This window comes from Aptenodytes patagonicus, chromosome 21 (genome assembly GCF_965638725.1).
Source record: "Aptenodytes patagonicus chromosome 21, bAptPat1.pri.cur, whole genome shotgun sequence".
In the NCBI taxonomy this organism is placed as follows: domain Eukaryota; kingdom Metazoa; phylum Chordata; class Aves; order Sphenisciformes; family Spheniscidae; genus Aptenodytes; species Aptenodytes patagonicus.
In genome coordinates this window covers 8,343,848-8,488,026 of record NC_134969.1, presented here as the reverse complement: position 1 = coordinate 8,488,026, position 144,179 = coordinate 8,343,848, and the positions used below count along the sequence as shown (strand labels likewise).

Here is a 144,179-nt window from a genome sequence, read left to right as displayed (position 1 = left end):
ATCCCTCCTGGAGAAGGGGGAAAGAACTTCCTCCTCCTGACATCCTTCTCAGCAGGGTGAGCCAGTAACAGCAAAACTCAGTATACTGTGGCTTTCCCTGCCACCTGAACTGGTCAATTGTGTGTTAACAGTAAATCTGACATGACATAGAGACTGTGCCACCCATAAGAAACATGATGCTGATGCAGTGTGAGACCTTGTTGGTCCACTGTCTAACCTTAGGAAATAAAAGGAGAGCTTGGAATGGTTGTTGTTGTAGTTTACAGATTTGGCAAGTGACTGTGAGGGAACAGGAATGTTCTTCTTGGCTGTGGCCATGAAGGGACATACCTGCTTTGATCAAGTAGAACTCAGACTGCTTGTTTCCACAGCCACAAAGCACAACACATTCCCCTCACCCTCCAATATTACTATACCAGAGGTATTGCCTCTGTAGAGAATTAGCCATATCAAATTTGGTCTTTCACCAAGATTTGGTTAGCTGGCTTTCCTCGTGAATCTTAGGAAGCCCTTGAAGCTGATTGTTCACCTGAGCTTCTGTGAGTGTTTTTTTTCTGAGGATACTGTGTGAGGGCGAAGATGCCATTCATGTTACCATCAGTAAGAAAATTTCATTCCATCTGAAAATGGTTTATGTGGTCCTAAGATTAATAGATTAAAGTTAAAAAGTAGAAAGAACTGTTCCTAGTTCACATTGTGTATGCCAGTAGTTAATATTTGACTGCTTTCTACTTTTTCCTGTTTGCTGTGATGGCATTGGTCTGAAAGGGAGTTTACCATTTATCCATCTTTGAGAAGGTGTTTATATGCTTTTTCAACCATGAAAAGAGAAAGGAGATCTGAATGTCATCTGGTCTACGTAGCAAAACTGGATTCAACTGATAAGACCAGTCTACCTCAAACTTCTTGAGCTGTATCTCACCTACTGAGTCTAACACACGTTGCTTCCAGGAAGAGTGTGCTTGCTTTCTGTAACACCTCTGTGAGGAGGCACATGTAATGGTTCGCTGCTTTGTCTATCTAACAAAGCATTTCTCAACCTAACAAGCTGTTGTAATTTGATTCAAACTTGCATTTACCACTCTGCTGTCTATCATTAGGAGCTAACTCAACTCTTAACAAATGCAGGATAATTCCTGGCAACAGGTGAACTATTCCTGCTGATCTTCCAATGTATAATTAGTCATCTTTTTAACTCTTAGGAAGCTTAGGGTAAGAAAAGTTTTCTAATACAATCTAAAGATGAACGCAATTCTGAAAGCTTTTAAAATTTACTTTTTAAAATTTCTGTCTTAAAATAATAGTGAATGAGGTATAAAGTGATTACAGAATAATTGTATGCAAATAACGTGTTGGTTTTTGCCTAGAGTTACTCCTTCGAAAATAAAGAAATTTAAACCTAGGAGACCTTCTCCTAAAAGATATTTTGAAGTTGAGTGTTTGAGATGAATGCTTTTTTTAATAATGGCAGCATTCAAGCACAGTTTATTTGCAAAACTGTGATTAAAGTTTGGAATTGAGTTTTGTGTAGGTAGGTATTGTGGTGGTACTGGTAGAGTGAGGTAGAAAGGCTTGACTTCATGAAGTGATCCTGGTATTTTGATTTGTGGTCTTAGCCATGATACCTAAATTCTGTTTAGTTGCATTGCAATAAAGAAGGAAGCGGGCTTTCAGGGATAGAGGTGCATTTTGAAGTATTGTATAGTAAGGATCAAAAGAAAGAATTAAGCTAAAAGGCCATTCCTCCCCTTTGCCAGTAGGGAAGGCTGGCTAGTCTTTATGCAGCTGTGTGTTTGAGTCAATTCTTGTAACAAAAACTTAGGCAATTGTCTTAGAAGTCTAATTATTTTTCTGCCAAGGAAATTCTAATTGGAATATCCTGGGTATTACTTTTGCAGTTGTGCTGTAAGTTGTTTTACCTGGTGGCTATACATCCAGAGCTCCAGATTTCTCATGGAATGATTTCCAAACTAGAGTGCTTGGTGTTGGGATCCTGAGGAAGACTTAAGGACTCACAAGAAAAGAATTTTCAGTTCTTGGTTCAGCTCAGTCCTGTGCTACTACAAAAGACGATAACACTTGAGGCATAAACTCAGCCCTCTTGTCTTCATAGACTGTCATCTTACTCTGTATACGCAGTGCTTTGAAAATCTAATTTCAGATTATTTTCACTGTCCAAGTAGCACCTTAAGGGTTAAGTACAGAAAAATGATTTGTAAAACCTTGCTTTGCCATTTTGTTTAAACCTGATATTTTATATAACCAATATCATACATATGAAAAAGTAATATTGTAGAAACAGTATTTCCAGGAATTCAGAGTGGAATTAGATAGGATTGGTTGACTTTGTTTAAGTTGGAAAATGAGGTGTGCATCAAAAGACTTCAAAAGCACATTGACCATGAAGTTTGCAAATGTTTTATTTGATGAAAAGAGTCTCTGTATGATATGCATGAAAATTGGACACATACCTAGTGATTTTTTTGGTTGTTTTTTTTCTTCTTATGTTGAAATAGAGTTCAGCTGCTGTGAGACTTTGTAAAGTTGTTGATGGTCTAGTAGCAACCACCTGGGTCTAGACATCTGGACTGGTGTATTAACTTGTATTGCCAAGCTTGAGTACCAGGGGAAAATAAGTCCTGATTGTTTTATAATATTGAGACGTACGACAGCTGGAATATCTGGTGATCCTGTTGCCCACTTATTCATGGGCATAGTAATGACTGAGATTCTAGTGCCTGATGTGAATAATTACTAAATGACAGTGATGGAAGGCTATAATATTTTCTGCCTGTCTAATAGAAGTTTAGAGCTTTTGCAGGTCTAAACCTCTATTTAAAGGAACAGGATTGGGCAGTGAAGGCAAACTTCTGAAATGTGAAAAGGATGGCCAGATGTTAATTCAGTATTTGTCCATCTGATCTTGTTTATGTATATGACTGCTGAATCTGGCTAAAAACTGATTAGGCACAGCATTTTGCAGGTAACTGTTCAATGTATTTGTCAGGAGGAAGGGGGAAAGGAAAGTCATTCTTTTTGGGTACTAAGCAGTTTTGAAACTCATGTTTGCTTTATGGTCATCTCTTCCTTTTCCCCTTCCCCACGCTCAGCTCTTCTATGTATGGTAAGACTGAATGTGTTGTCCTGTTCTTCTTCTATTCAATATTTGGGAGTGGAAGTTTTGAATAAAAAATAGCATGAGTTGGAGCTCTCTAACAATGTAGGTGTAGCTTATAGCAATTATTCAGTGCATTTATTATATGTGGAGTCTTAGACCGGTTTTCTTTCCTTATATTGTCATGATTTATGAGAACACTTTTGCTGTGTGTAAATCTTGTGAATCTCTAGACGGTATCATAGTTAACACATTTAGTTTGATTAGGTCAAATTGTTCTGTGCAGCAGTTGGGGTTTAGATAATCCATATGTCCCATATGAGGTTGGTTAGCCCCTATTTGAGAATAATATAGGCAGTAGTCCTGCCATTGCTTTGTCTCCTAGAAAACAGTGATTCTTATTCTCTAAGACTTTTCCCTGGAATGAGATCGATGTGCTAAACACAGAGTTGTTTCCTTTTTGTTTCTGAAGAGGGATAGCACTGACCTGATGGTCTAACTGAGGGAATATCAAGTAGGTCTTGCTTCCCCCCTGCTTCTGTTCTTGGAATCTGAATTTATGTATGGAATATATAAGTCTCAAATTTGCTGGATATTTCAGAGATGTTAAAACTTTCTGAACACTTCCCACTTTCCTGAGTTTTCATTTGGAAAACCTGGTACACAGAAAAAGTTCGCATGCCACTGTGGTGGGGCTGACTCATACTAACATTAATTGTTGACACAGTTGAAAATGGGATGTAACAAACTTTCCTGGGTATAAAATCAAGACTGGGTGACTAGTGTCCTATTTTTAAGTAGGAACTTGGCTTAATGAAGAAATAAGGGGATGTTCTCTACCTGTGTTGGGTAGATAACTGAGCTACACAAATACAGCAGCTCCCTGAATTAATGAACTGAGAATTTGATAATCTGATCTGTTTAACTCTGACTTTAATCTAAACATCTTTGATATGTATCTCAATATGCGTGGGGTTTTTTGGTTTGGTAAGCTCTTGAGCTTGTTGCAGTGCGCACTGTAGGTATTTTAATGCTTCCCCCCCACCCACCTCCATGCTATCAAAGACTCATAAGGTGTTTCTAGGAATCTATTCTGTGGGTCCATTTCTGTGCTGATGCACCTCTTGACATAGCTTGTCAGTCTGTTGCTTTTAGGATATTGTTAGGGATCTGTTCTCTAGGTCCGTTTCTGTGCTGATGCATGTGTTGTCTTCTGTCAAGCTGCTGTTCTTTAGTTTTATTTTCTTATATATGTCAACACTGAAACTTTAAGTTAGGTAAAGCTGGCTTTCATTTTTACCATGCTGGGGTCAAATGAGTTTTATTCAGAATGGGTATTAGGATTCCTTTGTGAGAGGAAAGAGTAGAAATTCTGTAATGCAACGTTCCTGAGCCATGTTGAACAGACTATCTTAGATTATAAGAGTAGCTGCAATCTTATCCTAGCAAGATTGTGCATAGTAAAAAGAATATTCTTTCCATATGATGACTCATGCCTGATTCTGGGTCTGTTTCTGGCCACTAACTGATTTGTGCAGTCAAATATGTTCCAATATTACTGTCATTTCTTGTCTGAATGCTAAGTAATATGTGCCACAAATGTTATTTAATGTAACAACAGGACGTGTTCAGGTAGTTTGCTTACTTGCCTCTTACTTTTCCAGGAGTTGTTTTGAGCTACTGCTTTCAATTCCTGAAAGTGAATTGCCGCATGAGGTGTGGTTAGGATTCCATCAGTCCATACAGGTAAGTGTTCTGAATTTCTTTTTTCCTATTTACTTTGTTTAAAAAAAAAAAAGGCTGCTGTTGTGCTCCTCTTCTTCTATTCTTACCCCGAATTCCACCTGTCCTGCATTGCTGTTATCTAGGCAGCAAGAATTTCTGAGCAGCAAAAGACTAACTGCAACAATGGTATTGGCAGCCTTAGGCCCAACAGTAGATTCACAACTACACAATCAATGGCAACGGCAGCAAGAGAACCGTAGCAAATCTTGATCTGTCTAATGGTTTGTGTGAAAGACTGAGTTAGATGGAGTGATGTAACAGCTCTGAAGTATTACTTTGAAGATGACTAAAAAAAGCTTTTATGGAGATCTGAGTGGCAAGTTAGTGTCTATACCTGATTTGAGAGGGTTGAAAATAGTAGGACAAGTCTTTAGTCCAGGTGGTTGCTAGAAGTGTTTCTTCTGAGGTGGTGCTGAAACAAGCTCGTAATACTACTATTCATACACTCAAATGAAGATGGCTACTGTAGACTGTGTAGGAGGAAGAGATGTTTTCAAGGTTTTAGTCTGGAGGTAGTATCTAGCTGTCTGCAAGGACTTGTGTTCCTCATGGAGCTGAAAGACAGGAGTGGTAGTCTTGCTGTGTTTATACTAATGCCCTTCCAGGACCAGGGACTGATCTGTTGCTGCTATTGCCTGTTCTGGCTTTAACTGTGACTAATGAAGTTGGAAGCTAGTATCAGTTATAAGTTACTGAAGTGAAGACTTTGGCAGGAAGTAGCTGGAAGGAAGCGAACTTAGACCTTGCAGCTATCCTTGTGCAGACCTTACACAAGACCTTATACCCCTATGACTGGGGATTTCCTCAGTCCCTGAGGCTGGGCTGCTGCTGCTGAAGATGCAAGTGTAGACGTTCTGAAGGAGCTTCTACTTTTGTTTCACCTGCAGTCAGGGAAATTGCAGGTGTGGAAACTCTTCATGTGAAGATGGATAAACCTGGCACTTTACTAATCTGTTTCTCTCAGTTTAAGAGTTTTGTAGTCCTGCTAGTAGTGGAAGGGACAGAGGTGGTCTGTGACTGGTGACTTCAGGTGTGGACAGACCTCCTTTTCCTGAAATACCATGGAATACTTAACTATCATGGCAACCCTAAAAACAGTTGGTTGTGGCATGTACTTGCTAGTAGAAAGAAGTGTAGTAGGTACAGTTTAAATCCTGTGGTCTTAGTGGTGTCAAAGATTTGTCCTTTATTTTGAATGCTGGTGTGTAAGTCCTGTGACTCCCTTAGTGACTATGGCTAGTGCACATTGCAGCACTCCAGAACCAAGTTTGAAGGTGTATCAGTTTATTTTGACAATACCCAGCTATGCCAGCTGTTACACATAGTCTGTAGCTATTAGCCATGGTGTTACAGAGGCTAGGTCTGTGCTCCCAACCCATTCATTTGTGGGGATGCCACAAATAAGGGTGGTCAGCCACAGGTTCATCTCTTGTGTTAGGGCTGATGGAAGAAGTTGAAACTTACTGTTCCCAAGGTAGCTCTTAAATTCAATAATCCAGTTGTCATTGGATAAAGAGGAGTGAATCATAGAATACCAGGTTGGAAAGGACCTCAGGGATCATCTGGTCCAATCTTTCTTGGCAAAAGCCATCTTGACAAGATGGCCCAGCACCCTGTCCAGCCGAATCTTCAAAGTGTCTAGTGTTAGGGAATCTACCACTTCTCTGGGGAGATTATTCCAATGGCTGATTGTTCTCATTGTGAAAAATTTTCCTCTTGTGTCCAATCAGAATCTCCCCAGGAGTAATTTGTACCCATTACCCCTCATCTTTTCCCTGTGACTCCTTGTAAAAAGGGAGTCTTCATCTTCTTTGTAGCCACCCTTTAAATACTGGAACACGGTGTAAGGTCTCCCCTAAGCCTTATGAGCTTATCATACACTAAAAGGCATATGTAAGTTTAACTGAGATGGCCTAGACCTGAAACAAGATGTTCTCTCATATTCAGAGTATGGGAGGGCATGTACAGGCTTTTTCCCATTATAGCAGAGGTATAAAGCAGCTCTAAGAATTACTAGCTTTTAACTGGAGGGATCTGCAAGGAGAATTCTTGTTACCAAGGAGAATCATTTCTATGATGTAACAAGCATGTGCGTTTCTAGGTTTCTGAAGTGATCGAGCTTTGATACTTCTGTCAATAGAGAGCAAGTTTTTATTCAGATGAGATGACTTTATTCAGGCTGAATATGTTGGAAAGAAACTATTAAATTCCAGGGGTAGAAGGGTGACACAAGCCCAGATCTCTCATGTCAACTTCCAGAACTAAGGGAAAATTCAAGACGTGCTGCTGTCAGGTGTAGTAACATACTTTGACTTTTTGAAACTGTGGCTTCCAAGTTTAGCACTCATCTAATGCTTCCCATAGTTCAGATAGTAGAAGATTTGGGCAAAGCTTATTAAACACAGTAGTACCCTGAAACCTTGCTGAAGAGGTTTGTGGTCTTTTACAAACAGGTGCTTCTAATGAGATTTTGAAGTAGCAGTCTTGCAGAAATACGAGAATGAGAACATTTGTACTCTGCTGTGGAATACAGTAGGAACCCACTCTTCATCAGAGAAGAAGAGGGTAACAGAGAAGGAGTATGCAGTCATACAGAGGGCAATATAGACCTTTAGACAGGAATCACTCATAGGCTCTCACGTGAGGAATTGTAGGTTTAAAGCCTGTGACCATGTTAATGTGCCAATCTCCAGGCAAATCCAGTAGCAAAGCACCGCAAAATTATATATTAGCACATGCCCCAGATTGACAGATGTGAATGTGCTTATTCCTTTCCTAACAAAAGGGGCGAGTGTGGCTGAGGAGCGTAACTCCAAATGTAACTGGTGGTTGCAGCAAATGTGGGACAGAGGTATTTCTTTCAGATCTGCCTGCAGTAATTGCTGCTCTGTAACAATCTGCACAGGTTAGTGAGAGTCAGTGAAACTTCAAATAAATTTTCATCCCAGGAGTGAAAAAGGTAAGGGCTTGCATTTCAAAGCAGCAAGGTGTAGGGACTGTTCTAAAGCTGAAAATGGAGTGTCACTGATGTCTAGCTTATATACAAAATGCTATCAAAAGCTTTATTTGGTGTCTGAACCCATTTGTTCTTTCATCCTAAATAACAGTAGTTATGCCCTGCAGCCCCCCATGAGTCCAGTTTTCCTTATCTCTAAGCAAGACCAGAGGCAGCCTGTGCGAAATGAAAACAAGATGTGAGAGTGTATGGCAGGAGTCTCAGCATGGATTTTATATAGTGGCAGCAGGCAAAAGGATGCGGACACAGGTGGGGAAATGCTGTAAAATACAAGTGAAAGGATTGGGGCAGAGTTACAACAGGGACCTTGATACAGGTAAACTCAATCTGGGGGAGGAACTCAGTGGGGAGGTACTGTGGGGATGGGTGTAATCTGGCCAGTTGAGGAAGGTAAAACAGTGCATTCAAAGATGGTTTTAGTGGGAGTAGAGATGTATTGTCATGGGAATTGAATATGGATTGCGGAACAGGGTTCCCTTCAAGCCTTACAAAGAGCATGAATGCTTTCTTTAGAAAAGTTGTGTATTGAGGGTGAGCATAAAACCAAAACTTCTGTGACACCGTAGTAGTTGCTGATTGCTTTAAATTGCCAGGACTGAAAAATCCTGGTATCTTCAGTGAACTGTTCCAAGGATTGTATTTTCTCTTTAACTTTGTCCATAGGCTCTTACTATGTTATCCTTTCCTGACTTCATCTAGAATGAAATGCTTTGTGTCCTTCTCCTCAGGACCTGTTTATGGTGTTGTCCTAACTTAATGAGATCTACATACTTAGATTTTGCATTAGATTTCTTTGAAGACTTTTGAAGTATTTATAGTAGATTTTCATAAATATTCCCATTAATATTAGCCTTATATACTTCAGTAGGTCCAATAATGAAAGGTTCAGCTAAACATGTAGAATAGAAGTGGAGTGTATTGTCAGTAGTTAGTTACTTACGCTACATACGCTGGTGAATTTCATATTTGGTATTTCAGTATTGAGAGCCTGAATGTCAAACACAGTGCTGACTCAGCAAATCAGTTGACTTGTATAATAGGCTCCTTCTTTCTCACCTTCTAAGGTTCTTTTTTCAGCCCTTAATACAAAGGTGCTGAAATGTGAATGATCCTCATAACTGAACTGGGCTCTGCTAGCTCTGTACTGTGTCCTGAAGCCCTCAGGTTAGGGAAGAGTTGCTGTTGGGAAAACATTGTTTACATTGGATGTCTGGATCACAGAATGTCATAATCTGAGGGATAGCAGTCTTTTCAGTAGTAGTACCTCACCCTTGTCCGAGTTGTATGATTTTTTTTTTTTTGTCAGCTACGTTGTTTTGGTGGTGGCAGCAGATAAGTGGTCTGTTCTGTCTTTCTCTGAGGCAGTGGCTTCTAGCTCCTCAGAACATGCAACTCAGTAGCAGAGGGATTTGGGATAAATATCACAAAGAGGCAATGAATCTCAGCTAGCGTAGTGTGCCGTTACAAAATCTGCTTGTATGGTTTTTGGCACTTGTTGGTTGGCGAGTGCTTGCTGGGGCCAGGATGGGTATAACCCTGTCCTGACAACAGAGAGGGTGAGTTCATACAACCGGGAGTTGGTGTTTCCCTTTCTTTGCCTTGCAGAACTGTGCAGAGCTGAAAATCCTGTTTGTAGTTCAATCTTCTTCACTGATAAATATCTTGGAGTTGCTGGAACAGATATTTGGGTGACACCGGTATATGTAATATGTGCTGAGGGCTCTCCGTGGCTTCCTAAAGCTATGTTTCTTGCAGTACTGCAGTACATTTAAGTATAGTAAAGCACTGGTAACTTAAGAGATGATTCTTTGTCTCATGTTTATCAAACTTTCTCAATAGTAAGAGCTGGGAATGTCTGAGTTATATGCCTTTATTCAAATGATGCTAGGAAATGGCAGAAATTCTCAAGAATTTTAGTAAAATTGTTAAATTTTTATTGATTATTAATGCTTTGTTGAAGCTCTTTGTGAAGAATCTGAACATATAAATGATATCCTCAAAGGAAATGTAGGCTGATTACCAAAGGTCTTCTGATAATGAGAACTCTTCTGATTCGGCTGTTTTTCTTCAAGAAAACACGCTGTTTAAAAGATGTCGTGTCCTTTCTTCTCTAACGTAACTGTGAGGAACCTGGCACTTCTTGCCTTTATTTGATACAAACTGATTGGAAGGGCTTTGCTGGTCAGTTCCACCTCTTTCCAAGGCATAACACACGTGCTGAATGCCTTCACAGAGCACTGTAGCTCAGTAAAGCTCATTGAGTTCAGTCCTCCAGGTGAAATTTGAAGTTGTAGGCTGTTAAATGCTGATTTTTTTTTTTGGACTTAGTCTTTGACCTGATCTACACTTGAGACTGATACAGGTTAAAGCTGTAATGTTAGTATATGGGAGGGGAATGCACAATGGATGCTCTGGCAACCTATTGCATTGAAAAGACTTAATGCATGGTGCCGTACGGTTGAGAGAGGTCAAAAGTAGAGATTGTCAAAATGGGCTTGTATTTATTTTGTGCGTAAGATAGTGTCCCTTCTTACCTGCACACCTGTAATTGTTTTCTTAATCACCCAAGTCTGAGGATAAAATGATAAACATAGACTTCCTATGTGATCATAACTGCCACTTAGGGAAACTCTGGACTGTGGTTGCAAACTTCATAGGTATAAATTTAGATCAGTTTGTTGTTTTCCACTGACATTTTTAAAGCTGTCCTGAGGCTATAACTTGAGCATCTTTGGCAGCAGCACTGACTTAAGCATTAAGTCTGTCATTCACCTGCCTGATTCTACCAGCATGCCATGTAGCTGTGTGTAAAGTGGGGAATTGATCATGCTTTAGTTTTTAAAAACAAAACAAACCTCACTCCTCCCCTGAGGCTCTTCCTGCTGAATTTGGTTTCCTGATCCAGCTTGCACAGGAAGGAAAGATTGAGAGGAGGAACAGCTGTGTGAGCATAAGGATTGCTTAAGTGATGTTTTCAAATGCTTAAATACAGCCTGAAACCTTTGTGCGTTGTAGCTCATGTATTAGTCTCAATGCTGTTAGTTAAGAGCAGTTTGAGCTCTGGTTAAGAACATATAAAGTCACTTGCATCTTCAGGGTGCAGCTGTGACACTCAAAAAACCCATTTCTTTTTCCTTTGACCTTGTGAGTAACACTTCAGGCTCAAGGCCAGAAACCAATCATTGTAAGCATCATACTTGGCTATCTTTCATCTGCCAATTACCACCAACTCTTCCAGTGATCTCAACAATTTTGAGGTGGTCTCACGGATAGCTCACTTGCTAGTTCTACTTTCTTTATAATAATTTTTAAAAGTAACTTAGTCTTTAATGATTGATTTTAGTTAGCAAGTATGCTAGGAGCTAAGAGTTGGAACACAGTTACAGCACTTACCTAAAAACAAAATCAACATTGGGGCAATATTTACAGAAAGTCTTGAGTACTGCTAAGGAAAATGAGATGGTTAAAGTTACCAAAACTGCTCGATTGTTGCATTCAGCTATAAGGCTTTTAACTTTGCTCCTTGGAAGGTGGAAGTCTGCACTATAGTTCTGCGTTTGGAAGGAACTCCTAATATGTCCTAATTTCTGATGTTAGTTTGCTTTTGTTCTTGCAGTCGGAGAAGAACTAGTACAGGGCAGAAGCCCTGACTCCCACTAAGTGTGCTTTCAGTATGTCTAGTAAATGCATTGAATATGCAGCCCTCGGAAGGTGCCTGTTGTGGAAGAGTCATGAGGTAGCTGGAGCTGGAAGGTAGCTCAAGTTATCTGATCCACCTCTTCACTCAGAGTAAAGGCTATCTTGAATCAGGTTGCTTAGGGTCCTGCCCCGCAAAGTTTTAAGTGTCTCTAGGAATGGAGATTGCACACAATTTGAGTAGTCCTTTCAAAGTGAGGGTATTTAAACATTGATACACTTCCCCCACACACACTTTACAGAATTTCCCTTTATGTGACTTGTCTATTGACTCACTCACTAGACAGGAAGAAGAGTCCAGCTCCAACTACCTACTGGGGAGCATAAGGAAGATAAGACAGCTCTAAAATTTCCCTCTTCACTTTCTCTTCCTAAGATTGTATAGGCCCTCTGGTGGTCTTTGCTGGACTTGCTCCACTATGGCAAATGAGTTGTACAGGACAGCCACAAACTGAGTGTTTTACTCCAGTGGAGTCTCAAAAGTACCAAACAGAGGGGAATAAACACTTCACCAACCTCCTGGTTATGCTCTGTTTGAAACTGTTCAGCATAGTTTGCCTTGTTCGCATTAAGGGCTCACTGCTGACCTACACTTAAATTACAGACCCTAGAGGCCTGTTGTGCCAAACTGGAACCTAGCCAGCTGGTCACCAGCTTCTACTGATACTTGGGCTTGTGCTGGGTGCAGCACTTTGCGTTTGCCTGTGTTGGACTTCAATGAGTCCCTGTCAGCGATGTTCTGCATCCTGTTGAATGTCTTTCTGAATGGCAGCCCTGCCCTCCAGTGTCAACTGCTCTCCAAGTTCTGTATGAGCTGTGGGCTGGCAGAGAACGTGCTTTGTCCCATTATTCAGACAATTAATAAAGATGTTAAAAGTATCAGCTCAGTGTTGACCCCTGAGAAGTGCTACTAGGAGACAGCTGCCAGCTGGGTTTTGTACAATTGGTCACAAGCCTTCCGAGCCTGGCAGTTGAGCTGATTTTTCTACCTGCGTTATTGTCGACTTTTCCATATTTTAACAATTTGGTTTTAAAGATACTATGGAAGACTTTCAGAAGCCTTGCTAAGTCTGACTACTCTAATGTCATCTGTAGCCTGTTACCACAGAAGGTAGGTTGATAAAATGTGACTTGTACTTGGCAAATCCTGGCTGTTCCCAGTCACATTTTTTTCTTCAGGTGCCTGGATATGGTTTCCAGGAGAATTTGCCTCATAGTCTTTCTGGGGACAGGTTATGCTGACTGGCCTGTAGTTCCCCAGGGTCTCCTCGCCTTGGTCTTAAAAATGGGCATGGTGGTTTCTTCCAGTCACCAGGAACCTTCCCCCAGTGCCTGTAACCTTTCAGAGCTAGTCTTGCAGTGACATCCATGATCTCCATCAACACCCTTGGCTTCTGTTTGGTACCATGAATGCTAACATGATTGTCTTAACATCTGTTGTGCAGCTTCATGCCCCTTCCCCACTCGCAACTCTGCCACTAGTCATAGGCACCCAGAAGGCCAGAGTGCAGACCTTAGCAGTAAAACTTGAGGCAAAGTTACTGAGTACCTTAGCCTCTTCAGTGTCCTCTTACTTGATGCCCTGTCCTACTGAGCTGTTCTCACACTTCCCTTGACCTTCCTTTTGCTTTTAGTCTTATATCTTCCTCAGCAAAGTGAAGAAAACCAGATGGATGCTGATGTCCTTCAGCTTGGCCCCCAGAGCCTTGTATTTATTCTGGATGTGCAGTGTGATTGGTGTCCAGGTGTATGAGCAGCAAGTGGTGATAGTCTGAGCACAAGCCTTGGCAGCTTCTCTGCAATATCCCAGATCCAAATCCCTGTCAAGCACCAAACCCTGTGAGACATGAAGTCTGATTAGCAGCTGAAGGTGGCGAATGCTTAGATAGGATTTTAACAATGACAACTGATAACTTGCTTTGTTTCCTTCCTCCTTTCCTATCTTGCCTATTACATTAAAGACCGGTTATAGCTGGAAATCCTGTTTATTTAAAGGTTAGTCAGGACATCGTGTTACTTTAATGTCATGACTAGTGTAGGAAGATTAGCTTAGCTATGGAGTATAGTAATACCAGTTTCTGGAATCAGGAATACATTTTGTGCTATCTTATCAGCTTACATAGAAACATACAAAATATGCTTTACTTTTCCTTGACTTCCCTGTGCTTCTTGTGACAACAAGATCTCTTACAGATACTTAACACCTGCATTGCAGAACACTACCCAGTGTTCTTGCTCATCCTCTAAAACTTCATTGTGTGCTAGATGAGCAAGCGGGAAGGTGGTTGCTATAATGAGCTTTGTAGGTGTGTATGCATCTTTGTGGTCCCCTTTTGATTGTTGGAATCTTCAGTTGTACTTGCTGGGAATGATTTTCTTCTAAACTTGCCTGTCTTCTCAGTTTAGTGAAAGAATCCCCCAAAGTCATCCGGATGCATAGACTCCTTGAAAAGCCCCATATGCTTAGTTTCATTTTTGAGACTGACAGACTATCCAGAGGATGAAGGGATCTGTGTAGACTTGCCACTGGACACAGAGTTCAGTGGTGAAGTAATACTTGCGTACTATATGGAATAAACTCAAGTATGCTATGGTATACTTGGAGTAGATACACCTAATCCAGGGAGTGAGGAGGGAAGAACCCTGTGTTAGCTATACTTCACTTTAATTCGGGATTTACGAAGTAGCATGTCTGGTTTCATAGTTATTCGAGAGGAGTCCTTTAAGAATCTTCTGAGACTATTACTTATGACAGCTATGGATCAATGTAAATGAAACCTTCACTGCAAGAATGTAACTTTCCCCTCGTGAATCTTTTGCTGGGAAAAAAGCTTCACTCCTTAGTGGGTAGATGCTTCACCCAAGAGTTAAATCCAAGTTCTCCTGTGCAGACATATATGGAGTGCAGTTTGCTGCAGTATTAGAAAGGAAATAGATAGTTCTATCAAAACATCGAAGTTGGTCTGAAATTAGCATCCGATATCTGATATTGAACATCAATATCTAATTTATTAAAGGGCATCTAATCATTAAATGCAAAGATGCCTTTTACTGTGAATGGTTAATGGGAAAGTCTTGGGTATTTTCATAGCAGATTCACTTGGTTATAGAAGGTAACTCAGGAACTTGAAAAACATGTCTTGTGCGTTGCAATGTGGAATGCAGTTTATTGCTGTCTTTTGACAGCCCAAGATACAAGGCTCTTTGGTTACTCTGGTATTCCCAGTGGTCATAGCATAAGCCCCATTTAATTCTGATAATTCAGAACATGGAATTGATTCCTTTATATATAGAGGATACAACAGAGGCTATTGAAAGCAAACCTGAGGTTAATAATAGTGTTAAAAGTACTGCCAACTTAAAACACAGCTCCCTAGAACTAGGGGACATTGTCATGTATCAAACTAATTCTTAAACTTAAGATGTGTTGTGACTGATGTGAGAAGCATTTTTACTGAACGTGTAGCCACAAATTGCCTACAGCTAGTTGGCTTCAATTTGTCAGCGTTAGGAAATTCTGCATGGTGATATTTTAATTTTTTCAGTGCAAGTCACCCTAGATCAGTTTTCCTGCTAGGGACATTAAGTGCTGGAATCTGTTTCCAGTTGCTTTTTCTTCTGTGTTAGACTCTAGACTTCTTTCCATGTGTAATGTCTCTCTTCTTCCCTCCTTCACTCCTCAGATTTCCAGAATTAAGTGGTAGGGCCTTGATCACTCTGAGTATTGTGCTATGTATACAGGTTTGGTGGATAAACTTCAGCTGGAGACCTGTTCAGTGTGGAGGGTCTCTGGGTCAGCCTTCACAGCATCAAAACTGTCAGGATTGGAAATTACTGGATCTTAGAGTAAATGCACTGGACATCGATTAGTTTCTAAGGAAATGGTGTGTCTGTATCCAGTAGAAGGACGTTTTCATTTTAATAAAGGAAATTATTCATGATCCAGTTTGGTCTGGACTGTGAGTGTTGTACAACAGTCTCTGCTGTGTATATTGTGCTCTGCTTTCTCTTTCTTAAGTTCCCTGAGACTTCTTGCATCTCTAACCACCAGGAAACCTGCATCTTCATATGACCCCAACCTCACCCTTTTGGTAGATGAGAGTCCTTTCTGAGCCTCTCCCATTGCACTACTTCTTATGTAGCTTAAGGATGTCCGTCCCCCACCACCACTTTCTTCAGACTAGTGAGCGACGGCTTTAATAATTCTCAGAGAAGTGAATTGACTGGCTCATCTCACTAGTGTTAACACTAAATATAAAATTTTACACTCTCGGCATTTTGTTATTCATTTTGAAAACTATTTAGTCTTCGTGCCAGTTTCTTCAATGGCACTAAATGCTTTGATACAAAATCATCCTTTGTCTTTTATACAATAATTTCTGTAATTTTACTTATATGTACACATGTACATGGAGAAGGATAAAAATTGCAGAAGAGTTACAACTGCAGAATAGGCTTTTTGAGTTAAGCCATTTCAGTTAACTTTCAGTACCTTGAAATTGGGAAGTGTTGCTGTAGGATTAAAGAAATGAAAGGACGTACTGTTAAAATCCCAATGACTTAGAAGAATGGTGTGAAATTATTAGAATACAGTCAAATATTAGGACAGATAATGTAAAATTACATTGGTTTAATTTTTAGCAAAGACTTTTAATGAGCTTTTTTTTTTACATTTTGTAGGATTCACATGATGCTTTACTGGAATTTGGGAATAACAACCTCCAAATATTGGTGGATATCACAAGGGAAGGAGTATGGAAAAATCCAGTTCTTCTTAAAATTCTATCACAGCAACCAGTAGAAACTGAGGAAGGTAAGAATCTGATTTTAGAGATTATATGTGGTTATTAAGAAATTACTTGGTGCAGTTTTGGTGGGGAACCAGTGATTTGAAGTCAGAAGAGAGTTGTATTTTAAACTGTGTTGTGCAGTAGTATTCATATGTTGCTAAATGATACTTACGATGAAACTGTCTCATTGGCACTCTGAATAATATGTCCTTGGTAATGCATCTCTGTTTGGGCTATACTATCCATCAGTTTGAATATTTTGAAACTCTGTTTTTAAAAAGAATTACCTCTTTTTCCATCATAAAAATACAGAAATTTTGCTCCCTGAGGCGGTTTGTTCTTCATAACTCTGTGCTTTTAAATGTTTTCCTGAATGCTTCACAGGGAGGAATTGTGTATGTCCACACCTTTCAGAGGCATAAAAGATGCATGTGGAGGGGTGACATGAGTGTGGATGTTTCCTTTTATTAAGCTCTGGGCTGGGAAGCTCATTGTGTTTAGGCTATGGAAATAAGATCTTGAATCAGAAAATGTTGAGAGGTGAGGAAAAGGAGTTTTTAGCATCACTTTATATAATTTTTTAATATCTTCTCTTAAACTCTCTTCTTTTACTTACTGAATTTTTTTCGTATCTGTTAGTGGTACTGTTAGATACTTGCAGGTATTTCTTTTAATTAACAGTACACGAGACCACAGTTTACCTCAGTGGTAATCTAAATTTAAAAATAATATAGAGGTGAAGAAGAGCTTAAAATATTTTCTTAAAAATTAAAGGAGCCCAAAAAGGGATTTTAAGTCAAGCTTTCTTCCATAGCAGAATCCTTCTTTCTGGCTTTGGGTAGCCTCTCTTTGAGTTGTGTTAAGTTAGTACTTTTTAATAAATAAATGGGAAACATGTTAAGGTTATTGATAGGATATGTTGCTTCCCTGTGCTAGAAAGCATTAAAAAAAAAAAAGCAGCCAAGGGTGGACTGCAGTCTTTGCTAGCCTTCACTTCAGGTATTCAATAGTATGGCAGAAGCATTTGAACTCCAAACAGCATTTAATCCCACCTCCAACATGTCTTGAAAAGAACTGCATTCCATACTAACTTACTGTCTTGGAGTCTTTCATTTATAATCTTGTTAGGCCATCCAGTTCCACAGTTGCTGCTCTTAGTGTATTTCTACTCAAAAGGACTTGCATTTCAAGATTGGTCCATATTACTGAAAACCTTCAGCTACTGAAGAATCCCTTACTCGGAGAATGGTATACCAGTGAGGGCTAATGGTTAGCTAGCTTTGCAAACTCCCTTTACCTGTGGCAAGCCAAGAGGTGTTCTGGAGGACTGGTGTGAATTCCAGTAGGAGCGATTTCCTCATATGTATCTGTGTGGACTCAATTATAGATTAATTTGTTTCTTGCACACTTGACTGGTTTTGTCAATGGCTATATTACTAAATGCTGCTACACTTCTTTCTTTCTGTGCAGGAGGACCTGGACATGGTTCAGACTGCCTCTTGACTTCAGCAGTAATAGGATGGAACTAGTTTGTTCAGTCCGTTGGCTTTTAATTTGGGTTGAAGTTTCTGCTGACAAACTGATTGACTGACATATCTCTGACCATGTTGAATTGGGCTGAGTGTAGGTTCCCATTTCTGAGGTCACCTGGCAACCTTAAAACTATTGATTTCTTAGTGTTCTTTATTGAGTACATATTTGTCTGTTTAGCTAGATCTGAATACATGCCCAGAAGAGTTGTCCTCACTGGTGTTTCTTTCATGTGATGCAAGCAGAAGCAACAGGACATTCATTGGAGCTCTTCTGGAAATTTTGTAACTGCACAAGTGCATTCTCATATAGTCTGGAGTAGTCCACAGGCATGATTAAACAGTCTGAACGTGACTTCGGAATCCCTTGTTAGACCAGTCTGTCAAAGGAAGATTTCTCAAGTAAATCATAAGGTAAAGAGTTAGACCTTTTAAATAAAGGGCAGTTCTAAGAAGCCAAATATCTGCCTAAAATGTCGCTTCTTACCAAGTGTCTTGCTTTTGTGGCAGTCTTGGAAACCTTGGTTTGGTTTGGTTTTTTGCTTTTTTTCAGGGTATCAAAGAGCAGATAAACTAAGAAAAGTGTCATCCTTGTGGCCTGTTGACATGCAACATAGCGGCTTAGATATATCTAAAAGATCTTTCTATGAGCTTTCCAAGATATCTGAATGTGTCATCTTAGCAGTCAATCAGGATGTTTTAGATATTGGTTGAATGCTTTCAACTGACAATTTAGGGAACAGTAAGTAATAGTAGAGCTTGTGTGGTATCTGTTGACCTGTAGAAAGACAGTGAGAGCACCACATGAGAGTGCTCTCCTGTTCCTGTTGTTCTCATTTGCAGCAAATACTGTGAAAGTGGTAGATCGAAGTAGTAGCATTATTAGTAATGGAAATGGGAAAATAGCGAGAGGGGGAATGGGGATATTTAATACCTACAAATACTATAAAGTAATGCTTCAATAGTTAAATAATTCTGTGCACTTACATTACCAAGGATGGAGGATTTTTTATTTGGTTGGTTTTGTTGGTTTGGGTTTTTTTGGGAGACTAAGAACATGTTGAACAGGTATTGAAGATTTGCAGGCGATTGTAGGAGAGAACGTAAAGCTGGGAAAGACAATGTAGGATGGGGGAGAGAATCGGAAGGGTAAAAGTGAGAAAACTCGTGGGTTGAGATAAAGACAGTTTAATAGGTAAAGCAAAAGCCGTGCACACAAGCAAAGCAAAACAAGGAATTCATTCACTACTCCCCATCGGCAGGCAGGTGTTCAGCCATCTCCAGGAAAGCAGGGCTCCATCATGTGTAACAGTTGCTTGGGAAGACAAACTCCAAATGTCCCCCCTTCCTTCTTTTTTCCCCAGCTTTATATGCTGAGCATGATGTCACATGGTATGGAATGTCCCTTTGGCCAGTTGGGGTCAGCTGTCCTGGCTGTGCCCCCTCCCAGCTTCTTGTGCACCTCCAGCCTTCTCAGTGGGTAGAGCATGGGAAACTGAAAAGTCCTTGACTAGTGTAAGCACTGCTCAGCAACAACTAAAACATCGGTGTGTTATCAACATTGTTCTCACCCTAAATCCAAAACAGAGCACTGTACCAGCTACTAGGAAGGAAATTAACTCTATCCCTGCTGAAACCAGGACAGTATCCACCCCTTATTCTATACCATCTACGTCATGCTCAAGTCCCATATTTTCCAGTGCAACCTCATTAACCACCCACCCCGCTTTCCATCCTTTGATATAACACACAGATATCATTCCCTTAGTCTATGGACCACCCTTGTGGAATGTCTGTAAAATGTCCAGAAATGTCCATGAAATATCCATTGAGTTCATTTAGTCCATGACTTTGGGCTCCATCTGTGATGGTGGTCACTCAGGACAGGAGAGGTGGTGTGTTGCGTGGAGTTACTGGGCACCAAAGCCAGCTCAGGTCGGGTCACTGCTGCACTTGCACTACTTCTTGTAAGGCTTGTCCTCCATTGGTTCAGGTGGTTCCTGCTATAGTAATTCCTATAACACACAACTCAAATCCCGGGTTACAACAATTTAAAGGTATTTCCATTACAATCTCCACCCCTCGTCCCTTTGGACCAGACCATAGGGTTTAACATTGCAACGAACTCCTCCCCTTGCCCCTGCTCCAGCTTGGACTTATCCACAGACTGCAGTTCCTTAGGGTTGTACCTGCTCCAAGTGGAGCCTTATCTATGACCCACAGTCTCTCCAGGGGTACACCTGCTGCAGCATAGACTTATCCACAGTCACTTTGAGATGCACCTGTTCCAGCATGGCCTTCTCCATGGGCCACAATGCCTTCAGAGATATACCTGCTCCAGGGTGGCCTTACTCACAGCCACAGTCCCTTCAGAAGTAAACCTGCTGTAGCACAAATGTAACCGTGGCCACAGATGCTTCGAGATGTACCTGCTCTGGCATGGGCTTATCCACGGCCACAGACGCTTTGGGGTGTCCTGCTCCCGCATGGACTCATCCACAAGTCACAGTCCCTTTGACTTGAGTTCACGCTGGAGTTCCAGCCTGTCCAGTACAGCAGCACAGAAACAGCAGCGATGCCCTGGCCATCTGCCAGCCCAGGCGCATGGCCATTGCTGTTATCAAATGTTCCCAGGCACAGTAGAATACGATGATCAGCAGTACAGCAAGCAGCGAAAGCAAAAAGCAGCCACTAACGAGCACTAGACTCTAATATACAGTAAGGCAAGCAAGCCCCATGGCAAGCACAGGAGCCTGCCAATTAATAGCTAAACAGCTATAACAGCTATAAATTCGATCTAGAACATTCCAGTCAAACCTGTCATTATCTCGAACCCTTTGAGCCCCACGTTGGGTGCCAAAAAGGACTGTTGTGGTTTAACCTCAGTCAGCAACTGAGCACCACACCGCCGCTCGCTCACTCTCTCCCCACCCCCAGTGGGATGGGGGAGAGAATCAGAAAGGTAAAAGTGAGAAAACCCGTGGGTTGAGATAAAGACAGTTTAATAGGTAAAGCAAAAGCCGTGCACACAAGCAAAGCAAAACAAGGAATTCATTCACTACTCCCCATCGGCAGGCAGGTGTTCAGCCATCTCCAGGAAAGCAGGGCTCCATCATGTGTAACAGTTGCTTGGGAAGACAAACTCCAAACGTCCCCCCTTCCTTCTTTTTTCCCCAGCTTTATATGCTGAGCATGACGTCACATGGTATGGAATGTCCCTTTGGCCAGTTGGGGTCAGCTGTCCTGGCTGTGCCCCCTCCCAGCTTCTTGTGCACCTCCAGCCTTCTCAGTGGGTAGAGCATGGGAAGCTGAAAAGTCCTTGGCTAGTGTAAGCATTACCTAGCAACAACTAAAACATTGGTGTGTTATCATCAACATTGTTCTCACCCTAAATCCAAAACAGAGCACTGTACCAGCTACTAGGAAGGAAATTAACTCTGTCCCTGCTGAAACCAGGACAGTAGGAAAGCTGGGAGAACTCTCCACCACACTGCTATTGTAAATATACAGACCTCAATGTCGTTCATGCATACTTAACATACTTTACTGCACTTTAGCACGTCGTTGTCCTGTTCCAGAGGTACTTTCGGTGGAAATGCTCACCCAAGGTGCTGTTTCTCTTGAACGTTTCTCATAGTGACTGCAGTCTTTTCATGTCTTAGTGCCATCCATGCTTTATAAAGGCTGTATTCACGATATTGTGATATAACTTAAATTCATCTTACATTGCAAGTGTTTTGGGTGAGAGGTGAATCTCTTATCCTTACTTTTTGGTCCTGGGATAAGAGAGCCCTTTAGATATGTGTAGGGTTTGAAACTGTACTGACCCTTTACTACTCTAAAGGGTTTGGTGGAGGGAAGGGTTGCAAGGTGTCTTTGCACTGATTTTTATAGCAAGCTGTTTTAGTCCTTAGATGCTCGGTAGAACACTGGGACAGAACAGACAACAGCAGGAGGTCTAGGAAGAGAAGGAACAAGAAAATCTGCTCATGGACATGTTTGAAAACAACAGATTTAGGACTGAGTACGAAATTAGGTTCTCTGAGGGGAAAACAACTGTTGAGAGGAATAGGCAGCAGCAAAATGAGTTTTTGTCCACTTTTCAGGGAAAGGGAGGTTGTTGCAGGCAGGCTGCTGGAAAAGAATAGACACTTTAGAGGAAAACTAAGTGCTAAGATAGAAATAAATCACTAGTCAGATATCTGACTTTTGCTCCTACCTTAATCACTTACATCTGCATGACAGAGGAGCTCAGTTTATCATTTGCCTCCTTTGCAGAGTTCAATACACACTCGCTTAGGTGTGGAAGAATTGGCCCAGGGGCACAGACCTCCACCCTTGGGGGAGGAGGGGGTGCACATGCTTACTGGCCACTCCCAAAGATTGCAGCAAGTTAAGACCCTCTCGTCCATACCAGCAGTGAGTCTACCTCCTGCATTTCATTAGCAAGTTTCTCTCATCTGTGCTTAAAGATAAAAGTGTGTCTGTTAACCTGAAAACATTGAATTTCTCTGGCTGACTGCAGCTACTCTTAAAACACTTCCAATGTCTTGACTAGCTGGCTCTGACATGTCAGTAAAAACTTCATTTGAGCAATTGCGAAGTGCATGTCTAGCTGTGTAATAAGAAACAAAAGGAATCTAAATCATTCTTAGAGCAGGTAAATAGAATATCTTTTTTCCTAGTACTTCTTTTATTCTTCTCATGGACCCGAAAAAAAATTTAATTATTCTGTGAGCCAAGAGTTGCAGAAACAGGAACTACAGAACTGCTTTGAATACTTGTGGGCACTAAAACCCATTACTGACATGCCCATGAATAGTATGCTTCACCTGGATAGATGACTTTGTTCCAATGTTGAGTAAGCAAACCTTCTTAGAGTTCTTCCTTAACAGTGATCTCTTGGCCACCTTGTTGTGGTAGCAGTTTCTTAAATCAAATAGGATAGATATTGAAACACTGCTAGTTTTCCTTAATAAATTTTCAAGCACAGTGTCATATACAGATGCAATTTTTAAGAAAGAGAGGAGGCTTGTTTCCTAGCGACTGGAGATCTTACCACAGAGCATCTCTTGGTCAGCCAGCTTTTTTTACCTTCTCGTTGAAGTCACTTTTATGTGAAGTGTCAGTGTCAGCTATGTCAAGAGTTTACTGCTCAGACGTTTTTCCTGTGAAAAATAGAAACCAGTAACATAGACTTGAATCTTAAAATGACCTCTAATGGGCCACTAACCAAAGTTCTGCAGAATACTAGTAAGTCTCACTACAAGCGTGTAGTGTGTACTTGGCCCCTGAAATGAGTTTCTGTTTAGGTGCACATAGTAAGCCTTCTGCCAACTAGTGCAGTGTCTGTTAGAACATGTTCTTTTTCTGTTTGGACAATAATTTAAGTGCAGAAAGCATGAGAATTTTCTCATTTTGTATTACGTACCATCCTCTCTTTCAGAAATTTATATACTATTGGTTTCTTAGCTACCCATCTCACATAGTAATAAGAAGATACTAACATAGTGAAAATATTTTTATGCAATGGCTCTTCCAATAAGTTGTTATTCTAAAGGAAACTTTCTTTTTTGACTAATCCAGGGTCTTTTTGCAGGCTTTACGGGTAGCTGGTTGACTACAGCTGCTGCAGAATACCGGTTCTAATTTGTGTTTTATCAGAATGTCTCAGGCATTTCCATAATTTCTTCTACAAATCATCAGACAGTTTGTTCTTGGTTGATATGTATTATTGCATGCAGTATAAGAATGTGTTGACTCCTCTTTCTTAATTCTCAAGGGTCTTTTGAAATATGTACAAATCTAGAGACTAGCATCAAGCCTTTCTGTAGACGTTTAAGCTTGAAATAGCACCATAGCTGTCTTAAGGCATACTATTTCATCAGCTAAGGCAAAGTATGTGTACTTTAGCAAAGCTTTTGGGGCTGTCTCTCACAGTATCGCTCTGGATAAAATGTCCAGCATACAGCTAGACAAGTCCATAATATGTTGTGTAAGCAATTAGCTGATGGGTCAGACTCAAAGAGTTACAGTAAATGAGGTTGCATCAGTCTGGCAGTCACCAGTGGGGCTCCCCAGAGCTCAATTTTAGGGCCAGTGCTCTTTAATGTTTTTATAAATGATCTGGGTGCAGGAGTTGAATGTACATGAAGTAAGCTTGCCGATGATACTACATTAGGAGGAGCTGTGGATTCCCTTGAGCGTAGAGAGGCCTTACAGAGAGATCTGGATAGACTAGAGAGCTGGGCAATCACCAACCGTATGAAATTTAACATGAGCAAGTGCAGGATTCACCACCTGGAACGGGGTAATCCTGGTTATATGTACAAACTCGGGGATGAGAGGCTGGAGATGGATGGATGGGCATGGAGCCCTGTGGAAAGAGATCTGGGGGTTTGGGTTGATGGCAAGTTGAATAGGAGTCAACAGTGTGCCCTGGCAGCCAAAGGGGCCAACCGTGTCCTGGGGTGCATCAAGCACAGCATCGCTAGCTGGTTGAGAGAGGTGATTGTCCCACTCTGCACTGCACTGGTGCAGCCCCACCTCAAGTACTGTGTGCAGTTTTGGGCAGCTCAATATAAGAAGGACATCAAACTATTAGAGTGTGTCCAGAAGAGGGCAACCAAGATGGTGAAAGGCCTTGAGGGCAAGAGTTATGAGGAGCGGCTGAGGTCACTTGGCTTGTTCAGCTTGGAGAAGAGAAGGCTGAGGGGCGACTTCATAGCAGTCTACAGCTTCCTCAAGGGGGGCAGCAGAGGAAGAGGTGCTGATCTCTGGTGACCAGCGACAGGACACGAGGAAATGGAATGAAGCTGTGTCAGGGGAAGTTCAGATTGGACATTAGGAAAAGGTTCTTCATTGAGAGCGTGGTCGGTCCCTGGAACAGGCTCCCCAGGGAAGTGGTCATGGCACCAAGCCTGTCAGATTTCAAGGAGTGTCTGGACAATACTCTTAGTCATATGGTTTAGTTTTAGGTAGTCCTGCGATGAGCAGGGAGTTGGACTCGATGATCCTTATGGGTCCCTTCCAACTTGAGATATTCTGTGATTCTATGATAATTACCTGGGAAGAGAATCAAACTAAATCTGTGAGGTTTTTAATCAGATTAAGTAAATTTTGCTAACTAATTGCAAAAATGATCTGAATTTACATTTTTACTATTGAATTAGTTCATCAAGTCTCATAATGATTAGTTGTATTTGGTTGATCTAGAGCATAAGCCTAGCATGTCTTAAACACAATTCTTCAAAAGCACCACAAAGTAACATTTTCACCCTTAACTTCATTTTGTATGTTTTGGCATTATGTGGGGTTTTAGCAGCTTGGGTGGAAAAATCTCCGGTTGAAAAGTACATAATGCTTTGTTTGAAATGTCTTTGGTTCTTTGGAATATGAAGCTATAATTAAAAGTTGAAGATTTTGAATCTCAGCTAAACTACTGGTATCTTGTTTAAAATACTGTATGGTCTGATCAGTGTCCTTTAGCCACTGTTGTGGCATACTTCCTTATTGCGTTAATGGATGCTAACTTTTGGTTGGGGGGGTGTGTGTGTGTCTGTTTTCTATAGCCCAGCATTCTCTCCCTACACAGTTGGTCTAAATTTGTTTGGGAGAAAATATTTCATTTATTGCTGTCACTTTTTATCACACCCAGAGTTTCCTAAGAAAGCTGACCATACAAAAGTTTGTAATAAAATAAAGTGTGAATGCAATGAGACAATTTCAGTTAAGTGTCAGCTGTAAATTGGTGTATTCTCAAAGGCTTTTTTCTTTTCCTAGCTAATAAATTGATTACACGAGAAGGGCCTTCCTTTCTGCAGATGCGAATAAAACATTTGATGAAGTCAAACTGCATTCCACAAGCTACTTTCTTGTCAAAATTGTGTGCAGATTCTCCAGAGATTCCAAATGTTTCATCTTTTCGCCAAGCCTACATCACATGTGTGTGTTCTATGCTGCCTAATGAAGATTCCATTAAGGAGGTTAGTAATCCATAGTCCCTTTTTAATGCATATTTATCAAGCATTTTAGAATTTATTTTCTGCAATACTAAGAACTGAAGCTGAAGAGTGAAACCGTTGCAGCAAAGTTCTAAAAGAGAAATGATCTATTGCAGACTGCAGTAGGAAAGAACATTTGTATTAACTGCTGGTGTAGATGAGTATGTGTTGTATGCTTGCATTGGAGGTTAGATGTGTTTGAAAGCTCAAAATAAAGCTTGTAACTTCAGTTCCCCTTGTAAGCAAAATATAATTGGAAAGCTGTCTTTTCTGACTCAAATACTAGTACTAAAGCAGTTACTTCTCTTCTAGTTGTTCTGACCTAGGAAAGAAAAGTTTAAAAAACCAACCAAAGAAACAAAAACCCCTTTAGAGTTGTTGCTCCAGAACTCTAAACTCGTTTTTAGCAGTTAGTTTTCCTCTTACAGTAAGTCATAGTAATGATTTGTGTTAACACATTGCAATTCTAACTGTGGTCATACAACTTTTGCCTCTGTTGCCTCTTGATGTCACACATTTTATCAATCTCACTGTTCTTGTTAGAGTTGTATGGGTTTGGTGTAGTTTTAAATGTGAGACTTGAACATTTTGAGTAAGCCTCTGTGAAACTGGGGGAAGCTTCACATATTGAAAAAAAAACCCCTGCAACTCTGATGTCTACACTTCCTGAGTGAGTGGCAGACTTATTTGAAGTGTTCTTGTTACACAGGTAAATTATTTAAAAAGCATTCCTTTAAAAATACTTCTTTTGAAAAATAAATATTTGGATAGGTGTACCCTCAGACACTCTTCAGTCTGAGCCAGATTGCCCTCAGTTTGCTGTACTGTAGGAGCAATGAATGCGTTTAACAGCTCACTACAGACATGATCTGTGTACTGGAGGCATTGGGGGTATATGGGTAACTTGCAACATGTCCTTTGATTGGATTTGCTACTAATGATGAATGGCATAGAAATCACATTAAGTGTTCAGTTTTTAGTTTCATTTAAGAGTTGTGAAATGTAGCTGTGTCTGTTTTACCTAGATACTCAGAAAAGTCACTTGCCAGTCAAGTATAAAAGCTAGAACAGATTGATGAATTGAATCAAATTATGGTAACCGCTTAATTAAACCTTTTATGAGAAAATGAAGCCACTAAGCATCAAAGCAGTATCTTAAAACAGTATGGTTTATTGACTTAACCAGACCTGTAGCCAACACTGTGAAAAGTGTAAAGTCAGTGGTGTTACAGTGCCAGAAAGTCGGTGTAAATAATTGGCAATATGAGGATTTGCATGTAATGTTTCTTTGCATGTTTGGTCACACGTATTGTGTAGTTGGCACTCTACAGAATTGCTGAAATCTGAGACTTCTAAAACACTTTGTTTCCACCTTTGTTTTCAGAAGGCAAGAATTGTGTTGTATCTTCATGTTACCTATCATCTTCCTCAGGTAGAAAGTTATCAGGTCTAATGACAAGTGGGGAAAAGAGATGGAAAAAAGATGAAAGATGAAGAGCTCAAAGAATGGCAGCTGTTGGAGAACAAGAGGTGGCAATGACCAAAAACCCAGCAGGGGGGGAGAGGGAATTAACTGTAATAACAGAAACAAGGGTTAAGTGAAATTTGAAGTTCAGAGTAGGATGGGGTAGATGAAGGAACAGGGCTTAGCTAAGACAGTAAAAGTTACAAAAAGGGTGAATATGAGTGAAGATCACTTGGGGAGGATTGGAGAGAAGGAATTTGTTTTGAAAGATTAGACAGTGTATGGTCATCCCTTTCCAGGAACTGGAAGTGATTGGAATGGCTAGGTCAGGCTTGGAAGTTAAATTGCTGAGCTCCTAAAAGTTAAGGCTGGTGAACTACTTCTATCTGTATCTATAGGCAATAACATACATACATCTATCTACACACACATGTATACATCTACATATATAGATCTGGAGCTCTATATATCCAGCTCTGGAGCCCTCAGCATAAGAAAGACACAGACCTGTTGGAGCAGGTCCAGAAGAGGGCCACGAAAATGATCAGGGGGATGGAACACCTCTCCTATGAAGAAAGGCTGAGAGAGTTGGGGTTGTTCAGCCTGGAGAAGAGAAGGCTCCGGGGAGACCTTATTGCAGCCTGTCAGTACTTAAAGGGGGCTTATAAAAAAGATGGGGGCAAACTTTTTAGCAGGGCCTGTTGCAACAGGACAAGGGGGAATGGCTTTAAACTAAAGGGGGGTAGATTTAGACTAGATATAAGGAGGAAATTTTTTATGCTGAGGGTGATGAAACACTGTCCCAGGTTGCCCAGAGAGGTGGTGGATGCCCCATCCCTGGAAGCATTCCAGGTCAGGCTGGACGGGGCTGTGAGCAACCTGATCTAGTTGAAGATGTCCCTGCCCACGGCAGGGGGGTTGGACTAGATGACCTTTAAAAGGTCCCTTCCAACCCAAACTATTCTATGATTCTATTATCTACACATATGTACATACATGTATATATGTGTGTATATATGTATATCTGGTTATAACTCTGTGTGTATATACACTATATATAAAGTCATCCCTTGCATTTCTGGTACCTTCTGGTACCTTGAATCCTAAGGCACACATGTAACAAATAATAAGACTATGTAGTTATTTGTTCACAAGAATCTCGTGCTGCTCTGTGAGAAACACAAAGTAACAGAACTAATAATTGCTGTCTGGCTTACTGATTCCAATGTTTAGCTTGAATTTGCCAATTTTATTGAACCAATTAAAACACTGATTAAACAGGTTCTCCTACACAGTAGTTAACAAGTAGTTAATAACACTTTTTACTATTGCAAAAAGCATGAAGCCCCAAATGTTCCATAATCTAAGATGGCTTTCTCGGCAAGGCAAGTGCCAGCCACATGTAGCAATAAACCAGGGTTTTCAGTTGAAACCACCAGTTAAAATTAAAGCCAGGTTGTTTGTTTTAACCGTAACTGGTCATATCTGTAGAATGTCAGTGTGATTTGCTTGCTAGGTTGCATTTGAGCTCCATATTGCCATCTCTTATCATCAAAGTAGGGTTTTTCAAGTCTGGACTTCCTTTGGGAAAGACCGTTCAAAAATCTGAAAGTAAAGCACTTGAGGAATTCTGAGTTTAAGCAAATGCCCGTTATCCCATTCATAAAAAATTTAACTGGGAAGCTTAAGAACAGTCATCTTTTGGAGGCCCTCTCCAGACACTGTATCGTGGTTTAACCTCAGCTGGCAACTGAGCACCACATAGCCGCTCGCTCACTCCCCTCCCCCTGGTGGGATGGGGGAGAGAATTGGAAGAGTAAAAGTGAGAAAACTCATGGGTTGAGATAAGAACAGTTTAATAATTGAAATAAAATAAAATAGTAATAAAAATAACAATAATAATAAAAGAACATACAAAGCAAGTGATGCACAGTGCAGTTGCTCACCACCCGCCGACCAATGCCCAGACAGTCCCCAAGCAGCGGCCCGCCCCGGCCAGCTTTCCCCAGTTCATGTACTGAGCATGACGTCCCATGGTATGGAATGTCCCTTTGGCCAGTTGGGGTCAGCTGTCCTGGCTGTGCCCCCTCCCAGCTTCTTGTGCACCTCCAGCCTTCTCAGTGGGTAGAGCATGGGAAGCTGAAAAGTCCTTGGCTAGTGTAAGCACTGCTCAGCAACAACTAAAACATCAGTGTGTTATCAACATTATTCTCACCCTAAATCCAAAACACAGCACTGTACCAGCTACTAGGAAGGAAATTTAACTCTATGCCAGCTGAAACCAGGACACACTGCCTACAGAGTAAGGAATTGTTCTTGGGTTGTATGCTTAAAAGAGCAAGAAGGAAAGGCAATGAAGCTTGTTAAAATACTGGGGAAGGATAGTTGCTTATCGTGAGTTTGCTTGCAAAAATATTCTTAGTTGCTGTGTTGTTTCCGTTGTCAAGTTAAACCAAGTGTTCTCTTCCCTCTGTAATTTCCAATTTGATTGGAAGATTACAAGAACTTAACCTAGGTCTTCCTTGCCCTGCAAACTGTCTATGCTTAATGAAATACTTCTGATATAAAACATCTTCTTTTATAAAATTTTGAGGCAGCAGCTCCTAAATTCTTGCAGCTGTAGCAGCATTATTTAATGTAAATAAGATAATATGCTGCAAAAGAGTAGCCTGCATTTACAGACTCAAGTGTATGTTGTCCTAACTCAGCTGGGGTGAATTTACAGTCTCTGAGCTGAAACTAAATTGCTTTTAATTGGTTCATGGTATAGCTCTAGCTCCTGAAAGGTGGGTAAATCTCCCTAGATAAAAAGGGGGCACCCAGCCTGCTTAAGGATTATTAACATGATGTCCTACTAAAAAAACTGGTAGAAGGCTTAGGTTAGTGGTAGGAAATTTTTATGGTGACATAAGAAATGAAATATCTTGTAATGTTAAAACTTTTTCTTCAAACTAAAATGACATGGAAGACAAAGATGAGATAAATCTCACATGGTTGTATGTTCCATGGAATAACTTTGAGGAGTAAACTGGCATCCTTCTTGTTAACGGAATGTGGTGAGGATGACAGCATTTTTCAACAATTCTAATTTAAAATATCTTAGTACTGTTCATTCTGTAGTCCCTGAATTTTCATTCAGCTGTTGGTCTTGCTGGGTTTCTAACAGAAGCACTGGTCAGCATTCCAGGTTTAGTAAACACCCTTTCATTTACTAAGTGTTTGGTTTGTCACTTAAGTGACTGACTGGATGTTGTTGGATGATTTTAAGCTATGCATTTGGAGTTGTTGTTTTAAATAGTATTAAAAAAAGTCTGAAATGAGATTGAAATCATTGAAATGATTCTATGATTCTATGAGATGGCTCGCTGACAAAGTTTGAAATAAACCAGACTTGAAAACAAATTGCCTTGCTGCTTACTCAATGTCCTGAATGTGAGTGAGTTTGGTCGAAAAGAATCAAATTTCTATGTGAGAAGGAGAGCGAATCCAATGTGCTGTGTGACCACAGGCTGCTCCAAGCGCCACAGACATGCCCATTGCTGGAGCTGATGTTTGTGCTGGTCCAGTGCACAGCCAAAGTTTCAGGTCTTGTTACAGTGTGAGTCTGAGGAGTAACTGATGGCTATTAAAAATATGGGTTTTATTATTCCGTAGCCTAAGAAACCCTAGTAAGTAGGTTTTAAGTTTGTAGTTTTTAAAACAGTGGTAGTGTTGTTCAGTGATTGTTCCTTTAATGGAACTGGGAAACTGAGCATGGTCTCTGTCAAGTGATGCCTGGCCAAGTACATCACAGATAGGCTGCCATGTCGTCTTCAGATTTGTGGAGGAAACATATCGCATATTTACATGCAGTGACAATTCTTGTTTTTCTAAAAACCAAGACCTAGAAGATTAGGCTTGTATCAAACCACTGCAGGCAGCCTCTTGCATTATTTAAGAATGTTTGCTCCAGTGTTGAAGAGATGGTAGTGTATAATTGTGGAAATTATCAAACACAAAAGTTTGGGTAACTTAGCTTTGTTTTCCTAATTTGCTCTATAAAATATGCTGATGGAAATTGTAATCTATAATGAGTAGGAATAACTGAGTGGAGAAAGGTGGTAGGATACTGTGAGAAGACTGGAGTTGCCCAGCTATCAGACATGTATTCAACTAGACTTCCCACACAAGCTGAAAGCCTGTGTGCCTGTAAGTACTGAAGGTAGATGGGAACATAAGAAGGGTACTGCTGGCAAAGGATGTTGGAGGGAGATGGTATGCAGCAGTATCTTTTTTTTTTTTATCTGTAAGCTAGAACAGCCGTGTTATCTCCTGTGCAGTGATGAACACCTTCAAAATTCTTTCATGTGGCCATTGGTGTGGGCTTGCTTTTCCATATTCCCTAATCTGATGGAGGTGGCACTTGATTTGCAGATATTGTAAGTGCTTATTATCTCTGACATGCAAGGAGCAAAGATATCTGTCCCCTTAGTTAGCAAAGCATTGTCACTTAAATTAGTTCTTGAGGTTTCTCTCTTGCCAGAGCTGCATCAGTGACAAAACCCCTGACCAAAATAATCTGCTTCATTTTACTCTTTTTCAAATGCAAAACTGACACATCTGCAAGCACTTGCAGCTTCTGAATTGCTCTAAGAATGTCTGCTGCAAAAGGTCAGTCATGGGTCTCAAGTTGAACACCAAAAGTCAGTGGACCCCAGAAAATGTTAGCATTGCTCAATGAACTCCAGTGTCAAGCCTGTATGGAAAACTGGGGTAATATACCTGCTTCTGCTCTTCCTGCTGAATGACATGTCTGTGAAAATTAGTTTGATACATCTTAACTTCCCTTTGTTCTTTCTATATCATTATTTTTCATGATTACATGGTTTGAATTGTATATGGTAGCAATAGCTGATTAAAGCAGATGTTGCTTGAGTACAGCCTATTCTGTGCAAATGGAATCCGGTGGAAAAAAAGTATTAAAAATAGTGTTGTCTTAATAGTAAAAGCACTTCATAATTACTGTTTGTGGTCTAAAATACTTGGCTTATAACCAAGTTCATGCCCTGTTTTGATACACAGATAGGTACTACCTTTGAGTAGGCTTTCCAGAACTTCCATGGGATTTGTCTTTCCTCTAAACACTTCTATTTTTAACATCATGCTTTGGAGTGTGATTCTTCAGAAGCAACGCTTATGGACAAAGAGGACAAGAAACTGGCTTTTTCACATCTCTTGACCTTTTTGGACCTGGGATTTAATTTTCAAAAGGAAAACAGGGATGCCTGCAAGTGCAGAGAAGGAATGCGAAGTTTTAGATAGACTGTTGCCTGTATGTAAGTATTTTGCTAAGCTACCCAAAATGGAAGATGGTCCCAAAGAAAACTAATACTGAGAAGGGATCAGAAATAACATATATGAACTTCTCGTGCCATTCTGTAGCTGAAAGTTGTGTTATGGACTCTGGGTATTAAAAGGAGACAATGTTTTGTTCATGCGTTTGTGAGACTGTTTCCTTTGATACAGTAAACATGCATTTCTTTTGTAAACATGTTGACAATAAAGTGCCTTTTCTTTTAATTTTCTTTTTTTTTTCTTTAAGATTGCAAAGGTGGATTGCAAAGAAGTACTGGACATCATATGTAATCTGGAATCCGAGGGACAAGAAAACACTGCATTTATTCTTTGTACAACATACCTTACTCATCAGCTTCAAACAGCAAATGTGTATTGCTCTTGGTAAGTAGTAAGTATTACTGCTACTCTTAACTGTTCCTTGCTGGCTTCAATGTAAGAGAATTGAGCTAATATAGTACAAAAATATGTAAAGAAAGTGGATATATCTTTAACTTGAGAAGTACATCAGGCTGAAGTGCTTTCTAGATAACCTGTGACAAAATAAATAAGGACTCGTACAGTAATAGAGTAGTTGGTCAGACAAAAGTAATGTTTAAATAATTTAAAAATGAAACAGCACTTATTGTTGGCATTGAGTAATGCTTCAGCAATATAGTAGCTCTGTAAGTAGTGCTCGATCAGTGCTGTCTGGGTTGATATTAAACCCCTAAGCTTTGTGGTTCCACAAAGTATGTTGTAATTTAGTTCTTCCCTCTTGAATACTTAGACCCATGAGAGTTTGATGCCTTTTTTCACTTCTTCCACAGAGATGTAAGTGGTAGGAATGTGCAGAGGCAGTACCCTTTAACTTCTCCCCCCCACACCACCACCAGAGAGCCTTTTTATATTTTTGTAACTTCTATAACTCTGAGAATTATAGTACTAATCTTGGCCAAATTGTGACTATAAAACTTCTCTGCCCTCTTAACTGGCTGGAGCTACAAAACTTTTTGCACCTCTGTTTCAGCAGTGGCAAACTGGTAGAGCCAAAGCAGGGAAGCTGTTTTCCGTCCCTTACAAAATGGGTTTATAGTTTTGGCTTTCAAGGCATAGCTAAATGTGTAGTTTCCTCCTGTTTAAATGCTGATCTGGATAAAGCTTTACATTACCAGACATCTCAAGTATATCTTGGGAATTTGGATTCGGTCGGCTGTGGCATTGTTCATTTACTCACTCCACATTTTAAAGCCATTAAGAAAAGTTTTCATAGCACTTAAGTGTAAGGCAGGATGATTGATAGTTTAGCCTGGTCCAATCATCTGTACAAAAAGGCCAGAAGTATTTACATGTTGCTTCTGTTTCAGGCCAGAAATGTCTTTCTGAGCAAAAGCATACCTTGTAGAGAGAAATGAACGTGTGGAAGACTCGAGGGGAGAGTCCACCACACTTGAAAGTTCTAGAGGCTGACTGTTTTTCACTACCAAAATGTGTCATTAGAGATTAGAGCCATGTCCAAAGAGATACGAGGCTGAAGTCTGTCCCATGATCTTTTTTTAAAGAAAAAACAAAACAAAACAAACCGCAACAACTAACATTCTTTCAGGGTGAACTAAATGACTTGCTGTTGTCCATGGAGACTTGTTAAGCAGTTCTATCTAAAAGCTGTATCCCTAGGGTGCAAATGAAGAGAGTTGGACTTCATGGGTAGCTGAGACTTTTAAACTATTGGAACTGCAGAACAGACTTCAGTGATGTAGCATTTATTGTTACAGAATAACATATCTCTTTTTTTTTTTTGGCTTGCAGTACAAAGTCTGAACTGAACCTAGTTAGAATTTGAATGAAAGTTTCAGGTCCTGTAACTCTGTCTAACCTATGTTTTCTCCTGACTAATGAGTCAGGAGAGATCAATTAGAGCTGTAGATTTCTCATTTCCATGCCAGTCTGGCACATGATGGGGCCTGCCTAAGGCTAAGTCTACACAAAAGGTGTTGCAGCTGTAACATGAGTAGGTACTGCCACATCAGCTTTAAAATTGGCTAGCCTACATGACAAGCAGTGAAGGCTTGAAGATACAAATGTTAGCACAGTCTAGCAACACAAGTATGTTCCTACTCACAGAAGGTGTTAGCAGGTTTGTCACTCATGCTGAAGTCATGTCATTATGTCTGATCTGTTGTTAGTGGTTGTTCAAATGAAAGGTGCTGGTTCAGACTGTGCTTCTATGTCCATGCATGCCACAGTTGCCCCCTCTGCTGCTGTCTGGACAAACTCCTCAAGTTCCAGCTGGAATCCCCCAGGGATGAGACAGGAGATTGAAGTCTTCTGTCTAACACTGAAATTGTATGGGTGTATAAATTCAAATTCTAGTACCGTACATAGCAGTCCTTGTACAACAGAATTGCACACAACTGATGTGGTCTGTATCCACTGAAGAGCAAAGCTTCCAGGATGCTGGAGCCCAGATTGAAGAAGTTCACCTTCTGATGGACTTCTGTCTTGTGAAACTGGTGTAATACTTCTTGACCATCAGATTACTTTCTCACTTTGAGGCTGTACCTCTAAGTCTGTTTAAAAAAGTACTCTTGCTTGAATATAAGGATGCCTTGCTGGTCTAATGGTGAACTGCTGTTTGGAGTGGCCTTTTTTATTGACCTCCACCTACTTTCCCTGTGGCAGATGCAGATCTAGTGATTATATAGCCACAAGGTAGATGAAGTCAAGTGGCTGATATGACATAAAACTTTTAATTTGGAGGATTACTTTTATCAGATCAGCCAGCTTAACTGATGAGGCGTGAGATTACACATTACAGATGTAGTGGATATTATGGCTCACAAAAATGATGAGGCCTCTGCTCCATACAAACTGTGGTGATCACTGAAGTCATTGTAGAGCTGATTTGAATCAGTACCCTGGAAAAGAGATAAGGTAATGTTGTTTTCTCTGTATTAGTAAACTGAGCTCAGTCAAAAGCATGACAAATGTCAGAGCTGGCTGGAAGGACAGGAAATGTTAAAATGGACTCGCTGCAATATGCATACTTAGCCTAATCCTACAGCTAAAACTAATGTGGAGGAATCACATGCTAGAAGTTGCTTGCTAGCCATTATATAGGCTTAAGTACAGCATAAATATACACTTAAACTATTTAGTTAAATTGAATACATAAACTGAGATGTACTCCTTTCTGTGACCAACTGCTGGTTTTAAGGGGCAGCAATTGCTTAATTCACTTCAAAGAAGGTCCTGTCTGGTTCAAAAAGACAGGATTGTAGTTGAAAGGTTATTTTACTCTGCAATGCTTGATCTACTGATGATTTGGACTCTGCTTACAATTTTTCCAGCATGTCATTAACACCTTTTGGATTTTGATTGTTAATAATAAAATGTAACTTTGTTGTGTGTATTTAATCATAAGCCTGCATAATGGTGTTTCAAGTCAATAAATGATTTAAGCTTTAATCAGTTTTCATAGTGTACTTCTGGTGCATTATGTAACTTGATAGACCAGAACTGAGTGGTGACTAAACCATTTACTAAAGGTCTTTGAGAGGAGAGCAGGGAGTAAGAGGAGCAGAGACCCTCTGGTACAGTATCGTTTGCAGGTCAGCTTCCCTTTGTGCTGTTATGGATTCGGTTCAACAGACAAGCCCTAGCATATGTACTTGGAAGCATTCCACTCATCTGTAGGATCCTTAAATAAAAATGTTTCTTGCAGGATCTTCTGGATCACGTCCTTGATTTTTAGAGTAGCAGTACATTGATGAAACATACTTTGCTAGCCCCTGGCTGGCCTTTAACAGACACTGTAAGCAAGCAGTGTTGTCCAGTGCAATCGTGCTTACTGCCAGCCACCCATTCCCATTATTCTGCTCCATATCTTGCTTTATGCAGTGTCAGAGTGAACCAGCGTAAGTGATCCAGATTGAAAGTATTCTGGTTTAGACAAAGGAAAAGACCTGTTGACAGCTGTGAACAGCAGGTGAAAGGATGCTTTTGAGACTCTATTAGTGTGGATGAGTGTCTTACGTAGTGGATGAAGATGGAGCTTTGGTGCCATACTCATACTTGAGCCAGTCCTAGCAATTTGCTGCTGCCAAAAAGTGGAAGATAAATTCTTGCCTTATTGTGGTGCTAGCTGCACAAGTCTGCCTCGTCTGTTGTTCTGGCTCTGGGCCCATCTGACCTGTAGTGAGCACATTCATCTAACCCAATCAAAACTCTCTATAGCTTTCTACAGATTAATGCTTGGTTAGTTTACCATGTGGTCAGACAAGTACCAGCGAAGAAGTGCAACACTGGTGCTTCTGGAAGTTGTAGGCTGTTAAATCTATTCAGCTGTAACATCACTCTCAGTCTAGAAAGGGAAAATCTACCTCCCTGCCCTCCCATCTTCACTGCTCTAGCATCTGCCTGATGGCACAGTGCTAACTCTCCAATCCAGCACAAACCTATTATTATTATTATTCTTGCATGTTTGGAGAGGTTAAGCTATTTCACTAGCTTAGCTCAACTCATCCTGTAGCCTCAAGTCTGTAGCTCCAAGAGAAGATTAATAAACCATGTATGTATGTGAATTAGTGCTGTTGGTGTGAAGCTTCATTTCACAGTTGAAGATGAAAGCAAACTTAGGTTTGTATATGTTATTCCTCACCAAAATTGGAAGATTTTGTGATGATTGTTGCTGATAATCATAAAACAATGTGTAATGCTACTTTTAAGACTGGAGGTATCTTCCACGTTTGGAACTTTATCTAAGAAGTAGTGCTGCTCTGGGCAGTAGTTCTGAGCTAGCTGATTGCCTTAGTCTCCAAGGAGTCAAGCAATTAATCAATCCATAAAGTAACGTAATCTTTAGCATTAACACAAGTGGCATTAAGTATAAACTGTAGCTAAGCACAACTTCAAAAAACTTCTCTCCAGTCTGATATGCTAGTAAGATTTTTTTTTTTTACACTTCTAAGTATTACTAGATATCTTTCTGTCTGGAGTTCTTTCTGTTCTCTGCACTGCCTCACATCAATTTTGAAATGGAAAATTGCCCAAATACTGAGAGTTGTCCTTTCTTGCCTTTCCATATGTGCGGAGATTATCTGAGGAACACTTCTGCATCACCATTCTTGAGGGCCCCTTCCAACAACGTACTTTAGCTTTGCAGAAAGAAGGGGTGGGATGAGAAAGAGAACAAGGCAAACACTGAAAACTTTTTGCTCTGCCAAAACCTCTTAGGAATAAGGGATTATCCAGAGTGAAGCCCTTCTCTCACTATTCTTCCAACTCCCAACTATGTAAATGTACTGAATAGATACACAAGATGACTGATGTCTTGATAAACTATTTTTCAAGTTTGTTTTGTTTCTGTTGTGGTGATGCTGAGTTAAATTTTTTTGTAATACTGGGGGTTTTTTGCATATATTTATTCTGTGCCTTCCTTGTGTAAGCTTCCCTTCATACAGTTCTTCCATGTTAGTCATCCTGATGTTCAATTAAATTTTACATTTTGTCAGCTTCTGGGGGCTAAATTGCAGTAGAAAAAGTTGCTGATATCTCGGGTGTCTACCTTTTTTCCCTCTCTAGTTTTGTTTTAGGATTTAAAATTAAAACACCTTGAATTATACTGCTTGTATATTTGTTTCTTGTAGGCATATCTAGCTTCTCAGCTGTCTCTTCCTGACTATGAAAGGCTGTTAATTGCATTTCTAGGCCTTTAAACAAAACAAACAAAACCCCCCAAACAAACAAAAAAAACCCAAAAAACTGTTACCAGTAAATATTGTCTATTTTTGTGCAATAAATGTATCCCAGGTCAGATCCATAACAAGGCCTCATTCCCTTTCACTTGGCTTATGGTTCAAGAGTAGGATTGCAATAATTTTAAAGGAAAAACCTTGCCAATATTCAGTGTAAAGATTGCCTAGGTCTGTTTTCTTGATTTTTGGTTCTAGAGGCTATGACTGACCTTGCATCTAAAAACCTGTACATATAATTTGATGCACAGAGTGGTTAAGTTAGCAAAGGTGAAGTTTGCTCTGCTAAAGGAACAGAAGAACTACTTTTTTCAAGTGATATAAAAGATACAGATCCTGTCACTGCTGCTTTTCTGTTTCTGTGGCACTCATTGTGATGGCAAAGCAACACAAAGTGACAGATTGCATCATTCAATGGCTGTGTTGCCTTGGTTATAGTAAATTGCTTAACAGAACAGCTCTGTGCTCAAATGGTACAAGCAGTAAAGCAGATAACTGCTCAAAGACAGTAGACAAAGCCCTCAGCTTACATATCCCTTGTGTAACACTTTACGAAGTGTGTTCTGTTAGAGGTATCTTTTAAAGCACTGAGTGGCAGTTACATCACTTGAATGCTGGTGTCAACATCTAAGCTACTTGCCTAGTGGGAGAGAAGTGGCTACTTTACACTATGATTCATCTTACCTATTTTAAACTTGTATGTGAAAAGTAAAGTCTCTGCCAGTGTACGGGTTTTTTTCTTTTCTAGAAAGGAAGTCTGTGCAGCTATAGATGCCTGTATTAAGTGAGATGAATCCCATTGCCAGTGTCTTTCCCCATTAAATAACAAGAGATACGCTGTGTTTTGATCTGATGCTTGTTTAGAAGTAAGGCACAGTAACAGTTCTCTTCAGCATCTCTTGGAGATGGAGACCTGATTGAAGTGTGTGCTGTTTTTTAATAACGCTTAAATTGTTGTGGCGTCAACTCTGAACTAAAGTGTGTAGACTCTGGACAAATTGTGTATATCTGCAATGTTCTTACATTCTGTCTTCAACTCTCTGCAGGGAACTGACACTTTTCTGGAGCAAACTGCAGAGAAGAATAGATCCTTCTTTAGATTCCTTTTTGGAGAGATGTCGTCAGTTTGGCATCATTGCCAAGACGCTACAGCATTTATTTTTCTTGATAAGAGTCATACAATCTGAAGTAAGTAAGCTGCAGTCCAGAGTCTTTGGACACAGCCAGAACTGTTTACATGTATTTATTGTTTTCTTAATAATTCTACTGAACTGATATGAAATATAGCTTATTTCATTACTCATACTTTCTGATTAAGTGCCTAATAACTTACTAATAAAAATCTGTGAAAAATGCCTGCCATTGTAGTTTTGTGTCAGCTTGACACATTGAAGTGACCTTCAGTCAATGTGGAATGGTTTGTTTGTTACTCTGAAAATACAGTATGACAGCATTTTGCAAACAAAGCATAGCTGTGTTTTGATCTGATGCCTGTTTAGCAGTGACGCACAGCAACAATTTTCTGCAGCATCTCTAAGAGATGGAGACTTGACTGAAATGTCTTATATTTTTGTATTCTGAGAAAACACCTTTTCCTCAAAATGTGTGATACAATCACATCTGGACTTCTACCTTCTATTCTGATGCCTATCTTTAGAAAGTTGCAGGAAAGGTTCAAGAGCTGCTTAACAGCAATTTTTATCAACTCGTAATCTCTGTTTGAGGAGTAATGGAAAGACTTTAATTGATCCATCTACCCAGGAGGCAAATAGAGCATGCTCTTCATAAGCAGAGCAGAAGGGATAGCTATAGTTAGTCTGGGTAGTTGCTCAATAGGATGTTTCTGTCTTCCTTTGTTGGCTACTCTGATTCTTGAAATTGGTTAGACCGAAATTTCCTGTGTCTGGTCACTATATGAGAGTAGATTTGTGGAGGGTGATTATGAATGAAAATTAATCATGCACACTTTAATGGAGGAAAAATAAGCTATGTGATAATAGGTTTTTAACTGTTTTAGTAACAGTATTACACGGATCATGGACCTTAAATTAGATATGGGATTTTCCCTTAGGAATGTCACCATTTCCAAAAGATTTCAGATATTTCTTCTGAAAAACAGCATAGTTTTGCATATGTAGAGTAGAATTTGCCCCATGAACTTCAGTTTCATGAATGTTTCAATTAACAGTACCCTCCCAAATTTGCTCATCTTTTTGCATTCTTATATGGACATAAGTTAATTCAGAGTTAAGGCATCAAATGGATTATGGATAAAACAGACAAGGTTCCTTTTTTTCAATTAAATTTCTCTCCAGCTTCAGGTTTGTTTGCCTGGGAGTCTCTTTCACTGACTAGAGTTAATCCGGTGAACCAAATGAGTTATCAAGTATGATTTGATAAGAGAAGAGCAAGTATCAGAGCCCTGGTTTAGAGTCAAAATAGAGATTAGAAAGGTTACATGATTGTCCTTTTGACAGATCATAGAGGAGACTCCAGAACTGTAATTTGGCAAAGATTAATTCTGGTAGTGATTGCACAGAGAAATGTTTGCTACTAGTTTCTCTAAAGTTGGCCTATTTCTACTTTTAAAACGTGTTTGCACGTGTGTGCACTTTATATATAAAGCATAATACATTGTTAACTATATACCAGTTCTTTCTGTGTTTCCTGCTAAACCATATTAAAATTTCTTCTCCTGGGGAAATAGCTTTTTTTATTGCTGTCTAGCAAATTAACACTGTTTATTGAATTAAAGAAATATTGCATGACTTCCAATAGGCGGTGCACAGTGAGTATAAGAGCTTGCTAATTCTTTTAACTTGTTCTTAGTTCTTTTGGATCTTTACCATCTGAGCTGGTGTGGATGTGGTTGTGTTAGCCACATGTCATCTCGCTACACTATTCATAAATACCTTGACTGTTAACGTATCTGTACTAACAATGACTAAATAGTTACTTCATGCATTCAGATTCTTTATGCTGAAAAGTATGCTTTTGGAACAAGGTAACTTCCAATTTTGTCTGTGTAGAATTTGGAATATACTATTTTTTTAAAATGAGCATGTGAATAATATTTGTAGGTATCTTCTTGATACTATCGAGCAGCACCTCAAAGTTGCATAGACTCCTCAGAAAATGCTTGGAAGTGAAATGCCAGTTATCTTCATCAGGAATCATTTCTGCTACTGTACTGCTTATGCCGTTGAAGGTTATTTTGTTTCAGGGTGTGAATTTACATTAATTTCCTTATTACACAGTACCGCATGTTCTGAATTAATATCCTGTGTGGATGCTGCGGGAGGAATGTATATGGAAGACTTACACCATTCTCTTTTAGACATCTGACTTAGTTATGATTGAGAGTCACTCAATGAAGAGAGAGAGGAGTTAGAAAGATGTTTTGCAACATCTAATGCCTAAACTAGTTCATGTGACTCCTCCACAGAGTGCACTAAATGTGAAGTGGCTCCCCTTGCTCAAAAAATACAAGAGGTTCCTCACATAAAATAAACTACAACTTTTTAGACTATGCTTGGTGACTCGGGCACTTAACGCTCAGAAGCCTGAATACGTTCTGAATGGCCTGTAGTCTATTGGATGCTCTCATTGCACGTTTTTTTCATAGAATAGTTCTAGAGAGAATGTACTTATCAAAGAAAAGTAACATTTGTTTTGTGGCTGTTTGTTGTTTTGTTTTTTTTTAAACAGGCAGAAGAAGCAGGACTCGCTGTGTCTGTTTTGTTATGCGTGAGAGCCCTTCAGATCAGATCAAACGGAAGCGATGAAATGAAGACATCAGTATGTAAAACAATTGCATGCCTTTTACCAGAAGACCTTGAAGTTAGAAGAGCGTGTCAGCTCACAGAATTTTTACTTGAGCCAACTTTGAGTGGATTTAATGTGTTGGAAGAGCTCTATATGCAACCAGATCAAAAATTTGATGAAGAAAATGCACTGGTTCCGAATTCACTCCGTTGTGAGCTGCTGTTAGCTTTAAAAGCATATTGGCCATTTGATCCTGAATTTTGGGACTGGAAGACTTTAAAGCGACATTGCCTTAAACTGTTAGGGAAAGTAGCTTCTGATTCCGAGGATGATGCAAGTTGTAATATGTCAATCAATGAAACAGACATGTTAGAAACTTTCTTTAGTGACTATGATGAGGCAAAAGAACATAAATACTATGATGGAAAAGACACAATGAACCACCCTAAAGAAAAAGCAAGAGTAAAAAAACCAATTGGTTCTTCAGAAAGATACCAGAGATGGCTTCAATACAAATTTTTTTGTGTGCTTTGCAAAAGGGAGTGTATAGAGGCTAGAATACTGCATCATTCTAAGATGCATATGGAAGATGGTATTTATACGTGTCCGGTGTGTACAAAAAAGTTCAAGAGAAAGGAATTTTTTGTACCACATGTGATGGAACATGTTAAAATGCCACCTAGTAGAACACACAGACCTAAAAAGAAAATAATACTGAAAAAAGAGAGATCACCACAAAAGACAACAGCTTCCAGCAGCCCGCCCCCAGCGTTTCAGGAAAAGTCACATCAGCCACAGCTGCCTGAAAACTTTGAAAATGACACACATGAATATGTCACATTTAGCCAACTGGAAAATTGCCAGCTACAAGACAGAGACATCTATCCATGTCCCGGAACGGACTGTTCTAGAGTATTTAAACAGTTTAAATACTTAAGTGTACATCTGAAAGCTGAACATCAAAACAATGATGAGAATGCAAAGCACTACTTGGATATGAAAAACAGGAGAGAGAAGTGTGCTTTCTGTCGCCGACACTTCATGACATCCTTTCATTTGCGGGAGCATGAACGTGTGCACTGTGGACCTCAACCGTATATGTGTGTGTCAATGGATTGTTATGCTAGATTTGGGTCAGTTAATGAGCTTCTCAATCACAAACAAACACATGATGATCTTCGTTATAAATGTGAGCTAAATGGCTGTAATATTGTTTTCAGTGACTTAGGGCAACTTTACCATCATGAGGCACAGCACTTCAGAGATGCATCATACACCTGCAACTTCTTTGGTTGCAAAAAGTTTTATTATTCAAAAACTGAATTTCAGAATCACCTTGCAGTGCATAATATTGAAGTGTCAAATGGGGAAGTGAAGCAGACTCTAAAACTTGAAGAGTCGGTTTCAAAAGACAAATGCAGTTATCTTCCAGAGTCTCAGCTGCTTGAACAATCTGAAAATTCCAGTCTGAATGATAACTTGGATCCCTCAGGCTCTCAGGAAATTCCACAGATAAAGGAAGAAGCTCTCTCTGACAGTGAAGATCTAGACAGTGAAAGTAATTGCAGTCTTCATTGTGGGGACCACAGCGCAGATGCTGCAGTAAACCAAGGCCAGGTGTCTCCTCTACTGATTGAAACAGTGGCTCACAATCAATCAGTTCCAGGTTTTCTCATGTCCCAGGAAGGAGTCTTCCATCCAGCAGATGTGAAACAACAGTGTTCCAATGTGGCAGTTTGCTTTGATGAAAAAAAACTTTCCTGTAGTTTTGAAGGCTGCTGTTCCACACACAAAAATTCCAGAAGTATGCAAAAACACCTTCGCAGGGCCCATCCATATAACTTTAAAGGTAAAAAAAATACGGAGATGAAAACTAAAGACTTTCTCGATCTGTTGAGTGATGCTCAGGACAGTAAATCCCCTACAGACATTAGTACAGAGTTAGGTCATAACTCAGATAAAAATGGTGACTCTCCAGAAAGCTTGTATTGTACTATAGATGCTAAAGGAAGCAATGGCCTGAAGGAAGAAACTTGTCCTTCTTCCCCAGAAACATCTTTTTATGACAGTTCTAAAGAATCAAATCTTGAAGATAACATGTTGGAACTAATGTTAGGCTTGAAACATCTAAGCTTAAAAAATTCTAACATCCAGAATTCTTCAAGACACAAGCCTTTTTTGGGCTCTTTACAGTCCTATTCATCTAGGGATGCCAAGTGCCCTGAGTCAGTAGATGAAACTACCTCAAAATTTCAGCTTCAAGAACAACAAGATAATTTACCCAGCCAGTACCTTACTCAACTGGCAGCTAAACCATTTTTCTGTGAATGTCAAGGATGTACGTGTGAATTTGTGACCAGAGAAGCTCTCTTAATGCATTATGTTAAAAAGCATAACTATTCAAAGGAAATGGTTCTTCAGTTAAATATGTTCCAGCATCGGTACTCACCATTTAAGTGTCACATTTGCCAAAGATCATTTACAAGAAAAACACACCTTAGAATTCACTATAGAAACAAACATCAAATTGGCTGTGAGAGGGTAGCTCACAAGGTATGTTCTAATGAAAAATTTGATCATGTAGGTTTATGTACAGATGACATGCATAAAAATAGCACTGTTCCAACACCTGTCTGTGCAACCAACGTTGAATTCACTGAACATTCAGACCACTCTGAACAGCTGTGTCATCCTAAAAAGGAAGACTGTAGTTCCGAGACAGATTTGGAGTCCAGTGAAGAGACAGACAATAATGTAACAAGAAAAACATCTAACATAGCTTCTCTGGACGGTCATAGGGAAGAACTGGAAGCAAGACAGGGAAGAGGAAGCAAAAGAACAGTTGCTAAAGGAAACTTGTGTTACATATTGCATAAGTACCACAAACCATTTCATTGTATACATAAAAGTTGCAACTCAGCATTTACCAACCAGAAAGGTTTGATTCGCCATTATAGAACTGTTCACCAGTATAATAAGGAACAGCTCTGCTTAGAAAAAGACAAAGCAAGAACAAAAAGGGAACTTGTCAAATGTAAAAAAATATTTGCATGCAAATACAAAGAGTGTGGTAAGCGTTTTTTATGTTCTAAAGCTCTTGCTAAGCATTGTAGTGACTTCCATAATGAAAACTTAGAGGATCAAAAACTGCTTTCTGAAGCTGAATCTGCAAGATTTGCTTGTAACCAAGCCCAGTGCCCTGCTGTATTTTATACCTTTAATAAGCTTAAACAGCACCTAATAGAAGAACATGCCAATGAAGAAAAATTAAACAAAGATTTTGAAATCCATTGTGACCTTAATGGCTGTGATCGAATTTTCACAAATTACAGTCACTACTCTCAACATGTATATTTCCGACATAGTGAATATTATGATAGTCTCTTTGGAAATCAGAAAGAGGAGGAAGATAATCAAGATAAAGATAAAAATGAACAAAGCTATTTGAAAGACAGTTTTGACATAAGCAAGCAGAATGGGAAGCAGTTAAAAGAAAAATCTAAAAGAATTAGCAGAAGTAGAGAAAAGCATTTGATGAATTTCAAAACAAAAGAGGAAGCCCTACAAATGTGCAAAGAGAAGTCTAACCAGACCCAGTACCCTTGCATGGTTCAGGGATGTTTATCTGTTGTCAAATTGGAAAGCAGTATAGTGAGGCACTATAAGCGCACACATCAGATGACCAATATGTATATAGAGCAACGGATTCAGAAACTTGTTGTTTGTGTTAAATGTGGCATAATGATTGAAAAACAGTCCTGCTCCGAAGCAGCTTTAGACTTGGATAAAAAAGATGTAAAAGTTAAAGAGGATAAATCAGCTAATCCTGAGTATGTGCAGGAAAGTGAAAAACCTCATGTTTCAAATACTGACTGTGATCCTCAAGATGTAAGCAATGAAGACCAAAAAAGATGTCCATCGAGTAGTGTGAGTTTTGATGCGAGTGCCTTTATGTATTCAGGCACTTTAAAATATAACCACAGTTCAAAGAACACCTGTTTTGAAGAGCATAACATCAGGGAGACAGTTATGTGTAAAACTGAAGATTTTTCTGAAAATAGTGAAAGAGAGAATAGCTCTTACTTCTCCAGTTTACAGTTAGAGTTGCCAAGAGAGAAGGACCCAGAAGGATGTCAACATAGTGCAGTTAATCAAAATGCAAAAAGAAACGTACTTTGTGCTACAAAAGACAAATTTCAGAAGCCTCCAGTGTCCAAGCCATTTGATTTAAAGACATATAAACCAATGGGATTTGAGTCTTCATTTTTAAAATTTATTCAGGAAAGTGAGGGAAAAGATGACGATGATGATGATGATTTTGATGAGGTAGTAGAATGGGAGTCTTCTGAGCAGTTGCCAGTAGATAAAACCTTGCAAAAAGAGGGAGACGGTGAAGGGGATACACCAGTAAACAACTTTGTAAATGACAAAAATGTAATCATAACCCAAAATAATCATGGGCAGCTAACAGAAATCCAGCCCTTGTTGTCAGAATCGTCATCTGCCCCTTCTTTAGAAAATTTGAGGGCTATCTTGGACAAGGCACTAACGGACTGTGGAGACCTTGCCTTAAAACAGCTTCATTACTTAAGACCAGTAGTTGTTCTTGAAAGATCCAAGTTTTCCACACCCCTCATAGACTTATTTCCAACAAAAAAGGCAGATGAACTTTGTGTAGGAAGTACGTAAGTAGTTTTGCTTAGAGCAGAGATTGCCTCCACTACTGCTACATGGGGAGAACTTCAAATTAGAACAGTAATTGTTACAGTACCCACTGTTTAGGTTAGTTTAGACTGTTTAATTCCATGAATGTATAATATCTGTCAAAAGTATTGGCCAAGTTAATTTAGCTCCCCATTTTTTTCAATGGACTATGCTGATTTTGGTGCTATTTAACACATCAGAATACTGGGGGCTTCCTCTTGAAGAGTAAATGTGCATGATTGTATATGGAACAAGTACTAGGGTACCAGGGTTTGGGGGGCGATGGAGTTATTACTTGACTTGAATGTGCACCCTAGGGTGCTTTGTGTAACATATTGTACACTACAGCATCTTATATTTTTTGAGTTATGAGTTTCAATAAATTACAGTTTTTCACCCATTTGTTTACTGTACAGTAAGTCTTTAATGTGGTTTACTTGTAATTGAATTTGGGACCATTTTGAGTGTATTGGACAATGTTGCTTAAGTTTTATGCATTTGTAGATAATTTATCAGACTGATGAAACAGTATAGATACAGAAAAGTAAAGTATTACATTTTATTTTATAATATTCTCTGTGCTTTTTTCAGACTTGAAAGAATTATAATTAGTACAGGCAGAAAGCACTTGCCAGACTTAGAGATGAGAAAGTCCTGGTTACCTTTCCCTTGAAGGGAAGAAGGTGCTTCTGAGAGTGATGGTACAACATAAGTGTTTGAAGAGCGTTGCCAGACTTCCAGGAGAGTTGTGTCACATGAAAGTATCAGTGCGCATTTTGGGTTCCCTGGTTAGCTTTCTTGGTAATGAATAAAACCTAGCTGGAAGATTCACCAGAAGAGTAATCTAATATTTTAAGATGTTTCTTGTTGTTCTGTGTCTTGTTTCTTGCCGTACTTCTGGATACATCATGAGGCCCAGAATCTGTTTCCCCTGTGAGTGGTATTTCCCAATCTCTGTGAGGATGCTAATGAGCAAGCAGCAATCACAGCTTTTTATTGATTGAGTGCTTGGGTTTTGTTGGGATGTTTTGGATTTTATACTGTGAACTGAAAAGTAGTAATAGAAAGGAAATGGAGAAAACTTTGGGAAATGTTGTTTAAAACAGACCATGAATATTGGCTGGGTGCAGGAATGAAGAAGGCTATCTAAAAAACCTTCTGGAGAACTGTGTTATGACCAAAAGTAGGCAGAAATGGCATCTTCATACTACGCTTAGAAAAGTTATTTGGGCATCCTTAAAATAAAAGTTAGATTAACAGTTGTAGACCAAGCAGGAGAAGTGTAGTTTATTGCATGCCTTTTCCGGTCATTTCCTTTCTCTAAACTATAAGCTTCTTGTAATGAAAAGAATATGGTGCATGAATCTTCTCACTAGCTTTTAAAAATGGAAGTAAGTTAGGGTCAAAAGGTTAAATACTGCAACAGGGTCAGACACCTGGAATAACTGAAGTGTGTTCCAAAGTGATTTTTGTCTCTTAAAAAAAAAAAAAAGTCTACCTTTTAATGTCAAGTTTGCGTCATGTTCAAACATACTTGAATCTTCCGGATCTCAAAACAGGAAAAGAGATTAACTGCAAACTTAATAAATATGTGATGACTGCTTCAGGTAATGTGCCTAGAGAGATACCAGTACACTACGGGGTTTTTTGAGTATCCCACAAAGCAATCTGTCCCCTTCAATGCCTAGAGAAAGAAAACTGGTCAGCATGAATAGTAAATTCATTGAGGTTTTGAGTCTTCAGTTTTGGGTCAAGCAGCTGTATTTCCACTAGATAACCAGAGCTTCAAATACGACAGTATTAACAAATTCAAGCATTTAAAATACTTTGAATGAGAGAAATCAGATGAGAATGCAGGAATGAAATGAGATGGAAAATAGGTATGTGTGCCACAGACCGGAGAAGTGGTGAGACAAAGGCAGTGTGTAAGCTTTTGCTTTCTGTAGTCCTAAAAATGTACCAAATCTTTCAAAAAGTAGTTTTGATGTCATTGATTGCTTCCTACAACTTAAAATGCTGTGAGTATAGTCAGGAAAATGGAAATGATTAAATGCAAGACTGATGCTTAATGTGGTGATAAATTAGCTGAGTCCTAAGAGACCAGTAAAGAACTTTCTACATGGGAATAGCAAAGAGAAGTAGATTCCACCAAAGCAAGTATCTGCAGACTTAAAAGGTAGGATACAATTTTGTGATGACTCCTTAGGCTAGCTGAGTCCTCTTCAGGAAGGTAACAAAATTATATGTTCCTGAGACAATTGCATCATGTCTGATGCTGACTGCCACTTCCATCCATGAACACACACTGATGGAAATCTACTCTGTGCAAGGACCTGAAGCTGTCTTGAGTGACCTGGGGACAACTCGGTTTTCATAAGAAATTTGAAAGGTAATACTCCTACATGTTTACACAAGCCAGAAACCAGAAGAAAATTTAAAAATTAAAAATGGGATTTATTTCTCAGGTGCTGCTTTATAATGTAGATGCAGCTTTTGGTAAATGGATATTTACATTATTTGCAATATACTACCTTAATCTTACAGATTTTTTTTTTTGGTAGTAGTTTTGGAATAGTTACAATGTCTTTGCAAGCCTGAAGGCATTTAAACACAGACTTTTTGCTTTCCGTTTTCATTAGGTTAGTTGACAGTTGCTTAGCTGACAGGTGGAAATTTGTTTAACTGGGGTAACAGTTCAGTGTGATCTTTTTACCTATATACACAAGAAAACTTTTCAGAGACGTTTGCATTTATTTTTTTTAAACTTCATTTATACCTCATTCACTAGACCTTCCTGTAATGAATACTTGAGGTTCTTGGAGAATAGAGACATTACTGGTTTTAGAAATGCCACAAACGGTACAGCTCCGATTGCAGATCTGAGCTTCACCCCCCACCCCACACTCCCCCCACTGCCCATGCTATATTTTGCACAGATTGTAACCTGAAGCTGGATAAGATTTCACTTTAACTCCCTGATCACGGTTTCCTTCTCTTTCTTTTTACGCTTGACCGATACTTAAGTTTGATTGTACTTAAACTTTCTTCAAGCTGTTTTCTTTCTTTCTTTGTTGTTGCCCCTTGGAGTCAGCACAGATAACTTTCTGCTCAATAGGAAGCTACGATCACAGATTCCCAGTGAACAACCTCATGGAGTTCATGAATTAATTCTTTTTATACTTAAAAAGATTCTGGATCACAGAAGTTGTCCAGAAATAAGGAACAAAAGAGTTTCTGCCTGGCATGAGTGAAGCTTTTCTGTGTAACAAGAGTTTGCCCAAGACTGCTGGATAAATTGCCACATGAATGAAGGCTTATTGCAAATGTCCATCTTTTCCAATGTAACTCACAGTGCGTCTGTCTACCTGTCCTGACATGAACGTAGGAATGGGTTCACTTATAATTCACTGTCAAAAGCAGCAATTCAAAATGCAGGTTGTTTGGAGGTACCATGTGTCCTTGTAGTGTGACTAACGAACAAAATAAAATACAGTGGTGCAGCTTTGCCTCTCCCTTCGGAGCATAGCTTCCTACTTCCTTCCACCACGATACACAGGGCAAGCTTTTACAAATTACATCTCTGAAGTGTTTTATGGATCCTGTTGAGTAGGCTGCTGCTGTTAAGTGTTTCTGTCTGTCGGGTATGGAGACGGGCCCTGTGATATTCTTCAGTCCAAGAATTGTATTTAGAAAGTGGTGAGTGGGTTTTCCTCAGTGGTTGTACAGGAGCATCTTGGAGGCATTTTCCTCTGGTGATGTGGCATCCTGTGTGCTACTGGGATTTTTAACACTGTGGTCTCAAGTTGTATTCATATTTCTCTTGAAAGATGCCAATGTCGCACTGGTCTATCAGCTACTTCCTAGTTACAGAAATAACGTGTTACCCATTTCAGATACCAACAGTGTGTTTCAGTCTTTGAACTCCACTTCTTTATCATCTACAAAATGCACTACCATCTCAGCGAGGTCGTAGATGTTTTGCCATCAAAACTACACAGTTTGAATACGCATCCTGATCCCGATTCCTTCTTAGGCTTGTTTATCTGATCTTTCTAATTGCCTAGCACTGGTGGGTCTCAGGGAAGGAGGCCACAAAAGGTTAAAGGTCTGAAGTTAAGAGATTTTGCTGTCTATTTCTGTTTTCATGCCATGGAGTAGGCCATCATTTTTCCTTCCAAGTGCTACCAGAACTTGTCTTACAGTGAAGATTTAACATTTCCAGCGTCTTGCTTTCAAACATATGGGAGAAACATTTTGTTCCGCAGTAAAGGAACACCATCATGCTGACTTCCTAAAAAAGGATTCTTACTGTAAACAGCAGATACCTGAGAAAACGTAGGTGCAAGTTCATAATCATGGTATGTTGCTTCCATTTTTTAAATTGTCTTCAGGTGTGTGGATTTTGTAGGAAAACAACATGTTTATTGGTTGTGCATGCCTAAATTCCCCCAGGCTGTGGGCTGCCCTGCCATGTTCCCATGGGTAGTAAAAAACTGTAAATACCATTATAAAAAGAGACCTTCTAGGCTGACTTCTGTACTGCTGGCAGGGCTCTCAGCAGAGCCAACAGGTTAGTTCAGTGTTTTTGCTTGTCGTTTTCTGGCTGTCTTTGTTCATGCAAGATCTTTGAATTTTATGATGCTGATAAAGCCTTGTGACACTGTATTTCACAAATTCTGCATCTTGGCTGCAGTGAATTATCTGAGGGAAATTCAATTTCCAGTTAAGTCCTAGCATGTCTTGTCAAGAATCTGAGCATGGTTATGGCAGAGAGCAGGGGAGGCTTAAATGAAACCACTTTGCCTTTGTCTGGCCCTGTCGTGCTAAACCTGTTCTCCTCCCTCTCCCCTAAAGTTTCCAGCTGGTGCCCTTGAGCCCTTCTGCGCTCCTGACTCCCCACAGCAGTATTCCCCCCAACTTTTTTCCCTATGCCCACATGAGTTTGGAGGGGGTGAGGGTGGGATAGGAGAGCTGTTGCTCTTCCTTGAAAATATCTTAAGATTTACGATTATAGGGAAGGAAGTAGGTAAGGGATTAGTCAGAATGCAGTGCTGGGGAGGGATCTGGCCTGGCCAGCTTCGATGAATTGCTAGAGCTCCCTCTAGGAAAGGAGAAAAGTGACAGCCAGTAACAGAGCTGACAGAGAGGAGCGTTGCCTTGTCTTTTGTGGCAGTTGGCAGGGATAGTATTCTTCTGGGGGGACGTACCAGCTTACAGAAAAGATAAGGCTGGTTTTTAATTCGTTTGATAGGTCATTCTGCTAAATAGTTACAAATGGTAACTGATAGAAAATGAGAAAATTAAGTTGGCATTATTTTATTAAAAGTCAATGATTAAAAATCCACAGACAAGTTCTGTTATACTTTAGACTGGTAGAAATAAGATGAATGACTGATAGTAAAATGCTATCTCAAGAATTGGCTAAAAAGGAGCATTCATTAACACCCCTGTTAATTGCATCTCTATCAAGTTACCATGCAGAGCACAATGAATGTGTATGTGTGTCCCCAGTACTGCTGTGGCAAGCTCTGTGGATTTCAGCAGCACCTATGCTGTCTTCACTTAACGTTACAGATACCAAATATGAAGAGAGTTTTTTGACTCTAAATAAATATTTGATTCCTTGTAGGGCTCTGTAACTTTATATTTCCCGAAACATTTTTGGTTTATTCTTGTTCAGAAAGGAGGGAACCTGCTTACCTTCCGAATGAACTGGGTTAGGCAAAAACCATGACAAGAAAGGCTTAAAGTATTTTAACACTGAGTTCTTCGGTCCTTACTACAAAACCATGTAAATGTGTGAGCCCAGCAAGTGAGAGAGGGAGAGAAGGGGGCTGATGCTCTGCTTTTGATGGCAGCGCTGATACAAGTCAGCTTCAAATGCTCACAGAGATGAGTGAGGCAGTAAATGTCTCATTGCTACCAAAAGGAGTCTTTGCTTCTCCTCTGTTCCCAGCTGTGATCTCCTGCTGTTTCCTTTGTGCCAGCTCTGGCACTTCCATGAATTTATTTAACTCCTTGAAATGTTAGAAAACAAACCCAGCAACAGTAACATAGGTACGTAATCGTATCTACCATTACAGTGCAAGGAAATAGGGCTGCAACTCAAAGATACAAGTTATTAATGCTATTGGGGCTACAGTTGATGTGAGAGATTTGTATCCCATTTGGATGTCCTTATATCCTTGCTCGGGCCTGCTGTTCACTTGAAGTATTGTGGCATCTCTCATTACCCCAATTCCTCAAACCCTAGCCCAGTCCTGTAAGCAGGCTTCCCCGCTTCTATATTCTGGTCTCCGTACTCCTATTTTATTCCCGTGCTATAATCCATCTTGTCTTCCTTTACAAAAATAAACTCAGGCTTCGTCTCCTTACCCAGAAGTGCAGGTCCTGCCTGTTGCTTACTCAGTGAGAATGTAATTGCCAAAAAATTACAGCTCAGACTCTGGAATCACAGCCTTCCTGATGTGAACTTGCCTGGCTGTGCTCTGCAACGTTCCCCTCTACCCCCAGTTTCTTCCGCTATAAGCTATCGTGGTCCTTCACGTGAGTAAATTACTGTTGTGTACCAAGTTATTGCTATTGTTGTAGCGAGGGGGGTGTCGGTCTCTTCTCCCAAGTAACAAGCGATAGGACGAGAGGAAACGGCCTCAAGTTGCGCCAGGGGAGGTTTAGATTGGACATGAGGAAAAATTTCTTTACTGAAAGAGTGGTGAAACATTGGAACAGGCTGCCCAGGGAAGTGGTGGAGTCCCCATCCCTGGAGGTATTTAAAAGACGTGTAGATGAGGCGCTTAGGGCCATGGTTTAGTGGACATGGTGGTGTTGGGTCGACGGTTGGACTCGATGATCTTAGAGGTCTTTTCCAACCTTAATGATTCTATGATTCTATCTCAGCTCATCTCCAGGGATGGTCTGTAGCGGCTGCTTGTCTCTGTGGCAGATCTCTGGTGGCTTGACTTTCAAGAATTCAATAATTCAAGAATTACCTTGAATTCTTCCCTGTTTTTAAAAAGGAAAGAACCTACATTCTGGGAATTCTCCTGCAGCGATATCTGTCTGTCTGCGATGGGGAGTCCCAGAAAAGCAGCCAAACAAATGACTTTATGGAACATGTGTTGTGCCAGCCTGCTTTATTTTAAAAAGGACTTAACAGAGCTTACTCTAGTAGAATTAGAGTCAATGATACTGCACTGCAAGGAGAAAAAAAGCAGCTGTTAAGAGACAGTCAAGGGACTGCTTGCGATATATATCAGGGGAGAAAACCAGTCAAATACTAGTTTAGTCAATATTAATTTTTGCACTTCCCTTCTCTTAGTGTGGCTGTGAAAGGATTTGGACAAGTACTAGTGAGGCTTTATATGCATTATTGTGCACAGTCTGGGTAATTTGTACTGAAGAAAAATAATTTAAACATCTTGTGCACAGACTGCACAGACTGGGGAATGAAAAGTCTAGTGGATGAAGAAAAACTAACGGCCCTTGGATTGGTCAGCAAATACACGCTGAGGAGGAGCGCCTCTCCTGCCTTCCCCTCACATAACATAGAGAAGCTGTGTGAGCTTGCATGAATTGCACGGAGCAAATCAACAGGAACACTGTACTGGAAATCAGAAAAGTTGCAAATTGTTAGAGCAGTTCTGGAAGATCTTTCCTGTAGAAGCAGTGAGGAAAGAGACCTCTGAGCTTGTGAAAGGATGGAACAGAGATGACTGGCCTCAGTAGCAAAAATTGCATCCATCCAATAATAAAGGAACATCCTTCAAGCTGTATGCTAAAGCAACAGACGGGAGCCGTGTGACAGTCAGGAGTTTACTCTTTTGCATTTTAGGTCACTAAAACTCCCTGCTTATCCAAGCAGGCCTTCTGCTGAAATTATTGGTTTTACTGGGGAGCAGGGTGGGCAGGAGGGAGTATGAACAGAGATGCAGCAACATTGTGTTTGGGAAAGGTAATTCAGCTCTAGCGTGTAAGTCCATGTTGTGCAATACTGGGAAGAATGGCAGATGTAAATGGATGCAGAAAAGGATTGCTGAGTAGCATCAGCAGGAACCAGCAGAAACTATCAAATAGCAAAGACTGGTGGAAAATTTCCTAATGTCATCAGATGGAGCCAGCTGAAAAGTATTTGGGAGAGGTGGAGTTGGAGATAGGGCAGGATTTCAGACCTGTGTGGGGTAAATAACACAGGGTGAAAAAGATATTTTGATTCCATAGGATCTGAAATTGGAGACAACAATGAAACGGATAAGGCTTCGTATCAATTTCAGCATGAGATGTGCTTGTGTCAGAATAATACCCAGAAAACACTGAGTGGAATAAGGGATTCCAGATTTATAGTTATAGGAGGAGCAAAACTAGGCAAAGATGAAAATGTACAGCTACTGTACACCTCTCATCTGTGATGAGCACAAGTTGCTGCATGGCACTGCTGGCACGAGTGTCAGTACTGCCCAGGAGTCCTCAGGAGCACCACAGGCTAAGTGTTGCTAAACAGTACAGACAGTAGGATGAGTTTTCTCCGGAGTCTTGTGCACCTCTTTCTTCAGAAGGGAGGGTGTTTTGTCACATTCTTGCAGGGTGTACACCATGCTCCAGTCACTGAACTCGGCTGTCTCCAGGGGTATAATGACCCTGCTTTTCCCCAGCCTATTTCCTTTGGGTGGCCAAGGTTATACCAGGTCACCTGCTGGGTCTTTGGGACTGTGAGAAAACCTGATTAATTAACCTGATTAATGCCTGTGCCCTGATGCCAGGCCCAGAAGAAGTGCAATTCCAACTATGCTTTCCTTGATGGTCTGGTTAACACTATGTTGATGGATTTGGAGCTGATGCAGAAGGGAGTAAGGCACCCTTTCTCTCTGGATTTCACTTGCCAGACCTGTGAGAACGGGCTCCCCATGATCACAGAATTGTTTAGGTTGGAAGAGACCCTGAGATCATCTCCCTCGCCCCTGCCTGCTGCTCAAGCAGTATCAGTGAGAGCAGGTTGCCCAGGACCATGTCCAGCTGGCTTTTGAGTATCTCCAAAGATGGAGTATCTCCACGACCTCTCTGGACAACCTGTCCCAGTGTTTGACCACTCTCACAGTAAAAGAGTGTTTTCTCATGTTCAGGTGGAATTGCGTGGTTTTTAATTTGTACTCATTGCCTCTTGTCCCACCAGCTGGCATTGCTGAAAAGAGTCTGGCTCCCTCATCTTCATTCTCTCACATTAGATGTTTACACACATTGATAAGGTCTCCCTGAGCCTTCTCTTTTCCAGGCTGAACAGTCTCAACTCTCTCAGCCGTTCCTCATGTGAAAGATGCTCCAGTCCCTTCATCATCTTCATGGCCCTTCACTGGACTCAATCCAGTAGCTCTATGTCTCTCTTGTACTGGGGAGCCCAGCGTAAGAGGGCCACTCCAGGTGTGGCCCCACCAGTGCTGAGTAGAAGGGAAGGATCACCTCCCTCAACCTGCTGGCAACAGAGATCCCCATAGATATAACTCCCTCTTACTATGGCTGAGCTCAGGATCCCTCCTGTGTACGTGTGCTAACGACTCTCCAGACATCAATGGGCTGACATCAAGTTTTACTGCACTCTGCAGAGCATCCTTGGTCCAAAACTCACCACTGAGTCAAGTTTGTGGCCAATGATGTGCTGCTCCTGTTGTGCAGGGTGGGGGCTGTCATAGCCTTCCTGCCCAGGCAGCGACACCTCTGCACCCTACAGAGCTGGCACCCAATATTCCTTCTGAGCGCAGACTACAAGATCACTGTGAAGGCTATCTCAGTGACCTAGCTCTATGCTAGGCAATGTGATCCCTCCCAACCAGACCTAGGTGGTCCCAGGTTGGAGCATCTTGGACAGCTGATTCACAACTTGCTCCACTTAGTACATAGCATCAGTCTGTTCATTGCCTTGTAGCAAAGACATTTGATAGGGAGGGATGACAGCTACCCCACCGGGAAACTGCAGGAGTTTGGCTTTGACCTCCATTATGTGAGGTTCCTATGGGCACTACATGCTGCTAGAAAGTGCTTGGGCAAGTTCAGAAGTGTATTGACCTAGCTGATCAGATTCACCTGGGAATTTTATTAAGTTTCCCCTTGCCCAGTGGCTATCAAGCCACTCCTCTGCCTCTTCTGGAGGTAGATGATGCGGTTGGTGCTCCACGAGCTGGGCCTGTTGGTGTATGCTGTCAATGTTCACTCTGTGATTCAGGAGACCTGGTGCATGTGGAGGCCCACAAAAAAAATCTTCTCGGTGTCCTCCTCCATGTTGGTCAAGCTGTGTCCTCATGGTTAGAGTCAGGTGGAGACAAACTTTTTCCTGCCTGTACTGCACATCACTGAGTGGGCCCTGGCCTACTGCTATCTCTGGGTACCTATGTGATCCCCTTTTGCTGAGTCAAACTGGAGGCTGGGGTGCCAGAGTGGCTGCACAGATGGGACAGAACTCCTAAAGGGTCTTTCCCTTTGGAGGGATCACTGTTCATCTGGTCTTGTTCATGCTCTGCCCCTCAACGTCCTTTGCCCCAGCCTTGCAGCCCTGGCCAGCCTCCAGAAGAAATATTTAAATTTGGTGTGATCACAGCTACACTTGGGTTTCTGAGTGGGCCTTGAGTCTCGTGCTGGAGAGCAGGGAAACCATGGCTTGTTCTGCACCACAGCTCAGTGTTAATGAAAATTTGCAACTGGCCTGTGCCAACTGATGAGAGATCAGGATGCAAAGTATAGAATTACAAAGGTAAATATTTATCCATGCTCATGAGGTGACTCGGCCAAATTGGGGCACCCTGAATGTGGTTTTACACAGGGTTCTTATATCCTTCAATTGTTCAAGTACAACATGATTTGACTAATCACTAACACCCACGGTACCAATTACTAATCATAGTAAATCTTTGCAAAGCAACTCTAGTTTTGCAGCATTCTTGCTGCTTGTCTATTGATCTAGATGTCCCTGGAGTCAGTCTTGCTAGTTACTTATCTCCAGACAGTACTGGGATACTACACCAGATGATGCTGGGAGGGTTTCAGGGGTTGTCCAGGGGTATCCTTTATCCTTCATGGACAGCTCTAAGCCTCTAAGAAGCAAAGTCCTTATTTCTAGGGCTGGGCTGTCCTTTAGTTTGTTTTACTTAAGCATGAACAATACCAAAGTCTCCAGTAAAATTCCACTACCTCATCACATTGCAGTGAACTAATGTATATATTAACAAAGTTAAAGACTGATCAATATAATAGGGAAGGAAATTTCATAGAATCATAGAATCATTTAGGTTGGAAAAGATCTTCAAGATCATCAAGTCCAACTGTTAACCTACCACTGCCAAGTCCACCACTAAACCATGTCCCTAAGCGCCACATCTACACGTCTTTTAAATACCTCCAGGGATGGGGACTCAACCACTTCCCTGGGCAGCCTCTTCCAATGTTTAACCACTCTTTCAGTAAAGAAATTTTTCCTCACGTCCAATCTAAACCTCCCCTGCCGCAACTTGAGGCCGTTTCCTCTTGTCCTATCGCAGGTTACTTGGGAGAAGAGACCGACCCCCACCTCGCTACAACCTCCTTTCAGGGAGTTGTAGAGAGCGATGAGGTCTCCCCTCAGCCTCCTTTTCCCCAGGCTGAACAACCCCAGTTCCCTCAGCCGCTCCTCATCAGACTTGTTCTCCAAACCCCTCACCAGCCTCGTTGCCCTTCTCTGGACACGCTCCAGCACCTCGACGTCCTTCTTGGAGTGAGGGGCCCAAAACTGAACACAGTATTCGAGGTGCGGCCTCACCAGGGCCGAGTACAGGGGCACGATCACTTCCCTCCTCCTGCTGGCCACACTATTTCTGATACAGGCCAGGATGCCATTGGCCTTCTTGGCCGCCTGGGCACACTGCCGGCTCATGTTCAGCTGGCTGTCGACCAACACCCCCAGGTCTTTTTCTGCCAGGCAGCTTTCCAGCCACTCTTCCCCAAGCCTCTAGTGTTGTTATGGGGTTGTTGTGACCCAGCACTTAGCCTTTCCATAACATCAGTCCCTACATCTTTGCACCTGAGCATCAGGAGAGGATTCTGTGCAGTGTAAGGCATCCAGCATGAACACGCTGGTGGGTGCCCTCCTTCCCTGCCACCGATGCCTCCCAATACCACCAGCAGCTCCTAACAGCTCTCCTTCACCTCGTCAAAGTGCCCGCAGCAGCAGCGGGTCCACCAGGGCTACCCCGGGGAGTCTCCTTGCCAGGCCTCCCCTCGTACGACGCCTTCCCAGGAGCAGTCCCGGCCCAGCCCTGCGGGCTTCTGACTGGGACGTCAACCGGGGCGGTCGCCTTACCCCCTCCCGCTGCTCCCCGGGCAGAGGAGCCCGCCCCGCACCCCGCGGCTCCTGCGGAGAGGCAGCGCCGGCCGCCGTGCCCTGCCCCCTTCGCGGCGGGGCTCCGTGCGCCGGCGCTGCCCGGGGCGGCGGAGGAGCCCCGCGCCAGCAGGGGACGACTGGCACGGTGCCCCGGCACCGTCCCGCTGCGGCCTCGCCGCTCCCCGGCCTCGCCGCTGCCCTCCCTTGCCCGTCCCGCACCGCCAGAGCCGCCGCTCCTCCACCCGCCTCTCCTCAGGCCCCCGCCCCGCCCGGGTCCCCGCAGGGCCCGGCCCCGCCCCTCCCGCGGCTCCTCCGGGCGCCAGGCGGCGCCGCAGCGCGGGCGGCGGAAGGAAGCGCGGGAGCGGCGCGGCGGCATGGCGCTGCCCGGCGAGCTGTGGGCAGAGCTGCCGGCCGAGAAGCGCATCTTCTGCTCCGTGCTGCTCTTCTCCTGGGCCGTCTACCTCTGGGAGGCCTTCCTGGCGCACCGGCAGGTCGGCGGGGGCTCCGGCGGGGACTCCGGCGCGGACAGGCGCCACCGGGCCGGGTGCTGTGCCGTGCCGGGCCCGGCCCGGCCTCACGTGGGGGGCGGCGGGCGGCGGTCCGGGCGCGGAGCGGCGCAGCCCCGCGGCGGCGCCGGGACCGAGCGGCACGGGGGCCGGCTTGGTCTGTCGCCTGCCTGGGGAGGGCTTGGCCCTGTCCCGGCCGAGGCAGCGGGGCTGGGGCGCGGTGTCGACCCTGCTGGCCCGCGACCTGTCGGTGGAGGTGGTTTGCCGCCGGCGGGCTGTGGGAGAGGTCTGAAGTCGCTGCCTGCGTCTGCTCACGCTTGCCCCTGCTCTGGAGCACAGCTGATCTTCTGTGGACCGGCTGCACTCCCTCAGATGAACCAAGGCACTGACCCCCGCTTGTTTTTGCGGGGTGGTGGGGACACTCACCATCACATCAGTGAGTTAGGCGAGTTCATAGAAGGATCTGAAAAGTGTGGGTGTGGTGGGGTGACCAGCAGCCCAGCACCCACCCAGCAGCTCGATCCTCCTCCCCCAGGACAGGTGAGAGAGCAGGAAGAGCAAAAGTGAGAAAACTCATGCGTCGAAGTAAAGACAGTTTAATAAGTGAAGGAAAGAGGGGAAAAAACCTTTACAAGTGCTGCAAAGGCAATAGCTCACCACCTCCCCCAAGCAGGCCGATGCCTGGCCAGTCTCTAAGTAACAGCCACCTTGGAAGTCAAACCCTCTTCCCTCCCCCCCCCCCCCCCCCCTTCTTCTTCCTCTACTTCTGTTTTTATTGCTGAGTATAACATTACACAGCATGGAATATCCCTTTGGTCAGCTCAGGTCAGCTGTCCTGGCTATGTCGCCGTCCAGCCTCTTGTCCACCCCCAGCCTGCTCGCTGGGGAAGAGAGGGAGAAAGCCTTGACATTGTTGAGCAGTAGCCAGAACGCTGGTGTGTTATCAACACTGCTTTGGCCACAAATGCAAAAGCATACCACCATGCAGACTGCTCTGAAAAAATTAACTCCATCCCAGCCAGACCCAGCACAGCTGGGGAAGACGCTGCCAGGAGGGCAGGAAGCAATGCTGCATGCTCTTGTGAGCCTTTGGACCAGCTAAGCTGTCTGTGAGACTGCAGCCTGATACTCCGGTCAGAGGAAGAATGTATTCTGAAGTGACAAGGGGTAGGAGCTTTTCTTTTGAAAAGGGATAAATGTACTGAAACAAGATAAGGTAGTGGATGGAATAAGGACTTCTAGTCTTTAAAAATTTTGAAGTGGTGAGTTCTCTACCAAAAATGAAATAGCACCTCATTTGTGCAGCCACATCATAGATATGTTTTCTGGTGAAGTTGCATGGTTTGCATGGGAGGATCTGCTGTTTAGTTTCAAACTCTGCTTAGTTGTTACTGTGGTGCAGTAAGTCATATCCTCTGGAAAAAGGAGTTTGTGTAATCTTTATTGGAAATAAATTAATAAGTAGGCAACTCAGTTTCTGGTTATAACGTAATAATTATGCTTCAGTTTTATATTTGGAACTTGATAGAAAACAGGAATTTAGGAATATTTGTTATTTTGTGGATTATTTGGGTGTTTTAAAAATTTCTGTGGTGGGATCATGTTGTGTGTTACTTCTAGATCTTATTTATCTCCTTAAAAATATTGGATGTAGACTTTAAGTTTCTTTTTCAATTTTTCAGAGACGGGTGTATAGAACAACAACACATGTTCCACGGGAATTAGGACAGATCATGGATTCAGAAACATTTGAAAAATCTCGTCTGTATCAGCTGGACAAAAGTACTTTCAGCTTTTGGTCAGGCCTGTATTCAGAGGTTGAGGGCACTGTAAGTACCTGAGCTGCTCTAGCATTCATATGATACTTTTAATGTACTTAAACTGTGAAATACTTTGATTCTTAGTGATCCTGTGCAGCTGCACTGTTGGCATCCTGGCGTCTTACATCAAACACTGAAATTTGGAAGGCCTAGGATTCTGTGTTTCTTGTTTGTGGCTGTATTTGCCATATAAGAAGAAGGAATTATTCAGACAGCACATAATTTCTCTATGCAGTGCTGAGTCATACTGCACAACTACAGCATGTATTATATTATTATGTTTTAGTGGCACAGCTAAACCTATTATGGTTTCCACTGCCAAATAATTAAGCAACATTAGAATTATTTTAAACTGTTACAAATACAGACTTTTTCTGTGTTTGGAGGGATGCAACTACTTTCATTTTTAGATAAAATTTAAGTAGAAGGTAGAAAGAAAAGCCTGTGAGAACGGGAAGAGTACCAATGGATACTTCTTAAGTTTAAGAACAATTACACTGGGCAAGTAATGTTTGCATATACGAAAAACCAGAGCCACTGAGTTAGAACAAAGTATTTACATGTGTGATATACAGAAACCTTTTCTGATTTACTGCTGAAATGCACTGCTCATCAGCAGCACAACTGGGTCAGAAAGGAATCCTGAAATGCCTGGCATTGCAAAATATAATTAGAGTGTGATCTACTATGTGATGAACTTAAGGAAGCAAAAAGGTCAATTATAAAAGATAATGAAAATAGTGGTGTAAAATAGTGCAAGTCATGTCACTGTATAACTATGATGCGAAACCAGTACTTAAGAATTGTGACCACTCTTAACTTTCGCATTTCCTGATCTCTTTTGTGCAGCCTAACCTGTACATTGTTTCATTTTGTAAGAACTTGTACAAATGTCGTTATACATGTGTCAGTATAGCTGTTACAGTCGTCTTGTTGGGCTTTTTGGTACGCTGAGTAGAACTCGACAATTTTTGTGTGAATTTGAAAAGCTATGTTTTTGACCGACTTTAGAGGCAGTATTTCATTTGAAAAATGAAGCTATCCTCCAACAGTGGATTAGTGGACAGGGTGACAGGGTACTACCTAGCAAGGGCAACAAGTCAAAAGGTTCTGAAACTTTATCTTGATTTCAAGAGCTTTAGCCAAAACAGCTTCCCTTGTTGTTTCTAAGGAAAATATACATGATTGGAATGAGCCTCTTTTGCCACTGAATTTAGTGCCCTGCTAAACAAAGAGCCGTATCAGCAGTCTGTGCTTATCTTCACTCAGGCCTACTATTGTTATGGTCCCCCACAACATTTTAGCCACTAAATTGGAGAGATACGGGTTTGACAGATGCACTGTTAGATGGATAAAGAACTGGTTGGATGGCTGCATCCAAAGAGTTATAGCCAATGGCTCAATGTCCAAGTGGAAACCAGTGGTGTCCCTCAAGGGTCCATACTTGGACGAATACTATTTAATATCTTCATCAACAACATAGATGGTGGGACTGAGTGCACCCTCAGCAAGTTTGCAGATGACACCAAGCTGACTGGTGCAGTTGATACACACGAGGGAAGGGATGCCGTCCAGGGCGACCTCGACAGGCTTGAGGAGGCCTGTGCAAACCTCATGAAGTTCAACAAGGCCAAGTGCAAGGTCCTGCACCTGGGTTGGGGCAATCCCCAGTATCAGCACAGACTGGGGGATAAATGGATTGAGAGCAGCCCTGCCAAGAAGGACTTGGGGATACTGGTGGATGAAAAATTGGATATGAATGTAAGCCAGCAACGTGTGCTTGCAGCCCAGAAAGCCAACCATATCCTGGGCTGCATCACAAGAAGTGTGGCCAGCAGGTGGAGGGAGGTGATTCTGCCCCTCTACTCTGCTCTGGTGAGACCCCACCTGGAGTACTGCATCCAGCTCTGGTGTCTCCAGTGCAAGAAAGACATCGACCTGTCAGAGCGGGTCCATAGGAGGTCACAAAAATGATCCGAGGGCTGGAACACCTCTCTTGTGAAGAAAGGCTGTGAGAGTTGGGGTTGTTCAGCCTGGAGAAGAGAAGACTCTGGGGAGACCTTGTCATAGCCTTTCAATATATAAAGGGGGTTTATAAGAAAGACAGAGAGACACTTTTTACCATGGCCTGTAGTGACAGAACAAGGGGCAATGGTTTCAAACCGAAAGAGGGTAGGTTTAGGTTAGACATAAGGAAGAATTTTTTTTACGATGAGGGTGGTGAGACACTGGAACAGGTTGCCCAGAGAAGTTGTGGATGCCCCATCATTGGAAGTGTTCAAGGTCAGGCTGGACGGGGCTTTGAGCAACCTGATCTAGTGAAAGATATCTCTGCTCGTGGAAGGGGGGTTGGACCAGATGACCTTTAAAGGTCCCTTCTGACCCAAACCATTCTGTGATTCTGTATTTGTGCCTGTGTAGGAAAAGCACAGCCTTTGCTTTCTCTCATGACCTTTTCTTTCTGTTCTGTCCCTGTTACTGTAATGTAATGTGTACAGGTCCACAATGATTTTGGTACCTGATGGATCTGTTAAAGAATTTACTGTATCCAGCTGTCTTCCACAACTAAGCCAGAAAACCCAGACTATGCTGGTGCTTCCTAAGCAGCAGTCAAAACCAGTTACTAAGTCGAGCATCTTAGCTTATATGTTGTTCCACTGTTTCAGCTGTGGTGGTGATAAACAGCTGGGAAACAGTTGTGTCTCAAACTGCTGCTGCTGTTACTGAATTGATTGTGGTGCTCTGCTTTTTGTGTTGCAGTGACACTGATGAACAAAAGCCAAGGAAAAAAAACATGGAATATGTGAGTTAAAGCTCCCAGTTAATTAATCGAGCACTGGCCTGAATAAGCAGGTCTCGGAGCAGTCAGCTGAGATACCGTATGCCCATATTCTACTAGTATTGTCAGTTGCTTTCATCTTCTGAACAAGAAGTTAGTGTTCCTACTTGGGCTTGATGGGTTGTGGTCTTGGGATTCTGTATCCCAGAACTTCTTGAATTTGGGATTGGAAGTGAGCTGTCCCAGGAGGGTTGCTAATGGGCCTGCAAGCTATTAGATGTCCAAGCTTTGCCTGCGTTCACAGATTTGCTACAGAGGTTGCAGAGCTTTGTGGAAGCAAGGTAATGCTTGCAAGTCCAGTGGCTCCTACATCTCATTTCTTCATTATGGCTCCATTAATATACGTTTTGCTTAGCTAGGGCTAAATAATCTACAACCATATAGTATCCCTGATACCCAGTCACCCCTGCAGCAGGGTTTCTTCATTGAGTTCTGTAGATCATTTTACATTACTTCTCTTGGTGCTGGGCGTTGGCTGGGCACTTGCTTCTTTGCAGCAGACTTTTGAAAGGCTGCCGTTTGTAGTTTCCTTAATGAATTTTATGTTAAAGTTGCAAAATTTGTGTTTGTGGTTGAACACTCAGGTCCCATTTGGAATGATGTAAGGGAAGTATATCATAGCCAGCTGTGAGCTTTGGAAGATCTTCACAGCTAGTCCTCTCTGCTGCCCTTGTGTTTAGAATTCCTGTCCTTTAACATTGTGTTCCTTGTTAACACACTTCTTATCTTCCCTTCTCCCTAGGAAAGCACACCCTCAGGTTTCTCTGATTACTTTGTTCCTGCAAAGGGAAAATTACACTTGAATAGAAATTCTGCCCCCCCCCCCCCTTGTCATCCCAGGACAAGAGGTTTTCTTGGAAAATTGAGAGTTGGAAAACATCCTTATGGTACCTTTTTTTGGTATGTTTTAAAGATCAGAAAAAAATCTAGGTAATAGCACTTTCCCAACTGCACTAACTGGTCTAAAAAAATAGACAATCTTGGAGGCATATAAAGCTGCTTCTGGTCAGTAATGTCAACTATACACTGAAAAGATAATACAAGCTTGGAATAAAGTTCAGAGCTGAATTAGTTAGCGGCTGGAGCACTTTGAGTGACAATGTAGTCATTACCTTTGGAGTAGTCCAAATGGTAGGGATAGAGAACTAGGGTGATTATTTTTTGAGATAATAGCTTGTGAAACATTGAGAACTTCCAGCTGTGTACCATGGACTTAGCAGAGACACTGAGTATCCGGCTCACTCTAATCTTCCGTCTGCTGCTGCTAACACTTCTAGACTTGATACCATCTTCTCAGATTTTGAGAACTTGTTCTCAATTGTACTGAAGTCTGCTGGCTTCACTTCAGACTTGAAGAAGAGCTTGTGTTTCCAAAAAAACCTGCCTGCTTGTTCCACTTACTGTGATCAACCTAATAAAAAAAAGACATAATGTACAAACCTTTTCCTGCATACCCTTACGCTGTCATGGCTGCAGCATATTTCCTAATAGGGAAAATACCTCTGGTCTGCAGGCTGCAGCAATGGTATGGTTGTAACTAAGGCCATTATTGCTTGTTAAATTTCAGACAGGTTCTTCATACATTCCTCATTCCCAAGGGGACCTGTATGAGGTTCAACAAGGCCAAGTGCTGGGTCCTGCACTTGGGTCACAACAACCCCATGCAGCGCTACAGGCTTGGGGATGAGTGGCTGGAAAGCTGCCCAGCAGAGAAGGACCCGGGGGTGCTGGTTGACAGTCGCCTGAACATGAGCCGTCAGTGTGCCCAGGCGGCCAAGAAGGCCAATGGCATCCTGGCCTGTATCAGAAAGAGTGTGGCCAGCAGGAGTAGGGAAGTGATCGTGCCCCTGTACTCGGCACTGGTGAGGCTGCACCTCGAATGTGGTGTAGACCTGTAGATGTGGTGCTTACGGACATGGTTTAGTGGTGGACTTGGTAGTGTTAGGTTAACAGTTGGACTCGGTGATCTTAAAGGTCTTTTCCAACCTAAATGATTCTATTCTTTAATCAAGCTGATACCCCTGATGTGTAGGGTACATGCAGCTTATTGTCTACATGTATGTGATGATGAGTTATTGCTCCTTTCTCTGATGTTGAGCTGTGTCTTTCTGTTTCTCAGAATCTGTCCTGGGATTATCAGATTCCATCAGAGCTAAACTGAGGTGGCTTCTAATGTCTGGGTTTGCCACTTCTTAGAGCGTAAACTGCATCCTTTATTGGCTTTGGGAACTGTCTGAATGTGAAAAAGGCTGTTGTGGCCAAAGTTGGTGAAATTGAATGACAATTTTGAACATCTTGCTTTTAGTAGGTAGAAGTATGATTCATTAACCTAACAAGTTAATTGAAGGGGAGATGTTGCGTTAGAATTACTAGTATGCTTTGATTTATTTCAGCCATTAATTATGTGGGTTTCTTTTTAACTAATAAGTAGTATCAACATCATGCTAATAGCTGTCTTTGTTCAGGGATTGGTACCTCTGTGATTTCCAGCTCTGAAACTTACAGGTAGCCTGCAAAGCAGAAACAAGCTTGCTTTGGTCCTTCCCATCTCCTGCTGACACTCAAAATGCACCCTAATAGTTAGGTTATAAGAGTAAGCCCTTTAAAAATAAATAAGTAAATAAAAACCTGGTACTGTCCATACTGGAAGGCTGCCTGCTTGAAAACTGATTTTTATATATATATATATATATAGTGATTCATCGCTTGCTAAGAAAGTAAATGTGAAACACTTGGAAGTCAAGCTGTTTAACAAACCGTACCAGCCCCTGCCTTGAACTACAGTTAGCACTTGCTTAAATAGCTCTGTCTCAAGCGTTTCTTTGATGATGGTGTGTCGTGAGTAATCCACTCCCTGTTCCTTGGCAACCTGTATGGCAGGAGGCATTGCAAGGCAGGCACAAGGAAGAGAGCGTGAAGCTTTCTTAAAATGGATGAAGCAGCACTAATACTGAAAGTGAAATTGCAGCCTTAGTCTGAATGCCTTTCTCTCGGTAGGGAACGCAGGTGAGACTGTCCCAGTGCAGTCAAGCTGCTGAATCTTGCATACCACTCCTAGAGATGGTATGTTATACAAGCATAGGGCAAATGAGTTTTGAGGTCTTCTGAAAAATATACCTTATGTCTGAGCCAATATAGCAGTAAAGTCTACAGTAAATAGGCTTGGAAATACGCTAGTATTTCCCAGCCAAAAAAAAAAAAAAAGCTTGACCTGATCTCTACTTCTGTAAAGTAAAAATGAACCATTGCCAAATATTCCAGGCTTTCTTTATGCTAAGATCAGAGGGAGACAAAAAAGCCTATTTATAAAACTTTTCTCATTCATCCTTAAAAGGTCCTTATCATGCTGAAATTTTAGTAGAATAAGATCTGTTTCATATTGCCTCTGTGGTATGTGTTTTTGTTTTCAAGATGATTCTCCTTTGTGGAGGAATTCCTTTTCTCTGGAATCTGTCTGGTCAGATCTCTGGTCGTGCTGGGTTTGGACCAGAATATGAGGTAAGCAGTCTTTAAAGTTTAGTGAAAATGTTTGGTCCATGAACTATACTGTTAAAATAAGTTTTATTTTTAAGCTTGCATTTACTTGAAGTGGGATTTAGCTACAGGTACAATACAGTAAAAATAACATTTTCTGGTGAGCTCAATGATTGGGTGAGTCTGAGAACTGATAACAGTATGTGACTTTTAAATTAGCTTACTAATTAAAATAGCCTTGTATGTTAAAAACATACAAGTCTCAAAGCTACTTGAGTCAAACGAGGTGGTGGGTTGGGTTTTTAGGGACTTCTGTTTGGGTGTTGTCTTTTTACTAATCCTGGATGTGATCTTCCTGCACAGTAAAAGGGTAAGAAATTTGAGGCTGTTGCTTATGTTGTCTTTGTGCTGTGGATGAGGCATCTATCCAAATTCTTGTCCTAAATCCTTAGTTTTTATTTAAATCTGTTTCACCGGTATATTTTTTTTCTTTCTTTAACATAGTAAGCAATTCTAGTGATCAGTAATCTAATCATCACAAATGTTATTTCTGTGAATTTATCTAGCTTCATCTTCTAACCAGTTTGAGTTAAACCACTGACACAAAATCCATTTTTAACACCCGGAATATTAATGTTAGTACAGGTCAGTAAATATCAGATTTTTTTTATTTTTTTTTTTTAGATTGTTCAGTCATTGGTATTTCTGCTGCTTGCAACACTCTTCAGTGCAGTGACTGGTCTCCCATGGAGTTTATATAACACATTTGTCATAGAAGAGAAACATGGCTTCAATCAACAGGTATTGTAGATAGCATTTATACTGACCTAACATCTTCAGTAGGTTTGGTTGGTTAGGTGGACTGGTATGTCCACGTCTGTGCCAAATAAGAGCAATGACAGTTTGTGACTGTCGCAGAAGTACCCATGCCACACCAGAATGCCTCTGCGTGAGCCCATGCCTCTAAGCAAAAAGAAGTGTGTATTCCAGCAGTGGAATAAAGAAAATTTCATACCTCAGCTGTTCATTTTTGGATGGACTATTCTTTGCCCTTCATATGCCCTTCCTTTGAAGTCTGGATCACTGCTTGACAGGGGCAGTTCTGATTCATGGACACTGAACAGATGAAACAAAACCGAGAAATTGTTCTCCTCCTCATTTTGTTTGGCTTATTGATGTCTTGTATCAGCCTTTACTAAATTAGAGAATGCAGCTCTTCATTTGTACTTCTGTTAGGTACTCACTTAATATCAGCCCTGGCTTTCTTAATTTCTCTCACCATCTTAGTTTAACCTGTTTCAGTATCAGTTTCTCATGGGATCAGATTTTCCTTTTGGGAGAGGAACCTCAATCTGGCACACATGATTAGCCATTTCATGCCAGAGCATGAGACTTGTTTTCTGCTTTTGGACCCAGCTAGTGTTGTCTACAGTCTGTTCTAAGTCTACTAGGAAGTTTTTTTTTTTACAGTAGAATAAAATCTGGATGGGTAGCAGATGTGGGATAAAGCTGTTTGGCTCATTTTAATAGGGGTAGAGATGCTCTGGTATCTGCCAGTTTCATCTTCCAATTTCTATGGAGGCAGGAAGACTGAGCTAGACCTAAAGAAGTAGAATCAGTTTGTTTCTAAACTCATTATATTCCTGGTAAATTGATAAATTGATGTTTCTTATTCCTTTTTATAAAACAAGTAAGAAAATAAGTGAGGAAAAAAGCTCTAAATGCAATGATCCAGTTTGCACCCTCTCTCAATCATCTTTAAAACAGAAGTGTGTAGATCCTGATACATCTTGTATTATTTTGATTCACGTCAATTATTTAGCGGCATACTATTTTCTTTCCAGGGAAGCCCAACTATGCAAATTCTCACTGCACTATTTTGTCTTGACATCTGTGTGTATTCCTGGAGACTGCAAGGCTTTTTTGGTTCCCCCCCTCCCTGCCTCCGATATTTGGATACTGTGCCAACGGCAGCTCCTGCTCCAGTCTTTGGGGAGCAAATCTGAAGATTGTTCTAGTTAGTCATAAGCCTTGAGCTTGTGACCAACTCAGAACTCTTTTTATACTCCACATAGCTCTCGTCTTATAAAAAAACCCTCGTTCTAAAAACATGTGTGTAACTTCTAACAATCACTTTTTTCTCTCAGCAGCAAGTAAATACTCGTTGTTAGAATGATGGTGCACATGGCCATTCATATCCTAGGTGATTCTGAGCCATAGTCCTGGAGATCCCCTTCCCTTCTGCAGACTTTACAGTGAGCATACTGGCAGGCAAACATCCTGCTCCTATCAAGGGAGGAAGGAATGTTCCCATGTTTCCAGAGCATCAGTCAAGCAGTCTTTTCTTCAGGGAAATACCTATTTGATGTATTTTGTTTGTTCTCTGGCTATCACTTCTGTTCTGTAGTCCTCAAAAATTGTAAGGGCTGGCAAAGGCCAATTCTTGCAGTGTGCTTATGCCCTGGCCTAGCCTAGATATACTTTTGACATTCAGAATCCTTAAATATGCCTCAAAAGCTATCTTTTGCTGTTGTCTCTCATGTCAATCCTGAGTATCAGGCCTGCACCTTGATCGTCTCTCCTACCTTAGTGAGGAGTAAGTTCCATCTTGGTGCCAGATCTGCAAGCCCTTTATGTCCAGGACACAGAAGTCCAACAACTGTCAGTGTTGGGACTTGTAAAGCACTAGAATTAGAGCAAATTGGCAGACTAGCTGATGGATGGAGAGCTTGACTTTATCAGGCCCTACCTCTGTGCAGAAGAAGCAGAGGATCAAATACTGAACTTAGCAGCTCGGGCTTCTTTAAAACTGTCTTGAGAGCTTGCAGAATCCATGTTGTTTCTTTGTATGCTTTAGGGAGGTTAAGGAGAATTCTGGGTATATCCTCTGAACATTTTCTCCTTGGAGCTGTGCTCTCTGGGTGCTTCACTGTTGTCAATGCAAGCATTGTGCCTAATCAAATGAGAAAAGGAAGACTTGGCACTGACACCTATGGGTGTTGTTAAATGCTTGATTGAGCTACCTGCATGATGTCTTTTACAAGGTTTTTTTCACCGCAGTGGTCCTCATGCCAAGAACTGAAGGCTGAGTCCAGCTCCAATCCAATTTGAGGTACCAAATGTCTTACAATCACAGTCAAATCTCCATCTTTCATTTCAGACAAATGGACTAGGTCCTTTAGTGAATGAGCCAAATTCACACCTGGTACCAGCACAGACTTCAGAATTTCTAGCAATGATTCTCAAATGATCTTCAGATAGACTCTTTCTTGGGAGTCTGAAAATGAGGATTTCTCTTGAAGTCGCATCTGCCTTAGAAAGCAGGAAAGAGGCAGGGCAAAGATGAAAGACACCATGCAATTTTATAGCTCTATTCCTCCTAGATTGTGGAGCTGGAAGTAAAGAAAAAGTTAAAATGAAAACTTGAGCTAGATGGATTGTAGTTGACGTGTTTCAGAAAGCCCAGTGGAAACAGCGTTAGCAGCATGCTTCTGTTAAGAGTTCTTCTAGGTTATATTAAGTGACTGTTTCTTCAGCTGTTTACTAAGCTAAAAAATGAAAAAGCTGTATAACAGGCCTTTTTCTGGCTGAGCTGAGGAAGTAATAAAGGAGGAACATACTGTTGTGTATTTTGTGTTCTCTCTCCTGGCTTGTACCAGTTTAAGAGTCTTGATCAAGTGGAAGCAAATTTTCCTTTGTCCGGGATGACCCACAGAGTTTCTTTCATGCTTCTCCATACCATTTTCAGGAAAGGACCATTGCTTAGTGTGAATGAGAGCCGCAAGTCTTGCTTTGCTAGTTACAGAGCTGTTTTGCTGGAAAAGGTAGCCTACACTACCTGGGAATATTAAAGGCAGGCAAGGAACAGTATCTTCTGGAGTGCTCCATTTGTGTGGGCATGTGTCTATACAATTGTGTTACTGCTGATACTAATGGTCACTTAGTAAGAATATATCACCAGAGTGCTCACTGTGTGACCAGAGTGAATATGTCTACATAAAGAATAGTCTAAAATTACGGGTTTGTGTCTGATTTGTGTTTCCGATAGTCATGGAAGTCTCAGGCATCCATCCAAATTCTTGCCCCAAATCCTTAGTTTCTATTTAAATCTGTTTCACCAGTATTTTTTTTTCTTTCCAGACGAGTTCCATATCTTTAACGTAGTATGGGCTTTTTAATACAACCTTGTTGGGAAGGATCTTTATGTAATAACCCCCTCACTTCTATGCCTTGCAGGTAGCTGTAAGTACTGAAGTAACAATTCCTGAAAGAACTAGTTGGGTGTCTAATCATGTTGTAGAGTCACTAGATCAGATTCATTCGGGTAAAGGTCTTTGAAACTTCTATTGCTTCTATTAAAGTTATGCTAATTTAAAAACCTGAGACGGCTACATGAGTAGTAACTGCATGTCAGTAGAAGCTTGGAGTAAAATACCCAATGTATATCTAAAAATCTTTAATAGGACTTCTATATATTTCCAGTTAAGACAATCAGCTTAGCGGTAACTGAAAGTTAAGATGAAGACAAAATATTTTACAGTAGCTATGTTTCTTTAAGAGCTTCCTATTCTCTAAAAATCCCATAATGTCTAGGATATAGATTGATAAAGGAATTCAGGGACATATAAGCTTAAATTTTTCTTTCCTCATTTAATGAAGGGTATATGTGCAATGCAAAATAAGAGTTTGGGTCACATCTTGCTAAGGAAGAGTGCATCTGCATGGGCTTGGAGTCCATGTGGATGTAAAGAGCCACAGCTACCAGGAGAGGAGGTGAAAAGGTTCTTCCACCTTTTCTTAACTGATTCTGATTTCCTTATTACATTGGTATTGCTGGTTTGTGATTTGTCTTACTTTCTTTCTGTGCATCCACTGAAGGGATCAGTTCATTAACCACTGTGGCACATGAATATTTACATTGAAAATATCACTGATATCCTTTCTTTACAGACACTGGGATTTTTTTTTAAGGATGCTATCAAGAAGTTTATCGTGACCCAGTGTATTCTGTTGCCAGTGACATCCCTTCTGCTTTACATTATTAAAATAGGAGGAGACTACTTCTTCATCTATGCCTGGCTCTTCACACTAGTTGTTTCCTTGGTGAGTATGAGAATATGTTTGGGTTTCTTCCACGTGCTAGCTTACTTGCATGGCTCAGTGTGCTGAGGTTTAAAAACATAACTGAAAAGAAATGGAGAAAAATCCAAATCTCCTGGCAATTTTGGTGTCTACAAACTTTAACAGTGTGTCTTGCTCTCAGTGTACTTGTTCAGGAATAATAGCTCATATTAATTGTCCACATTAATGTGATACCTTATATGTTATCTATTTAATACTGGAGTGTCTTCATCAATTGAAAAATAAACATTCAAAAAGCTTTAGAATAGATACTGGAAATACAGCACTATGGTGATAGGTTTTCCTTTTTCTGAAATATAGAAAGGGCACAAGGACAACTGCCAGCAGTTTGGCAAGAAAAGGCAGCATGTGCTTTGGTCAGTAATGTTTCCATTGGGCTTTTCTTACAGGTTTTCGAACACCAGTTCTCAATTGCATTGCTTTGTATTGAGACGAGTAGCAATTTTCCATTTCTGGTTCTGCTTATATAGCTGCTTCTATACACTGAATTGGTAACTGACATTTTTAGGGCTTATATTAAAAGGATCTTTTTGTATACATCATAAGGATTTGATGTTTTCTATTGTTACTATAAGCTTCGAGGTTTGTATTTTTTTTTCTATTTCAACATAGTGCTCTACTGTCTTTTTCCTCAATATACTAACCATGGCTCACCCAAGGAAGAAATTACAGAAGTACTGTTGTATATATTCATTTATTTTTAGATTAAAAGAGCACCTCAACAAGTAAAAGAATTATTACATTACAGTAATGTAATAAAGCCTGCCACGTTAGCCTAACAATAAATTTGGGTCAGTCAATCCCTAATTCTCGTGTCAAGTTCAGACTTTCTGGTTGAACTGGAATGCATCATCAAGAAAATTTTTAGGAATACATGGGTAGGAAATCATTATTGTTTTCTTTCTTAAGCTTCTCTTTCATGACTTAAGTTGTGTTGTGCTTTTTTTTTTTTTTCCCTTCTCCCCACTGCTTCTAGATTCAGATCACTTCTATGGCTTTCTTGGACTTTCAGTTTGTCAGCTTCCTTTCTAAAGCACAGGCATTGTCTGGCCACATTTGTACAAAAATGTGATCATAATGCTACATGGGAGACCACTGCAATTAACGCAGGAAAATCTGATTTCCCACTTATATATCCAATAGCTGCATTGACTTTCTCAGGCATGGCAACATGGAAGGAATTGGGGCTCAGTTTAAATCATGACTGCAAAGTCTTTTCATAATCCTGTTTTTTGTGGGATACAGATCTCATTATCTGAATTGTATTTGTTGCTTACTTGTATTTTTGCTTCACTGATGCCTAACATGTAACTGAAGTAAAACCTGTAGGGATTAGTGGATTTCTGCATGGCCACTAATTCTGGCATACTGCAGTTACCAGTGATGTGTTTCTGAGGAACTCAATGACAATAGCATAGAAATCATAGAATCATTAAGGTTGGAAAAGATCTTCAAGATCATCAAGTCCAACTGTTAACCTACCACTGCCAAGTCCACCACTAAACCATGTCCCTAAGCGCCTCATCTACACGTCTTTTAAATACCTCCAGGGATGGGGACTCCACCACTTCCCTGGGCAGCCTGTTCCAATGTTTCACCACTCTTTCAGTAAAGAAATTTTTCCCCATGTCCAATCTAACCCTCCCCTGGCGCAACTTGAGGCCGTTTCCTCTTGTCCTATCGCTTGTTACTTGGGAGAAGAGACCGACCCCCACCTCGCTACAACCTCCTTTCAGGGAGTTGTAGAGAGCGATGAGGTCTCCCCTCAGCCTCCTTTTCTGCAGGCTAAACAACCCCAGTTCCCTCAGCCGCTCCTCATCAGACTTGTTCTCCAGACCCCTCACCAGCCTCGTTGCCCTTCTCTGGACACGCTCCAGCACCTCGACGTCCTTCTTGTAGTGAGGGGCCCAAAACTGAACACAGTATTCGAGGTGTGGCCTCACCAGTGCCGAGTACAGGGGGGCGATCACTTCCCCAGTAGCATAGTAGCAGAAGTGCCCCACTTAGGTGGTAAGTCTAGCTTACATTTACTACTTTGAGTTCTTTCAGGCTTTTTTTTGTTTGTTGGCTTAATTATACAGTGTTTTCTTTTGTTGTGCTGGCTCCTGCTTTCTGTAGTCTGGGTGTCCTTATGCTCTGACACCTTCCCCTTTTTTGTCTCTGAATGTATTCTGAAAAGTCATAGTGTTAGGTCTCAAAAATGTTAGTTCACGTGTATTAAAATGACTGTTACAGAAAGATTTGTGCAGACTCTGATCAGTACTTCTTAAAGAATTGTTCCCTTTCTTTCAAGCTTTGATCAGCAGTATACTCTTAAATGATAATTCAGCATTTGAGCTACTACTCTGTCAACCTGAGTGAAACAGTCCATACTTACAGATTTTTCTAGTGTAGCCTTATTATTTGCAAAATTGGGGAGATATTAGTTCCTCATGTAATATCCAGTTCATATTTTAAGTCTTTAGTCTTAAAGGCTTTAAGACGTGCTTCTTCACAGAAGGGTTAAGCTGAAATTTTAAAAGAACTGGTAGTTTCAGGATTGAAAGAAGATACAGGATTTTCTGAAATGGCCTGCCCTCATTTGTACACCGAAAGTGAAAAATTTTTTCCTCAGCTTCCTTTATACCAGTCATTGACTGCTTTTATTCTTGCCATCTTTTCTTTAAAATATATATTGTAAAAAATATTGTATGATCTCATATGAGAAACTTTCAGAATGTCCATTTTATAGTCTTTACCAAGCAAGTTTAGTAGAAAGAAGAGATGTAGGTGAGTAGTACCTCACACTAAATTTCAAGGTGAGAACCAGAACATACTCGGCTGATACCACATTTCTTTCTCTGTCACTTTCCTATCACAAACTAGTATTTTATTTTTGCTTTGCCTGCCCCTTCCAATTGAGCTATCCATGTACATTTTTTTTTTCCTGAGATTTTACAGATACTTTAGAAACTGATAAAACAAGGGTTAGCCTATCTTTTACACAACAAAAGCTAGAGAATAAAACGTGTCGTGTCAGAGCTACAGACTTCTGGACTGAAGTGTAGCACGACTGAGTGGCTCCCTTTTTTTTTTTCCCCCTTCCTTCCCCCCTCTCTCTTCTTTTTTTTTTTTTTCTCCTGAGGATTAAGTGCATGCCCAAACAATCGGTGCTTTTCAGGTGTCTTGCAAGTCACTGCAGTTTTACAGGGTGTTGATCATGGTTTGAAGCCTTAATGTGTGGGTTTGAACAGTCTTTGACATGCAAAATAACCTTTGGTTTAGGGAAAAATTCCAGTTTGTAATCACATTCCATAAATCTGTAATCATAGTTAGAGTTGCATCCTTCTACCAGTTTGTTATGCCTGCTGATATAAAGGGATTACACAAAGATCAGAGATAAAAACTTAAAATTATTCCACACATACTACATGGTCTGAGACCCTTGTCTGGACTGAAACAGGCAGCTGATTTCTGCTCTATAAAATACCCTCCTACACTTGCTGCAAAATATCTGCAGAGGTTTAAACCCTTGTCTTAACCTCGCTATGACTTTGGAAAAGTCAGTTTCCCTAGTTTTAGATTTCATTGGACTTTCAAAGCTGCAGGTACTTTCAAAAGTAAAGGTACTTGTTTTCAGTGGAAAAAAACTGTCAAGATAACTTCGAAGTTAATGTTGATGTCCATTTGCCTCTCATGTCCTGTTCCTTTTTTGCTAACCATAATTTAAACTTTTCTCCAGTCCTTTTCTTTAAAATAAATAAATAAAATTTAATCAGTTCATGAAGGTCCAGAGTGTGAGGGAAGGGAGTTCAGCTTTTCTTCCCATCACAGTGTTATTCCAGCCCTGGCTTTCTCATCTGGGCTGCATCTGCTGCCAGTTTCAAGAGATGCAGGTGCATTGTAGTGATTTTTGGGACGTGGCTGTTAATCGTTGTGGACCAGAGGCATCAGGCAGTTACTTAGCCCTGCATACAAGTGGGAGAAGGGGAAGAAAATAGGGGACGTGAAATTTCTTGCCTGTTTTAGACTGTGGCTTTGCAAGTTAGCAGGAATTTGAAGAAGCAGGACTGTCTCCTGGTTCAGTTGGCTCTGCTGCTCATTATGAAACACTTCAGAGCTTTCCAGGACCGGTGAAGTGGGTGAAAGTGACAGCCTGTCACTGATAAGACTGCTGCTCCCAGCTGTCACAGTGGCTTTGCCTTCTGTGGTTTGATGAACCCTCAGAGCAAAAACACTGTTTACACTAATTCTGCTGAGGACTGTAGATTGTAGATTAACCTGCCCCCACCCTCATCTTGCTGTTGAATTGCTGACTGTCAACAGACTGAGTAGTTGTCTTCCTAGATGGGATGACCCATAGAGAGCCTTGCTATAGATCACACTTCATACAAGACTCTGCTATATCAAGTGTTTTTTCTGAAATTGTGCCCTCTTGTTGTACTTACCCATGCTCCACCTTTAGTACTAAACACACATTTACATGTCTTGGTTTTAATATCTGTACGTGTTTGCAGGTGCTTGTTACAATCTATGCAGACTATATTGCACCTTTGTTTGATAAATTCATTCCGCTTCCTGAGGGAGAGCTCAAGCAACAAATTGAAACAATGGCAAAGAGCATTGACTTCCCATTGACTAAGGTGTATGTTGTTGAAGGTGAGATCTTTTTATTTAAAAAGACTTTGTAATTTTGAATTTGTGGATTTTTAGCTTTGATTGTGGATGCTGTAGTAGGGCAGTTGCTTATATTCCTCAGCTATTGTAATGCTTGTCAATGTCTGTACCATTTTCCTTTTTTTGCCTTGAGGTCAGAAAAGCGAAGCTGAATGTACAGCCTTAACTCAGCATCTCGTTGGAAGCATTGTCTTGGCTCTATGGAATGGAAATACATAGCACAGTCAGAAATGGAAGCAGCAATCAAGATTCCAATTTTAGAACTTTAAACCAGAGGGAAAAGGGTTTTTTTAATCTTTTCTAGTCTCAGTTTAGCATTAATTGTCTCAAAGTCCTTGGTGAAACAGTTGAAAAAGTTAGGAAAGTTAAAAACACCTATTCCTTCTTAGAGTGTTCACCTGGATGGTTTCTTATGGTATGGCTGGATGGACTCATACTTTCTACTTAAGATTGTAATTTTTTTCACTTTCTAGTAACGAATTTCTTGTCCTCTTTTCTTAGGTCATGGAATATAACATGGAGCATGCCAGCTGCCATGTCACTTCCTCTCCACTTCCATGTTCATGGAGCACTTTACTGTTTCACATTTCCACTGTTACTCGTTTTGCTCCCTTCTGAACTTGATTTCAGGGACTCTCCCAAATTTTGGTTTTGTTTTGTGCCCCACCTGTGAGAATCAGAGGTGTTTTTATTGCCTTGGTGAAAGCAGTATGAGATGGCATAAAGAGCTGAAATGGTAGAATTTTGCTGTAAGAGAGGGTGATGAAGGCTTTATTTAGCCTGGAAGCTGTGGCTTTCAAAACTTTGGGCTAGCCAAATCCAGCCAGTGCTCTGCCTCAGTGCAGCCAGAAACTACTACTATTGATATACTTGGGGCCCAAGAAACTCCTCTCTTTCCTAGCGAAGTTGAAACTTTTCAAGCTTGAGAGTCAGTACAGAGGCTTGCCAAATAGGTAAGTTTTTTCTCATATGCATTGCTGGCTGTATCCTAGCTTTTAACTATGGTGAAAGTCCTATGAGCCAATTGTTGGTACTCTGTCACCTGTGTAGGGTACTACTGCATTGGCTTCTTCAGCTTGTCTGCATTTAGCGGCAGTGATCTGCGGTGGAGGGAGGCTGCCAAACCCCCATTTTCTTTCCTGGCATCCTTAAGACTGTTGAGCCAGCACCATTCCCTTCTGACATGGGGGACTGGATGTGTGAACATCCTTTTGCCAGTGTTTTTCTGCACTGTCTTGGCCCTTACCACTCCAGAAATGACTTCATTGCAACCAAGTCCTTTAATTTCAGGGTTCATTCTGTAACAGGCAGATTACAAAGGTTCCTTCTCTACCAACACTTAGTGGAGGATGAAGTTTTTTATGATATGCAGATGAAAGGGAACATTGCTACCCTGTGGCTGTTCTTCACTGAGAAAGGACTGGACGCTGAGGCTTCATACTTTGACCAGCCTCTTCCTCTGTTGATCTGTGTTGGTTTGGTGCTGAAGGTTACCATGACCATACCATGGGTTGGCTTGCAGTGGAACAATGGATATTTTGTGCCCTAAGGAGCTGATGCAGCTCATACGTTTGTAGTGAGAGTTGAAGGCGTTTGCCTTCAACTTGAAGTATCTTATCTTTTGCTGCAAAAACCAGAGCAATCCACCTCTTCTCTCATAGAGACCTCTTTCAGTCCTGGTGTTGCAACAGCTCCTGTCCATAGGCAAAAACAGGCGAATTTTAGTTTAACATCTACTTTGATCTAGGCAGCTTTTTAATCAACTGAAACAGTCCATGTTCCATGGAAGGAGATGAGTTTCTTGGCCCCAAGTATATGGATAGTAGAAGCAGTCTACGATTCACCTGACGTAGATAAAAGCAGCTGTAAAAAATTGCCTATTTCAAACAAAGTAATTTTGAGGGACTGCCTGATATCTGTAGTTCATCTCTTCATCTTCTTCTTACCTGTTTCTAACATCTTCATCCTTAGCTGTTTTGAATCATCTTTGCTGGCACGCTGAAAGAATTCTAAATGTATTTGTCACAGGTCTTTTGCCAGGAGGGCAGCACATGTTCTGTGCAAAATGCTCTTTCCACTCTGAACCTGAAATTGCAATAGAAATTGGTTTCCTTCTGGATATTAGATCTTCACATGACTGCTTTTATGTTTTTAGTGATTTTAGTGATTACATGTTATAGATTAAAAAAATTATTTCTCTATTGGAGTCAGTAAATGAGACCATCATTACTTAGATCATGTGCTTCAGCCTGCAAACTCATTTGCTTGAGTTTGTCTACCATTCATTTGGGGACTTTGAGAATTCCTTTGGAAGAATCTGTTCTGTGTAATATTGCATAGTCTTCAGTGCATGAGATTATTGCGATCATGGTCTTTAATGTAAATTTTCCTCATCAGGTTCTAAGCGTTCTTCTCATAGCAATGCTTATTTCTATGGATTCTTCAAGAATAAGCGGATAGTACTCTTTGACACCCTCCTGGAAGATTATTCTGCATTGAACAAAGAGCCAGCAGAAGGAGAAGATGGTGAGAATGAAGAGACAAAGTCTAAAACCAAAGTGAGTTCATCTTTGGTTTTCATCGTGTTATTTACATTAACTTTTTAGTGAGATATTCCCTTGTGTTTTCTGAATGTATTTTAAAGGTCCTGAATGAGATGCTAAAACCCAAAACCTAATGATTTCAACACCAAAGTATCCCTGAGCTGCTAATTGGAATTTCTAAGGCTGTGTGAGTGGTGCAGATAGCAGCAAAGAGACCATAGAAATCCACAGGGGCTTTAGCAAAACATTGGTTTCCTGCATGTAAAAAATAGGCCTTCCTTGTAATTGAATAAGGCACCTGTTCAGGGCTTTAGCTCGTGTTCCTTCTCTTGGGACTGCCACACCGAAGCTTCCCTTTGAAGGAAATGCTTTTGACTATCAGTGTGTCATTCGTGTGCCTTTTACTACGCGCAAGAATTTTGGTGCAAGAGGCACGCACATACGCACACACATACAGATCCCACATGTGCATCCTTCCCGGCCCTGGTCAAGAACAGGATGATGGCCTTCCATTGTCCTTTCCATTGACGTGCAGCTGCACATCAAGAGTCTGCTGTAACAGCTTTTTTGGCTTCAGGAGAGTGTAGGAATGGTTAAAACTGATGGAATACTTTCTGAAGAGCCTGAAGGAGTAATTCTGAGAAGGCCTCATGCAGCCTAGTGTTAGGCCAATGTATAGACTGTTGTTCAGTCCTGCTTCTGTTTCTTGTAACTGTGTTGGTGGTGGAATTCTCTTCATCCATGGTTTGGTATGGCAGAAGCGGGTGATGAGAGGAGGGGATTTTGAGCTCACCTGCATTGCAAAATTCAGAGAGCCTTCTCTAGTCATAACAAGAATAATTTGTTCCATTTCAATGGGTTCTTCAGCTATGTTCTCAGTACACAAGCCCACATGCTTGCCTCTGACTTGCTAACGTACCTTTGAAGGTACAGATGTCCGTCTTTCCTAATGATAGCTTTCAGGCATGTCATAGCATTTGTTGCAGAGGACAGGGAAGTTGTAATTCGTTTTTAAAGGAACAGTAGTGCCTTGGGAGGGAAGCTACATGTTGAGTGTTGAAGGAAGTAGGGAGAGGACTTTGCTCTCAATTCTCTGTTGAAAGTCTGTGGCTCTGAATGTCTGCTTCCATTCTAATGCCTTTTCTTGAGTAAAGAAACAGGATGAGATCAAGGGATGGTAGGAGAGTTTGGAAGGCAAATCTTCCAGCGTTCTTCCATGTTTGCATAGGCATGTCTGCATACATAGAAATAAGAGAACACCACCTCATGGTAGAAATCTTGTTGAACTTAAAAGTTCTTTTTTTTTGTAAGTATCTTCTTGAAAAAGGCTCAGTAAGAAATCAGTAAGAAATAAGTGTGTATCTGCTGGTAGAAGGGAATGGTCTCATCTTACTGATCACACTTAAGCGACCTAGGAAAAAACAAACTAATAAGTAATAAATTTATTCAGTTGTGTTCAGTCATACCTGATATTACTTCTGCTTTGTTATTCCCTCAGAATAAGAAACAAGGATGTAAAAATGAAGAAGTTCTGGCTGTACTTGGTCATGAATTGGGTCACTGGAAACTAGGTCACACTGTCAAAAATATTATCATTAGCCAGGTAAGTTATGATAAACTGGTGGTTTTCCTAGAGCGTTCTGTAATTATTGCTGTTTCCAAATGCCTGCTTCCAGATTTGTAAGTGTCCATTCACACAATATACTTACGCTCTGCAACAGGAAGTTGGCTTGGTTTTTTTTTTCTTTTTCTTTGCTGTATCTACAGTGAACATGCACTAGCCTTTCTGCCCCCTCCTTGCTCCACCTGGTTGGTAGAAAGCATCTAAGAAAGCATGTCTGCTGCCATTTTAATTCATCTCAGCAGCCTTCTGAAGTTGGGATGCATTTTTCTTGCTCTGTAATGCCTCTTCCTTGTCTGTTTGAATCTCAGGGCCTTCTCTGAAGGTCTGTTTCATCCCTGTGCTAGGGATAGGATTGGATGTATCCTGCCTCCCAGCCTGCATTTTTTTAGGTGTTTGTCATTATCTCTGAGAAAGCTATGTGTCTGAGATCTGTCTTCTATCAGTCTTGTTCCTTGGAGGGCTGAGAAGGGATGTGATTGAGGATTATGAAATCTGACATAGGAGGGCATTCTTACTTATTTATATTGTATTTTCATACCTTGTGCATTGATTATTGGTAAATAACTTTATTGTGCCATTCTTGGTGCATGCCCAAGTGGGGGTGAACATTGAAGCAATCTAGAGATTGCCCAGCTTGCCCTTTTTTAAAAAAGGAACCTGATGGTCTGTTTACTCATGCATATGCCTCTGGGCATTGCACAATACAAGGGAATTCCTCCCCCAAACCACCTACTTCAAATTCTTTTACTTGCAAGGCACAGCTATATGCCTTCTGTTAAATTACTATCAACAGTCTACTATATGCTTTGGTGTAGACCTATCTTGTTCTAGGTATCACTCACTCTTCTTTTCTCCAAGTTCCCAGCCTTTTTTTTTGTTTGTTTCTCTTAGCTGCCCTCCTATGCACCTTCTGTAACTCCATCATGTCTGTCTTGAGATGTGTGCACCATTCCAGGAATGCTGTTCTGTTCTTTTTCTAAGGCTATTCACAAGCTTTTCAGGCTGTTAAACATCACTATCAAGCTCCTATTTAAGAAAATATCTATCTTTCTGTTTCCACACTGGCTTTTTATCCATGCAACTGAACGCTTCAGTGAGGTCCTTCTCGCTTTCTGCTTTAAGGCAATTACCTTCCAACTTCTGACATCAGTGTTGATCCCTACTAACTAACAACTATTATGATGCTTTTGCCACTCTGGTAACTCCTGTAACTTTTGTCTTTGGATCCACTTTCTAGATACTATTATTTTGCTGTAATAGGTAGATTTTATCTTCACTTCCAGAAATTTTCACAAATTCTTCTCCAATGTCTTCTACTTTTTCTGTTGATTTGTTTTCTGTCCCAGCAATCCCTCTTTTTTCTGTCCTATGTGTTTCAATAACAAACAATATTCTGGCACCTTCCACATTACTCTAAAAAGACCAAAAAGCCACTTGAATGGATTGAAAAGGTACTAATCACCTTCTCTAGAAAACTCGGTAAGGCATGGTCCTGTCTCTTGCCTCTGAAAAGCCAGGCAAGCACAGTGCTTGTACACAGTGATGCATGGCCTAGATGGAAGCATAGATTGTTTCCAGGAATAGACATATTGTCACCAAAAATCGGGAATGAAACTCCTTAACACTGGGTGTATTAAAGAGCAGGCATTACTTTATTCGGCGCCAGGTGCATGGGGGATCTCTCCGCCTAGCCTGCACACCGTACGTTGCATCAACCATCCCTTATATGGATCTTCGATATACATATGCATCACATTTCTTGGAACAATCATACAGATTCATTACATTTCCCAGAACTAAGTATAATATCTGCATAGTCTTTCACGCATGCGTTTTGAGTCCTTTAGGAGCTTCTACAGGGGTCTCGGGTGGTTTCTAGTGGTCTCTGGCGGTCCCTGCAGGAGGTGAACTTTTCCTTACGTGGTCACAAATTGGCTCATCACCGCCCTTTGTTACAGTTCTGGTTGTCCTTGTCTGGTTTCTGCTAGTTCTTATCCATCTCACGATGTGCTCGTTAGCTTAGGCCTTGTGTGCTTGACGTATGCTTGATTAATCCAGCTGTTTATCTCACAACTATTCACAACAATATGACACAGCACAGACACGTTTTGTTTGGTTTTAAACTTTTTGGAACCTATGCTTAATTCCAAGGAGGTGGATTCTACCCTGTACTCCCTCCTCACTTATCTTGTTGTCTTGCCTTTTCATCTTCCTTTGCTACTTAGACTTTTTTTTTTTAGCTCACTGACAGAAAATAATAAGTGTTTCTTTACCTGCTTTCTGTAAATGTGTGCAGTGAAGGCCAGCTGTTTGTTCCTCTTTGTATATTAGTTCTAAAGTAATTATTTTATTTTTTTCCAGTGGCATTTCTATGCAAATCTGTAATATAGGCCATGTTTTAGATGTAGATGAAAAACTCGTCTTAATCAAGAATGTTGTTTCCTTTCTCTAGATGAATTCCTTCCTCTGCTTCTTCTTGTTTGCTGTGTTAATTGGTCGAAAAGAACTCTTTGCTGCATTTGGTTTCTATGACACCCAGCCTACCCTGATAGGCTTGATGATTATTTTCCAGTTTATTTTTTCACCTTACAATGAGGTAAATTGTTTTCAAGGCATAGATGCTGAAGTATCATCCTATTTAAATAATGATATTATTTTGACTGGGGGGGAAAGCTTGAAGTTTCTAGGGGTAATTAAAACAATCTGGTAGCTTGTTTTAATAAGTAGGCTTAGTGCTCCATGTTGGGTAAGACTCCCAGTTTCAGGTGTGGCCTCGATAAACCTTAGTGAGATCATTCTACAGCCACAGTGATGTGTGGGATGTGGGAAGGAAGATACAGTAGTATTAACTGATACTGTAAGGAACTTGCAGATAGCTGAATTTTAAAATAATTTTTAATATATTTCTCTCCACAGGTTCTCTCATTTTGTTTGACTGTATTAAGCCGACGATTTGAGTTTCAAGCAGATGCATTTGCCAAGGAACTTGGGAAGGCTAAAGACCTGTATTCTGCTTTGATCAAGCTAAACAAAGATAATTTAGGATTCCCTGTTTCTGACTGGATCTTTTCAATGTGGCATTACTCCCATCCACCCCTTTTAGAAAGACTTCAGGCCTTGAAAGATGCAAAGCAAGAGTGACAGGAATCATTGTTGGTTCAGAGACAGTGCTTCCATCTCAGAAGCAAAGTTCACAGCTGCTTTTTAATTTCTTTTTAAAAATGGATAATGCCAATTAAGTGCAATGTTAACAGCACCACAGATCTGAGAATCCTGAAACAGGTATTAAATTATAAATGACTTTTTTTAACAAAAACAAAACTGTGGAACTTAAAGTAGAAAAAGCACTGGGTGAAGACCTTCCCCAAACACACACTGGCTTTTATCTCCATATCATAGTATAGACTTCTAAAGGGAGAAAAACAAAAGTATAGACTTCAAAGCACCTATTTCTTCAGTTTGTGTATGCCTTGAACATTGCTTTTGATCCTTTTCCCATTCTCAGCATTCTGTGAACCTTCCCAAATCTCAACCCTCTTCACAATGAAGAGGATTTGAGTGACTTGATTTCTTGTATAATAATACTTGTACTCGCCAGTCACTGTTTTGTGTTTTAAAAAGCTGAATGCAAGTACAGGCCTTTCTCCTGGATTCATGTCTGTCGTAATTGAAAATGATACTTAATAAAACCTCCTGTCTCTGAAGTGTAGGAAGAAGGATGAATTACAGTTGAGGAAATGTACCATGGCTTCCTTAAAAATGAGCACTAGTTGGTATTTAGTAGCATTGTAGTGGGATTAGGCTCCTCCTCCACCATGCTGCTGGGGGTGTGGAAGGATGTTATGGAGAATCAGAACAGGACCCACATGTTAGAGAAAGTTGCTAATTCTCTGTTGTTCTCCCTTTTGCCTGTGAGTGGAATGGTTAACAGCTTTTCCGCACCTCAGTTCCTCCATTTCTGTTGTCCTTTGCCTAATTTTTTTGTGTATATGGAAGTGTCCAGTTGCTCAGACAGTGTATCAGAGCTGAACTTTCATTCTGAGGGGGTTTGTCCTCCACTCCATGGAGAGTTTTCCATTAATATGAATCTAGCTGAAATAGCAGTGTTGGAATACTTAGAAAATATTCCTCATTGTTTTTCTGATATAAATAGCCCAAGACACAGTTTGTTCATATAGGTTAGTGAAGGACAAAGTGAAAATTGCGAAAATGGCTTCTGCATTGATTATCTCAGATTTTTCTGATGAAAGGTGGAATTAAATTTACTTTTGTTGACATAAAGATAAAAGTTAAATATAAGTTTGTATGTGCCATACAAATGTTTTGGACCAGACTGAATGCACATACTTCATATAAAAATCAGATTTTATATCTGTGGTAAATTAAAAAGTTCTGCTCAGCTCTGTACAAAGAGAAAAGTCGTCAAAGCAAATTCTCATTGCTTCAGATGTCAGAGTGTTCTCGGACTTTACTGTTAGCTTAAATTTGCTTTTCTGATCATAGGGAAAAATGCCTTATAAGATGATGGGCATGATGATGTCTCAGGTGCAACAAGATACAAGATGTTGCTGGAAGCCCTTTGTATGCCTTATTCTAATTGTGTTTATACCCTAGCAAATATGAAGCTGAACTATAGATATGGACTTAGGAGACAGTTTTACAAACATGGGGAGCCTATATTTGTCATGTTAACTGCATTTAATGGCCCTTAAAATTAAAAGGATTAACTTGAATCTGTCAATTCAGAAGAGTAAATAAATGTGTCAAGTTTTGAGTTTGAGATGTTGGTTGGTGTAAACCTATGGAAAACATGTTAAATGTGCTCTGAGGAAACCATTTGTCTCACCCATTAGGTAAAATTTACACTCAAAAATGAATTTTTGAAATTTAGCCAGAAATTTGGCTAAACACAAACAAAAGGGGAGTAAAGTGGGATAATGAAGGAAATGCCAGTTCTTATGGAAGCATCAAATACTTGAAATACTCAGGCTTACAGGCGAAGATAGTGTTGTTACAGCAATTGCCTGTTGCTTCCTTTTCTTCCCTGTCACTGGAGTTGATCTCTGCAGTTCTCCCAGCTGGATTTTGTCATCTAACTCCTCTGAACAAGGGTTCAGAGCTGGTTCCAGTCCGCTCCAGTCGCTTCTCAGCACTGGCATTGTTTGTTGGTGTCTGCTGTTGACCTTCTGCCTGTCCATATACTACTGTGCAGACATCTGGAATGCATCAGCTACGCATCGCAGACCTTCTACAGCCTCTGGTTGCTTCCTGTGTTCCTGAGAGTGGTCAAAATCACACCTAAATCTTTCTATGCAGCTGCTGCCTTCCCAGGTATCTAAATCCTCCTACAGTGTCTACACAGCCACATGACAAGCCAATACAAACCCGCTTGATGACAAGGTATGTCTACTAGGATCAGCCACACATCCCTTCTGATTAATGACCAGTTTTGAGGAGAGAGGCAAGAAAATTAGGTAAATTAGGTTAAATTAGGTAAATTCTGTTACCTTTAGCTAATAATGTTCAACTATTCAAGGCAAGGGAACCCAGAGCAGAACATCTCTGGCAGTACGCTCCACACAGGCATCTGTGGGGCTGGTGAGCACTGATCAGCAGTGTCCTGCCCAAAGGCCGATAGCTTCAGCTTCCCATTCCCTGCCTCACCAGCTTTTTCTGGTGGTGTAAGTAGAAGATTGAGAGAGGACATGGCGAGGAGAAGTCCAGCCTAGACCTTGGAAGGAGACAGGAGGAGGACTAAAATTGGAATGCTTTATGTAAATAGGCACAAATGTCTCCCTTTCAGCAGCCTTGGCACGTTTCAAGGGACTCCATGAGTCATGCTGTGGACATACTTATGTCCACACGGGACCGCTGTGGCCACAGGGTTTCTCACTTTTCTTCATCACCATCAGGTCCTGCCGCTTTGTATCTGGATTAGATGTGTAGGCAGGGAAACCGTGGAAGAGATGCGTGCACAGGTAAATTTGTCTGATGGCATGAAAGTGAACTGACGTGCATTGTTTCAGCTTGCTGAAGTGATCTAATGGAGGCACTTGGGAGGCTTGCAGGAGACAGACCTGATAATGAGCTCTGTGAGGCCAGGCGAGTAATCGTGGGCTCCCCTGCAACATGCCCCAGTTAAAAGTAATAATTTGTGAACTCAAGGCAGCCATTATGTCTGTAGGAACAGCGAGGGCTACAGCACGGAGGCACTGCCGGCAGCGAGACAGACGTGGTTCCCGTGGCCTCCATCTCCGGGCGTCCCGCTGCGATCCCCGGAGATGCAGGTTTGAGGTGGTCTCACAGCCGGTGTTCCGCTTCCGCTGCTTTGCCGGCTGAACCGCTCTTCAGCGGGCGATCGCCTCTTCCTGCAGGGCTGGAGCTCCTCTTGCTGCAGCGCGGGACAGCGGGCTGTCCCCTCGGGCTGTCCCCTCGGGCTGTCCCCTCGGGCTGTCCCCTCGGGCTGTCCCCTCGGGCTGTCCCCTCGGGCTGTCCCCTCGGGCTGTGCGCCGCCGGGGAGCGGCTCTGCCAGGGCAGCCTTCGCGGGGCAGGCCCGGGCCCGCCTGCGCACGCGCGGCTGCGGCCGGCGCGAGCGCCCCGGTGCGCGCGCGCGCCGCGGCCCGGAGGTGACGTCGGGAGGCGGTGCCGGCAGCCCGCTGGCGGCCTCCTTTGTGCGGGGCAGGGCGGCGCGGCCGGGGCGATGCTGTCGGGGGGGAAGAAGGCCGCGGAGGCGGCGGCGGGCGGCGAGGGCGGGCCTGAGGCGCCGGTGCCTCCGCCCGCCGCCGTGGGGGCCCTGGGCTCCTCTGCCGAGAGCGGTGGGGCCGCGGAGCGCACTCCCCGCAAGAAGGAGCCGCCGCGGGCCTCGCCCCCGGGCGGCCTGTCCGAGCCGCCGGCCGCCGGTGCCGCCCCTGCGCCCGGCACCGAAACCACTGGCATCGCCGAGACCCCCGAGGGTCGCAGGACCAGCCGCCGCAAGCGGGCCAAAGTAGGTGTGGGGGGGCTCGGGCTGCGGGCCCGGCCCCGCCGGACGCCGCTGGCCTGGAGTTGGGGGGGTCTGGCGGGCGCCGCGGCCTCGGGCGGGGCGTGCTCCGGCCGTTGGGCTGCCGGGCCCCGCCGCTGCTCGGGGCAGCTCGCGCCGCCCGGGACGGTTCCCTGGGAAGGGGCCGGTGGGGCGGGCGGCGGGCCGGGTGCCCCCGGGACCGCTCCCTGCCTGGGGGCGCTGGGCTGAGCGGGGTCCCCGGCCTGATCGGGCTTTACCGGGCGGCGCTGGTGTGTGGGGTGCGGGAGCTGCGCCGGGGAGGCGAGCCCTCCTCCGGGATGAACGTGCAGATGCGCAGGAAGCTAATGTGGGATAAGTATTGTCACAGCTCACCTTCGTCAGGTCTGGGGAGAACTCGTGCACTTCCACAAAGGAGAGCAGTTTGCGACAGTCCTCGGAACTTCGTAGGGCTTTCTGGTCAGATACCGAGCAGTAAAAAAAACCCCAAAACACCCAAACATTGCATCTGAGTTCATATGATCTTACATTTTCATGAGCACATTCATGTTGTTACTAGGGGTATATAGATGCAGCTTCTCTTGAGGCTTATGTGCATAGAGTGATGCCGGTATTGCAAGGCTGTGAAAGTGATGGCCACACTCAGTCCACTGTTCTTCAGCTTCCCTCAGTTGGTGTTGGAGAGTTGAGCCAATGCTGTGTTAAGGGTGAGATTTAGCAAAGAAATCTAAGGGCCATGAACAGCTTCCAGTAATTTGGGCCTGTGGTATGTAATTCTCATATGTTATTCTGAACATCTGAGAACATTACCTTTTTTTTGTGAAACTTTTTCTTGGAAACCTTGTCGCAGAAGACTTTGAAGATCTTGGCTGTGCCCAAAGGTGGGTGTGTTTGATATGGAAGCTGAAATTATTTTTAAGAACTCTGTCTGTTGTACTGTAGCTGTGGCATTGAATGTCTTGCTCTTCAGAGCTCTTATGTGACGTGATAGCTGGACTGGACCTTTGCATATAGGAATTGTTGGGTAGGTCAATCTGGTGCATCTTTTAAACTGAAAGAGGGTAGATGTAGATTGGACATAAGGAAGAAATTTTTTATTGTGAGGGTGGTGAGACACTGGAACAGGTTGCCCAGAGAAGTTGTGGATGCCCCATCATTGGAAGTGTTCAGGGTCAGGTTGGACGGGGCTTTGAGCAACCTGATCTATTGGGAGATGTCCCTGCCCACGGCAGGGGGGTTAGACCAGATGATCTTTAAAGGTCCCTTCTGACCCAAACCATTCTGTGATCTTCAGAGGCGGCATACCTGGGTTTTACTTGCTTTATAGTGGTCTGTTAACAAGTAGGAATTAGTGCACTATCTATGGGTTGTATTTCGGTGATGTTTCTCTGCATTGACAATACCCATTTGCTAAGGGCGTTAATCTCTTTTAACACAGTATATCCCCATGATCACTTCAGGCTAGCACAAGGTCACCTTTCTGCGAAAGTTTGTGGTGTGAACTCAGTTGGGGAGGATATCCAGGTTAAAAATAAACCTAGGAAAAAGCTTAGTTTTTTATTGGACTTGATTGTTCTCTGAAAGTTGTGTGAGCTCAAGGAGGATGGGAGACTTCAGAAGGCCTTGGGGCAGAACTAGTTTGTGTTGGTTTCAAATACCTGTGTTACTATACTTATGATGCTGTGGGATCATTGTAACTTGCTTCAGAGTGGGAGTTCACAAAAGATCCTGGTGGTGCAACATTTGCTCAACAGCGTGAAAATCTGAATGTGCTGGACAGGATGGAATGTAAATATTTGAAAGACAGCAGATCATGGAGTGTGTTAGTGTTTTACTGAATTTAGGCTTTCCTATACACAGGCTTCCTAATGCTACTTTGAATCATGCCCATTAATACCCTTTCTTAATGATTGAACTTCAACTGTGAAAGATTTGTCATTCTTTTGATGAGAAATGCAGAGTTGCTTTTGTCGTCTCATGGTAGAAGCTGACCTGTGGGATGTTGGAGGTACGCTAGCTGCTTTCTTTTTATTTTTCCCATAGCTGCATATGTTGTGAGAAGGGCTTTTTTCCTTTCCAGTAGGTGGAGAAATTCAATAGCAATACACAAAGCTTTCTTACTTTGGAAAACAGCTTGGTTTATTAAACAGTGTGAGATGCAGCCCTTCTAGGTTATTTCTTGGGGTTTCCATGTTCCTTTAAGTTGGAGCGAGACATTTTAGCTGGTAGTATTATTTATTTTTACTGGAGAACAGAACAAAGCATATATGGCAATAAAGTTGGTGGGGGGTTTTTTGGTGTTTGTTTTGGTTTGGTTTGGTTTTTTGTTCTTGTGTTGAGCCAGTAGTGTGACCATCCTGGAGAGGAGGCAAATGTGATCCTCTGTACCAGGGCAAGATGGAATCTTTGTGCAGTTCTGGTCACCCATGTTTGACAGATAAATTCAAGTTGGAACATATGGATTGGACACAGAGGCAATTTCTTATCCCTGAGTTTGACAGGGAGGTGAAGGAAGGGAAGAAAACTAGAGAGGTTAAATGATGATATAACAAATACACATAAACTGGGATTGATATGAGTAGATAGTTCTTACTATTAGACAGTTGGGTACTGAAGACACTTTTTTTGTTAGTGGAGGTAAAAATAATGTGGAACTTTTTAAGCTGTTGATTTTATAACATGGTAGCTGTAATAAGACTCTGGGCAAGGTAACTCAGGCCTTTTCTTTGAGCTGTAAGCAATTTTGTTGCTCGCAATGTTCATTTTAGTAGTGAGACTTACAGACATCTTCAGTGTGTTTATCCTCTGTTCTCCTTTTTACAGGTGGAGTATAGAGAGATGGATGAGAGTCTTGCAAACCTGTCAGAAGATGAGTATTACTCTGAAGAAGAGAGAAATGCTAAAGCTGAGAAAGAGAAAAAACTACCACCACCACCTCCACCAGCTCCTGCAGAAGAAGAGAATGAAAGTGAGCCGGAGGAGCCATCTGGTGAGTAAAGAGAGACCTTCTCTGACACTGCTTACTTGTTTTATTGCCAGAAATTAAGCGGGGTCAGGTGCAGCATCATGAATCCTGTGTCTGGTTTTGATCTGGTTTTGAATGATTGTTCTACAGTGTTTTCTTTGCTGGCCCCATATGTGGAAGGAGGGGAAAAACGCAGAAGAGCAGCCTGATAAAGATGGGAATATGCATGATCTAATTCCACACTAAATCAAACCTGTCATACTAGATTCTCATGATCCTTACTGACTTGTTTTTGGAAGCTTATTGACCAGAGTAGCCCCTTTGGCACTTAGCTGCCATGCCTGCTCGTGTACCAACATTCACTTACTCCTCTGAGAGAAAAAAGGTTAGATTTGCTCGGGGGGGGGTTGCTATGCAGGAGAACAGATTTAATCTACAGTGATTCCTGTGGCTTTAAACTGTGACTCTAATCGTAAGTTCTGGTTGGATACTGTTTGCTTAAACTTCAGTGCTTTCCTCATTACCTTTGACAGAGTTGTAAAGCTTCACTTTACCTTGGAAGTTTTTTGGTCAGTCTTGTTCAGGAAGCAGCTTTTGAAATTTACGGTATTAGCAGTACCCTGTCCATTCTTTACCTCTGTTGTGTTTACAGCTACCACCATTAGTTAGGTCTGGTGTTGGTGTATCACTCTACTATCTACAAAATTGTGCTTTCGCAAAGTTTAGCTCTCGGAGAGATTTCATGATATGATGTGTGCGCTAGTTGGTTTTAGGCAATAGCTGAAATCGAGTAGTTGAACTTTTGCTGGTTCATCACTGATGTGAATAACTTAGTCTTCAGTTCTACTGCTCTTAATTGGTTTCTTTTTGGCTGGCAGGTTTGAGAATGTAGACAATAGGACTGACGTCAGTTTGGGGGTACTTACCTTCAGTTTCAGAAAATATGTTAAAAGCCACAATTGTGTTTTATCTCTTAGGATTTGCCCCTGTAATCTCCCCTCAGTTGCGGCTGTTGGCTCCTGGCTTGATACAGGAATACTGTAGCTCATACGCTTGACTGAAATATTTGCAATGATAAAAATCCTCCCCGCCCCTAGTTGTAGCTGATCTATCAAAAATGGAATTTTAGTAGGTGTAATTAAACAAGTATCTTAAGTTTACTATTTAATTTAGCTTAGACTTGGGGTCTAATCCTTGAGACCTAATATTAATACACTTTTGATATTTCTCAGATGCCATTTTGTGCTTCTAAGAATGATTATTGAAATGAGTTTGAGGCATAATCAGTGAAGTAGTGTTTTATCCCATGAAGGAAGAAACGGGGAAGATAGGCAGTGATAGACTCATGCTATTCTATATACACAACGGTCTGTTAAGCAGTTATTCTGCAAGCACTGTATTTAGTTGTCTAAATACAACCAATTTTAAAACAGGCTATATCTAGCTGCCTAGAAATAAGTAGATTTCAGGTCATCGTGTCCTTTCTCCATTCCTAGAAATCCTGTGAAATGCATGAAGCAGTGATGTAGGAAGATGACAAATTTTCAGTTGTCATTCCATAGCTAGTCTTGTTGTATTTTTAAAGGCTTCTGAAACTATATACATTGGTGGATCTCTCTATCTTTGTCTTTATTAATGCAGGCGTCAAGAGCATCAGGTCATCTTATGCTGGCTGTTAAAGTGCATTGAAACTTCTAATTCAAACAACCGTTAGCAGGAAGAGACGTGGAGTCTGCTGTATATAGAAGCAATGTTTATAACTGAGGTTTTCTCTCTCTGTCACTTCTTTGAAGCAAAAATATAAGTGTTCAATAAATATTAAATAGGACAGTAATACTAGAGCAGGATTGCATATTGAAAATTTAACAAAATACAAAAAGTTAGCTTGTGTATTACTGTTAACTTATTCTCATCGCAGACCTTAATAATTTCCTTTGTATGTTTAAAGCCTGCAAAAACATAGGTAATGCAGTAGAGGTGTAAAGCTGTCATGTTATAGGTTATGACCTTTTGTGTTGAAAAGCCTAATTGTGCAAGCTTAAAAATGTAATAGTGACAGTAGCTGGTATTTCGTTAGTCTGTCCTCACAGACAGTTTACAGTAGAAGGAGATTATTAAGTATAACACTTTAGGTGACAGCGAAATGCTGGTCTTATTTGGGGTGGGTTCCATTAATGTGTTCAGCTCTGGGGAATTCCAGATGTTTTGGCTATGCAGATTGTTACAGTCTGGATTTGCAAGATTTACTGCATGTTATTGCAGAGCAGTTTTAAAAGGCATAACAGTATTTCATGATTAAGATAATCTCCTTAAAGTATCTCTTCTCTTTTTTACTTGAGAAATATTGTCTGATAGCAAAAAGTTTCCAAACTCACTTTCATTGCTGAATGACATTGGTGTTGTTTGCCAATATCCCTTTTGAAATTAAGAATCTTGCTTCCTTCGTTTTTCTCCTCTAAGGATCTTTTTTGTTTGCCCTCACGAAATTGGATTTTCATTTTTATAGCTTCGTGAAGATTTTCTTTACCAGCTTCTGTCTTTTTAGTTTTGTCAGTATTCTTACTTTGTGGTAATCTTATGTTTCTAGCTGCTGTTTTCCAAGGAAGTGTGAGACTGAATATGATCCAGATTAATATCAAGTGAATAGTCAAACTTAGTGGTGCTCTCTGTCTTTCATCTGACTTGTCTGTTTTCCTAATTAAATTCAGCACTCCGTGGTAATCGTGTGCCTCTATTCTTTATTTTAAGACAGTGGATGACTGTATGAAGTGGACTCCTTTGTAGACCTTCTTCCTGTTTGCTGTTCAACTCATGGTCCGTTACTCTGTTGCCTTGAGCCTTTCAGCAGATTCTGCTCCTGCACATGTTGTGTGCAGCTGCAATAATTCAACGTTAACATGAATCAGCAGTCTGCTTGCTGCTTTGTTCCTTTGCAGCTGGAACATGACTTTCTTACGGGGAAGGAGGCGCAATCTGCACTAGCAGGCCTTGTTTCCACACTTCTGTACTCAGACTAGGTAGTGTTTAGAATTGTGTCCGAGCAAGCAGTAATAGTGATGCTTTTTTTTGACCTAACATTGAAAATGGTTTAGCTGTTATTAACAGAAGAGGAAAATATTGATTTCTTTTTGTAAGTAAACCGAGAGCAATTTTGTCCCCTCTCCTCATTGGCAGTGCTAATTCAGGGATAATGAATGCCACGGGCTGATGTCAGCATCTTTTCAATTTCTTAACTTAGGGAAGGCACAAGTGTTAACTTCTCCTGCAAATTAATGGCCTGTGCTGGAGTGTAAATATTAATGTTTGAGTTGTGTTAGTCTCTCCCAGAATGGAAGCAGGTCTTGTAATGTTCCCAGCAAATAATGTTCCCAGCGAAATAAAGTACTTACAGTGTAGGTGAAGTGAGGAATTTTCTCTTGCTATTGCAGATGCATTAGTTCATAGAATCCTGACTTTGGGACTTCTGAGGCCTGTCAAATACAATTATTTGTCACAGTCTCACTTGTGAGTTTCTGAACTTCCCTGCTGGTAGACGGATTATATAAAAGTACTGACTGTTGCTCCTCTATTGTAGCTGAGTGGAAATGTCTGTCTTGTTTCAGTTCCTATTTTATTTTATCTGTAGATGCGTAATGTTACAGCATTCCAGATGTTAATCCAGGTTATTGAAGTATGAAAATGTTTGGTTCACTTTCTGTGTCTTACTTTAGGGGTTAAATTTGTAGTTCAGATGAAATTGTTTTAAGTTAGTGTATCAAATTACATTCTGGCAAAATTGGCCACCCAATCCCAAACTCTGAAGAGTAATCTCAACAATTGTGTGTTCAGCCTCAGGTTAGACCTTACTCTTACCTGTTTGGAGATGACACCTTGAGCAGTTGTGCTCTAGCAAGTGACTGTTGCATTTGCTACCTTGACCTCAGCGGTTTGTTTTGGTGAGGGTTTGTTTGGACTTTAGAATAAACACCCAATTTGCGGACTATTGAAGCACTTGGCTTGAAGGAACCTTGGTACAGGAGCAGCTAGCCGAACAGCGCTCGGCCGTCTCTGTAGTGTTCCACGACTTCCTGCTCTCTGGAGGTGACAAGACTTTAGGCAAACATCTGACTGTGGAAGAGTATCGCTTATGAGCTAAACTCGGAGCTAGTGTCTCCCGTGAAGATTAGCAGCGTGTGAGGTGACCTATATTAGCTTTGTTCCTGCAGACATAGCAGCTGTACTCATCTCTGTTCTAGAAATGCTCTGTTCCTGGTTGTGTTGTAGTCCTGTCAAGGCTGCTATTTAGGACTTACATGCAGGCTAAGGTAATTTTGAGACTTCTTCAGATCTTTCAGATGAGTTCTTTGCCTTTCCTCATGTTTCCATCCATGGATACATTGAAAGACCGATGTCTTTCAGTGCTGGGTATTGATCGCATTACTGATCAATGGTATTGACATGTACTTGGCTTCAAAGGTAGTCTTAGCGTGTTAGAACATTGTTGGTGTATCAAGGGCGCTGAAGCCAAAATAAGTGGTCTGAGCCTTTCAAAAAAGGTTCCATCATCAAACTTCAAGGAAGGGTTTATGGCAAAAAAAAAAAAAAAAAGAATAGGCACTCTTGAAAGTAAGAGGCTTTTCAGAATGGTTCAAACTATCCCCTTGCATATGGGGAGACTCGGGAGTACCAAGGGCAAGATTGTAAAATTCTTATGGTTTGAGATCCATAGAATCTGATGGTATCCATCCACCAGATCTTGGCAGTAAGAAATGTAATCTTATTATTCAAATCCTAGCAATTAATGAAGTTGATCATAAGTATTTAGCCACCAGGAATGCTACATATTGTGTACTTCTTTATTTCCCATAAGTCTGATGTAAAGCGTTCCAGTAACACGGATAACACTTTAGAAGTCCACAGAGTTTGGTGCCCTGAACCTAGGTTCCAGGAGATGGGATTCTCAGAAAATGGGTTTAGTTAGTTGGTGAAATTTAATACCTAAAACGCCAACTGCCGGGCCTTTATGTCCAGTATGGTTTAACTTATGGAGTAAGGTCCCTGAGTTCTCCTCTTTCCTTCCACAGGGCAAGCAGGAGGACTTCAAGACGACAATTCTGGAGGGTATGGAGACGGCCAAGCATCAGGTGAGGGTGGCGTTTGATGCTTGCCACTTAGTAGCAAGAGCCGCCAAGTTAGGGATTGATGCTTGCAAGTGCGCATGGGTGTGGTTGTCCAGAACTTAGCAAGAGATACAGGCGTTGTTTACCCACCTGTTAAAAAAGTGAGGGGTATTTTCAAATTTCAGTTGAGGTCTGTACCAACTGCGGAAAAGGACGCTAACCTATGTTGAAATGCCTCAGGCCGATCTCTCATCCCTCCACTCCTCTCCATGTTTAGAGGAGTTCAAACGTGCAAAAAGATACTTCTCACCTACCCAGTTTCTACCACCTAGAATGACACAGAAAGCCCTGGGCTTCAGCACAGTAGAGCTTTTTTCTAATTTGCTGAAGAAACATAGTGTGGAGTACCTTTTTGCTCCTTTGTTTTTGTTTTTTCTTTTGAAAGGGTTTGTGTTTGAGCTGTGTGCCAGTGGTTAGCCCAGGAGATTTATCTGTTGGGGAGATTCATAGTCTGCTTCTCAGTGGACTGGATTGTGAATTGCATTCGCCATTTGACCTAAGTACTGATGCTAGCAATATGCACTTATTGCTTAATTCACAGAATTGGTGTCTTTACTCCTAAGTGCTTAGAGTGCTACTGAAAATCTTTGTCCAACTCTGCCACTTTCGCTCTCACTTGAGGATTGAGGATTAGGGTTTTAAGCAAAGGAGTTGAAGGCTCCAGAACCTACTCTGTACCTCCAAGTTGCTCTTTTTGAAGCAAATATAACTTCAAGATATTCATCTGAGAGTGCATCCTTGCTGTTCTAAGTAAGGGAGCCTAGTTATGTTTTGGATCTTGCCACTTGCACAGAATTTCTGACTATTATAGATTGTGGGCATAAGGATGCATTGCCTATTTCATTTTTAGGCAGGCATTGGCTGTTTGGAAATTCTGCATATTTTGCATTTTATGTATATGCTCGGGTATGCTTTAGCAATTTTCTGGTTCAGCAGCCAAATAACTTTCCTTCAGGGTGTTTTTCATCTGCAGATATTTCAGTAAGTCTTTAAATGAGCAGCATCCCTCAAGATTTCTTCTGTGGGGAAGAAGATAATCAAAACTTCATCACATTAGTTGCTGATGCTGAATGTCAGGAAGTGGCAAGTGTGTGCGCGAATGTGTGTGAAGAGGAGATGAGAATCCAGTCTAGGCAGAGCCATTCCTACAGTCATTAAAGAGTTGCCTGCCCCAAGGAAAGCGTGTGTAGTTCTGAACTGGTACTCCATTTAATGTGTTGCTTTCATGAAGCACAAGCAGTAAGGGTGTGGGATGGGGGGGATTTGATCAGCCTGAAACTGATTTAACTTTGAGCTGTGTAGTTGCAAAAGTAAATTCAAGGACATATAGTTCTTACAAGAGCTTCTGGTGGTTGGGCCAAATAAAACAATATCTTCGCTAATAATAGCTAGGCTTTTTCTAAATTCTGGTGTCAAACCCTGTTGTGTTTTTTTTTCTAAATACCAGTGCTCATCCGGAGCTATTCTGACATTTTAGTTTTAAAGTTCAGGTATTGCAATAAAAGACGTGGCCTTAAAAAAAACAACAACAAAAAAACCCCCCGTTGGAGTTCTTTCCAAGTCTGTTAGGAGCGCCAGTTTCTCTGGCTCCTCAATTTGAAGGAATAAATCGCAAAGCTTTTCAAGAAACTGGTGAGTTGCCTTAAATCTACATGTCTGAGAGTTTCCTGGTAGTTGATCACTGCATGACAGTCAACGCTTTTTAGCAAGTATTTGGAGAAGGCACACTCACTTTAGTATAAGGCTGTAAGAGATAGTCAGGTTCAGCATTTCAAATCTTTGTTTAGCTGGCCATTCTCTGAAAATTGTGCTGCTGAGTTTTTTGCTAACACTTGATGATCTAGAACCTTAATTAAGATTTGTTAACATTAATAAAATATCAGAGAATTGGTAACTTTGGTTTGATTTACATGCACAGTTTTACAAGTTCATAGTTTAGCATATGCATTCATATGTAAATGTTTGCACAGTTAGTCCAGTGTTAGACTGAAGGACAACAAAAGGGCTGGGGAATGTTTATTACTGGAGAAGCTGAAGTTCTAGCAGAGCTATGGGTTTCTATTCCATAGCTGAATATTAGTGTCAAGAAGTGTTGCGGGTGTGTCAACTTTTCCTATTGTTAATTTCATTTTACTTTCTTGCAGTGCTCTGTAGCCTCTGTTACTAATTTCCTCTTGTTGTAAAATTCCTGTAAATGATTATAGACAGTTTTCTTTACCTTGAGTCATCACACAGTTAGATCTTCTAATCTTTGCTTGTGAATGAATTTTGTTAGCTTCACAGCCGTTTCCTTGCTTACTTTTTTTTTTCTTCACCTTTGGGATGTAAAAATGCTTGGAAGTTAAAGGTGTGTGTGGTTGCACCAGAATTGAGAGAAGATAATTCCTCTCCCCAATACAATGACGTGTACCTCTGCACATGAACTTCAAACTTTCAAACAGTTTTCTTGGTTAGTGTAACACACTGCAAGCTTATATTTTCTTTGATATTTATTATACTCTTTTGAACAATTCTAGTTTCAGCAAATGATCTTAATCTTACTGCATTACTTGTGGGTTTTTTCCCCTTGGGATGTATTGGCTTATATCTTTCCAGATTGAATGTTCTCTCCTCTGTCTGTCCTGATCTTAAGTCACTTCCTAGGACATACGAGATTTATATTGTTCTTGCTGTATTTCACATCTCGGTATTTCATTTTGCTCGCTGTGCCTGCAAGATTTGCTTTCTGCACTCTACTTGTGCTGTAGCACTTTATGCAGCTGTGTCTTAGTTTGTTACTTTATGTATAGTATAACATTCAAATGAGATTGAGGAGTGTAGAGTGCATAACTGTATTATTACTTCATTGCCAGTGTTTGAATTGATAGAAGTACAGGTGCCTTTATGAATGAAGTCTTTCCATAGGGAAAAGACATTAGTCTTTTACATGTGGAGCATTTAAAAGGAAAAGTCAGAAATCTGTAGTTGTTGATTGTAGGCAGCACTTGGGGAGGGGACACAGGAAAAACATAAGTAGGATTGTATTTCATTGCACTGCCTGTTGTGAATATATAAAATATGCAAAAGGAGAGGTTAAGATGGGTTTCTCTAGCTTGAGGAGTTCAGTGCAAATGAAACCTTGAAAAGCAGGTGAGAGGGGACTGTAGGCATTGTGCTTGTATCTTATAGATCTTTCAGCTTTGAATGGGTTCCAAAATGTTTTTCATATTCTGGTAGAAACTGGAAACCACACAAATGAAGGACAGCATCTAAGGCAGTTATGTTTTATAGATATTATATATATGTTCTATATAAAATATATTATATTATATATTATATTGATATGTGCCCCTGCCCCCCTTATTTTTCAGGTAGTTGGGGTTTTCTTTTCCCTGCCCCCCCCCCCCCCCGTATAGCTTTTTCATTAACCCTAGATGATACCTGTAATTCAAAGGACTGTTGACTTGGGAACCTGCATGTCTTGCAGAAATAAATAAAAGGACTAAATGAAAGCCTGACATGAAATTGGCCACCATGTCAGCTCAAGGCTAGATGCACTGGCTAGGAAGGTAGTGTAAGAATACTTATTTAGCAGTTCCTTTTGCAGTGCCTGTAGACAACTTGTCTTTTCATTGTAGGTGTGGAGGGTGCAGCTTTCCAGAGTAGACTTCCACATGACCGTATGACATCTCAAGAAGCTGCCTGCTTCCCTGATATAATCAGTGGGCCACAGCAGACTCAGAAGGTGTTTCTGTACATCAGGAACCGCACCGTAAGTTTATTGTAAAAGTATTCATGAAAAAAGGGTAGGACATTTGTGTACCTTGCAAAGACTTTTTGGCAGTCACCATGTCTAGCAGTTGGTAGATTTTTTTTGTTTTTGAGATGGTGGGGTTTCATTGCTGACATCCTATCATGCTCTAAGTTGCTAAGGAAGGTGTTATCCAGTTCTTGATTGAGGCAACGCTGTGAGGCAGCATAAAGAATCTGTAGTATATTTACAATATCCAAAACACAGTCATAACAACCATCAAAACCACATGATTCAGCTAATACAGCTTTTAAAAAGTAAACACACGGAAAGCTGGTGCAAATGTTCTATTACTTGATCTCAGCTTAAAGAAGTCTCTGTAGAATACTTAAATAATATTCAATCAGATACATTGTTGCTTAGAATAAGGCAAACCTCTCGGCTTTTATTTTTTTACTTTGCTTAGCATTCAGTTGCTGTAATACTGAGACGTCAAGCCAGTCGTGTGGCTTATTCTCAGAACAGAATAGTTAATTTGCCAGCTTTGATTTCATAAAAGAAATTGTAAGGTTGAAGAAATGAAACTCTGCTTTTGAATGTTTTTAGCATTTCTGCCCAGTTCCAAACTTCCATGAAACTTAAAATATAGAAAGAAGGGGCAATATTCAAATAATTCATTGGGGAGTTCATTCACTTGAGTTCAGGCAAGCATGCCTGAAGTTTAAACCTTAATAAGACTTAAAACAGTACTATTGTGTTTTGCAGATGATGCTTTTAAATTGTGACAGTGCATTTAGGTTCCTCAGCACACAAACAAGGTTCAGGGTTTTCTCCTGTACTTAGAAAAGAGTGTTTTAGAAAACTAAAGTCATGTTAGAAAAATTAACAGTAGGAAAGCAAGAAATATTTTGAAAATTGCTTTGTTACCCTAGTTAAGAGAGAAAACATCTTATGCATCATTCAATTTTTCTCACAAACTTAAGATGATCAAGGGACATCACAGTGTATTAACCATGGTAGCACCCAATGCTTAATAACTTAAAGAAGTTATTTGAAATTTATGCGTGGTGGACATCTTCATGCTAAGAGTGTGACTTTTGCTGTTCCTGTGAAGTCTCCCTCTAATTAACCTAAGTTGTAACTTTTGGGAAGTCATGAGATGCATAAAGACAGACCAAGGCAAGCCAAAACGTTTGAAAAACAGTTTGCTCAAAATGTATAGTAAGTAATCCTTTTACAAACACTTCAGAAGCAGAAAAACCTTCCACTGAAACTTTAACTGGGATTTAAAGGAATGCTCAGAAGGGATATTTGCAGTGCTGCACTAGAAAAGCTGCATTGTTGGTCTTCGGTCCCCTATGCGCTATGGAGGAACTTAGAGAAGCTCCTAAGCAGGAATCCCTTTCTGAGGAAGACTTGTGAGAGGATCTCCTCCGGTCAGGATAGCAGAGGTTATAGAACAGCAGATGAAGCAAATGGTAATATAGACCCAGTACTCAGCAGAGCCCTGGAAGAGCTGTGAACTGCAGTGTGCATCCTCTTATAGCTGGCACAGTACCAAGGAATTTGAAAATATTGAAGAGGGCATGAACACACAGAGTTCCTGGAGGTTAGAGGAGTTAGACTAGTAAGTCTGATATTTCCAATTTGCATGGTAACAAATGGAATCAAGAATTGAATGAATGACCTGGGAAGTAAAAAAGTATTTTGGAAGGCTCACAGTAGCTTTTATAAAGGGAAGTCATTCTTTACAGTACATCTGAGTTCTTCGAAGGACTCATGAGAAAGTGAACGAAGGAGATCCATTTCATGTGATCTTCTACATGAATCCCCCCCACCAAAAACAAAAAAACCCCCACCCAACCAATGAAAAAAACCAACCCACAAAACAGTAAAAGCTCTTGCTAAATTACTGTTGGTTAAAACAGATAATGAAAATTTACAAAGCAGAACGTAGGATAAATGATCTGTTGTGGTAGTGCAGGGCAGTTGTGCTTTGAAGCCTTTAAAATCTTTCAAGGCCTGCACTGTTCTGTGTATTCATAGAGGGTCTAAAAACCAGAATTTGTAAAGAAATGGTCATTTGCTGCACATACTAAGTTACTTTAGGTAATAAAATGAGGACTACAAAAACTACAAAAGATGAAGACTCTTATGAGTAACTGGGTGATAACATAGCAGATGAAATTAATTTTACATAAAAGTAAACTAATGTGAATAATGGAAGTAATTGTATATATACATATAGAGATTTATATGTAAAAATACAGATTATGGGCTTTACACTCTTCCAGCTGAGAATGGAATCTTAGCATTATGGTACGTAGTACTATGAAATGGTTAGTTCCACACTCAGAAATGATCAGAAAGAACATTGTTAAAAATTACTTGGAAAACAAGTAGAAGAAAGCACTATGCTAAAGATGAAATTTGCCTCCAATGGCCTCCCAAATTATATGGAAATTCTTTCTTAATCCTTCCTATTCATTATACTTGTATGATTTCCACTCTAATTTGGTATCTGTGAGGAGCTATGAAGTTCAGTAGTGCAATTTCTCTAAATACCCAAATAAATGACTAATTCTGGAATGTAAAATGGTGTGGAGGTGCTCTGTATGACTTAGATCTAGGCATTGAACAGTAAAATGTTACTTAGTAACTATTGCCATCCATGCCGTGAAGTAGGAGTTCTGTTGGGAAAACAGTTGTGATTTTATTATTCTGTGCTTTTTTTCTAGCATAAAGTGACATAATTAATATTTCTCTTCCTGCTTGGTTTTTTAACTGTAACTGTCCTCTACATGTTCTTTCTTGTGTATACGTGGCCAGTGCAGTCCATGGTAGTGTCTTATATCAGTGAAGATGGATTAGATGATTAAAGGTCTGAGATAAATTAACTTCATAAGATGACAAGTACTTCTATAGCTTTTACAAAAATAATGTGAAATTTGATGCCGAAAAGTCAGATGCTGGCTGATGTTGCATGCCCAATTAAAATATCACACATATCACACTTGCCATGCAGGTGGAAGGAAGGCTGTACTTATAAGCATTCTGGTGCTTCCATTTTGTAGCTTTTGTTCTTTCAGTGTATGTTTTCTTCTATGTGTGATTACGAGATTACTAACTTGATGCATTTCCACTTATTTGAAATGGTGTAGGAGGTTAAAATGGACTGTATTGAACCTTAAAGAACACTGGAAGGCACAGTTCAGTGCAGCTTGGATAGCACTGCCAAAGTTTAACTTGTTAGAGGGTTTCATCTCCTAACAGTATTTGGTAACAAACACGCATGTGGAAAACACCTCTTTTGTATTGCTTAATATAATGTGTCTTATTGTTTGTTTAAATACAGCTGCAGCTCTGGTTGGATAACCCAAAGATTCAGCTGACATTTGAGGCAACTATCCAACAATTAGAAGCACCTTATAATAGTAAGTCAAGTCTTTTACTGCCAAAACCATTGCTATTCTTTTTCAGTTTTGGTTGGGGAAAAGCTGCTCAGAATCAAGAGAGGACTTCAGATGGGTCCTTTTGTTAGTGGAGCTCCATGAGTGTTTGTGTACAGAATGGGATATTGCAGTATGCTCATGTTTCACGTTTGTTAAAGTTCATTTGTCTGGTAAAGAAATACACCCCTAGCAGAATTCAGAAAAGCTGGTAAAAAGATGGGTTGTTACAGATGTTTCCTGCAAGTGAATTCACATGCAGCTTTTAAGGTTTGCTACAACTTCATGGTGGTTTGCAGCTGTGAGATTTTCTTAATCATAAGATTTCTGGGAGGCATTAAAAAGTTGCATAAGACTTGAACAGACTGGCTGTGATGAAAGAAGGCAGTAAAAGAGTGAGGAGTTACTGCTTGCAAAGGTAGGCCATTCCACTCTTCTCAAAAAAGATCCCAATAAACTTGGGATGGATAAAAGGGTGGAGGGGAGCCATAAAGAAAAAATAATTAAAGAAGAAAATAATGCTGAAATGAATGCAGATACACTGTCAAGTATTGCAAAATAGTGAATTATTGTGTTTATAAAAACAAAAATGAGAATTCAGTGCTCCAGTAATGGGTTGGCTTAATACTGGCAAATTGCATTACAGTTCTGTGTAAAGATCTCTGGATTTCTGCAGTCAATTTCAGAAAAGGTGTTCTTCTGCACTAGATAAATAGAAGCATTTAATGTCCTGTACAGCTTTTCAGGCAGTATTCAAAACTGCAGTATAGCATGGAAAACAGCTTGTGGTTTCCAGAAAACTTTAACCTCAGCCTTCTTCAGGAAGATGGATTCTTCAGTAGAGCAGCTGGGGGTGCAGAAAGGGATGTGTTCAGTGTGACTTTGCTGGGTTGCTGCTGTGACACGTTTGCTTGTTAATACGTTTTCAGTACGTATGTGCTGCTGAACATACAGAATAATTTTAAAACATTACAATTTTTTAGGTGATACAGTGCTTGTTCACAGAGTACACAGCTATCTGGAACGGCATGGTCTAATCAACTTTGGTATCTACAAAAGAGTGAAGCCCCTTCCAAGTAAGAAACTTGAAAATTGTTTCTAATTGGAGTTTTGTTTTATTGTTCTGTGATTTGTTAGGACAAATTTTTGAGTGTTTTTTTTTAGTATTGTGGTGCTGAGAAAATAAAAAAAGTCTGGAAAGCCATCTGGCTATAGATGTTCATGTTTTTTATTTTGGCATGGCAAAGCTATGTATTTAAGTAAATCACTTTGAGAGGGAAAATGTTTGCAAATCTTCTGTAGATAATTCGGTGGCTGTCACTGTTTAATGAGTTAATCCTTGTTCCTCATTTGAATAAGAAAAGACAGAAACACAATACTGTACTTATATCTGTTGTGTGCTTATGTGAGGCTTGAATTTTACAAGTGCTGAATTTGTCTGTCCTTTCTAGATCTTATTCTTCTGGGGCAGAAAGAAATAAAACTATGATACTTTGTCCCACAGTAATTAATAAGAATCAGTTTCTTCAAACAATTGTCCTTCAGAAGTATTTTTCCTCCTGTTTTCTTCCTTGTCACAGATGCACTACTGGTGTATTTTTCTTGCACCTGTCTCATTAAGAAAAATTGTGAAGTGTTTTACTGTTACGATATTATGTACATAATCAATTCAATTTTCTTTTTGTGGCTATTTGTTTTGTTGAAGAGTTTGTTCTGTCAGAACTATGTATGAGAAGGAAGCTGCTTTTTGTTCTTGGTGTCTCTTAAATGCAACTTTAACATGACCACTTACAATGTACTAATGCACATATAGAGCCTGTAACTTATTCTTCCCTTTCTCTAGCCAAGAAGACCGGAAAGGTGATCATTATTGGTTCTGGAGTCTCTGGGTTGGCAGCAGCTCGCCAGTTGCAGAGTTTTGGAATGGATGTCACAGTTCTGGAAGCCAGGGTATGAATTTCTGTGCTATTTTACTTCTATATGGAAACTTAACCAGTAACCACATTCAGCAGTAACGTAAGGCTAAGTATCCCAGCAGCATGCCCAAGATGAGTAAGCTTGTGTGTAGTTACAGGCAGCCAGGATGTATTGCTGAGTACTAAACCTGTCTCACTAGGAAACAAGTGTATCTCTTCTCGCTGGGAGTTAGCTAATGCTTTCTCAGGGGCGGCCTGTATAGTCAGGTGCTAGTGTCATATGCTTACACCAGTAGAAGGCTGGAATCTTCTTCCTTTCATGATTAGGAACTGATTTTTCACTGGACTTGCAGAATGCAAGTCTGTATTTCAAGAACTTGTGCATTAAATAGAATCATTGTTTGGAATTGCCATACAACGTCAGGCAGGATATTTTTCTTGCACCTTTTAAGTCTACATTAATTCTTTCCTTGTTTATTACTGTGTGCTTAACAGACTTTAAAGTTATATAGAGCCACATTTTGTGGTGCGTGAACTAGCTGATTGTTCTTCCAGTAATAAGGTATTCTTTTATATCCATCCCTAAGTGGAATCTCCTTTTTTTTTTTTTTTTAAAGTTGAAGGTTTTTTTCATATAATTAATCAATTGAGAACAGCTTGATACTCATTTAGAATAAATAAATCCATTAACCCATTAAATTGGAATTTATCTTATGTTTTACTTCCTGACTTCATTTTGTGTGTATATTTACTTCTGACACTTTTCTAGCACAGATTAAAATAATCTGCTTAAGTTTTTTATTAGAGTAATGTTTCAGGCTCTTAATTTTGCTAGCTACTGCTCTTGTTGCTAGGGAGCAAGAGCTGCTGGCTCTGTGCTTCAGAGGTTCTGTACCACTAGAGCAATGGAGAGCACAACAATCTAATTGTTTAGGAGTCTCTTGCTCACCTGAATGTATTGTAGGGGTTTTTGTTTGGTTTTGTTTTGGTTTGGTTTTTTGGTTTTTTTTTTTAAGTCGGAAGAAAGAGATCCATGCTGTAACCTGGGTTTTGTTCTATGTATCTTTGTTATAACCAGTATGTAGATCTGGCAAGAGACTATTTTAAAATAATGCACAATATTTTTCAATCATTTTTCTATAGACTGCTGCATCTCTTCTTGAGTAGTCTGTATTTTTTTATTTTTATTTTTTAAGGCTGTCTGGTGTTTTCTCGCATTATGATTTCAGTGATTCAGGTGATAGTTTCTTTGTGTCCACTCATTTTCTGTAACTTTTAGACTATTAGTTTACATGCTTCCGAATTGCTGATTTAATTACTAAAAATTAAACTTTACCTTTTTATATAAATTGGTAGCTGTTTGGGATCTTTGCCTAATTGTAATTGATATTTCTCTCTGATATCATCCTGCTCACTGGACTGAGACTAGGGAAAGGCAGCTTTTGTTTTTTCCTTATTAAGTTTAAAGTGGTAGGAAAATAAGTGTCATCCTAAGTCAGTAGTATGTGTCAAGAATCAAAACCTTTTTTTTCTGCTTCTAAAATGGGCTGTTGATTCGTGGTTATCTTCTTGATTGATAGCTGGCTCTTCTGTGGAGAATAGATAGGGGTAATTGGCTGATGGTTTTTCTAACCCTAAAATTTAGTTTTCTCAAGCACAGCTGAATTATTTCCTATATAGCTATTGGATTTTGTGGTAGGAAGTGGGAGGAGGAAATCTAGTATGTAACTTAATCTATCCGTGGACAATGAAGGAATGGTTTTAGAACCACAGTAGATCCTACTGTAGATATAGTTAAATCTGTCCAAATCAGGTTAGGCATCTTTTTTCTTTTTTTTTTTTTTCCCCCCTTTTTTTTTTTTTTTAAATGCAACTTAAACATTTTATTTCTTAACTTAGACAAATTAATTGAGATCAAGTGTTCATTTGCAGAGGTTCTTGGAAAAGTGTTCATTCTATTTATTGAACCTTTGGATAAGAGAATACTTATACTACATTCTGTAGACGTTTCAGTGATTATATTTAAGTGAGATGTATTGCCGAATGTTGCCGGAGGTTTAATATATTGTGCTTTTAAAAGGACCGAGTAGGAGGAAGAGTTGCTACCTTTCGCAAAGGGAACTATGTTGCTGATCTAGGAGCAATGGTGGTAACAGGACTTGGTGAGTTTTTCAAAACAAAAAGGCACAGGGAAGAAAATTGTGGGACAAGATGTTACAAATCTGAAACCTTATGCTTTTTCCTTTCATGGCCAAAATAATTGGTTATTTTTAACTATTAAAAAGTAGATGTTCTAGTTCGGCCTCTTTGGCAGTTAGCATTTTTCATGAGTGAATCTTCAGAACAGATGGCAGCCCACACTAAAAGCTGGGATTTTTGTTGGTGCCATACCTCTCATTGGTCAGTGAAGTCATACAGGTGCTTGTCATGTCATCAAACTGTTGTAGGTCCATTCTTTTACAGTTTGCTTGTGCTTAGTGGAATTCTTTGATCTTTCCTTGGCATGCTGCCCTTTTGTGCATCTGTTCCTTTGCCCAGTTCCTTTAAGGTGGTATCTGCACTTGCTGAGCAAGTCTTTCTGAAGCTGCTTTACCCAGCTGGCAGTGGCCTCTGAGCTCAGGTCCGTGGACTGAAATTCTTGGTAACTCTCTTAGTTGTTCCCTTGGATCTTCCAAAGTATAAGCTGAAATTGAACATGGAGAAGTAGGAATGTAGTGAGGGGATTAGTTGAGTAGCTTAAGAGCAAAGTAAATAAGAAAAATAAATAGCAAAGTTAAAAGATGGGAGAGACCCCAAAGAGATGGAATATATTTTTTCATTTACATGGGGGAAAAAAGGGAGGGGGGGGGAATGAAGAGCAGAGCCATTCTAAAGAGAAAGCCTTTCTTAAAGTCAGGATTTAAACCCCAAAAGTCCTTTCTCTAAGTGATTTCAAAAATAGTTGTAAAAATAATGGCAAACAAACCATATTTCTTCCTATTTAATGCTGGTTTATGGGATGGCATTAGTTATTGATACTGGTTACTCTGCTAAGAAGATGGGCAGGTGTTTAGTGTGGAATACCCTTCAGTAATGCAGTGAAATGATAAAATATTATAAAACCTATAATGAAACCTGAGTTTTACTGACTGCCAAAACTTGGTGTCTGTCTTATGGTTAGTCTTTATTAAATTGCATACAGAAACTGGTTCCAGACAAAGAGTATTGAAGTTGCACAGTCCTGGTAAAACAGATCTAAGGTTGCCTAGTGAAAGACTAATATTTTCATATTTAATTCATCATGGGTGTTTCCTTTCCAAAATAATCTACCCTTTGCCTTGAATGAGGCAGCATATGCTATGGAGAAAGAAAGATTCCTGTAGTGAAGGAGATGGTTTGAAGGGCATCCTTCATATTTCTGAATCTGGAAGAGATGTGAGGAGGGAAGACTACTGAAGGGGTTGAGCTTGTGGCTCAGGAAGGTGAAAGACTGAAGTTATGGGATCTTTTCTGGTTTTGTTAGTAAACCATGGAAGAACTAAAATTTTTAGTAGGTTATTGAACTTGAAACATGAACTTACTTCAAAACTCTGTTCTGCTTGTTCAGTCACCTCTCTAAAGACAGGAAGGTGGCTGAACTTCCCCCTCTATTTTGAACTAAGGCTCTGGGTTTGATTGGATTGCAGAATCAGGGGACATTGGGAAACTAGATCTGAAAAACTTTTCCCAAAGTTAATTTTGTGGAGGAAATCCATGTTGCCTCTCCTCTATGCCATTTCCCATTTGTGTCTGTTCTTTTCCTTTCCTCTGCTGTACTTTCAGAGAGGCTTTGATGCTTAGTGATTCTGTATGCTTAAAGTCGATGCTTTCTGCCTTCCTCATGTTTCTATGTGGAATCTCCTAGATCGTTTTCTAATCTGTTTCATTACACATCTTCCAGGTACAGTTGGTGTACGTGGTTCATTCTTCATAGGTTGTGTTCACTAATGACAGTTGTTGGAGTTCCACTAAGTTTTTAGGGACTGAATTCTTTGGGTTCCATCTCCATGTCACCACACCTTCAAAAGCTTCTGAAGTTACTGTGCAGCTGTGGGAGCTCTCCTTGGCTTTTCAAACACTCTGCTCGCAAACGTTTTGAAGATATGTTTATAGCTATAAACTCTCAATCGTACTAAGGTTGCTGCCACCCTAGGACTCTGCTTTTATAATCAGCCCTTTTTACATACTGTCCTTTTAAGTGTTGGTGGGCAGCTTTTTGGTTTTTTTTCATGACCTTGTTGCAAGAATTGGTGTGAAGAGTAGACCTTTGGCAGTGTTATACTACTTCACTGGAATGCATTTTGCACTGGAGTTGGTGTGTTTAGCCTCTGAAATAGCTTTAACTGTGGAATTTTTATTTAATTGCAGACAAACTTCACAGGAGTACTCTGTTAACTATCCAAAATGTTTTCCAGGAGGAAATCCCATGGCTGTGGTCAGCAAACAAGTGAATATGGAATTGGCTAAGATCAAACAAAAATGCCCACTTTATGAAGCAAATGGACAAGCTGTAAGTCTGATTCTGTTTTCATGAACCTTTTAAAAAGAAATAGTATCTTAAGTGTATTTACTACCAGGCTATTGGTCTAGCAGGAGATAGTTTCCAGGAAGAGGGAGAGGAGTAATGAAAGTGTGTGTCCATTTTTAGGCAGTGTAGTAATATTCTAGCATATCTGCACCTATTCTTCTAAAACCTGTTCTTTCCACATGAGTTTTTAACTTGGAATTTCAGAGGTTTTGTGGAAGCTACGTTCCTGTTTGTTCTTCCCAAATTCATTACTGTTTTTCCTTAGACAGTTGTCTGTCTCACTCCTCTTTGAAACAATTGTCTGCTCTGCTGGCACTCTAGCTTTTTTTGTTGTTGCCACTACTCCTTTTTCCTAAAATAAACTCATTCTGGCTGTTCTACTTATCTGTTGCTTTATAAAGAATTGACTAACCAATGCCAGCTGGTTGAATGCATGCAACAGTTTCAGCAATAATATTCTAGAGCTGGGATTCACAAACTTAATTAGCTTTATTTCTTTCCGCTGTAGCGTCAAGGAGCGCTGTTAGAGATAGAAATGATAGATCCTAGTTTAGTGCTGAATCTCATGCATGTATTGACTGGAAGTGTTCCTACCTCCTGAATCTTAAAACATGGTACTAAGAGTAACTTCTGAAAGAAGACAGATGAGGATACTGGGCTTCTTGCTAGAGGCCTGAAAAAGTGATCTTTGGCACAAACCTGCTGTAACCTGGCACCTGCAGCTTTTCGTACCGCACATGAGTGAATAGGGTGTTATAATAAACTCAGGGAAAGCTACCAAGGCATTGTAGACAGTTCTAGCAGTCAGTCTGCTCTCGTGTTGTGTACGTCTGCATGTAACACGCTTGCTTCTGCACTGCTGTGTTCCCCCTCTCCCAGCTGTTTTCAGCGTCTGCCCAAGTAATGCTTGGGCATTATCTCGCAGTGGGGCAGATGTATCCCTGTGCAGTTGAAGAGATGCCCTTTGTTAACACCACCCAATAAGACACACAGTTCAGCTACTTTGAACTTTAGACTATGCTTTTATTGTCTCAGTAAGCACTGTGATGCCTGCAGCTTGACCACGCAGCTTTCCTTTCTGCAGCCCACTCCTTTCTGTTCACAGTATGCTTGATCGCTTATATACAGCTAAGCCCCTCAGGCATAAGCGTCCTGTGGCCCAGGAATTTCCCTTGCTCATCAGATAGGCACTTACAGAAGAAGCCAGTGGGAGTGGATTGTTTGTCTGAAAAGGAGTATTTCTTCCGATTACTCTGTAGTGTTTCCTGTACCGCATTCAAATGCTATTTATCCTAGGAGACACAGTCAGGATGGAAACTGGCAGTGTGGCTGCATGCTGCCAAGCACTTGAGGTAGGGAGGAATCCCTCAGCACAGAAAAGGTTCTTACTGCTCCTTTGGCTAACCTTGTGGGACAAGTAACATCACTTCCTTGTGTTCAAAGATGGTTGCTGCAGCAAGGAATCGCTGCTGTTTAGATCTGTGCATTTATTAGTGCGATAACACTAATTTAGTGTTTATTTAGAAGGTTATAACACTAGTCATATTTTAAAAAGGCATGTCACAAAATTTGGCAGCTTATCTGTTGCAAACAAAGCTTGATGGGTATAATTGGATATAGTTTCCAGACCGAATTTTATCACTTCCTTGTGTTGAATGTTGTCTTGACTATGTAATGAACCAGAGTGCTCTTCCTTGGTTTAAAAATGAATAAATAAATAAATAAGATTGCCTCTGTGTGCTGCTTGTTTCCTAGCATGTCTGTCATGTATAGCTTCTGGAACATTTGGCTAAAAACAGCTTCAAATTAGATAGTTAATAATGACAGATAATTAGGAAGAGAAGTTGTGGTGTGAGTAATGATGACCAATCTTCTGCCACCCAGATATCACAAATGCCAATATAATCTTCATTATGTGACATTCAATATCTGTGCATCTGTCTGTGATCATATCTCTGTATTGCCTGTAGCTTATGACCATCTAAACTGTTAAAGATTGTTACTTCATATGATAAAGAGCAAGTAAATGAAAATGGAAGCTCTAGAAAGAAAACTGGAATTCGCTTGCTCAGATGTGGTGCGGTTGTACCTTGAAAGCTGTGTGTTTTGACATGTACTGCTCATTTTGTCTTTCTCTTGTTTTTCCTTAATATACTCCATGATGCTTCCACCAAGGCAGTTAATTTATTAATCCTTTCTTTTCCTTTTTTAATGTTGCCACAGTTTTTCCTTTGATTATTAGGACTGTTAAAATTAAATGCTGATTATCTATTTCAGCAGTGGTTTCACATCTTAGTACTTTGATTTTCACCCCACTGATAAAGCTTATCCTGAAATAACTGTCAGGCTGCTTACGTTATATTTCTGTCTGCTGCAATTGTTGAAAGTACACTGTCAAGGTACTACTTTATAAACAGTGAAAAACAAGTTTAGTTTAAGCGGAAATCACTTTCTACAGGATATGCTTCTTCCAAAGGTGCATTCACATTAGGTTACTAATGAGTATTGGGCAAGTAACTTCCTTTTTTGCTCCTTTTTTGGGAGCAAAAATTTTTCTCACCCTGCCAATAGAGAGTCTACTAACTTGATAGTGTCTCTTTACATTTTCCTTTCAGCTAATCCCTGAGCCCAAGTCCATTTGTTGCCCCGCTCCTCAAAACCTTCTCAATTTGTGTCCACCAGTAATAGCCAAGAGCACAGCCTTTCTTGCCTCAAATAAAAGAGCACTAATGTTCCACCTCTCCCTCTGGCATTTTGGCAAACTTCATGGTGCTTGACAGGAAGCAAGTTGTAGCTTTTAAATTAGCTAATTCCCCAGCCATCCTAGGAAGTATCAAAGATCTTCTTGGAAAACAATATACATCAGATAATAATTCAGGCATCTAAAGCAGGGAATGCATCTAGAAGTCTAGGGACAAGTAATAATCAGATGTCCTTCATACCTTGGCTACTGTCTTGACAGCTTTCCACATCTACACAACTATCTTTTCAATGGTTAACTGTTCCTGCCAGTCTGTCTACGTCTTTTTCTCCACTATCTGCATTTTACTGAAGGGCAAAGTACCATAAGAGTTATACACTGAGTGTACATCCTCATTGTTAAGCTCTGCACTGAAGGCATAAATCTCTCTTGCTGCTCACAACTGTATGATGACCCAAGATTGAGCAGTTTTATACCTTCAATTACCACTCCTCTAAAGCATGTTTATTATTTTAGTCTTTGCCATAGCGTTAGCAAATTAAGAAAGACTTCTCTCCAAAGAAGTGAAGATGGAATCAAATTCTCTGCATATAGGATGGGCTCTTAATGATTGCAAGTGTCAGATCCTTTCTTTGTGGTGAGTTGGTTTCCTCCAAGAAATTTACCGATTTAGGAGTTCTGAATAGTCTTTGGGAAGGTTTACTGCCTGCACAGCTGCCTAAGCTTCTGAATGAAGCATTGATGTCAGCTGTGAAAAGGTAGGCAATGTGAATATCAAAATGTCGTTTCTCTTCCCTTTCTTCATCCTAACTTCACGTTGCTGGGAAGTGTGCATTTTGTAATGCCGTCTTCAATTTGTTGTCCACCAGGATCCTTACATCCTTTTCTTCAGCGCTGATACCCAACAGTCAGTCCTCAGCCTGTCCTGATGCATGGGGGCACTCCATCACAGTTTCAAGGCTTCACCTTTGAATTTCATGAGGTTTTTGTCAGCCCATTCCCCCAACTTGTTGAGATTACACTGAGAGGAGAAGAGACTGGGGAGGCCTGAGGGCAGACCTTACCCATGAAGCCTGAGGCAAAGAGGAATTTAGTGCTTTAGCCTTTTCCATATCCATGACCACTAGGTTCAGCAGCAGGTCTGCAGTCTGCATTATCCTTAGTGTTTTGCTACTGCTGTCTATGTAGAGATCCTTTCTTGTTGCCCTCTTATGTCCCCCATCTCGGTTTCAACTCTGGCTGACTTCTGGTTTTCCTAATGCCGTCTCTGCATGCTTGGGCAATGCTTCTTCATCACAGGTGACTTGTGGTGTAATAATAGATGCTTAAGCTGGAACTTGGAAGATGAAGCTTAAATTATAAAAGTGATTACCATCAGTTTCTTGAAACTGGGGCTCTAATTTTAATTTTTCAACCTTCAGGAGAGCTATCCTACACTTCTTTATCCAGAAAAGATCTTAGAAATCTAATCATTCAGTGGAGTCTGCCCTGTTGCTCTGGAGAGCCTCTGTTCAAGTCTTAAGGCAGTGCTTCGTAGTAGCAAGTCCTTTGTTTTTTCACTGAGACTTCTACTGAGGACATGTACCAAGTTCTGGCCCACAGAGACAGGGCTTTTACTTAAGCTAGAAGCTGCAGCAGCATCCTGTTCATCCCCAGGGTCTTCTCTTCAGAGACAGAATCACTTATCCATGGATTGACTGTAAGGAAGTATCCTAGAAACCAAGTCATTTAGATCATGCCTTTTCATTTTCAGCTCTTCCTTTTTCATGATTAAAAAAAATAAAAGGGCACAGTAGTACATCCCCACGCTGTTGAAGCAAATCCTAGTGTTCAGGTGTGGTACAAGAATGCAAAGGTTAAGTCAGTGGTGGGTGTATCACTGGAATGTGACAAAAAAGTTGGAAACTGCCATTTGAAGCTTTCCTTATACCTTTGCTATGCTCAGTAGCCTTGTTGAAGCTTTCTGGTACATATAGGAAAATAGTCTCATAATTGTGACAATACATGTTCTACTTAGTATAAAACCCAAATCTTTTTGAATATAATAGGTGCAAATTACATTGTTACATAGCTATGGAGTTATATAATTGTTATCAAATGTAACTGGCAGCAACTACTAGAGAGGATGGCATGGAGGAATCATAAGTACAGATCTGGCTGGAGGGGAAGTTCTGAATTCTGAAGGGGAGCAGTATCAATCAGGGAAGGTGATACAGGTATTTGGGATAGATTTTCAATGTTTACACGAATGAACAGAAATGTAGGCATGCATCTACATCTTGAAATTGTAGATTGGACAAGATGAGATAAGTATAGGGAAAGTTTGAAATATCCTCGTATATAGTTAAAAAAATAATAATCTTTAGATATGCGTTCTAGTCATCATTATAATCTGTCTTCTATAGTGCTGTTGCATATAATATTCCAGTCTTTGAGCTGACAGTATCTCAAAATTTTAATCATGTTTTAAAAGCGCATGATCTTGAGAACTAAATAGTGGATATAGTATTGAATATAGTAGTGTCAAAAATGAGATAATTCATTTTTGAGACATAACCTGGAGTGATAGGAGAATTTCAGTAATAATCAAGAAAAAAGGACAACCTTGCACTGATTGCAGAGTAAGTGAGTCACTATTCTTTGGCAGCCATGGGATGGGGGAGGTATCTTCATTCTTAAGATTCTCTCAAAAAGGTAGATCCATCAGAAATAGGGAAATTCATTTCATAATGCAGTAAGTCTCCAGGGAGACACTACCTGCAGAACAGTACGGGATTCTAAGACATTTTACCGCAAGAATAGTAGAAGAATCAACATCTTAATATCGGCAGTTGGAAAAGTTGGCTTGTTATGCTTATGATATGTACCCAGAGATGAAGTATGACTATTAATTGTGAACCTCAGTGTTTCAGTCTGGGAAAATGCCAGACAAGAAAGATCTACAGAGCTAGAAGATAACCATTGGCACAAGTATGAATGCTTAGAGTGGCCAGCTGCAAAGTGGAAGAGGTATCCTAATTAGATTAGTGAGATGCTAATATAACTTCCAGGTTGACACAGAGTATACTTTGAGTTAGGGGTGAATAACAATTGGAAAAGACCCATCTGATAGAGTCATAGGGATAGGCTTAGCACTGTTAACAGCACCTCTCAAGCTCTTTTTGTTCTGGTTAGCAATCATTCAAGAGCTTTCCCAGTCTTTCTGAAGTGTATACGTTTTTTCTCCTCCTCATGCTGATCTTTCTTTTATCAGTGTTTTCTCTCTGTCCTTTGTTTAGCCTAGACTGGGTTTAACAGATGTTAATACTATGTGATGCTTGCTCTTTTCAGCACATGCAACTGTCATCACCTATCTGATATTTCCACACTGGCAGCAGCACACACTATTTAAATGAATATCTTCAGTACAGTCAAATACCACCATTCCTGAGGAGGAGAAGTGGAGAGGGAGGTGCTGATCTCTTCTCCCTGATATCCAGTCACAGGATGTGTGGGAATGGTTCAAAGCTGCACCCGGGGAGGTTTAGACTGGACATTAGGAAGCATTTCTTTACCGGGAGGGTGGTCAAACACTGGAACAGGCTTCCTAAAGAGGTGGTCGATGCCCCAAGCCTGTCAGTGTTTAAGAGGCATTTGGACAATGCCCTTAACAACATGCTTTAACTTGGTCAGCCCTGAATTGGTCAGGTAGTTGGACTAGATGATCGTTGTAGGTCCCTTCCAACTGAAATATTCTGTTCCGTTCCATTCCATTCACGCTGACCACTCCAAAAGATAAGTTACTGTCTAGTTCACTGAGCTATGCCGAGCCTTCTAAAGCCTTGTGATTGCGTAGAGCCATCCTGCCATCAGAGTGGTCTTTTGTCCCACTGGCAAGCTTCTGGAGCTCTGATGAACACACCTTCCAGTAAGGAAATCTTCCTGTGCCCATAAATTGCTTTGCTTTCCTCATGCAAGAGAAGTCTGTTGTCATCGTGATTTGCCAGCTCTTCTTGTAGCTTTTTGGCCAGACATGCTGGCAAAGTGACTTTGTGTCGTACAGACCTTGGTGTCTGACCATTTGAGAGAGCTAAGGGTATTAAATTTCTTTTTACAAGGGCTGTTCTCAGCTACTTTTTTGTTGTACTCTTGAAGTGTCACTCTCGTTTAGGGCATGTGATACCTTTTTTTTGAGCACTGCTCTAACAATTTATCTGCACCCTGCCTTTCTCATTCCTCTGATTTGGGGAACGGTAGCATTTTGAGTTTGTTATAAGGTGTTGTGAATTTAAACTGGACTAGAGAATGTAATCTGTGTCATTTCTTTTAAAATTTTCTCTGTACTACTCAAGTGTCTTGTCTCTGAGGCTTTGAGCTTTGATGACCTATATTTTTTCTTTTTTACTTATGAATAGGTTATTAAGAAGACAGTTTGTTCTTTTGAATCCTAGGTTCCAAAAGAGAAAGATGAAATGGTAGAGCAAGAATTTAATCGTCTGCTGGAAGCCACCTCCTATCTCAGTCATCAGCTGGATTTTAATGTTCTCAATAATAAGCCTGTCTCCCTAGGTCAGGCTCTGGAGGTTGTCATACAGTAAGTGACTTCTCTCTTTGTGGTAGACTTCCCTATTTTGTGGAGGATTTTCCAAAAGGTACCTGAAACAATTGTGGTGCTCTTAGGGTGAGTATTACCCACTTAATAGAGCTGTTTGGTCTCTGCTGAGTTCTCGTTTGTGTATGTGTTTCTTGTTTATTGAAGCAAAATATGCCAAAGATGGTTAAAGGAGCAAACATCTTTTCTTGAAAGCTTCCTGAAAATCACTACGACAGTAACTGATAGTGGATAATTGACTTAGTATGAATTGGTGTACATGCAGCCCACTTATGCTACTTGAAAGCTAATGGCATTTGTAATATGCCTTTTAATAACAGTAGGTAACTTCAGACTCACGTTTTAGCTACTCAAGTATCCCTTAGGTACAGAAACTTGTATTAATTTTCTAATTGCCATACGAGTATTTACTAAAATATCCTATGGCATGTGCTTTTATTGCATTACACTAATTAGATTGTGATAATGATTTTTTGTATTTTTCTGTAATTTTCTGTATAATTTTCTCAATTATGTAATTTTCTGTAATTAAAAAAACCTGTAATTTTCTCAATAACGCTAGGATTTTATGGTGAACTAACTCTCACTCCTCACCTTTTCCAGATTGCAGGAGAAGCATGTGAAGGATGAGCAGATTGAACACTGGAAAAAAATTGTGAAAACACAGGAGGAATTGAAAGATCTTCTTAATAAGGTCAGATGATGACATTTAGAACAAGGGGATAGCATTGTGTTCCTCAGAAAGTGGCAAAATGCACAAAAACTTCCATGGAAAAATATCAGAAAGTTGCCATTAATGCTGTTCTTAAATGTATCTGTTCATTTAAGACCTGCCTAGAAGCACTGTTATGATAAAGGAGTCTCCATTTTTGAGGAGGAGCACATAAGTGATTAGACAGAAGACTGTAAAACATAAATATGGGAGAAGAAAGGGAGAGGACAGACATGATAAACAGTGTTGTGTCATAGCTTCCTTTAGAGATGTTGATAATGACTAAGGCTTTTGGGGGGTTATTTTAAAATGTTTACTTTCTTTACCACAAATCTGATTTATAGTGTAGAAACAGTGTTTTAGGCCTACTTACAATGTTTTTGGTTGTGGTAGATGACATCTTTACTTCTCCATGTAAGTTTCTCAAATGAAAAATGTCTGAGGACAGCTTTCATATCCGAAGTTGTTTGCAACATATTTTGTAAGAAATCAATGATGTTGGGTTTAAGCCATGTTGTTTTGGGGTTGGTGGTATTGTGGTGTCTTGGGGGTAGAATTGCGTATAAGTAACATCTGCCAAAACCAGGAAATCTCTGTGGTATAATGGCATAGTTTGAGATGAATATGCATTTTACACAGTAACTTGCATGAAGTCTACCTTTCCCCATCTTTTTTTTTTTTTTTTCCTCCTTTCTTCCTTTTCCTACTCCACCTGAGAAAGATGGTGAATTTAAAAGAGAAGATTAAGGAACTTCATCAACAGTATAAGGAAGCATCAGAAGTGAAGCCACCTCGGGATATTACAGCAGAGTTCCTTGTGAAAAGCAAACACAGAGATCTGACTGCACTTTGCAAGGTAAAGGGTGACATACGTACAGCACTTAAGTCAGTGGTTCCTGAGGACTTCAGCATCCAGATAAAATTAGCTAATATAGATGTTTCCACATCTCTCGCTCTGATCCAACACTCTCAAGAGAATGTGATTGATGGTAACTCTGGGTTGTAATACTGATAACAGGGCTGCATTAAGTACCTTTAGGTACCTGTCTTTCATGGCTCATGATGGAGAGTATTAACATGTTGAAGGCTCAGCTTTAAGTAACAGTCTGTGTGGCTCATGTCAGACAGCATTTAATGTTTTGAAGGCTAAATTTTAGGTCAGACTTGCTCTTTAGTACTGCTGGGTCTCATAATAGTCTGGAAATAAAATCTGTATTTGAAGACAGATGTTCTTTCTCTAAGATAAAAAAGGCGGTTTCCTGAGTAAAAGACTTCTTTCTATCCAAAGATTATAATTTACAGAGCTCTGTCTTGACAAGCAGAGTTAGTCCCCGCCTCTGTGTGTATCTTGAGGTAGAAATATGCCTTAAAAAGGAAACCTTAAAAACTGTTCTTTCTGTGATAGTGAAAGACACCTTGCCTAGCCCAGGTCAGATAGAACCAAGGATCATTTTTCAGCTACTTGTTCAACAGAAGATACGTACCTTTATTTGGAAGCTCAATGTGTTTGTGTATACATAAGTAGTAGCTCTTCTATTTTGTCACCAATGAACAGCTTTGTGCTCTTGTCACTATTACCGGACACTCCAAATTATTCTGCCTTGAAGGAAAATGATTGTTGCCTTTATACCTAGTTCTACTAATGTTTTTTAAAATAAGAAAAAAAAAAAGCCCTCTGAAAGAAGCTTGAATTAGATCATGTCTTTGCCTTTTGCATGACTGCTTCTGCTTTGGAAAACTCTATGTTCAATATTAACTATAATCTTTTAAGAGAGAAAGAAGAATAGAAATGACATTTTGTGCAGTATGAAAAAGCTCTCGGTACCATAGGGACCCTTAATATATCAGGACTGTAATGGACCTTCATGTTCTTCAGATCTGAGTGTTTAAATTCCTGAAATATTAACATACTAATCTTTTCTGCAGTGTGGCATAGACTTCTGTATGTTCGAAGAGCAGAAGGGCAAAATATGCTGAATTAAATGTTTAAAAAATAAAGAACTTGATTTAGATTCCACTAAAACCATGACTCTTCCACTGAATTCTCTTGAGATTAGCTCTAGTCTGATGCTACATGATGTCTTTAAGTCCTTTTACATGTAAACTGATTTTAATGTTAGCTTTTAATCTTATTAGGAGTATGATGAACTGGCAGAAACACAAGGAAAGCTGGAAGAGAAGTTACAAGAACTTGAAGCCAATCCACCAAGGTAAAGATACAAACTAGAAAAATAAATACTCAAGAAAGCTTTTTTTTTTTTTTTTTTTTTTTTTTTACTACTTTTCACTGAGTTTCAAAAATGCTATGGTATGCTTTCCTCTAATTATGGTAACTCAAGGGGTTAGGAAGGTACAAACACAAAGTTTGAGCTCCCTCAGTTTTAGAACTCATTTTCCTTGTTTTTAGAGGTGACTGACAAAAAGGTGGTTCTTAGCTACGTGCATTACAGTAGAAATCCTTACTGTAACCAGTACCTGATCTCAGGAAGCCTTTGAGATTTGAAATCCCCATCAATAATGATAGCATGCCAATCCTGCTTATTTTGGCAGAATATTATTATTTTGTGCTCTGTGTGATTATACTAGGTTTTTAGTCGTCGTCTTTATACATGCTACTTAAGCCATTATTTATGTAACTTTTTTCTTTCTAAAGTTTCTAGCTTCACTTAGAATATTTTACATGAACTCTACCTTGAAAATGTGAATTTGCTCGTTTTTGTTACTCAGCTTTCATGAAGGACGTCTGAATCTGCTTGTGGTTTTTTTTAATTTTTTTATTTCTCCACTAAGGAGGGACTCAAGCAAAAAAGATTGTGAATAAATTTTCAAAGTAATGCATTTGCAACATCCTACTCTAGCAAATTAAATGTCTTTTGTATTATGGTTTGTTTTTTTTTTTTTTTCTAGTGATGTTTATCTGTCATCAAGAGACAGGCAAATACTCGACTGGCATTTTGCAAACCTAGAATTTGCTAATGCTACACCCCTATCTACGCTTTCACTGAAGCACTGGGACCAGGTAGCTAATTAATGTATTAATTCAGCAATACACCAAATACTTAAGCTATATTTATTTCATCCTCATGGAAGCTTCAGTTTCTAAACACTTAAGTGCTGTGTGCTTTTATGCAGATACTGAGCTCTTACATGATTATTATTTGCTGATGAAATTCCAGGCAGCTTTTTGTTAGTGCCAAAACAATCTCTAATAATACTGTCTACTGAAAGGTCCTATACTTACTACTTGACTAATAAACAGAAAGGGTTTCAAATTTATTCGACTCACTCTTTGAAAAAAAGGGTTTGAAAAAATTTTGCCATTGTGTAGAGTTGCTGATTATTTTCTACTGAATTATGTGATTTCATTATAAATGCATGCTTTTTATGCATCTTCATTTTAGGATGATGACTTTGAATTCACAGGCAGTCACTTGACTGTGAGGAATGGATATTCCTGTGTGCCTGTAGCCTTGGCAGAAGGGTTGGATATTAAATTAAACACAGCAGTTCGACAGGTTCGCTATACAGCATCAGGTGAATGAAACCGCCTCCTCCGGAAAACTGCTCTGAGGCAGTATGGTCACAGAAATTAATTTCAGTGCTTCTGGAAGCAGATGTGAAGATTGATCTCATAAAAACCCTCCCATTATACGTTTTGGGTTAGATGAACAGCCACATTTCTTATTGTGATTAATTGCGTAGGAAGCTGTTAGAGATTTATTAATATTTAATGGTTTTTGCTTATTTCTGTGGCTGGTTTGATGCCATCCTTTTCAGTTTTATTTACTGATTCACAAGTTCACATTCATTCTCCCATTTCTTTACTTCATTGATTAAAGCATTTGGAGTAAGAGGTCTTGGACTGCTTAAGACTTGGTGCCACAGGATCTGGTATTAGAAGTATAAATGAATGTAATATGGACTCAAACAAATGGAAGGAATATATTTTTTTGTTGTTTTTCAAAACATTGGGCTCAGGAAACTGTCAACTGGGAGAGGAACTCAATGAGAGGCTTACTCTCTACTTGCTATTTATTTATGCATATATGTAAATATCATTTCCTGGCCTAGATGAACCTTTAGGCTTATCCCAGTATGGCCATTTTCAGATGCTGTGTAAATTACACTTTCTGGAATTGAGCTATGTGGCCAGTAACATTCACTTGCCTACAAGTTAAGTAATTGTTAGTGTAAAGCTGTCTCCATAAACAAAATGTTTTCTGATGTGGATATGTTTTTATGGTAGTTTCTTTAATTTTTAATCCAATGGTCTTGCCTCCTGACCTATTAAATGATTGTATTTCTTTCCCCTTTACAGGCTGTGAAGTGATAGCTGTAAATACCCGATCTACTAGCCAGACTTTCATTTACAAATGTGATGCTGTGCTGTGTACTCTTCCCCTGGGAGTATTGAAACAGCAGCCTCCAGCAGTACAGTTTGTGCCGCCTCTTCCAGAGTGGAAAACTTCTGCAGTGCAGCGTATGGGATTTGGCAACCTGAACAAGGTGACTTAGTCATTGAGGGAACTGCAGCAGACCAAGGGTTGCGATAGGTAGAATCTGAAATGTGTATGGAATATGTATGGTGGATGAGAGGAAGAAAGTTATTTCCCCTGCTGTTTTGGTAGATTTTGATGCTGAAAATTATCTGAAGAACTGTAAGGACCTCTTCTCTATTTCCCACACAATTTAAAAATAGTTAAATTTCAGAAGTAGGTTGACTCAATATGTCTGCAGTAGCTCATTAACCAGCAAATTTGTAAACTATGGGAGCATACTAACCTATGGAAGGCAGTATAGGTATACACTTGTATGTATTACGTATATGCAGTATGTATTCACCAGATTTTCCTTTCTTGACCTTTCCAGTGATAAACATCAATGAGTGTAATTGTCTTTATTTTTATTTTTTCTGTGTGCTCTTCCTAACTCTTGATTCTTTTTTTGTTTCTAGGTTGTGTTGTGTTTTGATCGTGTCTTCTGGGATCCGAGTGTCAATTTGTTTGGTCATGTTGGTAGTACTACTGCAAGCAGAGGGGAACTTTTCCTGTTTTGGAATCTGTACAAAGGTAGCTGTGGTGCATGTCTACTTTTGCCAGTGTCTTGTTTGTGTAGTTTCAGATCTAGAAAAGAGCACTTTTTAAGATGCTGTTAGTGTTCACATATGGATATGATAAGAAGATAGTATTTGTAGGAAGACAAATGGAAGCAGAGAGCACCACTGGCTTGCAAGCAATTCTGTAGTAAATTAGAGCAGAACATGGACGAGTATGGGTTTACTAATGCTGAATTCCAGGCTATGTCTGTTAAATTGCATTGCTACCTATCTACTGTAACACTTGCATTTTTATAGGCTACTTTATTGTCTTGCACCTTGGTGAAGTTGTCCTGTGACTTACTCAGTGTTATCTTGGTTGTTTCTATTAAGCATCTGTTTAGTTGCCACTCGGATTCTGAAAAACTTAACTTTTTTGATTTTTGTTGTGCTGTATTAAGAAAAAACCCCAAAAACCTAATCTAACATGTTTATATAGTATTTCAGAAATACAGCAAATAATGTGTGTTCTGTTTGCCGAAGAGCAGTATTGTCTTAGTTAAGTCTTACTTTGTCAGGAGGGTGTATTGAGTTCTCCAAGAAAAGGGTGATTTGTCTCTGCAGCATTTCTGAATTAAAAGCCGTTTCTTAGTTCATAAGTCTCTTTGAAATTGAGTTTCTCTCTGGCCACTTGGCACATTGTTTGAGTTCTTCCCCTCTTTCACTAAGCTTCTCATGCAAATGGGACTGGCATCCAATTTAGTCTTAGTTTTGAAAACCTCAGCTTCCTGGATGTTTTTCAAGTTGAACTGACAGTTTGAAGCCAGACCCCTTTCATGGGGCTGTCTGTCTGATCTGGAATGATTTGGTAACTGTAGATGAGCCCCTTTCATCTGCGACCTCAAGTCCTTGCTAGTACAGGTGACTTTGCTGCCCAGGATTTCAAACGTAAGTGTCTAGAAACTAACCAAGATAAATTACATTTTTTTTCAGATGTAAGGCGTGCTATTGACTTGTGTATTCTCTTATGTGGCTGAGTTGCAGAACTCAATGCTTGTAGGTTATCCTGCTTCAGTTTCTCAGGGGGGTGCAGCGCAGCCTTTACAGAGTATTGAACACTCAGATTTCAGTGGAGCGGACTAGAGGCTTTGTGATAGCTCCATTCCTCTTGCTGAGCATTATCATTCCAGCTTGATGAGCTGCAGACCCATGCATATGGTTAAGATGGAGTATGCCCTGGAGGAAAGGCAAGCTGTGGTGTCTCCAATTTGTTGAATGGATGACCTTGTTTCCTGTTTTGAGCAGCAAAGCGGCTATGACTGTAGACCGTGGGTCTCAGACTGACAGATAATTTTAAAACTCCTCTTTAGAAAATGCTTAAGTAGGCAAAAGCTATTGCTCTGCCGGTTTCTACAGCTGGACTTTGCCATTAGTAGTTTTGTTTTATCTGCAGCTGGTGTCTGCCACAAGAGGTTGTCAGAAGAAATTTTCAGTTAGCGTACTGTTTTTGTTCATTGCCATTTATCATACTAAAAGCAAAGGTGTATATACAGCGACCACTATTAAATGAGTTATTTTTCTTGCAGATGACTGTTTAAAGTACCAGTGGGTTTTCTTCCACTCTATCATGGGCAGGCCAGGTTTTTCTTTAACTGGAGAAAATTGCTGTGCAAGAAAGGTGCCTTTCTGGGGTATTAATTGTTAAAATACTTGGTAAGACTTGACTGGAGAAATACAAGTAATGAGCCTTGGATAACAAGGCTGTTCGTGTATCTGCTTTTGTGGCTTTAAGATGGCTCTATTACATACTTAACAAGTAGCGTTGGGGTTTTGGTTTAGATGAAAAGACCATCTCGCATACAAAGGTTTTGCTGCTAGATGCAAAACCTTCCCTCTCATGAAAATAGGCCGAGCACATAGAAATAAAATAGAAATGCACTAAAATCCTATGCCAAAGCACAAGTCAGATGGCTGAAATTGAAAAAATCAATTACCATTTCTTGTGGATAGTTAGGTGACAGTCAACGTGATTACACTGAAATATTAAAGTAGACCTGACTGGACTTGTGAAGCTGTTACTTATTTCTGTCATATTCAGTATTTCTGTAGCCATAGCATTTTGGGCAGAGACTATTTAAACTGAACAGATTGGAGAACAATTATTAATCCAGAAACAAAAAAGCTAGAAGTATCACAGCACATGCTGTATTAGCTCTGTGGAAGTTCTTTAAAGGTCTTGTGTTGGCAGAGACCGACTGGTCTCCGAGAAGTGTTTAAAGCTAGGTGGGTGAATGGAGTGAAACTCAGATGAAAAGACTGCACGTTTGTACTGCTGTTGCATCACCTGTTGTAGCTCAGACAGGAATCCTCCCAGTGGTCTAAGTCTAGTTCAGGTAATGACTGCTGAGAAAACCTGTAGCCTCAGGAATGCTGTGCATGTCCCAGAGCAGCTGGCCTGTGATGTTGGTGCCTCTTGCTCCGCCATACTGTTGGATTATTGTTGTAGCCATGTAGACACATTTTAAGATGGAGAGACTCCATCAGCACAGGGCAGAGGAACTCCTGGCAGAAACGCTCAGTGTTTTCTGGAAGTCCAATGACATTTCGGTCTCTGTTTTCTTGCCTGGCTCTTCTGTTTACCTAGAGACATGTGATGAAAAAGATGAGGCCCTTTCTCTGTCATAGTTTTGTGGTTACTCACTGATCTCTGGCTAAACCACATTCTCTGCTTGCTGTTTGGTATCAAGGCTCAGTAGACATCGCTGTCTCAAGGAGAGATTTTTTTTGTGGAGCAGTGGCACATGCTCATCATGCAAGAAGCTTTTCTGAGCAGCACTTTGGTATTTGCATAGCAAAATAGTCACTGTTCTGCTGCAGCTTTTCTGGCTTTGTGAATTAATCCAGGTGACTGAATAGCAACATTTTTTGGGTCTGGATAAATGCTTACAAAACAGAGTCTCATGCCTGGACAGGCAGGATTTCCTTAAAAATATTTTGGGGTTGTCTGAATACAAGTTTTCATGAACAAATTCACTGGAAGCTGCATTTTGAATATGTAGTTGTTCCATCAAGAAAAAATATGTTGACTGAATAATTGCTGTGAAAAGTTCAGGGATCTCATTGTGTCAAGGATGGCAAACTAGGAAAAACTTTGCTGCTGAAATGACAAAAAAAAAAATTCCCAATGCCTATGGATGCTAGGAAACCAGTTTTTTGTTCTTTCCTTCAATTGTTTGAAAGACTAGGCTTAATCTTTCAGAAAATGGAGTTTAACTAGAGGAGCAATCCTGTATCTTTTTTCTCTAATAAACTGCTTCTAGTCCCAGAGGTCCTGCATATTGAAGTGTCTTAATTGTATCTTGAATAGTGTAATTATCTCTGTAGTAATAACAGCCTTACTAGTCTAACTTCTTCAGAATTTCAAAGACTTTTGTGTTTAACCAGAATATATTATTGGGTCTTCCAGCCTGTATATCACAACTGACTTCAGCCAGTTTTCTTTAAAGAGCAGTAACTTGATGGGAATGTATACCAGGAGACCTCAGTATATACCAGGATATAAGGAATTCACTAATCATTTTGGAAACCTGTACAAAAGTTAAAGCCAAATTTGTAACAAGGACTTTATTTACCATTTCAATATGCTTGACATCTGTTTCTAGCTGTAGCATTTCCTTTGCTAAATTTAGGAGTTCATAAATATCTCCAGGAGGAAAAAGATCAACTGAGAGAGTTTTCATTAAGTAACCGTGCTCGGGTCTGAGTCACTTCTTGTAAACGCATGTTCCTTGCCATTGGGTTATTTTGGTAGCTCTTCAATACTTACCTAAGATTTTCCTTGAATTTGTGACTACCAAAAATGTATACTTAGTCTTACCATAGCTGGTCAGAGGTAAAATGACCTCATCTATTTGTTTGTATATCCTATAATCACGTTAACACTCTTCACCACAGCATCACATGGGCAGCTGAGTTATTTGATATCTGTCCATTTGACTCTCACAATTGCTGCTTTTCTGGATATTGTTCTACTGTTCATTGTTTCCACTCCACTGAGATTATTTAATGTGAACGTGCATTGGTAATGAAGAAATCTGGATACTTTGTATGAGTGAAGTACTTATACAGGTAACAACTGCTATGCTGATGTTAATCGTACCTAAATTAGATTGTTTGGAAGGTATTGAGTTCCCTTAAATGTAGTACAGATGACTGTTAAATCCTAGTGGAAACTCCTCTATGTCAAACAAGTGATGTCTTCACTAAAGAAAACCTTTCCTCTCTTCTGCATGCTGTACTTCCTAATGTGTGTATTTAATTTTTAATATATCAGTTCTCTTGATAATTCTAAATAGTACCATAGCATGTATTAATTCATTTTCCTTTTGGTAATTCGACATGATGGTGGAAGATTTAGGACTACTTTTGTTGGGTTTGTTTAGTTTTTAACCTCATGACTTAGCTGCAGATCCATGCCTATTCAAGTCCAACTTGTCTGATTAAAATGCTCAATTTCAATAATTCAATTGTTTTTTCTCTCTCCTTCCCCACCAGCACCGATTTTGTTGGCCTTGGTAGCAGGAGAAGCAGCAGGGATCATGGAAAATATCAGTGATGATGTCATTGTTGGACGGTGCCTTGCCATCCTCAAAGGCATATTTGGTAGCAGCGCTGTGCCACAGGTTAGTACAGGCACAGCGTCTTTGGGTAACTCTCTGCATTTTAGAACGTACTACAATTCTCAGTAGCTTGGCTGCAGTATTGAGCTGTTTGGTACATGTACCACGTTTTGTTTGTTCAGGGTTTTTTGGGAGGAGGGGTTGTTTGTGGGTTTGGGGTTTTTTTGGGGTTGTTTTTTTGTTTGGGGGTTTTGGGGTTTTTTTGGGGTTGGGTTTTTTTTTTTTTTTGAGAAGATTGTCTTACACCAAGTAAGACTCTAGCTTTTCCAGAGTGTCAAATACTTCAGTTAATTTTCTGCCTTTTACATTTCTATGGTTACAGCAGAGCTGTCCATGGCTAGTGACAGCACTGCTTAGATACTCCCTGCCATGTTCTGCACCTTCTCTAAAGTACAGTAAAGCTCTTGACTAGTGAACTCCACAAAGAAGCTGGTTTGTCTGGAAAAGAGCTGAAGGGGGAGGAAGGGAATAAAGGCAATAAAGGCAATCTTCCATGTGGATCAGTTCCCTGTGCTGCTAGCCAACGGTTATTTAGGCACAGTAAGTGTAAAAGGAATGGTTAGTGAAGGGGGAGTTTAGAAAATACTTAAATATTACTCAAAAAAAAGAAGCTTGTGTACTTAGGACATTGATTTGAAAAGTCTTATAGCTGTTCAACCTACAGCGTGTGTGACTTAGTTGAATGCTTGGTCTGTTCTCCTAACAGGCAGTATGCAAGCAGTTCTTACAAATGGCATTGGTTGTAAATAAATAGCTCTGCTCCACTGGGATTTCTATATAGTAAATTAATAGAAAAAATATATGGTAACTTTAATATACCAGTCTTCTCTGAGCATTTAGCCAGGCATAAATTGGACTGTTTACTTGCTTGGTATTTCACGTGAGTAGGTTCCCTTCGTTGTCTTTATTGTAGAGTAGAATAGTTGTAGAGCTCTTGTTGAACATGGCTTTATCGTCCCTATCATCAAGCACTATTTTACTGCTTTCTATATGATGGACAAATCCTCACAGCTGACTGTAAGCATGGATTTTTAGTTGATGAGTAGATCTCATATTTTGGAAATGCTCAATCAGTTGAATTTTACATCTCAGACTGGAGAACGCAAGAGAAGGAAACCCCAGGCTTGCCTTTCTGATAAATCTACAGCTCCTTCTCTGAACTCTCAGGGGACAATTTCACTAATGACATCTCTCTCTGAGAGGAGCTTTGAGACTCTTCTGTCTACAGGTGCTGTAGAAATTGTTCTAGAGTGAACCAGGAGTTTTACTGTGGCTGCTCTCTAGTAGGGTTTTCAAGTGAAAAAAACACACACTAGCAAATTGCAGAATCTTGAGAAATACAGATTCTACTGTAGATAACCATCAAATTTAGAGAACTTACTTGAACTTTTAAAATATGTCAGCGCATTAACTGATAATCCCCTGTTACGGAATGACTTCATATCTGGTCAGTCATTCAAAGGAGAAAGCAGTTCTCGGTTGTGATAAGCGAGATTTCTAAGTGAGTCTCTATTTTAATGTATTCACAGTTCAGGTGCTTATGTACTATGAGTACTTGATAGTGGAGAGATTTGGTGGAGGCTGTCTTCTGGACAGCCACTCCTCAGTCTGGATAAACTGCACTCTCATCTGTTGTATTGGATGAACAACTATGTATGAAGTGGAGCTTGCTGTGCAAGTACTGTTCCTTGTATCTGTCCAAAACAGGGAAGTAGAAAAGTTAAACAAAAACAACACTTCATTGGAATGTGAGCCATCCTACTTGTTCCTGTGCTGCTTATTGTTATTGTCTTATCTTCTCTTTCTGGTTTTGTTCTCATTTCCCAAAGATAGATACAACCACTTTTTCCCCTTGCTGTTCTTCAACACATAGAAACTTTTTCGAGCTTGCTGTGCAGCTAACAACCTCTGCAAGCTTCATGTCCTCTATAGAGTAGGATTCCAGTTGTGTACAGCTTCTTTTGTAGTACATGTTTTATTCTCTGACCATCCTTTGTGTTCACAGGGAATCCTAATTACAGCGTTTGCTTGTCAGGATGAAAATAAAAGTTGACTCGTACCCATACGTGGGGGTGTGGGCACATGAACACCACAGTTGCTGTTTGGACTGATGCAGTCTGTATGCAGTACCGAGGAACCGATACTTACGTGTTCTGCTCTACAATTGTGTCTGGGTTAGCCATACCTTCAAAACTACCTCAGTGAAGTAAAATTTCTGTCTGGCTTTATTCACTGTTAGACTGCAATGCTTCATGTGATTACTAGAGAGAATTAAGAAATTTATGAAATGCCTCAAAGTTTTCTTTGTCAGACATACATGTGATAACATACAGTGCCATCACAGTGGTCTCCATCCAACAAGGAGGGAAATGTGAGGTTACTTTTTTCTCAAGAAGCAGTCAATGTATGAGGGCTCGCTCATCACTCAGTTTCTTACCTTTTTGGATAAAAAAGTGCTGAAAATTGTAGTGAGGAATTTTCTCAATTAAGTTATCAGACCATATTGGGAAATGTAGTCTCCAACCCCCAGTGGTGTCTTACACCTTGGAACATGGCCCTGGTCCTCTGTGGCCTTTCCACAGACTCAGCAGAAGGCATCAAATATAGTCCAGCTGAGGCCAGCCTCAGAGAGGTCATCTCAGATCTGTTGGTGGTGGGGCCCAGGAGACTTCCCTTGCCATGATGTGGTACAGTGTCTGCTGGACTCGTTTCTGGATAACGTCCTCGCTAGATAGAGCCTCTTTCTCTTCCTTTGTGGGAAGGTCTGTTCAAGTAGAAACAATTCCATGAAATACCTTCATGCCTGAGGAGAGGAGAAGAGGTTCCTGTCTTGATGTTTGCATTTTTACAGGGTATGATTCCTGTTAAAACTCGGTTACACATTTGAACAGAGTCTGGGCTATTTTAAGATTCACACCCATCACTTTTCGATGTTATGTCTGCAAGGTTATGAAGATGTCCCATTTTCTCTTGACTGCTGTTATGCCTTAGAGTGATACTGGTTTGAGTCCTGGTGATGCTCTCACTGTTGCATCTTTCAGTGGAATATTTTTCATCATGACCATTACCTTGGCAAACCAGATGGATTGGAGAAATATAGGTGTTTGTGCAGGTGCCCTTCATGCAGTCGTTTTCCCAGATGAGTTACAGACCTTATGTAGGCCTATATCATAGTCAAATCGGAAGAGGTATTTGGATGAACTGTGGCTGAAAGGAAGTAAAGGAGTAGGAAGTGTGCATTGTCATCATGTTGATAATAGGAGAAGAAACAGAGCAAACAGTACACAGTGTGCATGTATAGCTGACTAAAAAGTCTGAGTTCCAGTGCAGAAGCTATGTGCAGTAGGTTCTGGTAATATATTGGAAAGAATTAAGGTATTGCCACCAAAGACAAGTTATTTACCTTGGTATGCGTTACCATGGAATATAAACTTGGAGTTCTACCATTAATGTTAGCCTAAGGACTTTGTGTCTTTTATTCTTGCAATTTGCATCTTTTCTATTTTGCACTAACTGTAGAACTTGCACTGTGTCAACAACTGAAGTTTCTGTCTTGCCTCAGCCTAAAGAGACTGTAGTGTCCCGCTGGCGTGCTGACCCGTGGGCCCGGGGATCGTACTCCTATGTAGCAGCTGGATCTTCTGGAAATGACTATGATTTGATGGCTCAGCCAATTACTCCAGGGCCAGCCATTCCAGGTGCTCCTCAGGTGAGAGATGTCTCAATTCTTTTTAGAAAAACCTCAAAACATGATGATTTTTCTAAGTAATTTGCATATATATCTAAACACAAGTTTAGATAACTTGCATCTTCTGATGAATGATTAGAACCTGTAAAATAATTCAGTTTTCCATCCATGAATTCTGCCTTCCCAGGTTTGGTGTCATTTGTTTACTAGAAAAAGAGCATTTTTATTCAGAAAGTCAATTTGGTAATGTCTGAACAGAGTAGTATAATATTCTACATTTATTGTGTTTCATACTCCATATTTATGTTGTCCATCACCATATTTAAGTGAGTTGTAGTGATTTGAAAGAGGGTGAAGGCCAGAGCGAGAGGAACAGGAGTCAAAAGGTCTCTCCCAAATTGGGAGAGAACACAATGAAGGCATAAGTCATCTCCAGTTCACTTTGAGAGGATCAAGTTTTGAAAGCAATAGCCATTCTGAAAGCACTAGCAGAGAAGGATGTATGGCTTTGGCTTTATTTAGGTTCTTTTTCTAGTGATACAAGTAATTAATAAACATAGGTATGGATAAAATGATTCTCTGCAGAGTATAATATATAAAAGTCTGTTTTTCTCCTACTTTTTATTACACCATCAATAGTTGTTTTAGGTCTCAGTTTAAAGAGAAACTGCTAATTTAAGTGAATTGCTGAAGTTTTTGTTTGCTTACTGTGCTAGAATTCATGTCCCAGGATCAGAAATCATCTTTCTTCTTAAACATATTTAGCAGTTTGGCTGTAGAGTTGTAGATACGACATTTGAACGTTTTTTCAGTATACAGCTGGGGATGTTAATCTCCCCCGGTTATCTGGTTCTGAAGGTATTATTTTTCAAGTCGAGCTTTATTATCTTTCTATCAAAGCAAAGATATTGGCAAATAATTGCAAAATATTTCCTCATATTACAGTCGTTACAAACATGAAACCCTCCTGTGAAATGAAAGGTGTGTATAAAGATTTTCTTGATAATTTGTAGGGCAGGTTAAAATATTTTTAATATAGACGATTTTATATGCACCGCCTTCATGTTAATGGAGACTGTGGTGTGATTAGAGGACTTTTAACATTCCTCTTAAAGTATCTGTTCGCTGCAGAATCTGAAAGAACGTGAACAAGCCTTAACAGTGTTCTCTGTTCCCCCCAGCCTATTCCTCGCCTGTTTTTTGCGGGAGAACATACAATTCGCAACTACCCTGCAACTGTTCATGGTGCTTTACTGAGTGGACTGAGAGAAGCCGGTCGCATTGCAGACCAATTTCTTGGGGCCATGTATACTTTGCCTCGCCAGCCTACACCTGGGGTCCCCCCACAACAAGCTACCAGCATGTAAGAAAAGCAGAAGGTATCAGAAGAGGAGCGACAAGACCACAGTGCTGCTGTTGTTGACTCTTGGGATGAAGATACTCTTGGGATGAAGATACTCACGCAGTCTGTAACAGTATCTGCTGAAAGGACTCAGCCATGAGTTACTGTATAATACTTCCGTTAGAACGGCCTTACAAAAACTTACCTAACCTTTGGCTTGGCATCCTTTTACAAAATCTCTTCTAGCTGTTTGAAGTGTCAGTGTACACAGAATCCTTTACTACCAAGCTGGTCAGGGACTTTTTTGACTCTGCAGATACTTTTTGAAAGTCAAGCTTGTAGCTGGAGGTTTTTTAGGGGTTTTTTTCTACCTATATGTGTATTTACAGTTTGGTAATTGCACAAGGCCCTCTAGAAGATGGTTGCTACGAATAGTAGCTTAGTGTAGAATTTATGTAAACGTCTTTGTTGGGTGGGGGTTTTTTAATTTTTTTCTTTTTTTGGAAGAATAATATTTTTTGACCAATTCTGTTCTTATCTGGCATTTGAGAATTTGGTGCAACTGTTTCCCTACCAGTAACAGCAAATCAGACCCCTCCAAAATGGTCCATTAGCTGCTACACCATATGCATCCTGTTTTAGAAAGAAAACTGGTATTACTAAGAGTGTGCTAAGCATACTGTTTTATTAAATACTTTCAACAAAAGAAATAAGCAGAACTGGATATTTGTAAGTTAAAAACTAGAAAAATTATTTGTTTATATAGAAACAGAGTTGCCTAGACAGTAAGTTAGCTGAAGGACCTAATCTCTTGACTCCTGCACGCTGCAGGTAGGCACTCTGTGTACCTGTTGATGTCATTTCTGCTAGGTTGATGAGATGATGTTGCAGTTGCCATTGTTATGCTTCTGAAAAATCACTTTCATTTGGCTGCTTTTCCAAATATTTTCCTTCTATTAATTCAGCACATAAAGCCTTTCTTTCATTGCACAGAGCAGTCTTAGTTAAACATTTAGGTCCTTTTTCCCTCTCCTCCCTTCCCTATTTAGCATTAGACTTTTCTTATTTCTTCCAACTTTTCTCATCCTCCTCTTCCTACAGTTTATGTCTATCTCATCTAACCATGGTCTCTGTTCACACTGGTTTTTCTACTTTTCAGCTTTTCTGTTCTCTCTCTCTCTCTGACCCCATGACTGTACATGTGCAGTCTGTCCCAGCTTCCTTCTGTCCTTGCACCTTCTGTTCCGCTAGAGGACCAGTACCTCATTTTGTTCCATGCTCATCCCTCTAGAATCATAGAATAGTTTGGGTTGGAAGGGACCTCTAAAGGTCATCTAGTCCAACCCCCCTGCCGTGGGCAGAGACATCTTCAACAGATCAGGTTGCTCAGAGCCTCATCCAACCTGACCTCGAATGTTTCCAGGGATGGGGCATCCACCACCTCTCTGGGCAACCTGGGCCAGTGTTTCACCACCCTCAGCATAAAAAATTTCTTCCTTCTATCTAGTCTAAATCTACCCCCCTTTAGTTTACAGCCATTCCCCTCGCAACAGGCCCTGCTAAAAAGTTTGCCCCCATCTTTTTTATAAGCCCCCTTTAAGTACTGACAGGCTGCAATAAGGTCTCCCCAAAGCCTTCTCTTCAAGAGAAGACTCCCCAAAGTCTTCTCTACAATTACATTGCCCACAGTTCTTCGTGAAGAAAATACACACACAAGCATGACTGCAGCCCCTACTTGTTTATAGCTGTATTGTCTTTGGCCATAGACTCTCCATCTTCTCGCATCATTGCTTCTACTGTTTTCTTGTGTCTCCTTCTTAGTAGCTGGAGATCATTCTTCCTCCTGACTACGTCTGTTATCTTCTGGTTGCTTTCTCATTAGGTGTTGAAGTCTGGGGGAGGGTATCTCCATAGGCAGTCCTTCTGACAAGCTGTGAGAAAGGGGAGGACTGATGTGGCAGGGGTAATAGTCTCTGAGGGGGCACAGACTTGAGGTGTCAAGGACTAAGCCCATTTGAAGTGGCTGGATTTGGTGTTATGGGGGACCCTCTATCCCGAACCTCTGTCTAAATTAGTGCTACCTTCCCTGTATCTCTAACTTTGCAAATGTTGTTGCTACTTGAGCCCTTTATTGAAAGGGGTACTCCTCAGCAACACTACTCATCCTCGCATTCCCTTCCAGGGGACAAGACAGATTTTGTGATGGTTGGTCAGAAAACTGCCACTGAAGTGGGGCAGGAATTGGAAGTCCAGCAGGGCATGGAGGAGGGGTGTCCAGGGGGTGACTGAGAATAATTTGAGACTCAAGACTCCCTGCCTTATGTTCAGGTAAAAGCCTATCAGCACCACTACCCAGAGAAATCCTGTTCCAGGATGAGAGGTGCGACAGGCCTTTAAAATCCACCAACAGCTGATCTAGTCTCTTGGCTAGTCTGACTGAAGATGGGAAAAGGATCTGAGAATTGTGGTGCTATGTTCTGTTACCAGGCTTCCAGTCTCTATGGGTCTCCATATTTGTGAGGTGGTTTGCTATTGGGATTAGCGATGGTGCTGTCTCTCGCCACGAGGACTGTCATCCCACTTGCTCTAGCAAAGTGTCAAAAACTCAGAAAAGCACTTCTGGCCCACTGGAAAATAAAATAGTCCTCAACTTAACATAGCCAAATGGTGTCTTTTCCAGACAAATATCAAGGCACTTCTGCATCAGCCTATTAACGTTATTTTCATCTGATTTGTTCTGCTTTATATTTGTTCTGACTGAGACTTAGCAGATTATTCAGCAGGCTAATTCTGTCAAACAACATGCAGTAATTTGTTGAAGACATTCAAATGTAAACAAACTTCTTTTTGCACATTGCCATTGGTTTGACTGAGTGGGGCTACTCTTTCACCTGACGACCAGACTGTCCTGTTTTCCCTTTTCAAAAAGATATCTGAAAACTATGGTGACCACTGAAACAAGAAGGTGGAGATGAAGCCCTGACAGTTCCCACCCTTTTTGAAGGTGAGCAAGGAGTTGGTGGGTGTTAGCTGATGGTGGTGATGGGCATGAGAAAGGAATGGGAATGCCAGGAAGAGACGACAAGGCCCTGTGACTTGATGTAGCCTGTTTGTTGATTTCAGTCATCTGAGTCATCATTCATCTGAGTCATCATTGGAAGATGAAGACCACAATCTGTGGCCTGCTTGCACCCTGCCCTCTCCATTATCTCTGAGGTCTCTGGACCTGTTCTGCAGCAGTACCAGTGTGTGATATTCCTCAAGCAGGTACTCTCCCAGCAGTTAGCAGCTCTTGCCCCGCTGCTTCTGTCACCCCAGGGGTGCCTTCTGCTGTGCCTCTAATGGTGGCTCTGAGTCCAGACTATCAATATATGTGTTTAGAAGCACATTGCGGTCTGCTCCCTGTGCCAGGGTCTGTTAGATGGACTTTTGGTCTGACCCATAATGGCTGGTCCTATTTAAGTGCTGCCTGTGCAGCCTTCCTACCACTGTGACCTACTGAGGAGGAGGTGGCACCAGGCCCTCTTCATCTCAGCATCCTTCCTCATGGTGTAGCCATTCTTCCCCTTACTGCTGTTTGCTTGCCCTAACTTCCCTGTAGGGATTGCCTGATCTGTTTCAGCAGATCATGGATGACCTTTATCACAGATTTGAGGCTGCTGGGCACAGCACCCTCAAACCCTTTGTGTAGCGTACCTTTCCACCTATTCTCGGGGACTTGCTTCTCACTCTGCTCCATGGGTAAGTGAATTGCATTTCTGACAACAAAACTGATTGGTGCCCATTTTGGAAAGAAAAATGCTCTTCCCTAGTTGGACCTCCTTTTCTGTACTGAAGATGAAGGACCACAGTAATCTGCTGTGGGGTTCTGAATCCTGAGTGAATGCATGCGTTCACTAGTCAGATTGTGATTTTGGATGAGGTGAATCTGCAGGAAGATTTGCATTTCTCAGTTCTCCAGATGCCTGTGTTTTTGTCAGGTGCTAGCATCTACTTTGCAATAAACTACTGTTAGCTCAGGATCTTTGTGTTCAATCTTTGTGTGGAATTGAGAATATTTGCTATGGTCTTGCCTGTAATGGAAATTAATTGCAAAGCATGGGTTCTCCCCGTTTTGTTATCTTAGTAATTGTGACTGGATCATAAACCTAGAGGAACAACTTCACTGGGTTGCTTCGGTTTCTTTTTTTATTATGAATCTTTTCATCTGACTAGGTCTCTTGCTATACTTCTAAAAAAGTTCGGCTGAGGGTACTTATGGTCAGCAAGGTGCTCAGAGTTCATCTTGTAGTCTTTAAGCCATGAAGTGGCTCCATAAAGTGAGGTGACTAAACTTAATTTATTTGTATACTTCAGATTCTTTTTAAAGGTGGTGATAATTCCATGTGTTACTTTTCCCAAAAATGTTTACCAAAAGTGAAATAGATGCCATGAGCTGGTTTGTTTTCAAGTTTGCTGCTTTTACCAATGATTTTTTGCAATTTCCAATGTATGTAATTTCTGAAGGTGCCATTTTTTGTTCATTTGGAAGGAATATTGAAACTTACAGGAAATGCTTACACTGACATTCTTCCCCAAAGCGCACAGGTATTACAGAACTATTGGCATGCTTCCAGACCGTATGCTCTGGGTGTTACCAGCATCAGCTGGATAAATACCCAAAAAACCCACGAGAAGTCATCTTTAGAAGGTCAGTGGAGAGCGAAAGCATCCCTTTAATTACCTGTGCATATCAGTCGTGGAATGTGTCTTATCCAAAGAACAAGTTGTCTTAAAATTAGTTTTTTCCAGCTTTGCTAATTTGTCTGCTAAAAGCTGTTGCTCCTCTACGAAGTCTGTTGGCTTCTATTAGCAAAGCTCCTACTGCGCTTGTGGAGTCTGTCCATTACTTCCAGGTGCTAATAGGCATCAAGTCAATGTGGTGTTTAGAAATTCCCTGGAAAACATCAGTCACAGAGGCTGAGAAACGCAATAAAATATCCAGTGCAAATATTCACGTCAGGAATGTAGCCCAGGCTTCACAGTCCTGCACTTGTGTGTGTGCAGCTTCATCACATTCTTACATATGCACACATACGGGGCAGAGTAGCTGACCAAATTCTCTATCACACATGGTTCTTCCCCATTTCCAGCCAACCAAAGATGGTGGTGATATGGCACTGGGAGCCTTTCAGTCATATGAAGTGTGACCGTGCTTCAAAGGAACAAACAAAGCAGACGCATATTTTCACTATAGCTGTAGGTTCAACAGTTCAACCTTTCTGTGTCTTGCCCGATGAATCGGTAAGGAAGGCTGAGAGCTAGACTGGCCTTGCTTCAGTGATATTATTAATGGGCCTGTTCTTGCACTCATATACTCAGAATAATTTTTGTGGTTTCTCATGCAAATATAGAAAATATTTCATAGAATCATAGAATCATTGAGGTTGGAAAAGACCTCTAAGATCATCGAGTCCAACCGATTTAGTACATGCTTCCTAAAATAACGAGCAAAAAAAATAGCAGCAGGGTGACTTGTTCACAAGCATCCAGAAGTGCTACTGAGCTGAAGAAATCGCTTGTGTTCATGCTATATCAAAGTATTAGAGGTGGACTCAGCTGCACAAGTAAGTGCAAACTTCAGACCACTGCCAAATAAAAGATGTGCAAAGGCATTTCATGGAAGATTTTGCAGAAAGAATTATGATAATGCTTGAAATAGCTACTTGGGGTGGGATTTATCTCCCCTAACCTTATACATTTCCTCTGCACTAGTTGTCTAGACTCCCTCCAGCCACACTTCTCTAGAGAAACTCACTATGTCCCTCTGTCCAAATAGTTTCAGGACCTTTAAGCCTGTTAATTAGGGCTTTGAGTTCTGGTAATGTGGGACCTACATCCAAATATTTCTTACTAGCATGTGGCCAAATGTGCCACACTCACAGACCTCAGGTATTGTTAGTGCAGTTACATGCTGTCAGCTCGAGGACCTTCTGGAGATGGTTTCCATTTACCACTTCCATGTTCCAGACCCAGCTTGCAGCTTTCCACTCACAGAAACTGCTTTGGATATATCTTATGCTTGGGGATCTGCTGTCTCATGGGGCCAAAAGTTTGGATCTCTGTTTTATTAAATTGTTCGTTGGTCCCCATCAATGTAGTGTTAATTACACCTCTCCATGAAGGGACTTCTGCTCGCTGTTACTCTGTTCTCTTTTCTAGACACTATCACCGCACCCCAATAACTTTAAGGCTATTTCACTTGAACAAGGGTAGATTACCTGTTTTTTAGACTTCATGCTTAAAAGACAGAGATATCTTGGCCTGCCAACCCAGCCTGGATGATAAAGTATCTCTTCCATCTACGGGTTCATGCCTTTCAGAAGCTCCTGAATGCATTTACCTTGTTTGTGGAGAGGTCCTAGGTACATGTCTCTCTGCAGAGACCATCTATTTGGATAACCGCTTGTTTTAGATTGCAGTTATCTGAGTGTAGTCCCTGGCTGTAGACTCCTCATGGCAGTGCACTGTAACCCCTGATAGTGATGCTCAGTGTGTCCATCCTTCCACACAGCTTTTGCAGTGTTCTCTCTTCATACCTGCACCAAATGCTGCTCCTCTGAGCATCTGGCAATTAGTGCTAGATTTTGCAAATGGCGAAATCACTGTTTGCTTTGCTTCCAAGCCACCCCTGGGTAGCTGCACCTACGTGAAATTGTGTTTGAAGTCACCCAAGGTTAGAACAGACGTGGACCACAACCACCTGAATACTTACCTAGGTGCTGTATGACGTGTACTCCACATGCTCAATACTTATCGTCCTTCCTCATAGTCCCACGTACATTTTTTTCAGATTTTTTGTTAAGCCTTGTGTGCTCATGGCTTAACACATGGGGCGGTTCAAGTCTCAGTCATGATCCACTGTTACAGAAGTGTCTCCAATCTCAAGTTCTTCAGCAGAGTTAGAACTGATGTTTGGACAACATACTCCTTAGTAACTTTTTCTCGCTCATAGAATCGTATCCTCGCTTCTGAATAACATATAAAGCTTGTCAAACTGCTCAATTTGAATGCTTTTTCCTGATTCATTGAGGATACTTCAGCTTGGTGGTCTCAGGTAAGCGTGAAAAAATACTACTGCAACTAGCAATGTCTATATCAGACTACTGAATTCCTGTTCAGCAATAGAAGCCAACTTTTTCTGTAGCTGTCAATGATGGAGGATGTAATTTAGAATTGAGTGTGACTGGAGTACTCCACATATTCCATTTGCCTTCATTAAGCCTTATGCCCTACCTGATGTTTCACTTGTGCCCCTTAGCCCAGAGGGGATGGAAATCTCACCATCTCCTCAGTACTCTATGCAGTATGCTCCTGCTGTGCTCCAGTGTGCAGTTTGGTTTGGGTCAGCACAGGAGGGAACATGCTTTTTGAGTGGATAAAGATTTAGGACATTATTTACCTAGGCCTCAGGGTGTTGGTGGGTATGATCCACCCAGCATTCCCTTATAGTTGAAGTGTGAAGAGTTTGGGCACTGCGCCTGTTTTCAGAAGCAACTGAAATGCTGGAGGTTTTGAAGAAAACAAGATTTCCATTTATAGGCAACTCATCACAGTTCTGGAAGTAGCTGGTCCATTTGAGGAGACAGGATAGCCAAGCTGCTCCTGAAGGGAGGTCCTGGAATCTGGCCTGGGATGGGAAGGGCTGCAGCTGGTAAGATCTTGGTGGGCCTGAAGGCACCTGTAAAAACTCCAGCTGAGAACACTGAGCTAGCGCAGACGTTTCATGAAGGAAATGGTAAGGGATGATCTTGTCCTAGCCCTCACCTCTCTCCGGTTGTCATGTTCAGCCTACTTGGTTTTATTTCATTGTTTACCCTACAATCCTAGCTTTGTTGGATGCACCATAGGAGTATCCTGGGTGGGAGCTTGAAGTTAATGGCTTCAACTTTATGGCTAATCCAGGCCTAGTTCTGTCATTGCTAGGAGGATGTTGGTTTATTATCCACGGCAGCATAACTGGGGTGATTAGCCCCAAGTATGCAGAGGCATTACCCACGGTGCACCAGAGAAGTGAGAGCAGTGCTGGGCCCCAGTCTGGGTCAGTAAGAGTTAATGTCAAATATGTTCACTGACAGCCAGCGTTAGGGCTTCCTGTGCAGAAGGAAACAGGTTGTGCTCCCAATAACATGGTGGTTTTTAAAAAAGATAAGGGGAGTCCTGGGTGCCTGACTAAGGGAGTATCACTAAGGATGAAGTAAGATACTTGGCTCGCCCGAGGGAGGCAGTTTGGCTGTGGCCATCCCGTTAGGGGGCTGGAGGGAAACGTTTGCTTTCGTGTTTGTGGTGTAGGGAGGCGATGGCGTCATGGTCTGTGAATAGGAGCCACATGATGCATCTTGGCCTTGAAGTCCTAGGAGAGGCTTGGAACTGAGCTAGTGCAGATGAGTCCAGGGAGGCCTTGGACCAAGTTAGGCGATTCTCCTCCCAGCTGAGCTCTGCAATGCCAAAGCCTCAGTCTCAACCTCCTACTTGTTCATTTATTTCCTCCTGACCCAGCTGCGTTCTTGCTTGTGCCATGACTGCTTCAGCAGGAGGGTGCCCTCCACCCTGCTCCCCCCTCACTTTACCCTGGTCTTCTGAGGCCTGACAGATGTTGGCTTGAATCCTTAGCAAGCTGAGGAGAATGAACGGAAGACACCCTTTCCTGTGGTGTCTAGGCCACCAAGTGATACAAAATATGACCGCTTTATCTGGTGGTGTTTTTGAAGGGAAATAGCTGTGGCTGCTGTGCCTGACTTTGTGCCATCTCTGTGCTTGGACAGTGTGTAACAGAGAAGATGTCTTTGGGACTGAAGGGTCTATGTATCCTTAAACCTTGTTTCCATAACCTGATGACAGCTACACAGAATTCCACTTCAAGCTGAATGCAGAGAACTTTAAAACAGTTCTATGTGTCCATCTGTGCAGATGCCAAAAGCAAGGAAGTAAGTCTGGGTTTCAGGTGCCTTAGATTAAAAAGCATGTTAATAAAGATATCAACAAGGATAAGCACACCGGGAAGCTGATGGAAGGCAGGCTGTTGGTGGGAACATGAGTAGCTGGGTAACAGGCAGGCAGCGTACCCTGTGCCAGTGAAAAGTGTTGCTGCACGCTAAAGGCATCCAAAGATTAGTGGGACTGGCTCCAGGGTCGGGCGGGTGTTCCCTACCTGGCTACAAGGGTAGCGAGCACTGGGACTGTTGTTCTGATTGGAGTGGTGGCAATGGTGGTAGGCAGATCAGTTTGCAAGGTCAGGAAACACAGTTAAGGGGAGGCGTCAGCTACCTCTGTAGCTTGGGTAAATACTGCTTTGGATGTGATGCCACAGTAAGACACTACTTAGACCTCTCTGAGTGGCTGATCAGGCACACACGGGAGGAGAAGCAATGCTTGATCTGGGCATGGGCAGCATACACGATCTGGCTCAAAATCTCACCAATAAAGATGATTTACAGCAGCAACCTTCTCACAGGTACAACTAAAGCAGAAAGGTTCGCAGCTGGAGGAATGAGTGTGTACACTTGTTTGTAGGCAACATGAGGACTACTTAAAACCACCAAAGCAAGTAGATGTGGCTGATCAAAAAGAACAGAGTAAAAAAAAAGGCTTCAGAAAAAGTGAAGTTTCATGGCTAAGCAGCAGTGTTATGGTAGGTGAGCCATTAGTCCAGTACATGTACTATAATGTCATAGAATCATAGAATCATTGAGGTTGGAAAAGACCTCTAAGATCATCGAGTCCAACCGTCAACCCAACACCACCATGCCCACTAAACCATGTCCCTAAGCGCCTCATCTACACGTCTTTTAAATACCTCCAGGGATGGGGACTCCACCACTTCCCTGGGCAGCCTGTTCCAATGTTTCACCACTCTTTCAGTAAAGAAATTTTTCCTTACATCCAATCTAAACCTCCCCTGGCGCAACTTGAGGCCGTTTCCTCTCGTCCTATCGCTTGTTACTTCGGAGAAAAGACCAACACCCACCTCGCTACAACCTCCTTTCAGGTAGTTGTAGAGAGTCCTCACGTAGGAGTGGTGAGCCTGGCCTTGAATCACAAGGAAAAGAACCACCCTGTGGTACATGCTTAAGGTGTTGGCAGGGGAGAGATTAGAGCAGATGTGGAAGCTATGGACAATAACAGTTCACTTACACGTTTACAGATCTCTGCTGTCCTTGGGAAGCTAGACACAGCAGCATTTGTGCTGTAGCTACAGTAATGGTTAAGAGGTGAAGAACCACCTCTTTAATGATGTTCAGTAGCTGCTTATGTGAACTGGAATAGAAAGGGGTCTCAGCCAAGTCAAAAGTCAGTTTTCTTAGACAAATATTTAACAGAGGGAATGTTTGTAGGACTTCACCCCTAGTTAATGAGCTCTGCCCAGGGAGTAGCAGCTGAAGTGACAGCTCCTAAAACGTCAGTCAATACCAAGAACTCATTTAATAGAGCTTCTGGAAATGCGTCCAGTTTTGCAGTCAAATAGAATAAACCAGATACAAGGAAAAGAGCTTTGTCTAATATAAAGTGTCGTGCCCAGGGCCCTTTACAAATTAACGTACTTCTCTCCAAATGACGTGGTTATTGTCACAGGGGCTGGTCCTGCATATGATAGGTGCTAATTGTACCTGCATATTGCAAAAAGTTAGGAACTGTGAAGGAGACTTTGCCACTTGTACTGACCTCTGTATCCTCCAGCTTCTTCCAGGAGATGGCCGACAGATCTTGGTTCCATTACAATCTATACTGGCTGAGTGAAGGAAATCTAATGAAGCG

At 40.9% G+C, this 144,179-nt stretch overlaps 3 protein-coding genes across 4 annotated transcripts in view; all 3 read left to right on the top strand.

Moving 5' to 3' along the window:
• RLF (RLF zinc finger) overlaps positions 1-47,334 on the top strand; it is a 55,125-nt gene extending 7,791 nt beyond the window's left edge. The window contains exons 3-8 of the mRNA XM_076357656.1: positions 4,780-4,861; positions 16,293-16,425; positions 25,714-25,916; positions 32,981-33,117; positions 39,512-39,653; positions 42,174-47,334. Of these exons, the coding sequence (XP_076213771.1) occupies positions 4,780-4,861; positions 16,293-16,425; positions 25,714-25,916; positions 32,981-33,117; positions 39,512-39,653; positions 42,174-46,919 (5,443 nt within the window). The 3' untranslated portion in view covers positions 46,920-47,334. The remainder of the gene's footprint in view (positions 1-4,779; positions 4,862-16,292; positions 16,426-25,713; positions 25,917-32,980; positions 33,118-39,511; positions 39,654-42,173) is intronic.
• Positions 47,335-59,634: 12,300 nt separating this feature from the next.
• On the top strand, positions 59,635-85,579 carry ZMPSTE24 (zinc metallopeptidase STE24). Its single transcript, XM_076357247.1, has 10 exons — positions 59,635-59,762; positions 61,460-61,606; positions 67,848-67,934; positions 68,595-68,711; positions 72,861-73,013; positions 77,549-77,690; positions 80,106-80,266; positions 81,750-81,854; positions 84,328-84,471; positions 84,792-85,579. The coding sequence occupies exons 1-10, from the start codon at positions 59,646-59,648 to the stop codon at positions 85,014-85,016; spliced, it is 1,398 nt and encodes a 465-aa protein (XP_076213362.1). The 5' UTR covers positions 59,635-59,645; the 3' UTR covers positions 85,017-85,579.
• Positions 85,580-88,575: 2,996 nt separating this feature from the next.
• Positions 88,576-137,550, top strand: KDM1A (lysine demethylase 1A). Of its 2 annotated transcripts, XR_012996947.1 has the most exons (21): positions 88,576-88,860; positions 91,696-91,861; positions 96,901-96,960; positions 100,614-100,747; positions 104,082-104,160; positions 105,159-105,251; positions 106,019-106,125; positions 108,172-108,253; positions 110,525-110,619; positions 117,769-117,911; positions 118,533-118,623; positions 119,363-119,497; positions 120,778-120,851; positions 121,549-121,660; positions 122,043-122,175; positions 122,960-123,147; positions 123,596-123,710; positions 128,231-128,358; positions 131,918-132,064; positions 133,225-136,389; positions 136,509-137,550. XR_012996947.1 is itself a non-coding variant. In XM_076357657.1 (20 exons), exons 1-20 carry the CDS (start codon positions 88,576-88,578, stop codon positions 133,408-133,410), a joined length of 2,553 nt encoding a protein of 850 aa, XP_076213772.1. In that variant the 3' UTR covers positions 133,411-137,550. The 2 variants fall into 2 exon arrangements, 1 of the variants encoding a protein (XP_076213772.1); XM_076357657.1 differs by having other exon boundaries at positions 133,225-137,550.
• Positions 137,551-144,179: the final 6,629 nt, after the last annotated feature.

Coding starts and splice junctions, on each gene's coding strand:
- ZMPSTE24 (XM_076357247.1), top strand. CDS start 59,646: ATGGCGCTGCCCGGCGAGCTGTGGGCAGAGCTGCCGGCCGAGAAGCGC. Junction 59,763..61,459: donor CCTTCCTGGCGCACCGGCAG/GTCGGCGGGGGC, acceptor TCAATTTTTCAG/AGACGGGTGTATAGAACAAC. Junction 80,267..81,749: donor AGACAAAGTCTAAAACCAAA/GTGAGTTCATCT, acceptor TTATTCCCTCAG/AATAAGAAACAAGGATGTAA.
- KDM1A (XM_076357657.1), top strand. CDS start 88,576: ATGCTGTCGGGGGGGAAGAAGGCCGCGGAGGCGGCGGCGGGCGGCGAG. Junction 104,161..105,158: donor ATTAGAAGCACCTTATAATA/GTAAGTCAAGTC, acceptor ACAATTTTTTAG/GTGATACAGTGCTTGTTCAC. Junction 118,624..119,362: donor TGAAAGATCTTCTTAATAAG/GTCAGATGATGA, acceptor CACCTGAGAAAG/ATGGTGAATTTAAAAGAGAA.